The 144,179-nt window shown below is 38.3% G+C and overlaps 2 protein-coding genes across 2 annotated transcripts; one reads left to right on the forward strand and one right to left on the reverse strand.

The window, feature by feature from the left end:
* The first annotated feature begins 10,012 nt into the window (after window positions 1–10,012).
* On the forward strand, window positions 10,013–74,913 carry ZNF236 (zinc finger protein 236). Its single transcript, XM_054381781.1, has 32 exons — window positions 10,013–10,039; window positions 10,939–11,103; window positions 17,235–17,413; window positions 18,274–18,398; window positions 22,028–22,200; window positions 24,587–24,733; window positions 26,430–26,501; window positions 30,514–30,717; window positions 32,252–32,480; window positions 33,964–34,236; window positions 36,243–36,446; window positions 39,594–39,738; window positions 41,313–41,573; window positions 42,414–42,664; window positions 43,343–43,450; window positions 48,056–48,204; window positions 49,351–49,457; window positions 49,552–49,703; window positions 49,818–50,030; window positions 50,514–50,793; window positions 51,203–51,306; window positions 53,098–53,463; window positions 55,390–55,535; window positions 56,775–57,018; window positions 57,476–57,655; window positions 59,891–60,043; window positions 61,329–61,519; window positions 63,105–63,236; window positions 66,826–67,023; window positions 70,147–70,276; window positions 74,176–74,352; window positions 74,786–74,913. The coding sequence occupies exons 1-32, from the start codon at window positions 10,013–10,015 to the stop codon at window positions 74,911–74,913; spliced, it is 5,613 nt and encodes a 1,870-aa protein (XP_054237756.1).
* A 4,451-nt stretch (window positions 74,914–79,364) lies between these two features.
* MBP (myelin basic protein) lies at window positions 79,365–98,001 on the reverse strand. The gene is made up of 6 exons (XM_054381738.1): window positions 97,804–98,001; window positions 95,155–95,163; window positions 83,684–83,791; window positions 83,141–83,176; window positions 81,406–81,528; window positions 79,365–79,449 (listed from the first exon to the last, which is right to left on the reverse strand). The coding sequence occupies exons 1-6, from the start codon at window positions 97,966–97,968 to the stop codon at window positions 79,393–79,395; spliced, it is 498 nt and encodes a 165-aa protein (XP_054237713.1). The 5' UTR covers window positions 97,969–98,001; the 3' UTR covers window positions 79,365–79,392.
* Window positions 98,002–144,179: the final 46,178 nt, after the last annotated feature.

Below are 144,179 nucleotides of genomic sequence, written 5' to 3' on the forward strand. Positions count from 1 at the left end.
ATGTTATTTTGAAAAATCTTACTTGGCTCTTTAATTAGAATTTAGGAGTGAAGGGTTACTGTTAAGCTGGAATTGAAATAAATACCAGACTTTTGTTGTTCAGTTAGATAGCAAATGAAAAAACAATCTTTGAAAACATACTTCTTATAGATCCAGAGTAATATTTTGGGTGCTTACAGCTGTTTTATTAACAGCTGTAGTGGATAAGGGTTTTCTTTTGGTTTGTGAAAACTTGAGACTTTGTCACTGATTCTTTCTGCTAATTTGTGAGCTTTCTCATTTTGTCCCAATAAATATATAGTTTTTAGCATCGGTTGCTAGTCACTACTTCACTATTTCTGTTACCTCAGGTGTATGAGAAGGATTTTGAGGACTGTTCTTGCACCTAAGTCGTCTTTTCCCCTGAATTTTTCTTCCCTATAGTGATGGTCCTTTCTGTTTGTACAATGCTGCTTGTCACTGTTTGAATAGCAGCAACATAAAATGACCCAGTTTTGACTTTCATAACTGTGATTAGTTTCAAATAACAGAAGAGAACTTCTTTGAATAGCAAAGTGAAATATTTGCAGAGTGCCCTGAAGGAGTTTCTATTCCTAGAGTGTATTCCTGTAATTAAGGGCCACTTTTACACAAATTTAAACTGAATTCCATTATGACTACAGTTAAAATTGAGTATTTTGTGCCTTCAGAGGTACATGTAAATAGTAGTAAATACTAAATACACAAAGTTGAGAAACACAGAGAAGGCAATGTGTCAAGTCAGCCTCTGCAGAGCTGAGTGTATTTCCTTTGCTGACTCAATCCTCTATGAAGAGTTGAGAGGTGGGTATCTTAAATCAGAGGAAAGTCAGTTCTGAGGCTTTATATTCCAATTTTGTTTTACTGATGAAAAATGTAACTTGAACACACCAGTTAAATCTTCTCTGAATTTATATTATCTAGATTATTTTAGAAGTTTCGCACTAGGATTTGATGTGGTGACCTGACTGACAAGAATGAGTGATGTCATGCAGGCAGGAATGAAGAGGTTGTACTGCTTCTGAGCAGTAAATACAACAGGTAGAGGCAATTTCTTTCTAAAGCATAGAGGAAGGACAATTACACAGTTTTACCATAGGAAATATGATATTTAGGATTTAATAGTGATACTTTGGTCATCTCACTATTTAGCAACTACAAAATCTAAGTTTATGACAGTTATGTTTGGTCTCATGACAAGATGGACTTAGATTATACTGGTGTACTTGAATTCCACATTGGTTTGTTGCTGTACTTTAAATGTCTATGCCTTTTCCCCAGTAATCTGTACAGTTAAATAATGTATGTTTAAGTTCAGCCCTTGTCCTGTCCCTTCTCTATAGCTTTCTGCCAATTGTAGATCACCCTCATGTTATCCCCTATTGCAGTTGTGCTCATACCTTCATATCTTGTTCATTCTTGGGCATTAAGTGCTTCCAGATGTAATTAAATTACTATTTGAGATCTCTCATGTCTTTTAGAGGTTTCTGCTATAGTTGGATTGTGTCACTCTCAGGAAGAGGGAAGATAATATAGAAAATTGTTTAGGTAATTTTAAAATTTGTTAACAGTGTAGTAGGCTGGGCATAAGTAAGGGTCAAGGTCTCAAACATGAGAAATCATGTGAAAACAAACAGCTGAAAAATTCTAGTTTGGTGTAGTCACAGCTGTCAAGGAGTGTAACTCCTGCTTTGGAATATTTACAATAAATACAGCAATACTAGCCTGAATATCAGATGAAGCTATCAGAGTTGGTTGAGGAAATGCCAATTTTCAGTTATCTGTGTAGATAAGGATGATGTGGATGGTACATCTATTTGGTGAGTTGACCCTGGGCAGCGATTAAGCACCCTCTGGCCACTTGCTCACTTCCTCCTGCAGTAGGATGGGAGAGAGAATTGGAATAGCAAAAGAAAAAAACTTGTGAATGAGATGAAAACAGTTTAATAAATGAAGGGGAAAAACTAAAATAAACTCAACCAACCAAAAGCCCCAACCAAGTAGTGCAAGGGGAAACATTCACCACCTCTCACAAGCAGAGTGATGCTCAGTCAGTCTCTGAGCAAAGACTATAGTAGAAAGACTGTCCCTTGAGTTTGTATTGCTGAGCATGATGTTGTATAGCATGAAGTATCCCTGTGGTTAATTTGTGTCAGCTGTCCTCTCCAACATCTCTTCTACCCTCAGGCTACTCATTGTGAAGGCAGAGTGAGAAACAGAAGTGGCCTTCACACTCTGCAACAACTGTTCAGGAATAGTTTACAATGTTGGTGTGTTATCAGCTTTGTTCTAGTCACAAATGCAGTCTCATAGTACCATACAGGCTGCTGTGAAAAAACGTTAACTCTGTCTCAGCGAGACCTGGTGCAATCTGCTTAGCGTTTAACCAGCTATGATGGAGCTATTAATTCTGTGTCCTGTCAGGCTTTCTCCGCTGCCTGTAGTGCATCAGTGTGGCTGTTCATTTTCTGGAGTCACCTGTGGTGATGTGAGGAGTGTAGCTACTTTGTGTTGGCAAATGCTGAGCAACCGACACCTGAATATACATCCCAGCAGTATGTTCCTGGAAGCTAAGTGTCTGAACTACTACTACGTTAAATTCTGTATTTAGTATTGACAAAAAAAAAAAAACCAAAAAAAAAAAAAAACCACACTACCTTGTCTCGTAAGAGCTCATCCTGATGGATTTCTAGATTTTGGTCTGATTTGTGGACTGAGTTGAGTCTTGTCTTGCTCAGGAAGAACTGACCACTGATTTTGTTTAAGAGTGCTGAGCTAGGTTTAAACTAACCTGGTTCTTTTATGATTGTGGAATGAACCGAAATGTTTTAATGATTACCTTTTTTGTTCTGTCTTCAAGAGTAGTATGAGGAAACATCAACAGTGCCATCCCTGTTTTGTTCTCTTGTCTTCCCACTTTCTTTGCACTCATAACTTAGTAAATAGGTTTTGATAGGGTCAGACCCTTTTGTTCATAGACTTGCCAGCTGCCATTTAACTTCAGTGACAAGTTTTCATCCATGAATTCCACAAGCTTCAGTGTTGTATTCAGTGTCCTCTCTCAGTTGGATGCGAGTAGACTATTAGAGATCTAATAAAGCTGTGCTGCATTTACAACTGAATGCGTCCATCTGCACCTTGCAGAGAGGGCTGCAAGCTGCCATGGGACACAGTGCTGCTTACATAAGGAAGGAATGGTTGAGAGTGCTCTAATTCTGTCTGCCTTCTTCCATGCTGAGTTGTCATCAGTGGCTTACAGCAGAGAGCACCTGCTTGCTGACTCAACTCCTGAGATCAAGTTTTCATGAAGGCAGTATCAACTCTGCAGTTCAGTTCACCTAAAGCTTGATTGCTGCTGCTCTGTGAGGGATGATTAATTTGAAAAGAACTTAGACGTTGTAACATTAAAAGTATTTAAATAAATCCTACCTTTAAATGGAAAGTGTATTATTATTGACAGGGACTTTGCAAATCCAATTCTGGTATTTTGGGGCATTTTGGGCAAACTGTAAGAATACAGACAAAATGTCTGTTTGACAGTGCACAGTGAGCTAAATGCTCCCTGTTTAGTTTAATTGTATTGATAGTTGGCTGTCTTTCTCAAGCTGTGATGGAATAGAGTTGATTTATGTAGCAACTAGATAATCTTGCAGACCGGGGGAGAAAAATATCAGTAGCTTTTGCACTGTTTCCATGCAGTTAATACAAGTAAATGGCAGTGCTTTAAACTTTGCAGCTGTTCAGTGAGGTTTATCATTTATTGTAGCGTGCAGACCTGAAAGAATCATTTCTTTTTCAGGGGATTTGTTACTGTGATATTAATTTTGTGTTTTGTCTGTGTGCATTTGTTTAGAGATATCAGTAAGTATCATCTCTAGTATGAGCATGTTAATTTTTCAGGTTTTTTTTTTTTTTCTTTATATGATTAATGAGTTAAGGTCTTCTCTAAAAACTCTAGCTTTAAAATTTACTGTTGACTTTGCATTTTGTTAGTTGATTGACAGTACACTCATATTTTCATCTGGACAGAATATTCCTGTCAAACAGATTGCTTAGTCTTTGTACCTAATACATTCTTCTGGGAGCACAGGCACTACTTCAGGTTTTTGCTATAGAGTTGCTAATCTGATAAATAATGAATTGTGACCATCAAACACTGTGTCACTTCTGTTGCTACTTTTATTTTGCTTGCCTTTGGTACGCAGGTGAATGTTTAGAGTTGCCTATAAATTAACAAACTTCTTAGAGCATTTTAAAGTACAGAATCTGGAAAAGTACATTTTAAGTACAAGATCCTGCAGTGACAGGATCACTCATTGAATTAGCATGATGTATGTGGTTTTGGGTATTCCAAAATACTACCCTTTAGGTATTTTGCAGTGTTTGGCTTGTTTCATGATCCATGCTGATGCATCCAAAAGCATTTTTTAAATGTGATACAAGGAAAGATGACTGCACAAGTGAGTTTTATTGGTGATTTCTCTGAAACATGGTAACATAGGTTATTACCTTGACTTTTTGCCATATAGAGGTATCAGTGTAAGCAATGTCTTTGTCTCATTATTAATCCTTCTAACAAAAAACTCTGTCAAACTGTTATTTAATTTTTCCATTGAAATGAAGACAGACTGGAGTAATACTTAAGAGTCTGTGACACCTGCCTGAAAAGTTGCTTATTACTTGTTTAGTTGATGATATATTTTCTGGTTTTATCTTGTATGTATGTGCATCTGTTTTCTCAATTCTGAACACAACAGTTTTGTCCTTACTGTTATCCAATTGCTTAATTTCAGTGGGATATTATTCTGAATAGTCTCTTTGTTGCTAATGGAAGAGTAAACTAGAATGTCACTTCCTGCATCTGTAAGGAAAGGGAGCTGTGCAGCTCTCAAAATCACCTGGTATTTGGCTGGTAATAGAGGACAAAATTGTATTTCAGTGAGACTCTAAGTGAAAAAATATTATCATAGTCTTATCTTTTCCCTTAAGCTAGTTTAGACATAGTATGAATAAATTTGTGTTTAATTTTTAATCTGTGTTTGATCTCAATCCTGCCCTTTGAGTCAAAGTGAAACTGACATCTCAGAGTTGTTTTAAATCCAAACTGGACTGTTTTTCTATTCATACTGACTGTAACTACTTAAAGAATCTTCAGCCTGATCTTCCAGTAGTTGAGCCTTTGAAGATTTCTGGAATCTAACCTAAATGATTTGCTGTGCCTTATCCTTAAAGGCTTTTAGACATATGTCTGCAGTTAGCATCCTTCTTGGAGCAGCCTTTATCAGGCTGGACTGAACACTGCAGTTGCTGATTTGGGGGTCCAGTTTTGATTTCCAAACATCTATCTTTTGCTTTTTAGCAACAGGAAAGATAGGAAAAAGTTTTGCAAAGAATTACAAAGTCTGTCTTGGAAAGCACAACGCTTTAGATGTTACAAACATATGCAACAAATTCTCTAAGTGTGTACCATCTGTTTCTTCTTCCTTGGGGTCTGGCTGCCATTAGAAGATGGAAGGGCTTGGAGGTAGCTCAAAGTTTAAAACTGCCTATGAACTAGTCATGAGAAACTCTCAGAATTACAGAATCAACCAGGTTGGAAAAGACCTCAGAGATCATCAAGTCCAACCTATTACCTAATACCTAACACCTCACGACAACTAAAACCATGGCTCCAAGTACCACATCCAGTCTTTTTTTGAACACCTCCAGGGAGGGTGACTCCACCACCTCCCTGGGCAGCCCATTCCACTGGTCAATTACTCTTTCCGTGAAGAACTTTCTCCTTGCCTCGAGCTTAAAGTTCCTCTGGCGCAGCTTGAGACTGTGTCGTCTTGTTCTGCCACTGGTTGCCTGGGAGAAGAGACCAACCCCCTCCTGGCTACAGCCTCCTTTCAGGTAGTTGTAGACAGCAATGAGGTCTCCCCTGAGCCCTCTCTTCTAAAGGCTAAACAATCCCAGCTATCTCAACCTCTCTTCATAGGGCTTGTGCTCCAGACCTCTCACCAGCCTCCTTGCCCTTCTCCCCGGGCCCCACACGTTCAAGTATCTCAATGTCCTTCTTAAATTGAGGAGCCCAGAACTGGACACAGTACTCAAGGCGTGGTCTAACCAGTGCAGGGGAAGAATGACTGCTCCTGCTGGCCACACTATTCCTGATACAGGCCAGGATGTCAGTGGCATTCTTGGCCACCTGTGGCTTACGTTCAGCCAGCTGTCAACCAGCACCCCCAGGTCCCTTTCTGCCTGGCTGCTCTCCGATCCCAGCCTGTAGCCCTGCACGGGGTTGTTGTGGCCAAAGTGCAGAACCCGGCACTTGGACTCGTTGAATGCAATTATGTTGGACTCTGCCCATCTGTCCAGCTTCTCAAGGCCCCTCTGCAGAGCCCTTCTACCCTCCAACAGATTGACACCTGCTCCCAGCTTGGCATCATCTACAAACTTACTAATGGTGGACTCTATTTCCTCATTAAAATCATCAAAAAAGATATTAAACAGGATTGGGCCCAACACTGATCCCTGGGGTACACCACTAGTGACTGTCTGCCAGCTGGAAGTGGCACCATTCACCACCACTCTCTGGGCTCAGCCATCCAGCCAGTTCCTAGCTGTTTTGGAAACAATCAATATGACTTCACCAAGGGCCAATTGTGCCTGACAAATTCAGTGGTCTTCTATGATGGGGTTATAGCATTTGTGGATAAGAGCAACTGATGTCACCTGCTTGGACTTGGGACTGCATTTGACACTGTCCCACATGACATCTTTGTCTCCAAATGGGAGAGACACGGATTTTTTTTGGATGGAGCACTTGGTAATAGGAATAGGCTAGATGGTCACATCTGAAAAGTTGTGATCAAGGACTCGATGTCCAAGTGAAAACCAGTGATGAGTAGCATTCCTTAGGGGTTGATAATGGCATCAAGTGCACCCTCAGGGAGTTTATTGATGGCACCAAGATGTGTGGTGCAGTCATCATGCAGGAGGGAAGGGATGCCATCTATAGGGACTTCGACAGGCTGGAGAGGTGGGCTTGTGCAAACCTCATGAAGTTCAACCATGCCAAATGCAAAGTCCAGTATCTGGGACAGGGCAATCCCAAGCACAAATACAGGCTGGGTAGAGAATAGATTTAGAGCAACCTTACGGAGAAGGGCTTACGACTGTGGATTGACAAGAAACTTAATACGACCTGACAGTGTGTACTTGCAGCCCAAAAAGCCAACCATACCCTGGACTACATCAAAAAGTGTGACCAGCAGCTCAAGGGAGGTGATTCTGCCACTCTGTGCTCGTGAAACCTCACCTGGAGTACCGCGTTCAGCTCTGGGGCCTGCAGCATGAGAAAGACATGGACCTGTTGGAGCAGGTCCAGAAGAGGGCCGCGAAGATGTTCCAAGGGCTGTAACAGCATTGCTCTGAGGACAGGCTGATAGAGTTCAGCCTGGAGAAGAGAAGGCTCCAGAGAGAACCTACGTCAGCCTTTCAGTACCTGAAGGTAGCTTACAGGAAAGATGGGGAAGGACTATTTACAAGGGTCTGTAGTTTCAGGACAAGAAGTGACAGCTTTAAACTGAAAGGGTAGATTTAGACTGGATTTAAGGATGAAGTTCTTTACCATGACAGTTGTGAGGCACTGGAAGTGTTGGAAGGGGCTTAGAGCAGCCTCATGTAGTAGAAGGTGTTCCTGTCTATGGCAGGGGGCTTGGAATTAGATGGATCTTCAAGGTCCATTTCAACCCAATTCAATTCTGTGGTTTTATAATTCTATGAAGTATTGGTGTAAGTTCCCCCCTCCCCCACCATTTTTCTCTTTCTTGTTATGGCAATATTTACAGGAAATAATTTTGTGCCCTTTATTCTACTATCACAGGGATGTTTCAAGTACAATACCTTGTGAGGAAAGCTGTGCTTTTCAGCTTTTGAAGAATTGCGACCATTTCAGGACTAAAAAGTACACCTCTTACTGATAGGGTTTCATATACAATGAATTTACAGGCAATTATATTTAAAGGATGCAGTAAGCTTAAGTTTATACATGTTAAAAATTTGTGAGACTTAAGTAAAGCATTTCTCTCTATCAATGGTGCATAACAAAACTTTGCAAGGCAAAAGTAATTTGGCAGTTTAGTCCAGAAGTGAGAAGTTTAAGTCTGTACAACATGGGCTGTTTTTTTGTTGTTTCGGTGTTTTTGGTTTTGTTTGGGTTTTTTGGAGGGAGGGGGTTGTTGGGGGCTTGGGGTTTTTTGTGTTTGTTTGTTTGTTTGTTTTTTTAAGCTGTATTGTTTCACCCAAAATATCCTGTACTGAAATGTTTCCTAGAGCTTCTATAACTACAAGCTTTTTGAGTTTGTTTATGAGGATTTTAGCAGGAAATACAGGCAGGCAGGCCATAGGGTGATGATTTTTTTTCCCCTGCATTGTAAAAGGTGTATTGAATGAGGGCTTTGACATAGGTGCAATACTGAGTAGAAGTACTATACGAAGTATAATCTTTGGTATCCTCTGAGGAAATGTAAACAGGATACTGTAAACTTCTAGTTGTGTTGTTGCTTCCTGTGTCTGGTTCTTCCATGCATGGCAAGAAGTGCTGACTTTCTTAAAGGGAAACTCAGGCTTTGCTTGTCTGACAGTAAAATCAATGTTACCTTTTGCATCCTTCTGCATTCCATTGTGGCAGTATTTAAAACTGAATTCTATGGTTTTATATCTTTTTAGTGTCTTTAATACGCAACCTGAGTCAGTTGATTTTTATTTTGATGTTATTAATACTGCTGTGAGTAATTTTTATGTATTTTAACCTCTCCTGCTGATTGTTTTTCTTAATGTTTGTATTTTTTTTTGGTGGTTTTTTTTGTTTGTTTGTTTTTCATAAGGGTGAATTCCTTAGTACTTCAAGTGAAAAACGTGTTTAACTTACTTGGATAAATATTTAAGGTAATAAGAAAACTATGTGTAGGGCTGACTTCAGCTATTTGAGCAAGAGAATATAGAAGCTTGCACCTTGTATTTTAAAAGTTGTGTGACTGTGGGAATTAAAGCAAGAAAACTGTATGGGCTTAGACTACGCCTACCAGAAAGAAATAATCTTTTCTCTATTGAATGTGTACGCAGTTTGACTTGCAGCTTATTGCACCTCTCAGCTATTCAAAACACTGATGTTGGTTTTATGACTGTAAAGGTAACTACTAAAAGTATTGCATTGTGAGAAGTAGAATTAAAAATGCCTAATTTTTTCCTGAAGAAAAACAACCCAAACAACAAGAGCGAGATAGGAACAGGGAGAGCTGAAAACCTGTATAGTCAGAACTGCTGAGTATGTCAGAGTAAAAAGTTCTTTTTAGAATTACATGATGTAATGTTATTACAAGTAACCCCTGACAGTATTGTACTCATACCTATGGTATTCGGCAGCATTTTGTTGCTAACTTGATGGTTATTTATGAAGCACAGAAGGAGTTTATTCTGACTGACTAGGAAAAGGTGATTATGTATCTCTTCAGAGAGTGGCAGTTAGAGGGATAGATATATATTCCTTTTATCCTTGAGCAGCTGAGTCTAGTTGAGAGGCATCCCTGCCCATGGCAGGGAGATTGGAGTAGATGATCTCTCTGAGCTCCCTTCCAGCCTAAGTCATTCTATGATCCTGTGTCAACAGAAGCAGCAAAATCTGTGCCTGAGATCTTGAAGGTGTAATGAAGTTAGGATCTCATTGAAGTCAAAATCATGCAGGAGTTTGAGTAGTTTCTGCCTCAACTCTGGCTTTTGTGGGTTTTGTTATTTTTTGGTTTTTTTGGGGGGGTTTGTTGTTTGTTTTTTTACAGTAAATTAGAAGCAAATGAAATAGACTTCATATAAATGTTTTGCTGCTTGTTTTGCAGATGATGTTCTGACGCCAGATACAGAGAACAGTAATTTTCACTATCAAGTACCTAACTTCCATAAGTGTGAGATCTGTTTGCTGTCTTTTCCAAAAGAGACCCAGTTCCAGCGCCATATGAGGGATCATGAGCAAAATGACAAGGTATGAATTTTAGTAGCTGAAACTTAGGAAGCAATAGCCTATATTGATAGTTTCATATACTGTTAAGTAAAGCTAACACAGATAGATGAGAAAATGTGTGGATTTCTTTTAATGGAATTTGCCAACTGATTCTACACATTAGCAATAAAAAGAAAAATAACATTTATATTGGTTAACTGGACCCCATTAGTTTCTTAACAGTGTCTAACAGCCTATGTATGTATTAGTCAGTAGATTAATGTCATCACTTTAGCTGTTTACAAATCAAATTTGGAAAATAATAAGAAAAATACAGACATGTGATTTAAGACTTGACTGACTTTCTAAAGTGAAACTTTGGCCACAGGTTTCATTTCTAATGTGAAACTTTAATTTCTGTTCCTTTTTACTTCACAAATCTAAAATTGCTTTACATGTTGTGGAAAAATAATCTTACTGCTCTTTGAGGTAGCTGTAGATGGAGATGAAGTGTCACACGTAGCAGGACTTTAGGATGTTTATTCATGTATATGAAGAATGTTGTAAAGTTGATACTGTTGGAAGTTGATCCTGTTAAAACCATGCTATTGTACACTTGTGTAAAGTGAAGTCATTCTTAAAGAATGAGAACTGCAGATACCAACTGAAGAACAGACAATCCTAACATAAACTAAGCTTTTTGCTGGTTCAATTCTTATTTTGCTTTAAGGAGAGTTCATAGTATCAGTTAAAGTAGGAAGTTCTTTTTCATTCTCTTGCTTGTTCATTTCTCCTGCTAACTTCACTCTGCTTGAATAGTCTTAGTTTTGAGTCTTTGCTTTCATTAATTCTCCTGCTTGCTTTCCCCATATGCTCTTGAAATGCTGTCTTTTCATTTTCAGTAGTGAATTTTTGCTTTATTTTTGTTTTTTAACAAACAGCCTCACCGATGCGACCAGTGTCCAATGTCATTTAATGTTGAATTCAACTTGACACTTCATAAATGTACTCACAATGGTGAAGATCCTACGTGCCCTGTGTGCAACAAGAAATTCTCCAGAGTAGCCAGTCTGAAAGCTCATATAATGCTACATGAGAAAGAAGAGGTAATTCATTAAACTTCATAATTTAAATTTTGAAAATGTGTGTTATAAGGATTGTATGTTAATCCCTCATTTATGTGCTTTAGATCGAAGGATTGAATAAATGGTCTAGTTCAGAAGAAATATAAAAGTTCTGATGGGGTTTCTGTTTTAATAGTAGTAGCAGCAATTAATGCACTACTAAACCAAGTGTTTCCATCCTGTCTTCAACCGGTTAGTTAGTTGTAAATACTTCTGTTTTGAATCAGTTTCTGTGATTTCATGTACCTAAGTGACAAGCCCACATGTAATAGCCTGGATGGTCATTTTTGATGGCAGATGTTGTGGTGAGGCACTCTCACCATGTACTTCTTGCATCATTAAACTGTTTCCTTACCTAGATATTCCAGTCCTTTTTCTGTTTTCTCAATGAATGGTTATTTTGCTCAGGAAGGCTTCTTGTTCCTTTTCCTCTAACAATTTCTTCCATTTTCATAAAGCATTGGTTAAATTCTTTGAAGGCAGTTAATGTATATTAGTATTTTGTACTCTTTATGGTCATTATTGTACTACCCAAACTACCAAGTTTTCAATCATGTAATTACCTTTCCCTCCTGTGAAGGTCTTTTTAAATTTGCAGTTAATTTTTGAGAATTGGATCTTAAATATGCCCTTCTATTCCCAGGCTTCTGATCATAAACATAACAATTGTATGCTTCTCCATACCAAATGCAGACAGCTTACAGCAGTTCTAACCAGTCATTCTGGGATAGTTGGCCTATCTGCATTTTTCCCTAAACCAAGTAGGGAATGTCATCTGTGGAGAATGTATTTCTTCTTAAAAGATGAACTGATAACAAGATGAATCATGCCCATAATTGAGTTAAAATGAAATGATTTGAGTACAGTTTTGTTGCATGTTAATTGTTTCTGTAATGATACATAACTTAATGGATATTCATTGTGGAAGCTTCATTTATGAATTGCCAAAAAAAAAAAAAAAAAGGAAGATGAGCATTGAGAAAGATGCCTAATAGTAATTTTTAGTATTAATTTCTATTTTTCATGCACTTCAGCAGCCTGATTTTGGTACTTGGTACAGATGTCAGAATAGGTTGTGTGATGCCTTCCAATTTAAAACTTGATCTGCAGTTTGAAGATTAAATTCATAAAAAATTGAACACCTTTCAATTACTAATGAATGTATTCTTATAATGCCTTATTAGTCTGTGATAAAACAAGAGATAAATGTAACAATTAATTCACAGAGAATTGCAAGAATGATTTTCCCAGTAGTTAAGCACAGGGCCCTTAGGAGAGTTTGGACAATGGCAATAGCTCTCATTCAGGAATTTTTCATGACATCCAGGATAAGAAGTTATCAGTGGAGTACAATCTCTCTCCTGTTTGCTGTTCTTTTGCTGTTAGAAGGGTTGAAAGTCTAAAAACAGAGCAAAGATCTATATGTGGGGGACATAATGGAGCAGTGGAGGAGATTGCTGCATAAAGCTGAGGTTACCTTTACTCTTGTTTTGTGCTGTATTAGCCAGGTTTATCTCCAGATTAGTGCAGAAAGGCAATAAAAATAAGCTGGTGTGATTAACTTCTTGAGATCTCCAATTAGACTGGGGAGAGACTGTCTATGCTGAAATGCCAATTTTTGGGATTGACTGATCCTGTGAAAGGTTCCAGAAGACATTTTCTGGGCTAGAGAAATTTAGCATGCAAGAGACTTAACTTTTCTCCTCATGTTCTGTAGTGATTTGTGAATGATAAACTGGTGTAAAGGGGGAAAATAAAGGCATTTGAAATTCCTGGTTTTCAGGTAGCTTTCTTTTAAGAAGTCATAAAGAACAAACCTTGTGTAAATGTGCCCAATCTTTCTCAGTGGAAATCAACAATGGTATCTACTGCTAGCTTTTGACCCTGTGTGTCAATAGGAATATTGAATCATAGGATCATTCAGGTTGGAAAAGACTCCTGGGATCATCAAGTCCAACCATTAACCCTACTCTACAAGGTTCACCCCTACCCCATGTCCCCAAGCACCACATATAAACAACATGTAAACACCTCTCTGGGCAACCTGTTCCAATGTCTGACTACTCATTCTGTGAAATTTTTTTCCTAATGTCCAGTGTAAACCTACCCTGTTGCAGTTTGAGGCTGTTCCCTCTTGTTCTATCACTAATTACCTGTGAGAAGAGGCCAGCAACAACCTCTCTACCACATCCTTTCAGGTAGTTACAGAGAGCAATGAGGTCTCCCCTTAGCCTCCTCTTCTTCAAACTAAACAGCCCCAGCTCCTTCAGTTGCTCTTCATAAGATTTATTCTCCAGGCCCTTCACCACCATCATTGTCCTCTGCACTCATGCCAGCACCTTTCTCTCTTTTGTATTGAGGTGCCCAAAACTGAAAATGATACTCAAAGTGTTGCTTCACCAGTGCTGAGTACAGGAGGATAATCACCTCCCCACTCCTGTACTGTGTGGAGTAAAATTCATTTAAATTGGCCTAACAATTTAAAATTAGTGAGAAAACACACAAAGCCATGCTATTACAATGAATCGTAATATGCAAGTTTATTGTTTCATATTTGGTCACCTGGTCTGATATTTTAACAAAATATTACTTCTAATTAGGAAAATCACTATAACCTACCTGAAGCATTTAGTGAAGTGCCCTGAGAAAGAAGCTGGTCGTTGCTTATAGTTAATGTAGCACCTGTAGTCTGACTGTTCATGGTTGGTGCTGTCAGCCTTAAGCCACTACTCAGATCACTGCTTCCAGAATTATGCTGAATAAGATCTTGCCCTAAAGAGAAATTAATCCTATTATAACTGGAATTGTCTTGATGTTATTCTACTACTCTGTTTAAAACTACAAACAAGAGACCACAAAATAATAAAAGTAGAATACAACCAAAATACAAAATTAATCTCTACACATGCAGATTTCTATGCAGAGGTTCATCTGTTTTCTTAATACAGAGGTGATTATGCATACCTAGACACCAATATGAGGTAGAGAAATACTTGAGATTAATAACATTTAGAACATAGAAACAGGTTGGAAAAGACCCTCAGGATCACCAAGTCCAACTGATAACCCTGGTGTACGAAGTTCACTCCCCAAACCATTTCACCACATCCAAACAACCTTTAAACACATCCAGGGTTGGTGACTCAACCACCTCCCTGGGCAGCCCATTCCAATGACTGATCACGCATTCTGTGAAAAAATTATTCCCAATGTCCAGTCTAAAAACCTACCCAGTCATAGCTTGAGGCCATTCCCTCTTGTTCTGTTGCTAATTACCTGTGAGAAGAGACCAGCACCAGCAGAGAGCAATGAGGTCTTCCCTCAGCCTCCTCTTTTCCAAACTAAACAGCCCCAGCTCCTTCTGTTGCTCTTAAGATTTATTCTCCAGTCCAGGCTGCACTTGCTCCAGCACCTCCACATCTCTCTTGTATTGAGGTGCCCAAAACTGAACACAATACTCAAGGTGTGGCCTCACCAGAGCTGAGTACAAGGGGACAATCACCTCTCTAGTCCTGCTGGACACAGCATTGCTAATACAGGCCAGGATGCCATTGGCTTTCTTGGCCACCTGGACACACTGCTTGCTCACAGTCAGTTGCCTGTCTCCTAGAACCCCCAGGTCCCTTTCTGCTAGACAGCTTTCCAGCCACACTTCCCCGAGCCTGTAATGTTGCTTGGGGTTGTCGTGATCCCAGTGCAGGACCTGGCACTTGGCCTTGGTGAAGCTCATCCCATTAACATTGGCCCATTGATCCAATCTATCCAAGTCCCTCTGTAGAGCCTTCCTACCCTCATGAAAATCAGCACTCCCACCTATCTTGGTGTCATCTGCAAAATTACTGGTGACACGCTCCATGTCTTCATCAAGTTCATCAATAAAGATGTTAAACAGAAATGGTCCCAACACTGAGCCCTGAGGAACACCACTTGTGACTGGCTCCCAGTTGGATTTAACTCCATTGACCACCACTCTTTGGGCCTGTTCGCCCAGCCAGTGCTTTATCCAGCAGAGCCTGTGCTCACCCAAGCCCTGAGCAGCCAGTTTGTCCATGAGAATTCTGTGGGGAACAGTGTCAAAGGCTTTTTGAAAGTCTATGTACACAATATCCACAGCCTTTCCCTCATCCAGCAGTTGGGTCATGTTGTCATAGAAGGAGATCAGGTTGGTCAGGTAGGACTTGCCCTTCACAAACTCATGCTGACTGGGCCTGATCCTCTGGTTGTTCTCTGTGTGTCGTGTAATGGTGCTTGAGATGATTTGTTCCATGACCTTCCCTGATACCAAGGTCAGACTGACAGGTCTATAGTTTCCTGGATTCTCCTATGCTTTCTTGTAGATGGTTGTTACATTTGCTGCTCTCCAGTCTACTAAATACAAACTAACAATTTATAGTTTGTTGTGGAAAACTTGCTAATATGTCGTCTTTTGTATTGAGCATGAAGTTTTCTTGGGCTTTAGGGTAAAATTAGTATGTTGGAAAAGTTAAATCTGGTATTTGATGGATATAAAGTGAAAATTCTGTTATTAAAAAAACTCTTTGGTTGTGGCTTTTGGTTTTGTGGTTTTTTTTCCATAAAATTATGTTCACTTTATTAGATTTATCCTGTGTTATAATTTTGAAGCAATGGTCTTTGAAAAAGTGCAAATTAAAATCTATTTTAAAACTCATTGATAGTAAACAGATGAGGATGGTGAGTTCCAGAGTATTCCTTCAGATAGTTCATCTGATAAGATAAAGATAGTTAAAGCAAGTGGAATTAGATGGGTAAAGCTTATCATTATTTCAGAATTTGGGAATATGAAGTATTATCTAGCAATGTACAAAGAGCCTCTTTTTTATTGTTAGACTAGGGTTTTTAACCATAGTGAGGTTAACAATGTGCAGTTACTTGCTCTGTGGGGGATTTTTTTGTTTGTTTGTTTGAGGGACAAAGGAAAAAATCTGGTACTGCCTGTTCCAGAGAGAGGCTGTTGGACTGGATTTTTCTATTTTACCATATCCTTGCTTTCCTACAGCATATTCTACAGTAAGGAATAAAAATACATAGACTTTTGTTTTCTCTCTTCCAACTGATTAAAACATTCTTGTCAATCTTTATTTAAATGAACATCCCCTTCCCCCCAGGAGGGAAAATAAGGGAGGGAGGTTAAAAAACATTTCCATTTGCAGTGATAATCCAATTAGTTTTTGACTCAGTTTTTGGGTTTTTTTTTTTTTTTTTTTACTATCTGAAGTTTCTTAGGTGCATCAGTAAGGAACATTTAACAGATGTAATGCTAAAGAGATGGTGAATATTTTCAGCCCTATAATACTAACATTCTGCTAAGATTTTGTAAAATAAAGATAGACTGAGAAGTAAAAATGATTTTGAAAAGCGAAAGGAAGTCAGTAAAATGCAGCTCTTTTAGTTTGACTTTAATTCTTCCTCTGAATCTCAAAGAAATGACAATGCTTTTGCATTAAACTTTACAAATATAATTTCCATTTCAAATGACACGGAATATGAATACAACTGGAAAGAGGTGTGTTTAACACTGCTGTAAAATTAATGGGTTGAAGTAATATCTGTCAAAAACATTGTGTTTGTATTTATTTGTTATCTTTTCTATGAAGGTAGCTGAAGTCAGTAACTGGTAACTGGTGAGATTATTGTTAATAAGTAAGAGACAATCTGTATAATTTTAACCATAAAAGTGTAAAATCTTTGAATCTACAGTTAAGGTGGTTTTGGTTGGAAAGCACTATTTTTAACAAATGTTTATGTAGACCACAACATAATGGCACTGAGATATGTTTCTGTATGTATCTTGAACTAGGTAGGTAGGTGATGATGGTACTGAACTGCTTGTTTCTGCTATCATATGAACTTTTTCAGAATTCAGTTTCAGTGGAGTTTCTTAATATAAATATTGCCATAAGCTTGCAGTGATTATTGTTCATGATTTATGTTAGGGGATTCAAACTATTTTTGCTTGTATACTTTTAACTGCTCTTTGCTACCAGCCGTTGATGTTCATAGAAGGATACATTCATCTACTTGAGCTAAGATTGTGCATGTGTACCACTGCTTGGGAATCTTTTGAAAAATTAGTCTCTTATTATCTCTTTCAGAATCTCATCTGTTCAGAGTGTGGAGATGAGTTTACTTTACAGAGTCAGCTGTCCATACACATGGAAGAACATCGTCAAGAGCTCACAGGCAATAGGATCCACAGCTGCAAGTCATGCAAAAAGGAATTTGAGACTTCCTCACTGCTAAAGGAGCATATGAAAACTCACTATAAAATCAGGTGACAATCATGGGTTTGTAAGAAGATGAGCAGATGTAACTGTTACCGTGATAGCTGGGGAAAGTAAGGGTAGCATTTCCATTCAGCAGAGTACCACAATCTCTGCAGATTGTCTTCTTTGGTATGCTGTTATGAAATAAGAATTGTTTTTTAAAACCTTGCTGAAGTAGGTGGATATTTTTGGAGGCTTTTTTTTTCTGTTTTCATATTCAGGCACTTCTACAAAGCATGGTTCCTACTGCTAGATATTTGTAAGCATAAGTTAAGTTTTTGATACAGAAGTGTGCGTTTTAATAATTCTTTGCAAGTACGCCTCAACTGAGAGTTTCTGGTAAATCTGAAAAAGCACAAAATAAAGGGACACAACAGGTGTGATAAATGCTGTTCTTGCTTTTGGTTTGCATTGGAATAGACCTTAAAAGATCATCTAGTTCCACCCCCCTGCCATGGCAGGGACATCTCCTTCTAGATCAGATTGCTCAAGGCCCCATCCAGTTTGGCTTTGAACTTTTCCAGAGCTGGAGCTTCCACAACTCTGGACTACGCATTCCAGTGGCTCACCACACTCATGGTGAAGAATTTCCTCCTAATGTTTAATCTAAATCTGGCTTCTTCCAGTTTGAAGCCATTGGATTGAGTGAATCTAATATGATGCTTGTGATTTTGAGAGACTATTATATATATATTTTAGTGTCCTCAAAGAGTTTAACTGTCTCAGCTGATATTACACATTGTCATCAGATTTACACGGTATGTTAAAAAATGATGGGGTAAAATCAGCTTCTTCAAAACAATGTTTAATATTAGAATTAAGGGGACTTTAATATTTAAAGTTTGTTTGTTTGTTTTTTAAGTGGCAGGTTATCAAATACCAGATCTTATAACAGAAATATTGACAGAAGCGGATTTACCTATTCCTGTCCTCACTGTGGAAAGACGTTCCAGAAGCCAAGTCAGTTAACGAGACATGTTAGGATACACACAGGTAAGTCTGTGGCAGTAATTATTTTAGTTTGTATTTGTTTTACAAAAATCAATTAATCTGTGAAAGGCTAGATAGTTTTCTCCTGATTGGGACTTGAAATAGTATTAATACATCTGGCTAGATAATGTTACTTGTTGATTCAAGCAGGGGTACCTGTTCCACCAATGTAATTCTTTGCTTAGGACACCCTATACTTTTAAGAAGCTTTTAAACTGTTTCTCATGATACATACCTGGAAGCTTTTAAGTATTTCGCAGGTCTAATTTGTTACAGAATATCAGTTTTGGTACTTAAATTTTCAATGGGGCTTAACACAGTAATGCTTAGATAAGAGACAGTGGAGTATTCTGACTTTACGTACTATAGGGAAGAAATTCTAATAAGAATAAATAATGCTACTAACATAGTGGCCTTGCTATTTTTTTTTTTGTAGATTCATATATTTAAGGTTACTGCCATATTTTTTTCTGTACTTCCTGTAACTGCCTTTTTCAGGATATGCAAAGTGAACTTGGGAGGTGGTGAGTCTAGAATGTATTTTTGATATTTGAAGAGCAGATGACTCTTCAGTTTTGCAGAATGAATAACAGATTGTTTTTGCAAAATTACTGTAATAAATACGTGCGTTTAACCCTTAATTAAAATAACTGAAAAATGCTAAGTATAAAATAATACAAAAGTTTCAGTGTACAGGGAACTGTAAGAATAGTCCTCAATAACACAAGAGGTCACCCTTGTACCTGCTTGAAAAGTTGCCTCAAAGTAATATCCAAAAAAGTAATTGAAAATTGACTTAATCATTTAAGAGTTTTTTATCTATGCAATGTATTATTTCAGCTTACTGTAGCTGGAATTAGAGAAACAATATTATAGTTGATTGAGAACAGTTTCCTAAAGCTTCAAAAAGTTCAGGAGCATTTAGAGCTCTTTCGAAGAGTGAAAAGACATTTGTCTACTTGGAAGCCAGAGACAGAAAATATAATCCAAATCTGCATGTGAGAATAGGTCAAGTTCCAAGTAGCTATGTACGCGATAATGTACTTCATGCATTTAAATCTGTACTTTAAATCTGCAGACAATCTCTCTGGCATTCCATTGCTTGAGGTAGTGTGTAATATGTAGGAAAGAACTCTGCTTTAAAGAATTTATAACACCTCAGTCTTTAACTGTTAAAAAAGCCTATCTGTGCTATGTGTACACTATTACATTCATGTCTTAATTGCAGTACTCTATCTGTTCATAGCTATTAATTTTAAGCACACCCTTTGGGGGAAAAAGGTCTCAGGGATTGTAATTCCCATATTAATAACTAAATAATTAACATCTTATCACCTCTCCCAAATCTGTATTTTATTAAGTTATATTTGAGAAATACAGAAATTCTACATTTCCACACTAGAAATAATGTTTTTGTATTTATATTTATATTTGAGTTTACTTAAATAGACAAAATTAACCTGAAACAGGACTTCTGTGTGTCCACCAGCAGGTATTAGTGGAAGCCTTTTGCCTATCAAAGACCACTATGAATTACATTACTGTATTTCAAGAAGATCTGAATAAATGTTCTGTATTCTAATTTATATTAAAGAAATATAGATTAGATTGTGGAGTCTCCTTCTGGGTTGTGAAATCTCCTTCTCTGGAGATATTCAAGGCCCACCTGGATGCGTTCCTGTGTGATCTGGTGTAGGTGATCCTGCTCTGGCAGGAGGGTTTGACTGGATGATCTTTCAAGGTCCCTTCCAGCCCCTAATGTTCTGTGATTCTGTGAAAACATACAGACCTTAAAGCATCTTTGAAAACCACAAGCAGGAGAACAGAAAATTCACATTCCTGCAGAGTTGATGCTGAGCTGTAATTCAGAAAATAGCTGCTTTTATTCCAATGTTAATTTAATTAAGAATGAATAATTTTAAAGTAGATGTAATTACAGTTATTTCATTAGAAGTAATGTAAAATATTCATGAAAACTAATGTGCATAGTATTTAGCATATACAAGTACTTTCTGGTGTAGCAGACATAATGCACAGCATGTTCATAGCATTTTGCATAGCATGTTTGTATGGAGTGTGTTTTGCTATAGAAACGTGCAAAGGCAAAGTGTTAAATGCTTTCAAGATCCTGGAGTTGCCATAGGTAAGCTACTTCATGAAAAGAAAAAGACTAATAGAGTTCACAGTCAAGATTTTGGATAATTGGTTAAGACATGGTTGTAAGAAGCTGAGTTTTGTTCTAAGTATCTGTGTGTTTAAAATACGTAGCTTGATAATATGTTTATGAAGTTCTGTTATGTTTTGTCACTTAAAATTTCTGGAGAGTTTTTCATGCTTGATTTGTTAATGTACAAATCATTGCAAGTATCCACAGCATTGAGAACACCAAACTCAGGGAATAGTGACAGAGTGTTCCTCTAGCAATATTGTTTACTTTTTCTTTAATGTTCAGTGGTAATATGAACATTCATGATTTAAAAATTATTTTCTGAGCTGGTCTGTACAATATCTCATAATAAAAACATTATTTGATTGCACATTTTCAATAGGTGTAAATAAGGAAAATAGCCTTCAATGTTTATTGGGGAGCAGGAACCATAGGTCAGCCTCTGCAAGTGTGGCTATTAAGACTTTTGGCATTTAGACTAAATAAAGGGTTACAATGTTGACTGTTAGTTATTTAGAGCGTGTCCAACAAAGGGCAATGGAGCACAAGCCTTATGAGAGGTGTCTGAGGGAACTAAAGTTGCTTGGCCTGGAGAAAAGGATGTTCAAGGTAGAACTTCCTGAACTCTCCAACTGCCTGAAAGGAGGCTGTAGTGAGGTGGGGTTGTTCTCCTCTCCCAAGTAACAAGTGATATGAAAAGAGGAAATGGCCTCAAGTTGTGCCAGGGGAGTCTTAGATTGGATATTAGGAGAATTTTTTTTCACTGAAAAAGGCTGTGAAGAATTGTGGCAGACTGCACAAGGAAGTGGTGGAGTTGCCATGCCTGGAGGCATTTAAAAAATACGTAGATGTGGTGCTTAGTAGTCATTTGGCAGTGTTGGGTTAACAATTGGATTCAATGATCTTTATGATCTTTCCAACTTGAATGACTCTATGATGTTTTTACTGTCCATTCCACCCTTTGCTTCCTTGTTTGTTTCCATGCAGGTCTAAACATTTCACAGGTTTTGATTTTGGTTTTCTTTTTCCCTTTTTTCTTTCCCCCCAGTGATTTTGCTTTGGGATTTCTGAGATCTTTGAGACCACAAGTTGAGGGAACCTATTCCAAATAACTCTTTCATACAGGTTTCCTGGTAGTGCTAAGTTAATGGTTGGACTTGATCTGAAAGGTCTCTTCCAACCAAAATGATTCTGTGATTTTACCCATTTCAACTGATAATCATCAACTAGGTCACAGAACTTTTCGATTCGATACGTTTTCATCAGAGTAGATGCGGAGATTGGTGGTCAAGGTAAACAATTTCATTGTCAAAACACCTAATAACGTATGTTTAGGTGTGTGTATGTACAGATATTTATATGCAAGATTTTATTTCAGATGAATCAGTTCTCCGTTTAGATACAAGAAACTGAGAATGTTTATTTAAAGCCCCTTACCCGGCATCCTCCTGCTTTTTCCTTTCAGGTGAAAGACCTTTCAAATGCAGTGAATGTGGAAAAGCCTTTAACCAGAAGGGGGCATTGCAGACCCATATGATCAAGCATACCGGTGAAAAACCCCATGCTTGTGCCTTTTGTCCTGCAGCCTTTTCTCAGAAAGGCAATCTTCAATCACACATACAGAGAGTTCATTCAGAGGTAAATACAATTATTCATAAAGTGGTTGGCGCTAATATGCTGCTTATTTCAGTATTTGAATTGTCCTGTTTGCTATTCATGCTTTCTGGTGCTTTCTGTAGCCAGTGTAGACGTACTGCAGTAGTATAGATTCTAGTTTGTTGGTTTTACCTGCAGGCTTTCCTAAAATAGCTTAATCTGAATAAACATATACTTAGGATAAGTAGAAAAACCTTCATTTACCATTGTCTTTATAGTACATTGATAGATTAATAACTCATTAGTGCGTTTAGGTATATAAAAATGTGCCTATGTCAGTCTTGGGAAAACAAGGGCTGGAAACAGATGAAAGTAAGCGAAAAGCAGCAAAGCAGAAAATGGTGAAAAATTTCAAGGCCAAACAGCAAATCACTAACTCCATCACAGAGCTTGCAATTTGTCTTTGAACTATATATCTTACAGCCTTTTTCAGAGGCTTTTCAGTTACAGGTGCGAGAAAATTACAAAATAAAATAGCATGGGTGTCTTTATGCTGATTTTTTTTCCTCTTCTTTGTGACAGAAAATTTTTAAAATTCAAAAGGTACAGTTATGATAATGCAATATACTCTAAGTGATATTGTCTATGCAACTTTGTTCCTTGCTGACTTTCGTGATTTGTGCTTGGAAATACCCATAGGAGACCTATTTCAGATTTGGAAGATACGAAGTGATAGAGGCAGCTTTTTTTTTTTTTTTTTTCTCAGCAAGAAGAATATCATCTCTGCTCTCACTGCCCTAACTCTCAGATTTCCTTCCTTGTTTTTCCGTTTTGTGTTGCAGTAATAATATTTATTGGATTTTTTTACTAAGGATTATTTTAGTATGTTTATTACTTTCAGGATCTGTCTTAGTGTTTTGAATTATGCTTATTTGTATTAAAATAATATGTTAACATTTCTTATGACTGTGTGACTAGTCTTCCTCAATATTCTCAGCTCGTTATATGTGATAGCATTTCTAACATAAAAAAGTGCACCAACACTAATTTCACAATTTACATTGATTTTTTAAAAATATTACCAGATTGTTTGGGATCAAACCAAAAAGATTTTTTTTCACATTTTTCTATGTTACTCTGTTTCTATGGAAGATGGGGGGAAAAAGTAAGTTAGTTAGTTGTGGAATAAGGAACTTATAAATAAATGCTATCTTGATCGTGACTTCTATTGTTTCACGATCCTGAGCCTACATTTTATCTCCTGCTTTGGATCATTTGTTGATTTTTTTTTTTTTAAGTTTTCTTGCTTGCTGTTGTTGTGTTTTCTTCATGACAGCATGCAGCACTGTATTAATTCTTCATTTTATTTCAAGACAGCCACAAAATAACATTACAGGTGATAATGAAACAGGTTGATTCTCACTTTATGTATCACTGTTTAGTTGTACCAGTATTCTATTAGTTGATAGCTCCCTCTGAAGGTTTTGTAACCATCTTAAGCTAATGTTAGAAAATACAAAGTTCCATGCTATATTGCAAGCACTCCAGCGTGTTTTTTTCTGAAGACTTTGCTGTTCCCTACATATTGAAAGCATTGCACTGGATCTTACTGCTCTGTAATAAATTGAGGAGGAGTTACAATCTGCAAATACCTCAACCCCTTGGCCTGAAAGTTCCAAACAAGTTGCTGCTGATCACTTTCTCATCATGTGTGTTCAAATTAGGGTCAAACTATGTATTAAACTTTCCTACCCTTGACTATATCAGGGTAATTTCTGTTGTTTGGGTTTTTTTTGTGTTGGTTTTTTTTTTTTTTTTTTTTTTTTTTTGGTTGGTTGGTTTGGTTTGGGTTTTTTTCCCATGCAGTCCCTATGGCCTTTAGGGTAATCTGTCTTGCCTTCATTCTACTTTGACTTGAAAAATTGATTTTATTTTTTCTCAAAATTTATAAAAGATACTTTTACAGAAGTGGACAGAAGATAGCCAAAATACCAAGATAAACTATCTACATTTTTTCTCTTCCTGTTTCAAACTTCTGTTTGTATTATGTACAAAGTTGCATCTTCAGGCACATCCTAACTGATAAAGTTGCTTTCTCAGGTTTGTTTCAAAGTGTGTAAGTGTAGCAGATTGTAAGGAGGGAAAGTCTGAAGCTTCGTTTACCAGATGCCTTTTGTTTTGTTCTCAGGTACTTCCCAATGTTGAGAAGTGGTAATAGGAAATAATAATCATGCATCTAGATTATAGTTGACTTGGTATTCAAGAGATACCAGACTGATTCCGTAACTGGATATCAGTAACTTGGGAAAAGAAACTATTTTAATTCTCATAAACCCACAGTATATTATGTGGATAAATAATGAAAAACATAATATATGGTAGATATAGAAGAAATGGCCTTAATTTATTTTTTTTTCTTTTACTGAAGGTGAAGAATGGCCCTACATATAACTGTACAGAATGTAGCTGTGTCTTCAAAAGCTTGGGTAGTTTAAATACACATATCAGCAAGATGCACATGGGTGGTCCACAGAATGCTGTGACTTCTTCAACAGAAGTATCTCATGTTACACCGGTAAGCTCTGCAACATAAATTGTGAAAATGCCTTTCAGAATTTAATTAGATCTATATCTTAATTCCAGATATTCTTCAGACAGTTCACTTCTAACCTGTATTTTGCCTTTTTAAAGTCTTCCGTCATTTCTGGAATTGATTTTCATGGTTAAAAATTGGCAGAATGTAAATTAGCGAAGTACATGCAAGAAAGGATTTACAATGTGAGAGTTTGCTTGAAAATACAGTGAAATACTACAACAAAGTCAAATATAATTCTGGTGCTTGCAGAGTGTGTGGGAAGGCAAGGTTGCCTCCCCAGATAGTATAAAAATTTTCACACGTTGTTTCTATTAGGTCTAGTTCATACAAACACGTAGTGGATTCTTCTGTGTATTTCTGATAACTTGTTTTAACTATTAGCTTTCTCTTTTGACAGATCATAAAGGAAAAATCTTAGCTTTATTGGAAGCACTGAATTTTCTTTTGTTACCATGATACAAAAAAGAGCTAAAATTTAGAAAATGCTTCTAGTTTCTTAAGACTATTTTTGACCTAGTGTATATTTAATATATCTTAGTGTTTGCTTTTGGTTTTTTTTTAATAGAACTCCCTTTTCTACCTTTATTCCATTGTTTTGCATAATTTTCAGCTTCTATACTTGATTATTCAGCTGTATCTTGTTGTAAACAAGTGTCTAGTAAAGGTTTTTGCATTTCATAAAAGATTTTTTTTGTGTGGAGGACTATTGTGTCCTATTTGTTTGCAAGTATGTAATAACCTTTACTTCTTTGCTATATATTTCTTCTTTCACAAGCCTGACCTTGAAAGAAGTATAGAAAATAATTCCTTTCTTCTATTTGTGTGCTTTCCCTAGCCAGCTCTTTTTTTCTTGAGTTCTTTTTTTTGTTTGCTTAAGTATTTTGCATTTACATTGCTTATTGCTATTACAGCAGTGTGTTGTTGTTATCTTTGCTTCATGCATAATTCTCTGCTTGCATAAAATGTGGGAAAAGTAAAGAATATCTCCATACAGTGATATGAGCAGAACAGGAGAAAAACAACTTCTTTCTAAATAAAGATTCCAAGAAGTTTATCTAGGAGGAACAAAAATAAAAACTGACATGTCAGTTGTGTATTAAGAGAGTATTATTTTTTAGTTTGTATTTGAAACTGCAGATACTTAATAACTGATTTTTTTAATTGATACAGAAAGATGCTACATTCTCAGATTAACACTAGTATTCTTAGAAATGACTTCTTCATTCTGCTCAAAACTTGCAGAGCTGTAACGGCAAATCTCCATTGTAACAATTGTGCTCTGAAGTTTGCAATTAGTCTCTGTCATCCCTTGTGTATCTGGAGAAGAACAATGATTGCCTTGAATAAATAGACATTCCAAAAGCTGAAGGCTTCTGAAGTTGCTGTGCTAGCAAAGAATCTATTCTTGTGTGATAGATGACTACCTCTTGTAAAACATTCTTACTGTAAGGCAGTTACTTGCCTGTTGCTGCATCACTGCATATAGCTAAGGTATTGGTTTCTGTAAGTTGTGTTTATTAGTTGTATATAAACTACAAAGCAACAATAGTGATTCTGTGTACTTTTGTATCTCTCTGTGCTGTGGGAAAACAAACTGTGCTGCTTTTCTATGTGATGTTAACTCTGTTTTGCTTTTTTTTGTCCAAAGGCTTAAATTATGTCCATTTCTTTGTAGGACACTGTTACCCAGCCTTTAACAACATCCCCTGCTAATCTTTTGCAACCTATCGATAACAAATGGAAGAATGTAAGTGTAGAGTTTTTGTCATATTTTTGGGTCAAGATTAAAAGAGGGAGAAAGTACAGAATTTTGTAAGCTTTTATTTGTCTGGTGAAAAATTATATGCCATGATGCTCTGATAAGATGTTCAGCTAACATTTAAAGGCAAGCTTCTTGATCTGATTTAGGAATGAAACAGGTCTTGAATGGATTATATGCCCTCATTTGTTATACACTCGTGATTTGGCATGTATTTCTATTCATTAGTTCTTCAAATTGGAGGCAAATAGTCTCTTGTATAAAAAGACCAGAGGTAAGTAAGGACTCTTAAAAATACTGGATTTTCCTGCTCCTCTGGCTTGGCTTCACAGGGATATCATGGTTAGGGTAGAGATGGATGGAGCTGTGTTCATGTTGGTGGAGTTGGTTGGAATTGAAGCTGCAGTAGAACCACAGGGCTCAGGAGGAACTTGTGGATCTGGGGAAGGTTCTCTAAGTGAGAGAACTGATCCAGTTCCATCCTTATTCTTAACATCTTCAAACCTGTTCTCCAGAGAAAGACTTAGTAATTGCTGAGCTACCAAGAAGTTTGGGTGAATCTTTGCAGAGTCAGCTTCAGCTTACGTATGGTGTTTATAGGAAACCAAGCAAAGAGGAGACTATCTAGTTTAGCAGTTAGAGCACAAACCTGAATTCTCCTTCCTCTTGATAGGATGCCTTCTATTTTTACTGGTGAAAGAGGTGTGCAGGGAATTGCTGTGTTTCTGATGGACTCCCTTGGAAATGAATTCTTGACCCTACACTACTTAATGTTTTATCTTAGTGGTCTGGAAGAAAATATAAAACCATCATAGATCAAGATGATACAAAAACTGATGTAATTTTTGAAGAGGACAAATCATTGATACAGACTGATCTGGATTTCTTAGTTAGATGGGTGCACCAAGCAGTATATATTCTTATATGGCTAAGAAATAAAATCACCTGTAGAAGGACAGGAAAAGCAGGTCATATTCACAGCATGGGGGTCTTCAAGGATTTTTAATTCCTTTTGTAAATAGGGATGAAAGACGTAACAATTTCTGTATCAGCTACAAGTTAAGTTTTCTTTGCCTGAAAAGATTGGTTTTGGGATTTTTATTTAGAGAAAAAACTTGGCATAGATATTAAAGGCACATATGTCCTCTCTATTTCTGGGAATCTTTGCTTTGTCAGTTTATAGTGTTTACTATTCATGAACTGTATTCAAAGATATGGGAAGAATCAGAGCCATCAGAATTCTTAAAGTATGATTTTAATGTGCTTTATTATGGAAGAGATCATAGAATTGTCAGGGTTGGAAGGTACTTCAAGGATCATCTAGTTCCAATCCCCCCTGCCATTGGCAGGGACACTTTTGACTAGATCAGGTTTCCCAGAGCCACATCCAGCCTGGCCTTAAAAAATTCCAGGGATAGGGTTTCCACCACTGCTTTTGGCAACCTCTTCCAGTGCCTTATCACCCTTATGGTGAAATACAGGGTATGTTATCTGTTTTGCCAATCAGATAAAACATTTAAGGAATACTTGGTCTGTTTTGAAGAAAATAAAAAAATCTGTAATCTCTTTAATAAAGAGAAGTTTTGAAGGTTGAAGCTACACACAGCTGTACAACTAGCTCTACAACTGCGTGAAAGGAGGTTGTAGCAAGGTGCGTGTTGATCTGTTCTCCCAAGTAGCAAGTGTCAGGGTAAGACAGAAAGCCTCAAGTTGTGCCAGGGGATGTTTAGGTTGGACATTAGGAAAAATTTTTTTACTGAAAGAGTTGTCAAGCATTGGAACAGGCTTCCCAGGAAAGCAATTGAATCATAGTCTCTGGAGATACTTAAAAGACATGTAGACACGGTGCATAGTGACATGGTTTAGCAGCAGTCTTGGTAGTGTTAGGTTGTTGGTTGGACTTGATGATCTTAAAGGTCTTTTCCAGTCTAAACAGTTCTATAACTCTACAATTTTATTCTAAATTCACATTTTGAAGTAGTGTGGATAATTTATTGTTGGGGCAACCTGTTGAAGTTGGATAGCCAAACGAGAAGTTACCATGATAAATCACTTGATTTAAAGAACTTCTATAATTTCTGTTCTGCGCTTAACTTGAAGGAGTAATTCACTCAGAGCAGTCACATGGTCTGAGTTACACAGCAGATCAGATAGGGTCCGCTATTCTAAATGAAAAAAATGTGGAATTATGAAGTAGGAGTAAAACATTTCATTGTCTATGGTATTTTTAAAATGGAGTATTGAAGTAAGACCTACACAGCTACCTCTGAAACTTTTTCTAATGAACAAGATACCGTAATCATAATGGTAACAAAGGTTTTTTGCATGTGTATATACATATTACTTTGCAAAAAAGATAACCTCCTTGAGACTGTATATGCTAGCTAAATACAGGTAGTACTGTAATTTCCACCTCAAAGATGATGGTAAATAATTGTCATTAATAATTTATTTTCTTTTGTTTTGCTAAAGCCTGGGAGAATTTTACAGACTTTTTAGTGTAGGCTTCCCACCCTGCTAAAGAGCTTCGTTACATTATGGTGCAAGAAAATGATTGATCTCCATAAAGAGCTGTTACACTTTGGCAAAACACTGCTTCAGTTTCTGTTTGTTGCAGTGAAAATGGCATATAGCATGGTTTATTTTATAAAATACATATTGAAATGTTTATAGCACTTTTGCTAAATTGGAATTTCAAGAAAGTGAGCCTTTCCATCTGGTCTTTCCATTGGTGAGGTGAAGAAAGATAAAGTAATGGTTATATCAGCACAATAGTAAGTGCTGTTTTTGCATGCATGCAAGAGAAATGAAAGAAGGGTTTATTTTATGTCACCTGATGGGGTGGCAGTAAGAATACTTCATCAAATTTGTGGGATATTACAAGTCAAGCTAATTTTTCATAACATATTTCTTTGTAACCATCTTCAAATACAGTGACAGTCTCATTTTAACTGTGCAGTGTAATGTGTCAGGGGAGTTGTGAGATTGGAAGAAATGTTATGTGAAACCTAGGATTATTCTTTGTTGAAAATGATCTGAAAGAAAATAGTGTTTTATATGTGTATTTCCATCTGTATATGCCTGCAAGTCATTATTTTTAGAAAACAGACATTAATACCGCAGGCAAATATCCAGTATGGTTTAAGAAACAGAATTGTGGGGATAGCCATTATATAAATACATATTTCTCTTTTCTGCAGTAAAATATATGCTTGAAAGCAGTTGTTTCAGTAATGACATACTTAGGGAGTCTATTTGTTACGATCAAAAGAAGCTCATAAAAGAAGGAGAACAGGAGGAGTTTTTATTTCTGATTTTAAAAAAAGAAATACCAAGTCTTTTTAGCAATTTCTTCATATTTGTTACTAGGGTAGCCTAAGATAGAATTATCGAAGAAATTTGAGTTTTATACTTAAAGGTTTTTTTAGCATTTTGACACAGCTCCATGTGGATATAAATTTTTAGAGTATAAAGAGTTTCTTCTAAATTGAAGAAATTTACAGGATTGAAGGGAAAAAAGTTAGTCTGATTGTTCTGAAAAGTTTTGATGTAACAATGCAAATAATTTCATACCAAAATAATCTCATCTAACAGAAGATTATTTTTCCAAAGGACTTGCTTTAGTTAAATGCAAACTTTTAGAAGACAACTGTGTCAGTGCTGTTCATTACAGTGTTAGAATTGAATTCCACATGTAGAGGGGACATGAAAGTTAGTAATTAATCCCTGTGTGGTGTAAAGGTTCAATAGTTGCAATACACTTAATTCAAGCTGTGAACTTGCAGTTATGCATCTTGGGAAGAATCCCAGAAGAGGAGTTTGCATAAGAAATTCTTCAGTGCAGTGAGCAGACCTTGAGTGACAGCTCTGTACAATCCTCATGTCTTAGATGAGTGAACATCCTTGTAGTGGACAGTTAACAGACATTTCAGTTAAGGGAGCTGAACAAAGCATTTATACTTTTCATCTTTCTTCACAAATGTGCTTCTGTATATTCCAGGCCACGCATTTTCGATCTCCACTTCTTCAACAGTCAGAAAACCAAGTGTCTTCAGCTACGGCTCATCAGGGTCAGCAGGCTGTAACTGATGTCATCCAGCAGCTGCTTGAGTTATCAGAACCAGGTCCTGTAGAAAATAACCAGCCTCAACAACCTGGTCAACAACTCAACTTTGCAGTGGGAATAAATAGAGATATTTTGCAGGTAAGAGCTGGTGTGAGGTCAGCTTTGCACGTCAGTGGCTTCATTCTCATTTCCGTTGTAGTAAAATTTGTTCTTGGTATTTTCAATGGTAGCATTCCTTCTGCATTTCTAAGTGATTTGTCAGTCAAGAAAGAATTGTAAAGATCTGCAGAATGAGTATGGCGTGCACCAAGATTCCTTTTTGTATAATTTTACAAAAACCAAGATTATGAATATTGATTACGTGACATAGAAGAAAGCTTTTAAGTGTACACAACCATGCATGAACATTTTATTGTTCCCTTTGGCTTTTTTCTTCCCGTTACCTAAAAGCAGCTTGTAATATGTCCTTAAGTCATGCTGTGCAAAAATTGGTGACATTTAAGATGAAAAAGTATTTTCAGCTGGTTTAAAAATGAGAATGGATATGGAGCCTTTATCCTGTTCCAATTAATAAGGACTGTTAGAATATTTCCTAGTGGTGCAAAGAGAATCCTTTCCTGGGTCAGACCAATGTTTTGTCTAATCCATTATTTTGTCCCTCATACTGACAGTAGAAGATGCTGTGTAACAGAAAAGATGCAGACAGTAGTTCAACTGTTGTTCTGTAGCCTCCACTGTATAATGGAACAGGGCAGAGAATATTCTTCTTTGGTGTCAGTGGTAACCTGCTAACCTTTAAGCTATTTTTTCATCTCTGTTCTTAAGTACCATTTAAATTTGTTTGTGGAAGACCTGAATGTTAACATGTAGCTTTGTGCCAATTCACCATATTACCTGTGCTGAGTTCTCTAATACTGGGAATGTGATGTGTTGTTACACTAAGTTATTACACAAAATGTAACTATCATTGTGATAGCTATTATATTAAAAAAAAAATCCATCTTTGGGGTTGACTCTAAGCATCAGAAGGTAGATTATTGTACAAAATAAAAATATAACATATTTTTCTTCCAAGCAATGAAATATCTGCACGCTCCTTCTTAAATGTGTTTGAGGTCTGATCCAGAACCTTTTCAGACACAATAGTATCCACAAATGTGCCTACACTCCACTCCCTTCCAGATGTACATAAGTAAATGCATAACTCTTTGCCTCAGTCTGATGGTTGTCAGTGGTTTGTTAAGAGAAGCTTTTTGAGCCTTGCTTTGGTTTAACATTCTTTTTAGTCATTTATGGCTTCTCCACAAGCTGATGGCCTTAAAGTGTGTTCTTTCATGGGGAAATATTCTCTCATGTAGTAAGCATAAGGGATAGCTGTATATTCCTGGGAAATACTTGATTCTGTAGAAACAATTGACACTTTTCTGAAAGGCAGTGGTTGGCACATGTATTAGTGCAGGAAGTCCATCTTAGAATCTCCCAAGCAGTCAGAAGTCAGTGTTGTGTGAGAATGTTTTTTCAAGTTTGCAATCCAGATGAAATTCTAGGAGGATAAACCATGTAATTCCTTTAATTGTATTAGCATTATATCTTCTAAGTAATTGCTTGAAAAAAGTTTGAACAACTGTGGAATGTTTCTTGATCCAGAAGTTGTTTTTTTTTTCTCTTTTAGCAAGCTTTAGAGAACAGCGGATTATCTTCAATCCCCATCTCTGCACATTCTGCTGACTGCAGCCAGGCTAAGACTCCTGGGGCCCAGGATCAAACCCCAGATGTCCAGACTCTCTCAAATCATCAGGTTGACTCTAATAATGCAGAACAAGACAAGGAGCAAGAGAGTACAGATAAACTGGATAAAAAAGAAAAGAAGATTATTAAGAAAAAGTCACCGTTTTTACCTGGTAATGTTAGCCCTACTTACTACTTCTTGAGCTGTAAGGAATACAGTATTTGTGAGTGTGTTGATGGCTTTTTAAAAGGATTTCCCAAAACATTTTGGATCAGTTGTGATCTTCCACTTTTATTAAAAACACAGTAAGTGTATAAATGATAACAGTATTTTCAATTTTCATTATTCTGATACAGAAGTGTGTCAGACTGGCCTTACATGAAATTACACTACTAAATCTTGTGGACTTAGGTCAGTGTAGTTTTCAGAGGAAGGCAAAAAAAAAAAGAATATAAATATTTTCCCCTGTTTTTCTCCATTATCTCTCTCTGAGGAGGATTGGAATTTCATGTGTTCCAAAGCAGGAGGTTCTTGCAATTTCTGATCTTCCCCTTCTCAAGTAAGGCCTTACAGAGGCAGATGTGCAGTACTGCTGCCTCATGCAGGTCTTCATTGATCTGGGCCATGTAGGGAAGGGTGAAGGTTGGCATTGTGGTTGTCAGCTGTGTTTGGAATTGCAGTACTGATTAGCTACTGTCAACATAAATGCTGTGGTAATAATAACAGCTGTTTTTTGTCTGTGTCTGTAACAGTAATAATTCTCTAACTTGCAAATAAAAACAAAAGGTTGCTTCTGTGCAGTCAGACGCAATCACCCTCATTTTTTGATAAAACAGTATTGCCTCAATGTATTGACATGATTTACAGAAAGAAAACACTACCTCAGCTGATTTAAACAAGAGAATAGCTGATATTGAACAACATATATGAACAAAAAGCCCTGATATGATTTAGAAGCTTCTTTTATCCTTTTGGTTAAGAAAGGCATGCTGTTGATTTAGGAGAGAGCTTAGATTTGTTGGATCATAGAACAGCTTTGGTGAAAAAGTAGCCTTAAATTGTAAATCTTTCAAAAGGGCTTCTAATTAATTTTTTGTTCCTTAAAAGAATTATAATTAAGTCTGCGTTTGGAGAAGAGAGAGTCATATAAAGTGTCTCCTCTGGATAAGACATCTCAGTGTTTAATACTTCAATTAATTTGTGGTTATGGTTGAGGAGCTGTATTCATTGTTGTATAATTTTATGTTAGATTATGGTATTTATAAGTTAACTGGTATATTTTATTGTGTTACAACCACATTCTTTTTCTGAGAAGCATATAAACTGGATTAATTTTATTCTGTGAAGTCAATAATTTTATAGCTGCTTTTCTGTTTTTTCAAGTTTGTTGGTTTTGTTTTTTAATACTGTCTTTCTTTTCAGTAGCATAAAAATGTTTGAATTTCAACAGAATTCTCTTGGATTTTGTTTGTTGTGCCAGCCCATCACTATACTTGTAAAGTAGAATGCATCTGCTAGAGAAATTAACTGTCTGCAAAGGGTGTTGTAATGGCATTTTGTGTTCTGTTTACTTTGTGTGGTGGTGTCAGGGTAGTGGGCTTTTTGAAGAGCTGTTAAAATGTTTCAATACATTAATTTTGCTGTTCCTTTTTTAGGTTCTATACGTGAAGAAAATGGAATAAGATGGCATGTTTGTCCATATTGCTCTAAGGAATTTAAAAAACCAAGTGATCTAGTGCGTCACATCCGCATTCATACCCATGAGAAGCCGTTCAAGTGTCCCCAGTGTTTCCGCGCCTTCGCTGTAAAGAGTACTCTCACAGCACACATAAAAACACACACTGGCATTAAAGCTTTCAAGTGCCAATTTTGTATGAAATGCTTTTCCACCTCAGGGAGTTTAAAAGTTCACATTCGTCTACATACAGGTAAAACCTTAAAGTTGCTTTTGTATTTTCTGTGATGTGGGTGAGACCTTAAATGAAAAAAAGACAATGTGAAGCACTTAAATTGTTGAGATATCTATCATGTCATTGATATCTGTCAGGGAATGAACCACTCTTAATGTCTTATATGATGAACTCAAATTTTTGTCATAACTGGCTTTGAAACTTTGGGCACTTTACAAAAGCCACAGACATTTAATTTTCTGAGGAGTCAACTATTGTTCCTTTTTTATATCAGTCTTATGAGTATATTTAGTTTTGCTTCCTGAAGAGTCATACTCTTAGAGCTTGAGTTGGCATTTTACTTCTCTCCAACCGTCTTTCATGTTTAATCTGTGTCATTTCTTCCTTCTCCCACTGTTTGGCCAATTCCTACTTTATCTTCAACAACAAGGTGTTTGCTTTGTGTTCTCACCAACTCATTCTAAATGTCTTACACTGCATACCCTAGAATTTCTCTGTTCATGTGGTACTTGTTTGCATCATATATGATGTCTCCTATACCTGTTTTTCTGTGGCTGAATTTCTGTCCTTTGCTTAGAGAAAAAATAATTTTCTGCTCTTACTGGATTACCTGGTTGTTTCCCTCTTTTCTTTGCTCTCACAGTTAAATAAGCTGTCAGCAAGATAAGCCCTTACAAATGTGCTGCTCTTTCACTCCTGTTTGTGTTCACATACTACAAAAGTACCATTCATTGGCTATGTGCGTTTGGTGTTCAGTATGCTTTGTAGTCAGATATCATCAAATCAGTGTTAAAATCACCTATAGAAAGTTTTTCACTTTATTTTTTTTATAAACTTGTAAACCAATACTTACAGTAAGATTGAATTTAATAAAGAAGCCAGACTCATTCGAAGTGGCAGAAGCAGTACGTGGCTTGAAAAATTAGTAATCAAGTATTTATGGAACTCCAGCATGTAGCTGGCCATCGTTCAGCATATTTGTTTTTCCTGTTGCTTCTTTCTGAGTCTAACAGGTTTGGCTTACTGGGTCAGGTTAGAGGTTCATCTAGCCTTGCATGCTGTCCCTGGTGGCAATGTGTGGAAAAAGGGAAGCCTGTAGTAATGCTTCTTTGCAGCATATTTCTAGCTTCTGCTTATCTTTGAGCAGAGGTCTGTGTGAAGCCGCCTGTACCTCTGTCTTAAGCAGCACCTTGTAGATTTATTTGGTTCCAAAGAACTTAGCTAATTTTTTTTTTAAACTCATGTGAACTTACTATTAGAGCAAGCCGCCATAACAAATTCAGATGTTGATTGAGCTACATGTTGAGTAAAGGATTTTCTGTTGCTTTAAATATTCTGCTCAGTAGTTTCAAATTATGCTAGAGTTAGGTATTGTGGGAAAAGGTTCATTGTTATTTCTTGTACATTTTTTTCCACCTCTAATTTTTGTAGAGCTTTCTTGATAGTGCTGAAAGTTGGTCAGCTGTTCCTGTCTCTGTAACTTACCAAGTTCTCCAGTATCCTTTTCAAGGAAAGATTTCTGCCAGATTTTGTATTGCAGAAGTCTTTCTCTAGTGAGCTCTGTTGGTATGCTTTTCTGACTGCCATCAAACAGCACTGACATTTTCAGAGATCTGTCTAGACTTTCTCAGACTCTGTCACATCACTGTTCCTATGTTTTATCCTATTATGTATCATTTGTCTCTGTTTGCCAATTCTTCTTTTCAGAGTTGTCTAACAGTTAGTTTTGGAAGGACGTTTGACCTGCTATTTGCAATTTGTTGGGTAGCCAAAATTGTTGCTGCTTCTGCATTATCCAGTTTTGTGAAAACAAGCTTGCTTGAGGCGATGCATTAAACCCATTAGTAGTACAGCAATTTCATATTTAATTTTGATTGGATTTTATTGGTCTGTTTTGAAAACACACTGACAGAAAACAGAAAAAAAAACAGAGAAAAGGAAACCTGTATTACAAAGCTACATTTCTGAAGTGGTTGAAATAAAATCACAAACTAATTTTTTTTTTTTTTTTAAATCTTTTGCAGGTGTTAGGCCTTTTGCTTGTCCTCACTGTGACAAAAAGTTTAGAACATCAGGCCACCGGAAAACTCACATTGCTTCACATTTTAAACATACAGAACTAAGAAAGCTGCGGCATCAACGCAAACCCGCAAAAGTTCGAGTAGGAAAGACGAGTGTTCCAGTACCAGATATTCCTTTGCAAGAGCCCATACTCATAACTGACTTAGGTAAAGAGCAAGGAAATCCATCCTCTTTTGAATTAGTTTTCACTGGAAAATAGAGGTCACAATTTCATAAAGCAAACACATTCAGTGCTTACCCAGATGCACTTTTAAATAAGTCATCAGAAATAATCAGGCTTCAGAAAAGTGCCATATTTTATAGTTTGTTTGCACTAGAATTATTAGTAGGCTTCTTTTGTTTACAGAGAAATTGTATAATCTTTACCACAAAAAAAAAAAACCTGCGTTTTCACATTACCAGAGGAATTTAATTTAACCATTGTTAGACTGTTGATAGAGAAAAGATGACAGGCAATTCATGACCTAGATTCTTCTTAAGATGATCATGTTTATTCAAAATGCATTCATTAATGAGTCAATGTGTTATGTGATTTTAGAATATTTGTTGTAATTATAATTGCATCTAGATGGTAATCATTAGTGGTAATACTTCAAAAAAGGTCAGAATAATTGTAGAAGGTGCTCTAGAGAATTCATAGTCATTTCAATTCTTTTGTAGAGTAGTTGTTACAACAGTACATAAAACCACAGTATGGAAGAAGGTGAGTTGTACAGGTCAACCAAGGTGATACATATTCTTGTCCTGTAGAGGTCAGTATAGTGGGCAAGATGTTTACTCCTCACTGCTGTTTTACTTGCCACCCTGATAACCCCTCTCCTGTATTGTGTAGTCATCCTTTTATAGTAGAATATTACATTAGCCTGAAATCTTTATCATTCCTTAAAAAAAATATTTTACTTTCACTGCTTCAAATAATTATTGTATGCAAGAACAGTGGTTATTTTGATATCAGATACAAGATTACATTTTCAAAGTAGCAGCAAAAGTTAGCTGACAGCTTCAGATACTCAGATCACACAATATTTCTTTCTTGAGCAAACCCTGGAAACAGTTACAGTCCTATTTCTTGATTTTAAGAAAAAAAAATACCTCAATTAAAATCTGTGCAGTGAAATTCCAGCTTTTGGAGAAAAGAATGTTAATGAAAAAGAAATACTATAGAAGTTATTTCCTTCAGGTACTGATAACATCTGAATTCTGCTGATATTGAAGTGTCCAATGTAAAAATAAGAAGCTTCACTTTTTGTCTACAAGATGTTGTATTTATTCAACCCACTGGCAGTATTTTCACTGTTCCCCAGAAGAACATCTTACTTCCTTTAGGGGTGTCAAGAAAGTAGTGTTGTTGCTCTGTACTAGTGTTAATCTGTGAGCAGCACCTAAAAAATCAAAGCTGATACTTTTTCTAAAGGCAAAATAAGTCTATTTTACTCTAAAAGTCTATTAAAAGACTGCAAATTGTTCTCTACCTGTTACATTTTATTTCCTTTTATTGCATTAGTTTATGGTATTTATTGACTTGGAAATGCAAAAGATTGTTGTTGTGGGCTCTTTTTTGGCTTGTGTGTACAGTTGCCCCAAAGATGGAACTGATGGGAAGAAAAATACCTTTTCACATAATGTGACTTGCTATATTCAGTGTAGAGCCACCTTTAACTATTGTAACATATTGAGAAATGTTTCATTTATCTGAGTTGAACAGAATGAGTAAATAGTTTGGAAGTGTTTTATTAGGTATTTCTGTTATTTCTGTTCTGTGTGTTACCAGGAATTTCTGCAGTGCTTCTGCAGACGAGAACCACTGCATCTTGGGATAAGTTCCCAAGGTAGTCAGCTATCATTCATTCTGAGTTAACTGAATTACTCTGCTTTTATATGATGTCATATAGAGTGTGATTTGGAAGACTTGTGTCATCTTCTGTACACTACTACTGATTATCATCACAGAAGAATGGCAGGAGGAGTTTAGAAATTAGGGCTGTGGGTTTGTTTTTGGTGGTTGGTTGGTTTGTTTTGGACTTTTCTGGGTTTGGTTGGGGTTTTTTTGGGGTTTTTTTTTTTTTGGTTGGTTGGTTGGGGTTTTTTAAGAGAACATGCTTTTACTACAGCAGCTGAGTTAGTTGGTGAAGGTGCAGGAAGTTATGTCATATATTAATTTATAAATATACATAAACTTTTTTTCAAGCCTGAAAAATACAAACTTGTTGTTGTTGCCATCTCTTCTCAAAATCGAGAGAATTCCCTCCCATTGTCCTCTGCTCTTCTCAATTATGTTTGGAAATCAATAAAAACCCTTTAGGCTTTCCTTTCTGAATATGAACCAGAGCATGCTAGATAAACATTCTGAAGAACAAAAAAATGGTATAAAAGGTTTTTGTGGTGAATGTTTAAGAACATAAAGGGATCTTTTGCATTTGTCGACACTTTGCATCACTCCCTCAGCCTTGTATATTAGTACTGTGTTGAATGCTTTGGAGTTTACAGATGTGTCCAATGAGGATGAGTTTGTTTACTGGAGAACTCTGCTACTGTTCTTGTTCTGGTAGGGTTTGGGATGATAGCCTTCTTTTGACTGCTTCTGAGACAGCGTACTCTTGCATTAGCTAAATTGGGCATACAATAGCAGGAACTTTTTACTCATTTTGCAAAATGTCACTTAGCTGACTTCAGAGATCAGCATATAAAGAACTTTTGTTTAAATAAGTAGGTTTGAGGGTTTAAATTTTATTTCCAGTGCATTTTGGAGGTACCCAGAGAACTAGGAAGACTGACTGGTTAGCCGGAGTGGATGATGTGCAAATAACAGTAATTTTTATTGGCCTTTTAAAATTTTTTGAAGGCAAATTTTGTACTTTTCACAAAAAGCATGCTAAGTATTTGTCAAATTACAGTGTATATCTGGGGTACATTGGTTAAATATAATTTTGTTGAAGTGGAGGCTGGAAGAACAAAGTATTTCAGTAGCAGTGAAATTTGTAAAGTCTTTTTAAAGTTAGTGATTGTTTTGGATATATGTGAGACTTATGGATAAAAAGTTATCACTCTTTAGAGTGATGGCATGTACAGTGTATTGTCTGTGATGTTAAATAGATGCATTTTAAATGCTGAAAACATGCTCATTTTCTTTATATTCTTACATGCTTAAAGTGCAGTCAGTTTTGGGTTGTTTTTGTTTGCTTGGGTTTGGGGGGGGTTTGTTTGTTTTTTGTTTTAATACTTGCCCTTCAGATTACTGCAACTTTGGAAAAACTTTGCCAATTTTTCCTTTTTCTCTGTGTGTTTATGTTCAGGTCTTATCCAGCCAATCCCAAGGAATAGCCAGGTCTTCCAAAATTATTTTAACAATAATTTTGTGAATGATGCAGACAGACCTTACAAATGTTTTTATTGCCATCGAGCCTATAAAAAATCTTGTCATCTTAAACAACACATCAGGTAAAATAATTGCAAAGGAGGAAATGTGTGTAATGACAAATACATGGAAAAGCTTAAAATTTATGTAATGTTCACTGAAAAGACTTTTTTTTTTTTACTGTCTCTTCACTAAAGCAGTGATGATTGACTTTTCTGGTGAAGGTGGAGGAGACTTTGGTCTAAGGCATACCTGTGTGCAGTCTCGGCAATATAGTTGCTTGTGTTTAGCAGTTTAGCTTATTAACACTTAAACTCTTTTTTCATTAACTATGTATAGAAAATAGCAAGCAATGCATGTCAATTCTTATTGTAGTTTTATAATTGCATACTGCAGATCATCTGTTTTGTATGTAACTCCTAATTTTTGAGAAGGAAAATAGCTTTCATTCTGTGTGCTGTTTTGTGTAGTAAACCTAAAAGAGTTTAGGCTTACATTGTAATCGGGTAAACTTGCTTGAAGATCGTTTTGTTGCTTGAAGTTCAGTTCAAGTTCCACATGGTGGGTGCTTATTACAACCACAAGGTCAGGGAGGTGGGAAAGCCTTGCAATATCACATCTTTTCCTTTTGTAGTACCTAGATTTCTCACTGTCTTTTGTAGATACAATCAAGCTGGGTTGATTTTAATCAAAATAATTTTAACATAGCATTAACATAGCATTGCTTATTTGCATTATTACCTTCTTCACTGAAACAGATTTTCATCATTTCATACTTCTCTCTGAAAGAGTGGAAATTTTGTAGTAGGGATATTTCCAATACAGCAGTGTCTGAATAGTGTGTTGGACTCTTCCAGAGGCACAGTAAATGTCATGCTTCATTTTTTATGGTATTTGGTGGTCATAGACTTCCAAGGCTACTGTAATCATAAGCCATCCCTAACTTTTCCCAATATTATTAAGTGCTGCTGTTTTACCTTCCATTTCTTAACATTCACATTACTCCTGGGATGCTGCAGTCGTAACACTTAAAATTCTCTTTGCATTCTTTTCCATTTCCTAACCTGGCTTTCAGTCTGTTTCATATCTCAGTGTACTCCTACAGGGAAGCTCCTCAAGCACGTCTGTAGGCAATGGTATAGTGAGTGGGACATGTTGATAGGATAGGTGAGAGAGTTTCCAACTTCAGTGCAGTCCAAAAGACTCAGGGGGTATTCAGGGTGGACACAGTTCTGACCCCCAAAGTTTCATTATGAAACGTAGTACTAGTATATAATATGAGGAGAACTGTATATTTTTCTCCAAACTTTTGTGGACATGGTTTTAGTTGAATTCAGGAAAACACATGTGAATAATGATATACTAGTCTGAAGAATTAGTATCTTTTGATTGAGGCAAAGTATGAGCAGTAGAGGAAATGGGACCATAGAATGCAGTTAAAACTTTTCAGACAGCATTGCTTTTAGTCCTGCCAGTGATGCAGGTTGTTTATAATTTATTAAAGCTTTAATTTCTGAATTTCTGTAACTGAAGCTTCTTCCATCCATACAGAGTCACCTTGGTTTGGTTTATTTTGCTCATTTGAAAACTTAGTCTTTTAATAACTCCGTAAATCAAACTGCTAAATCTACTGTAACTTCTGCTTTCTCTTTAAAAGGTCACATACTGGTGAAAAGCCGTTTAAGTGCTCTCAGTGTGGAAGAGGTTTTGTGTCAGCTGGAGTTCTGAAAGCACATATTAGAACACACACTGGATTGAAAGCTTTTAAGTGTCTTATATGCAATGGGGCTTTCACTACTGGTGGTAGCCTCAGGCGACACATGGGGATCCATAACGACCTTCGACCGTATATGTGTCCATACTGTCAGAAAACATTCAAAACATCACTAAACTGTAAAAAACACATGAAGACTCATAGGTATGTTTATAATTTTTACATGAATCCTTCAATGTATGCTTTAGCAGGAGAGTTGGACTAGATGATCTCCAGAGGTCCATTCCAGCCCTCACCATTTGTTTCCATTTAACGAGCAAGACAAGCTCTCTAACCCTTCTCAAAGAAGTTAAAGAAAACACTCCACAACCAGATTGGATAGAATTGGAAAGTTTAAATGGAAATACTATTCACAACTACATACTGCAGTACAAAGCATATAAAATACACAAGTCTATAATACATATTATATACCAAGAAAATCCTTCCTCCCAGCCTTGCCTTTCTGCCCCACCATGCCTTCCTCCATTAGACCCAAACAGGCCAAAGATTGTGTAGGAAAAATTACCCAGGCCTCTCAAGGCTGCAGAGAGTCCCAAAAATCCTTCCCCATGCTAGATAAGAACTCACACCTTCCCAGGAGGAGAGAGAAGGGAGAAAAGAGCCAGCCAGTGCTAGCTGTAAAGCCAGCTTATAAAGAGATAGTTGAATTGTGGGATAGCATAACAATTTTACACTTTTTGGTCCATCCCTGGACCTTTCTGGTCCTCAGATGGTTCTTATAGGCATCCTGCCTCAAACTGTAACACCATTCTGTGCTTCTGTATTTCAGTGGACCTTCCTTAGAGACAGTTGGAAAGGTAGCTTTGCTCTGTAGGAAATGCTGACAATTGAGTAAGGATGTGTGTGGGTAACAAACGCTTTGGTAGCTCTGAAGACAGAATAAATTATGATGTATAATGAAAATAAAAATCTGTTTGTGTAGATAGTTAGGATAACTGTTTAAATGAAGCCCTTAAAGAGACACCTGCCTTTCCTTTGCAGATATGAACTTGCACAGCAACTTCAGCAGCATCAGCAATCTGCTTCGATAGATGATTCTACAGTAGATCAGCAGAGCATTCATGTTTCTACACAGATGCAAGTGGAGATTGGAAGTGATGAACTACAGCAGTCAGAAGCTGTTGCAACAGATCAGCAGGCAATTCTAGAGTTAGACCAGCAACCAGTAGTAGGCACAGAAGAAACAGCGCTAGAACAACAGCTGGCTGATCAGCCTTTAGAGCAAGATGAGGGTGAGTGTTTCAAATAGGATATATTTTTCATAAGGTAAGTTCACAAGTTCTCAATTACTTCTTTTCTTCAGCCATTTCAGTGATTTGAGTTTAGAGACAATGCAAGTAAACAACTAGAAAAATACATGGAGTAAAAGTTAACTACTTAAAGTCTATTGTACAATTTCATTCATTGATGCTTAGCTTCACTGCTAAAAATACAAAAAGGTTAAGATTTGCACCACGTAGTTGTATCAAAATTGCTGAACAAATACAGAGGAAAATAATACTATGTGCCCAAAGTTTTACCACATCGTCTCTAGTATTAATAAGAGGCACTGCTATAGAGTCTGCTTAGGAAGTAATATCTGTGTTTTGAGATGGGACTAAACAAAATATTTCATGTACCTATTCTGTTACAAATGGTGGAACAATGTATTTTGGTTTTGTGTATTTTCATGGTATAATTAGATAGAAAGTACTACAGAGGAATATAAAGCCTACAATAAGCAAAGATTTACAGCTCTATTTAGCCAATATATTTTAATTTATTTTTAACACAGTAAAAATTAAAATGACTGTAAAACTTATGGTTTTGGGAACAGCTGAATTATCTGGTTTTTTGCATCTTCTTCTATTGATATATTTTTCTTTTTTTTTTTTTTATCACTTTTTTTTCCCCTCTTCTTCCTTTCCCCATTTCAGATCGATTTGTGACATCCCAGCATACTTTACAGGAGAATATCACTCAGTTTGAACAACAAGCTATAACACAGCAGTCATTTGATCAACAGGGATTATCACAAGGTTAGTAATAAATAAAGATTTTTTTTAATGTGATTTTTACAAACCAAGCATCCACAGGCCAAGTAACTATGATGTGAAGAACTTGCAAAACCTTTTTCTTAAATTACTATTTTGAAACTATATTTAGTAGAATATTTTGAGTACTTTAAATAGATTTTACTTTTATCAGGCGATGTTTATAATCAGGCATTTCATATTTTTTCCTTAATTGTGTTTGAAATTGCTGTGGCAGTAGACAGTTTACACACCTTTCTCCCTAATTTCCTGTGCTTATACTCTGAGAGATCAGAAACATGGCCTAAGGTTTGAGCGAGTCAAAGTAGAGATTTGTTGTGGAAAAAGACAGTGCAAAATATAATCACATAGAAATCACACTTTCCTTTTGTGTTTTATAAAGGTACATAAGTAACAAACTAAGAGATTGCAAACATTTTGAAACTTAATTTTTCCCTGAGAAATACATATAAGGCTTTTATATGATGCATAGAATGAAGAAACAACTGTGTTTGTTCAATTTTCACTGCTGAATTTCTTGAATTGTTGCTTGATATAAAACTACTAGTTTTGGGTTTGGGAGGGTGCAGACACAGAGAATTGAGATGTGTTCAATGGCTGCTTTGTTAGTTTTGGTTGTGAAGGATACCTCAGTGGATGTCCAGTTGATCTCTTCCTCCTTGATTCTGATTCTAGCAAATAACTTCATAGTTGTGTAACTGGTAGTCAGTAACTGATACTCCATCTGCTTGAACTTCTCAATTCTTAATTTCATTCTCTGTTTAATCATCTAGCGCCTTTTGTAAGACTGTGCTGAAACGGTGGAGAAATGTATAATTCTGTTGCTGATTACAGTTCTCTAGGTTGTGTGGCTTTGTATCTAACCAAAAAAAATTAGTCTCTTCCTGAAACAGTTCCTGTTAAAACCCTGTGGATCATTTTCTTCGGTTACCTTTTACAGTTTTCCAAATGAATGAAAAGACACTACAGAAAAAAAGTGAAACCTTTCACTCTGTGTTGCTCTCAAGAGTGGTGGTGGGGTTTGTTTGTATTTTAATGGCTCCTTTGAATTTGAAAATCTAATACATAAATGATATTTTATCATATTTAGAGTTCAGTTTCTATGTATGCCTATCTCCATTAAATAAATACTGAATACTGAGCGATTTCTTGGAGAAGGGAGAGACTCTTGCCAGATCTCACAGAAAAATTTTTTCGTCATCAGAAGTCTAGACTGACCATCGGTGCATTTTAAGATTGGTACAGAAATCAGAACGTTTGTGATGTGGAGTATTTTTAAGTCTCATTTGTTTAAGATGTCTCCTATTCTACTTGGAATCTCATCCACAGATTCCCAACTCTTTGAAGTTTCCTTGAAGATCTTGGAGCCCTTCAAATTTTTTGAATTTCAGGTAGGTAAGCATTTGCGCGGATGCATGCGTTAAATTGGTCGACCCTCTCCCTATGTCTGCATCTGTGCTTCATGCTCCTAATTTCTTTTTCTGATAAGCTAGGCAGAACATTCAAGCTTAAACCACTATGGTTTTTTTTATCCTTGATGTTTATAGGCTGTATTGTTAAAATATTTTGGCTCAGTGTTTATTAATAAAACAATGTAGGAATTAAAAAAAGAAAAATCTTTAGACAGTTTTTTATTTTTCTTTTTTCCAAGGAAAAAAAGAAAATCTTTGCATTTCAGGCAAATGAGGCTGATTTCTAGGTCTGCACAGACCTGTCAGAGTTTTGTCCTTTCAAGTTTGATTCTAATACTTTTACAGAATTTCTGGTTTAGTCAGATTTTCTTCTTAGTGTGTTCACACTTTAAAGAAGTGCAGATCTTATGAAGCTGCTGCTGTGTGATGATCAATTATTTATTTGAGCTTGATTTCAAGACTGAGAAAAAGGACTTCAGTGTTCTTTGTAGTTTGCATATTCAGGCATCTTTAAAGCATTTATAATGAGGTCAGAACAACCAAATGGATCTTTTATCAGAAAATGTCTTTGCACTATTGAATATCATCTGTCACCAAACGTGTTTTCATATAGATTGTCACCCTTTTTTCCTTTTAAAGTCTCCCTGTCAGCATGGTTCAGTGTTAGTAATTCAATTAGTGGTGACAGAATGATCTTGAAAAAACTACAAGTCCAAATACTGTTAACTCTCTAGCCCGTACAAACATGCCTTCACCTACCAGACTGCTCTTTTGCTTTCTTAAGAGGTTGATCTGCAATCTCAGGACTTGGAATTTCATTCTTTCACTAATCATTTACAATGATTCCAGTCAATACTGTTCAGCTGGTTCCAAAAATTGCCTAGGAAGCAAACCTGCAGAACACATTAGTCACTGAGCCCCACTGAGATGCACTTGTGCATGAAGATAACTTTGTAGTGTGAGAATTCAAATGATCTGCAAGTAATGATGTCAAGTTTTGTCTAAACTAAAATACTGATTTACTGTGGACTACCATATTGTTTTCTTATTCTTACATGCAGGGCACATCTTTCTTGTACCAAACTGATTTTCAGAGTATTTATTTTTTTTTTCTGTGTGTTTCTTTCATGTAGAAGAGAATAGGCTGGGTGATGTCTTAAAGCCAAAAGCAATACAAGCAATACAAATGATTGTGTACCGAAATACCACAAAGTCCATTTCCAAGTTCAGAGGACTTTGTTGTAAAAGGCTACCTTTATTATACAGAGCTTAAGATGCTCTCTGTTCTTTGAAGATTAAGCAAAAGCTTCTGGAAACAATTATGAAAACTAGACGAGGCTCTGAAATTTGTTTCTCCCTCTCCCAGACTGAATATCTGTTTTTGTTGGGGGGGTTGATTTTTTAATTTTTAAAATTTTGAGTGGAAATTGAGCTTCTTAGTAGTTATTGAGCAAAATGGGGATACATCATGTATATTCTTGTTAAAACATTGAATTGTATTTACTCCAGAACGACTTCCTGAAGTAGTATTTCTTTCTTCAGTTGGTCGCAAAATACTTTTAAATTCAGAACTTTTCTTCCTGAGCATTTTGTTTCATAATCCTGGGAAATTTCTCAGGATGTCAATAGCTGCTTTTTTATCAAAACCTTGAAATTAAACAGGTCATGGTATAGTAAATTCTTTTTTCCTTCTTAGCTACCAAAAATTACTTGCTGATTTAAAAAAAGAAAAAAAAAAGTTACATCAGTTTTGTAGGGCACAGAAGTGGCATCACTTTCTTCAGTTTTTTGAGGCTTCTTTTTTTGTGTCCTTATGAAGTGTTGTGAGAATACCATTTTAAAAATGTATTTGAAAATAGAAATTACCATCCCTCTTATCACCATAAAGCTTTTCATTGCTGTTCCTTTTTGTCATTTCACTTGGTAGTTCAAGGAAAGGAAATAATATGCAAATTGCAGCAGAAGGTTTAGTGCTAAGTTACAACCTGACTAGTTATGTCCTCGAGTTTTGTTTACATTTCTTAGTTTTCAATCTATGGTGTAAGCAATTAGCATACAAGTAGGGTTTTACATCCTATTGGTGTCAGTATTCTTCTGCTATGAAAGCTGTCTTTTGGGAACATTTCTACTTAAACTTAACACATCCCAATTTTTGATACACTGTAATTCAAAACATTCTTTAAGCATTGCTTTTTTGGCCTTTGATGCTGTGATTATCTGATATGGGTTTGTTTCTACCCTGTTTTCATAATCTTCATTCTTTATGTCCACTAAAGGCAAACTGCACAGAAATTGTAAAATTGCTGCCAGTACCTTAATCATGGATACTTGTGGTATCATTTTTCCCACATAACATTGATTTTTTTTTTTTTAATATCACTAGTCTTAGGGCTTAGAGGGTTTGATAAAAGGGCATCTCTAATGGCATTTTAAAAACCCTACAAACTGAGCTGTATTTCATTGGCTCTGAATCACTGATACTACCACTTCATTCATTCATATAGAAAAGGAGGTGATTAAGATCTGATATTTCAGAGCACCACCACCAAATAAAAATTTCAGCTCTTTATACTGGAAATGTGAATGAAAATGTTTATTTTTCTTACTTTGCAGTTTGCCTTTGAGAGGCTCTACTTTACTATTATCTAAAGAGTGGGAATATGTGGAGGAGATCCAAAGTAGGAGAAAATGGGGTTACTTTGTCAGAAACTGGAGTTCTCCTATTGGGTCATCTCCTCCACTCACCCGCCGTCCTCCCCACTGAGCTTTGCATCCTTGTGATCGGCTTCCAGTGTAGTTAAGGGAGCGTGGTACCAACGTGGATAAAGGGAGATGGGTCAACCTGTTTGACACATGCATGCTTACATACAAGAAATTCAAAATTTCAATGGCTCTAAGGTAATTGTGACAACCCGAAGAAACTTCAAACAGTGTTTTTCTGTGGAGGAGATTTTCCAATAGAATTCCAGCTAATGGTAAGTAACCCTGTTATGCATATTATGTAGATGCCAGAGACATTTGTGTGTTTTGACACTCAAGACTGACAAGTATAAAATGAGTATTACTATATGGTAATACTGCTTAATCTCTTTTTGAAGGTAGTCTTCAAAAAAGTGTGGTGTTATTCAAAGCCCAATCAGCGTGTTTTCCAGGTTTGTGACTCTTTAATTTCTGGCAGGTTTTGCAGTCAATGACAGCTACAATCAACAGACTCAATTTCCAGCTGTACAGCAGCTGCAGGATTCAAGCACACTTGAATCTCAGGCTCTTTCAACGAGTTACCACCCACCAGCCCTTCAGGTTCCAAGTACAGACACTATTAACGTAGTAAGTACTACTGGAAGGCAGAATTCATTGTTCCATGTTCAGCAGTGGGTTTCTTTGAACTGATTTCTTGATGATTAGATACACTGAGAAGTCAGAAAAGTTTTGTGGTTTGTTTTCTATCTTGCTGTGTTTAATGACTGGAAAATAAAAAGGCCAGAAGGAAGATCGATGACCTGGGTACCTGTTTCTCAAAAGACTTGTGTGTTTTGATGTAACCGACTTATGAAAGGATATAATGCTGTAAAGTTGGATTATAAGTCTATGGAAAGGACCTAATGCTACACTTTTACAGTATTGCATTATATCCTGTCCTAATTCTTTTAATTTCTATGGATATAGATATGATCAAGCAATAAAAATAACATTACAAATGTATGGCAATCATTCATAGAACTTGCATATTGCAGTCCATGCTATTCTTTCATGGTTCTCATCTGGTTACATTTTGTAAAAGAGCTTGATTGCTAAAAAACAGTTTAAATGTAACCTTTTATGATAGTACCAGTACCTAGCCTGAAGGCTATCTGTACTAGTATGTTTACCATGTTGGCCTGCATGAATTACTCTCTTCATGCTTGTTTGCAAAAGAAAAGCCTCAGTCAGAGAACCAAGGTGGATTCCAGGATCTGGAAGAGTTTGAGTGATTTCAGCCTGCATGCTTTGGAGTTTTCTTCTCTTCAAATCTTAAAACATACTATCATTCTTGAGGACTATTTTTTGGTGGTTTTTGCTGAAAAAGTATTGAAGACTGTGTCAGCAGATTCAACTCAACCCATGACATTCTGTCAGCACTACAGTGCAATTTACCACTCAGTATGAGTCATACTGTTTAAAATGGCTGCTTTAGTGTTAAATTTAGCGCCTCCAAAACCAGAAAATCAACAAGATTTGAGGTGTGTTTTTGTCTAGAGACACAGGCAAGTTAAGTTCACTATGTTGCCTGTTCGTTCCAGTTTAGCAGGTGCTTATTTTGTTGCTTGCCTTTTCACTATGAAAACAAGGAATTGTTGTAAATTTCTTGTAAAAAATTTATGAAAGCATAGTTTTGATTACTTGTGGTGACTATAAATGCTGTACCTTTTCTTCTTTCCTATTGATATGACTTGTCAGTATTGTGTTACTAAAATTTGAGGCTTTAATTTCTAGACGACTCGCTTGATACAAGATCAGCCATCACAAGAAGAGCTTGAATTGCATACCCAACGGCCTCATTTTCTTGAGGATAATGAAGACCAAAGCAGGCGTTCATACAGGTATGTTATACTTTTAGGTTCTGTCACAGAATTCCCTCAATCTTTTATGGCTAGTAATTATATGCAACTAATGAAAACAATTTTCTTCTAATAGATGTGAGTATTGCAACAAGGGCTTTAAGAAATCCAGCCATTTGAAACAGCATGTTCGGTCACATACCGGTGAGAAACCTTATAAATGCCAGCTCTGTGGCCGTGGCTTTGTTTCCTCTGGAGTTCTTAAGTCACATGAGAAGACTCATACAGGTAACAAAGTAAACCAGCTCTTTATTAGCTTAAATAATTTTGGGTTTTGTAAATGTCCTGTATAAGTAAACTTAAACAAATGGCATGCTACTTATTTGTTTCTGTTACTTTAAGGAGTTAAAGCATTCAGCTGTAGCATTTGCAATACCTCCTTCACAACTAATGGCAGCCTTACCAGGCACATGGCAACTCACATGAGCATGAAGCCTTACAAGTGCCCATTCTGTGATGAAAGCTTTCGAACCACTGTTCACTGCAAAAAACATATGAAAAAACATCAGGCAGTCTCCTCAGCTGTAGCAGCAGCTACAGAAACAGGAGGGGGAGGTAAAATATTTAATTTTTACTCTTACAGTCCTTATTACGTTAGCAGTACAGATGTTTCAGTGGATTGCATGAGTGCTATAGCAATAGTGTTATAAATTAGCCTTCCAGCATGGATGATGTCTAACGTCCAAAACCATTGAAATTGTTCTGTTACCCAGTTATTTCAAGAAATCAGTTTTCCCAGAGTCTGTTCAGTGTATTCAAGGTATTGTATGTTACGTAGTTATTTTGGTGGCTCAATATAGTAGAAAATGTTTTGTCCTGAATTGCTTACCTGTATTTAATTACTGTAAAAATAAGAATTGTAAATCCAGCTTAATTTAAAAGAAATACAGACATGAGTAGTTAGACCTCTGAAAGAAATTGAAGTCCAAGCATGTAATGATGGCCACACGTCTAGTAATAAACCCTTCTATTTTAGTCATTTCACCTGACAGATTAAACAGATGTGCACATTTTTATTTTTTTTAATTGTTTTAATAGTTGCATGTGTTGAAGATGATGATGAAAACTCTGAAAGGACTACCAGAAAATCTCGTCCTGGTGTCATAACTTTTACAGAAGAAGAAACAGCAGAACTGGCAAAGATTAGGCCCCGAGAAAGTGCCACGGTCTCAGAAAAAGTTCTTGTCCAGTCTGCTGCAGAAAAAGACAGAATTAGCGAGATCAAAGATAAGCAAGCAGAACTGGAAGCAGAGCCCAAATATGCCAACTGTTGTAGTTATTGCCCCAAAAGCTTTAAAAAACCCAGTGATTTAGTCAGGTAAGGAATGGAAAATTCTTATTTTCAGTTTTCTGAATTGTTTAGCAACAGTTTCATAAGACTTTTTTTTTGTTTAAGCTAAAGTTTGATTCCTGTTTATGTACATTTTTCTTTTTCAGGACAACTAAAAAAATGGGTCAAAATGTTTTTTTTTATTCTGAGTATGCCTAAACTAGTCTTCTAAGATTTCTTTTCCTGTATCATTAGAATAATTATTGTGAACTTTTAGAATAAATTACTTTTTCTTCCGATAGGAATGATGTAGAAAAACGTGTAGAAGTCAATTATATAGGAATTCAATTCTAAAATTAGTAAGATACAGTTATTAGTAAGATATAGTTATTTAACTATTGCTGCAAACTCTCATGTCAGTTGGAATTCATGCATACATGTTCTCTGGAATTACTAGGCATGTTCGCATCCACACTGGAGAGAAGCCATATAAGTGTGAAGAATGTGGAAAGAGTTTCACTGTAAAATCCACCCTGGATTGTCATGTTAAAACGCACACAGGTCAGTTAGATTGTGAATGTCTGTATTTAGAAACTGGTTACTTCCTTGGCAAGCTGCTTTAACTGAATTTTTTGCAAGGAATGGCATGTTTCGCTATGATCTGGGAAATGGCACTGTGAATGGCAGGGCTAGGTGAAATTTGGTACTTATGGCATCATCATTACAGATGTCCACATTAGTAGCCTTATAAAGTCTTAGGTCATAGAAAAACTATGCCTGTATGTATCTGTAGTGTTTTGATTTTGCATCTGCTGTAGCATTTCAATGCTAAATGATTTTCCTGAGAAAGAAGGTCCAGTTGGAGGCTTTCATAAAATTAAGTTAAAGAAAAAGAAATTATAAACATTGCTGTTTGTGCTCCTAAATAGGCTGAAGAATAAAAATACAAAAATTTTAAACATTCAGTCATTTGAATCATAGAAATTGAATATAAACCTGATTTCTGTAATGTTTAGTTTTTGAAGTAGTGTCTTTGTATTCCTGAGAGAAGCTTGATTTTAATAATAGCATTTTGCAATCCCTAGTTTGCATAAATAGACAAAAAAAACCTCTTTAAATCATTCATATTTGTTTTTTTGAACTTCTATAATAAGCCAAGTCATAAACTAAGTGATTTCTAAAACTGACTATAGTTTTGCTGAGGTGCACTGTAAGTTTATTCTGGGTTTTTGGAGTATTCTTTGGGGGTTTTAATGTGGGAGTTTTTTAGTTTTGGGTTTGGGTTTTGTTTGCTTGTTTTCTTTGCTATTTTTTGTTTTGAGTTTGGGGTTGGTTTTGGATTTTGGTTTTGGTTTGTTTTTTTTTTTTTGTCGAGGGGTTGTTTTTTTGGGTTTTTTTGGTCTTTGTTTTTGTGGTGGTTTGGTTTTAAAAGCCAAAAAAAGGCAGAAAACTTTTAATGCTGTTGTATATAATTATTTTCTTTGTGGAAACTCCATTTCCAATTCAGTGAGTGTATTTGTACTTTCGCTGTTGTTTAATAACACTGGTGTGTGTGTTACACCAAATCTCTGGCTAGATTAGTATCTCGTCTCATTAGTAGCATATGCTAAGGGTAATGAAAAGAACAATGCAGGGATTTAATACTAGTCAGTATGTAGATATAAAATGAAACAGAATAATAAAGCTGCTGGAATGTAAAAGGAAATGATGATAGGACAAGGGGCAAGGAGTGCAAGCTGGAGCATAGGAGGTTCCATGTGAACAAAACGAAAAACTTTTTTCACTGTGAGAGTGACAGAGCCCTAGAACAGGCTGCCCAGAGAAGTTGTGGAGTCCCCCCCACTGGAGACCTTCAAAATGCACCTGAATGCATTCCTGTGTGACCTGCTCTAGGTGATCCTGCTCTGACAGAAGGGTTGGACTAGATGATCTTCCAAGGTCACTTCCAACCCCTAACATTCTGTGATCCAGTGAACGTCTGGGAATCCAAGTGCTGAGGAGGCTGAGATGAAACTTTTAATTTTCCAGTTGTATGAAGTGTTTATTTGAAACAACTTGATTAGTTAGGAAGGTGAGGTGACAAGGAAGAACCAAAAGTCACCAAACAGGATTCTGCATGAAAGCTTTAATAGCATATCATGTTTTAGCAATAGGAAAAAATTAAGATAGCCTTTTCTGAGATCCTAAATTCACTTGAAAATCAGCTAAAATTGTAAAGAAAAAAGCTAGTTAGTTGAAATTTATTCTGTTTAAATTGGTTTAGAATCTGCAGGAGGTTTTTTAATTGTTGGTACAGTGCTATTGATTTTTAGAGCTTTTAACACTCACCTGTCTGCTTTTAAACATTTTCAGGCCAGAAGCTCTTCAGTTGTCATGTGTGCACTAATTCTTTTTCTACAAAAGGGAGTCTAAAAGTCCACATGCGTCTGCATACAGGAGCAAAGCCCTTCAAATGTCCACACTGTGATTTACGGTTTCGTACTTCAGGGCGCAGAAAAACCCACATACAGTGTCATTATAAACCAGAGACAAAGAAAGTTAGAAAGCCTGTCACCCGTACTGCAGCTGAAGGGCTACAACCAGTCAGTCTTCTTAATTCATCCTCAACAGACCCTAATGTTTTCATCATGAATAACTCCGTTTTGACGAGTCAATTCGATCAAAATTTGCTTCAACAAGGACTTGTGGGCCAGGCTATCCTTCCTGCTTCAGTGTCAGGTAAAAATGGATGACTTTGGTGGTGGTGTTGAGGTCAAGTACTGAACTTTGCTTTCTGTTAGAGTTCAGAAAATTATGCCAAACACTACACAGGTAAGAGTCATATTGAGTTAATGGTTTGATGCATGGTGGTGACAAATAGAAATTGATTTATTGTAAGAATGAAGGGAAAAATATATGCAGTTCAGTTCTGCTGTGGTGTTACACTGCAGAAAGGAAGCAAATGAAGATAACAGGCAGCTGGAGTATTAGTTTAGTAATCTGTTTGGTAATATTCTGTTGCTTTTTTTCTTAAAAAGGAGAGAAGCAAACCAATTATTATGTAAAGTTTCAATTCCATAAGATTTAATTTGTATTTGGCTTTGGATCATGAAGCAAAAAAAGTCTTCTGCACTACTTATTTACATGAATAATGTGTGTTTTAAAGTGCATTTGCTCTGCTGTACCTGTGCAGTTAATAGTCTGAAATGAAAAGCAAAAATCCCACCCACACAAAACCCCAAAATACTTTAGTGATGCCACAATCTACTGGTGTAGGCATGTCTGTTAAATAAATAAATGCCAAGGATATGAAGTCTTGCCAATTGACAATGACCACAGCTGCATTAGCACATTAAATGTGCCACAAAAACCATACTTTGGCTTTGAGGCCAGCTGTCATAGAGTACCTGCACACTTCACATTGCAACAACCTTTTGAGAATTTGCTAACTTCTGAATTGCTCTCATGAATTGTTTCCTTAAGTGCCAGCTGGCCTCAGGCAAAGTGTGGACAAGGGACCATTTTAAGAGTAGAATAGTATTCAAGTGTCTGGAAATGTTCCCTGGTACTGTCTTGGCCTGTCTGTCATTTCTGAAAGTGAGACTTCAATCTGTGCTACTTTGGCATCTCTTTCAGTACATGTGGATGATTTTGAGGGTGTGTCCACAAATTCACAGTAATGTATCAGTTTCATATTTAACCCTAGCCATTCCAGTTTATCTGATTTCACATTAATTGTTGTCCAAAACCAGATACTGCTAAATGTTATTTGATACAGGAAGATACTGGTAGATGTTATTTGACAGGCACAGTTAGTGAGGTGCTAGTAATGAAAAGCTTGGATTTTTCAGTGAATGCAGTGAGGAGAAGTTCTTAGCATGTTTATATGTCCTAGAAAGAGAGAGGCATCTTCTTAAATTGAGATTAGTGATGTTGATTTTGCCCAGAGCAGGCATTTCTTGGGTACATTGTAAAGCAGATTTATTATACTAAAGGATTTTGCAGAGGGAAAGATAGGTAAATGTTTTTGAAGCATCAACCAAAGGAAACTGGTTGATCATACTGAAGCTGTTGGAAGAACAAAGTATGTCAAACACAAGGTGACTTTTCCCTTATATTCTCTCAAGACTTTTCTTTAGAGTCTGTTCAACTTTTGAAATGAGGAACTCTCTAAATTAAAAATATTTGGGGTTTCAAATGCTCGTTTACCTTTATTTCCATCAATGTGAGTACATAGGATGAACTTTCATAACTTCTTAAACAGTGTTTGTGCAAAAATGTGGCAGTAGCTTCTGTGTGTGTGTGTGTGTGTGTGTGTGTGTGTGTGTTCAGAGCATACACAGCATATGGGAGTGCTGCTGGTATTTAGGTGCAGCACACACTCCAAGGAAATGCCTACCAATTTTTTCACCCTGGAGAGGAAACTGTTCTGTAATATGCTGGCTACTAGTGATTAAATAATTAACAGTCCTTAAAGTACAGAGAACTTAGGAAGCCTTAAAATAGACAGTCATCTACTTGGAAATACTTTTCTCAGCATAAAGAAATGTTTGTGTGTGTGTCTAGCTTTTGTGTGTGCTTAATTTATAAAACTAAGCAAGCTAAAAGAGGTAGTCAGTAATGTTAAAAAGAAAACCATTATAATATAACTGTTTTCTTTGGTAGCTGGAGGTGACTTAACTGTGTCCTTGACAGATGGTAGCTTGGCCACTCTTGAAGGAATACAGTTACAACTTGCTGCTAATCTGGTTGGACAAAATGTTCAAATTTCTGGAATAGACGCCACCAGTATTAACAACATAACATTACAGGTAGGTTGCTCACAGTTTCTTGCTTCTAGTCTTGTAGAGTTGCTGTGAGGGCTGAAGGAAATTTAAAGAGTATACATAATTCTGGAAGAGTTCCCTTGAGTGAGGCACATGGCAATATCATGCTACATCAGTTGTACCTCGTCAGGAGACTTAAACAGTAACTGCACTGTGGGGTATTATTCTGGTTTGGTTTCTTTCATTTTTAATTTTTCAGGTATTTTTACCCCTCTGGCAGATTGCTTTAAAATCTGAATGTGTTTTATTTCCTTTTGTAACCATATTTTGTCTTTTCATTTCAAAAGCATTTTAGGGTTCCTTTCCAACCCCTCAAAAGGCACCTACGCAGAGCCCTCACAGAAACAAACAAACCCAAATTACTGCATAGAATGGATTTTTTTTCTAACATAAGACACCTGTATTATTTGGCAAGCTTTTATTATTTGGATTCACAATTTAAATTCCTGTTGAGCTTGTAAAATGAATGACAGAAAAAGATGAGATGATTACATTATAAAATTTTTATTTGAAATGACATGAAGGAATGATTTCATGTAGTTGGTGGTGTTTGATGAGTTTCACAGAGTTCTTGAAAGCTGGAGGAGACCTCTGGGGGTCAACAAGTCCACCCTCAAGGTCAGGGAAGGGACATCTTCAGAATTGCATTGGGCTGCTCAGAGTCTCTCTACTCAACAAGCTTTTAGCATAAAATAAGGAAAACTGTATTTTTAGTTTTGTTTTCCTTGACTCCTAAAGAGTAAAATGTTTGTCTTACAACTATTGAGAACAGCTATTTAACAGTGAAATGGGGCCTTAATGAGCCCTAGGAGCTCAAAAAATAATTTATGATATAATCTCCTCCCTGCCTTTTCACTTTCAAAGACCCAAAGACAGTGATAGGCATGATGTGCAAAAGTAGTATAGTACAGAGTGCCACCAGCGTGGGTACCTGGTGTCCAGCATGCTCATATATAGCTATGATCATGATTTCCCAAACATTTTGCTGAGGGAAGAATCTACAGGGAGAGCTGAATAGGCTGTTTACATAGTGACTTTGGAGACTGGCCATATGCAGACATTTAAATTATTATTTTTTTAATATTTAAAAAAGTTAGTTATACAGTTTAAATAGTATATATGCTCCATACGCAATGAATACAAATTCTGGATTTACATTAAGAATATTCACTTAACTTGTATTTCTGAACCTCAGACTGATCAGATTGAAAACTTACTTTTCAGATTGATCCAAGTATTCTACAGCAGACGTTACAGCAGAGTAATTTACTTACTCAGCAGCTCACTGGAGATCCCAATATGGCTCCACAGAATCCCCCCCTCCAGGCAACAGAAAACGCTGTGCCAGCTAATGTGGTTATTCAGCCTATATCAGGCCTGTCTTTGCAGCCCACAGTAACATCATCTGCTAACATGACCATAGGATCCCTGTCTGAGCAAGAGTCTGTGCTGACAACTAGTGCTAGTGGTAAGCAGCATCAACTGTGCTTGGAATGTCTTAATTTTACTTGTGGTATTGCCTAGAGTGAGATACCACCTTGCCCTCCCCAAATACCTCATTTAATAAAATAAGCATACTGCTCTTGTATGAGCATCTTCAGAAAATTTTACAACTTTGTATTACTGTTTTTGAATATAATTATTTCAGAAGGAGGTCTATATAATGAAAACACTGAAGAACATTTATAGTCTTTACAGAAATCTTTGTTCTGAGGAGCTTAACCTGAAGAGGAATAAATCGGTTATGAATACAATTTATTCTCTGGAGTACAAGTTCTAGCATGTTACCTTGGCTTTGTGTTTTATAGTACTTCAGAAATTAATGTATTAATTGCTTTAAATAGTTGTGTCTATTATAAAGAAAATGTCTTCATGGATTTTTTTTTTTTCATTTTTGTTTTTTTGTTCTACCTACTTCTATTTAGGTGCACAGGACATCTCTCAAGTCATGACTTCACAGGGTATGGTATCATCTTCAAATGGACAACATGAGATAATGTTGACCATAAATAATTCCAGTCTGAGTCAAGTTCTAGCTCACACTTCAGGTTCTACTACTACGAGCTCATCAGGAAGTCCTCAAGAAATCACTCTGACAATATCTGGTTGGTATTTTTGGTGATCTTTAATGGTATCAAATCTTCTGTTTATAAGACTATGCTATACAGGAGCATTTGATGATATTTTCACAGTCCACAGCTTTCCATTGGTATATTTTGTATATTTGTCAACTTCAAAAAAGTCCTCAAATCTGCTTTTGAAAACCAAATGCAGTTGCTTTGAGGACTCATGTTAGATTCATTCCCTGTTTTCTTCATAACCTTGTGTCAACACATGCTGATCTCAGTGGCAAAACTTGCATAACCAGTTCTTATTTCCTTACTGTGCTTCACGTGGGGTAGTGCAATTCCTGGCTAGTACTGGGACCAGGACCAGGCAGGGCAGGCATTGAAGATGAGTTGGTTTAATCTAGTTTTCCTTAAGTGTCGTTAGAACTATGTTCTAATAGATGTTACAATTGTTTTTTGAGGTGTACTGTTCAGTCTTTGTAATATGTAGTTAGTGCTTCAGGTTTCTCTGAATAAATATAGTCAGACTTTCTTACTGCCTCTAAGAGACTGGTTCGATATATACTATAAATATATTTCTATTTCCTCCAAAGATAGTTTGTATTTTAGTTTGTATTTTATATCATAATGTTTCTGTTGTACATTCAGTAGAATATTTAGTGCTTTTCTTTTTCCTTTTTCTTCTTTTTTTTCCCTCTTTTTTCTTTTTTCCAGTTACTGTGACATGTTTAATGTTTTAAGAGTCATGACAATAAAATCTGAGTTAGGGTATGGAGGTCTCTCACCTATGTTCGCTCATCTAAGAAAAATGGGAGTGTGGGTGTCCAACAGCTGACAGAATCTGCTTTCAATTTCTGTGTAGAACTGCAAACAAGAAAAAAAGGCAGGTGGTAGTAGTAGGGGATTCCCTTCTCAAGGGAACTGAGGACCGATTTGCAGAACAGATCCATCCCCACAGGGAGGTCTGCTGCCTACCTGGGGCACAGGTTAGTGACATTTCTAAGAGACTCCCTAGTCTGCAGCCATCAGACCATCACCCACTGCTGGTTATGCAGATTGGGAGTGATGAGGCAATGGAGTTAAATCCAGCTGGCAGCCAGTCACAAGTGGTGTTCCTCAGGGCTCAGTGTTGGGACCATTTCTGTTTAACATCTTTATTGATGAACTTGATGAAGACATGGAGCGTGTCACCAGTAATTTTGCAGATGACACCAAGATAGGTGGGAGTGTTGATCTTCATGAGGGTAGGGAGGCTCTACAGAGGGACTTGGATAGAGTGGATCAATGGGCCAGCGTTAATGGGATGAGCTTCACCAAGGCCAAGTGCCAGGTCCTGCACTGGGATCACAACAACCCCAAGCAACGTTACAGGCTTGGGGAAGTGTGGCTGGAAAGCTGTCTAGCAGAAAGGGACCTGGGGGTTCTAGGAGACAGGCAACTGACTGTGAGCAAGCAGTGTGTCCAGGTGGCCAAGAAAGCCAATGGCATCCTGGCCTGTATTAGCAATGCTGTGTCCAGCAGGACTAGAGAGGTGATTGTCCCCTTGTACTCAGCTCTGGTGAGGCCACACCTTGAGTATTGTGTTCAGTTTTGGGCACCTCAATACAAGAGAGATGTGGAGGTGCTGGAGCAAGTGCAGCCTGGACTGGAGAATAAATCTTAAGAGCAACAGAAGGAGCTGGGGCTGTTTAGTTTGGAAAAGAGGAGGCTGAGGGAAGACCTCATTGCTCTCTGCTGGTGCTGGTCTCTTCTCACAGGTAATTAGCAATAGAACAAGAGGGAATGGCCTCAAGCTATGACTGGGTAGGTTTTTAGACTGGACATCGGGAATAATTTTTTCACAGAATGAGTGATCAGGCATTGGAATGGGCTGCCCAGGGAGGTGGTTGAGTCACCAACCCTGGATGTATTTAAAGGTCATTTGGATGTGGTGCTTGGGGATATGGTTTAGGGGTGAACTTTTTAGACTGGGGTTATCGTTTGGACTTGGTGATCCTGAGAGTCTTTTCCAACCTGAATGTTTCTATGTTCTAAATGTTATTAATCTCAAGTATTTCTCTACCTCATATTGGTGTCTAGGTATGCATAATCACCTCTGTATTAAGAAAACAGATGAACCTCTGCATAGAAATCTGCATGTGTAGAGATTAATTTTGTATTTTGGTTGTATTCTACTTTTATTATTTTGTGGTCTCTTGTTTGTAGTTTAAAATAGAGTAGTAGAATAACATCAAGACAATTCCAGTTATAATAGGATTAATTTCTCTTTAGGGCAAGATCTTATTCAGCATAATTCTGGAAGCAGTGATCTGAATAGTGGCTTAAGGCTGACAGCACCAACCATGAACAGTCAGACTACAGGTGCTACATTAACTATAAGCAACGACCAGCTTCTTTCTCAGGGCACTTCACTAAATGCTTCAGGTAGGTTATAGTGATTTTCCTAATTAGAAATAATATTTTGTTAAAATATCAGACCAGGTGACCAAATATGAAACAGAATAAACTTGCATATTACGATTAAGGAACTGCATGGCTTTGTGTGTTTTCTCACTAATTTTAAATTGTTTAGGCCAATTTAAATGAACTTTACTCCACACAGAACAAAGAATGAAAACAAGACATCTAAAATTAGTACTTTGAGGCAGTTACAGAAATATTGAAAAACTGTTTTTATAAATTGGAAGAAGAAATTTGATACCTTTAATGCAGACAGATGGTAAAATATCCTTTATTTCAAATTTGCTGTAGTATTTCAATGTTGAGACTTAATGTGTATGAATTTCTACCTGTGTTTGTAGAGACACACAAACACATGCAGGTACACAGTTGCTCATGCTTTCAACCAGAGCCGCAGGGTTCACTGATTGCACAGCTTACTTTCAGCAAGTTGCACTAAGTCAGGCTGATATGTAAATAATTTTATTCACTCTTGCATAAATTTGTATTTCTCTGTCTTCTTTTTCCTTCTTCTGTCTCCTTCTTAGCTTCCTTTAGTGCTCATGTACATCTGTAAAGCAAATCTGTTTTGTTGTCATACTGGGGACTACCTCAGAGTATTCTGTGATATTTGAAAGTTAAGGCATGCTCTTGTGTAAGGAATGAGTACATGAGATAATAAAAAGAAACAATTGTCTTGTGCCATCTGCTCAGGTTTTTGAGTCTTATCATAAACTGAGAGTCATGAGGCCTCTAGCTGCGTGTTGGAGAATCTGTAATAAACTGCTATACTGTTGTTATAATCAAACTGTTATAAAATACCTCTTAATAATTAAATGGCCTTTTTAGCTACCATGGACTATCAACCATGTTGCTTGGTTAGGGTGAGAGTGTTGGATTATAGTGTTACCAAGTTTTGACTTTGCTGCCTTGAAGTGTATTTAATTGGTAATTCTGCAACTGGTCAGGCTACAGAAATGAGTAACCTGAAACATCATCAGGCTCTTTCCACAATGAGTCATGTACCATAGTAACAAAGTTGCTGCTTTGCAGAATTATGTCCATCAAGCTACATTTAGATACAATTTTTCCAATTTTGACATCTAACTCTGACAAATTTTGACACACGATTAGCTGTTTAACTGATGTATTTGCTTTGAAAATAAAGGCATAGCAAATGAGAAATAGAAATTACTGAGGTAAAACAAAAAAAGGTTTGCAGCTCAGAGTTTATAGATGTAACTTTTTTACTATTTTGCATTTTTTCCAGAACTTAATACAACAGGTGGAACAAACCTTCCTTCAACAACGCCCATATCTCAGTCTACGGTTTCTGCCCAGAATTTGGTAATGTCTTCATCAGGAGTTGGGGGAGATGGTAGTGTCACCTTGACACTGGCTGACACTCAGGGAATGTTGTCAGGTGGTCTGGATGCAGTTACACTTAATATCACTTCACAGGTAAGAAATGCTTTTCTAAACTGACAGATAGACTGTTGCTGTCTTTCAGGCCAGGAATCAGAGATTTTTATTAGAAATTAATTTTGTCCTATAACTATGTAATACTTGAAAGTTCAGTTAACTTTCCATCTTTCTGTCGACAGTGTGTTGACATTTGCATCTCTATGCATGAATTTTAAACAGAAATACAGATAAATGTGGCCTTTTATATTATTTTTTTTGAACGAATGAATGGATACTGTGTACTTCATTACTGTTCAGTAATTCAACTTAGTATTCCTAAACTTTTTATTGTTTAACATGGTAATGTTTTCTTTTCCTCCCTGTGGATGTGAGGATTGAAGAGCAGTTGCAATAATTCCTTTCACAGCAAATAACATGACAGAATCTAAATGGACTGCCTTTAATAAGGGGTAGTATCATAAAACATCTTACATGAAGAGTGCTGTATGTACTAGCATGTCCCCAGTAGCTTTAGCATTAGTTTTGCTATTACCTTAATTTAAGGTTTTTGTGATGTCATCAAGAGCCAAAGATGGCAAGTAAAATATATAGAGTGAAGAGGAGCCAAAAATAGTAAATAAATTTTCAGTTTCTAGTCTTTAAATATTAGGATCATTCTGTGCTTGGCATTTCAGTGCAGATTTTACGTCTGAAATTTTGACCTATTTCTTCTACTTTCTGGGCTTATCTGGACTTAAATTGTTTTTTCTTTCTTACTTTTGACCTGAATTAAAATGTGTAAATGTGAATGAAAAACTATTTGTCTAGCATAGGGTGTGATTAAACCTGGTGAAGCAAAGTCTGTGAGGATGATTATATGCTTCCCTCTGCAGTTTTGCTGTGGGAAGGGTGAGAAAAGACTTCTTTAAATAGCTCTTACAACACATTTCTGATTTCTGGCATCACAGAGTAACAAAAGAACATTTCAGACTTTGCAGTAATTTAAGAGATTACATTTGGCAGTGTTGGTGTTTATTAGTAATACACTATACCTAATGTTAATACAGGTGTAGATAAAAATGAAACCTTTTTTTGGGCACAGTCTATGTTGCAGGAATTGTGGTGGACAGGTAGTACATAAAGGTACTGCATTTCTTTTTCGTTGAAAAGTCTTTAATGTAGAAATAGAAGTGGTAATATGATACTAGTAATTGTGTGTCATAAGTAGTAATTTTGTACCTTGATCTCATGTGAGTTGGGAGTAGGTTTATTTAAGAGATTTTACAGAAGGAAGATACTGTGGGAACACCATGCAGAAAAGCAGAATATAGGGAGTTAAGTATCGGCTTCAAGGGAAGGCTGAAACATTCAGCAGTTGATGAAAGTCTGGAAGAAAATAATCAGAACTGAATCTACTCTACAGACTTCCAGCTGTTGCCACACTTAAACTGTTGGACTTAAAATGCAAAGAGAAAAGCAGAGAACAACAGTGTAGCATTTGTTCAGATAGGATTCTGAAATAATCCTTTTCAAGGGAAAAGAAAAAGTGCTTTTGAGGTATAAAATTAATTTATATGTTTAGAGTTAGCTGATTAAATGTAGTTGTTCTACCTTTTGGTTTTTTTTCTCCACTCTTTGACAGGGTCAGCAGTTCCCTGCTATACTCACAGACTCCAGTCTTGCTACCCAAAGTGGATCAGGCTCACAGCAAGTCATACTAGTGAGCCATACACCCCATTCAGCATCTGCAAACTCTGATGAAATAACATATCAGGTACATAAAATACATTTCTCTATCTTTTGCAGGTAAAGAATGTTATTTAACCAAAATGCTAAAATGTTTCCGTTATGTATCCTGAAGCAGGAGTGATGTCATTCTCAGATAATATAGAGAAGAGGTTCATTGAGACTTCTTGGGCACCCAGATTTGATTTTAAGCTTTGAGTTAAAAATCTTTTTCATACACCAAAAAGAAATGTGATTAGTAATGTCTTTCTTTCTATAAAATGCATAAGTGTGCTCTCAACAATTGTTCCAATTATATCCAATTAGATAATAAAACATAGTTGAGAGCTGGGGAGAATAATAGCACCTAATTACTACACCTTTTCCTTTCTCTTTTTGTAACAAAATTGCTTTAATTTTGGTGCAGCTGAAAGTCTTTTCAACTTCTCATGTATTTGAATTTCAATGGAAACTTTTATTTAGCTAATAGAGTGTTAATATTAGAAAAAGTTCAGGCCTCTGTTCTTGAAGACAAAATGAATGTATTCAACCAAACTGGTAACACAAGCTCTAAAATAGGAGAAATGCGAGGAGCAGGTAGCGACCCACAACCAAGCGAAGTGGTGAACTGGACTGGCAAGCAAAGGGCAAGATGTGGGCAAGTTGCAGCTGATGTGGGCTCAAGAAACCTCAAAAATAATGACTGGAGGGAGGGTGTCCTGCCTCAAACGTATGCATATGAATAAAGGTGCTGAGATAGAGACATAATAGAGGAAACTTCAACACTTTCCTCTGAGAATACATCACAACTGGGTGTCTCTGATGTGCTTGCACACTGCATCCAGCATGGGGAGGTATTAGACATCTGCATGCCGTTGCAGGGCTGCAGTTTAATTGGAATCAGAGGGAGAAGGTGCTACAGCTTACACAGCTGAAGCACTGCCATAGCTGGTTTCTGGAACTTTAGAGAGGACAGATTGGCAAGTCATCAGCAGGAATGTCTGGAGCTCTGCCTGAATGTAAGCCAACTGAGACCTTATGGGTAACGACTGGCAAGCAGGCCGATGTGGGTGATGCTATTGTGAATATTAGCCACCTGCTGCTGGTTGCTTGATTAGGAAAATAAAGAAGATGAGTTTTTTTTCTTGGTCGTGGGCAACCTGCCCTAGCTAACCATTATTGAGTATAGAAGTCAGACTAGATGAGCTCAAGAAATCCTTTCTGTCCTGAAGAAATCTGCAATTTGCAGTCCCTGGTCCACATGGATTACTTCAGCCTGTGTAAGATCTGCTGGATCAGTCACCCTCACCTCGGTCCCTGGGAAGTCAGTTGTGCAAATAATCTTAGAAAGCTTTTCCAAACACAAGGAACAAGAAGGTGATTGGGGTGGCCAGTGAGATTTATGGAAGGGAAAACATACCTGACTTGAGAGTGTTCCACAATGAGGTGACTGGCTTGGTGGATGGTGGAGAGCTATGTATGTGGTTTGTCTTGACTTAATGAGGCTTTTGATACTGCCTCCCATAACATCCTTGTAGGTAATCTGTTGAAGTATGCTAAATGGAATAGTGAGGTGGATTGAAAACTATCTGAACTGTGGGGTCTCAAAGGAGTTATGATCCATGGAATAAAGTCCATGGAGTAGTTAACAGACTGAATTGGTGTGCTGTGATGCAGAGAGGCCTCAACAGACTGGAAAGCTGGGCTAACAGGAACTTCAGGAAGATCAGCAAAGGGAAGAGCAGAATCCTGCCTTAGAAAAGGACATCCATGCAGGCTAGTGCACACAGAGAAGCAGGAAAGCAGCTTTTCAAAGAAAGACCAGGCTGGTCAGGAGAGTTCATCCTCCTCTCTTCTCAGCACCAGGGTGAACATACCATCTGGAGTGCTGTGTTTGGTCTGGGGCCACCCAGTATGACAGATGTGGATATACAGGAGTGAGCGCAGTGTAGTGCTACAAAGATGATTCAGGGATTGAAGCATCCAAAATCGGAGAGGCTGAGAGAGCTGGGAGTGTTCAGCTTAGAAGAGAGCAGGCTCTGTGTTCAAGGGTCCTAATCAACGTGCAGAAACACCTGATGGAATGGAGTAAAGCAGATGGAGCTAGGCTTTTCTCAGTGATTCTTGTCAGGGAAAGGACAAGAGGCAATAGGCATAAATCAAAATAATTCCATCTAAGCACAAAGAAACCGTATTTCACTGTGTATTTCATTCAAAACATACATGGTCGTGGCCCTGAGTATGGTCCAGGAGCATTGGACTAGACATTCTCAAGCCATCCTTTCCAACTTGAACTATTATCTATTTCTAATAAAGTCTTATTATAACAAAAATATTTATATTTGCATATTGTTAGGAGTCTGAGTTTGTAATTTTAGTGTTCAACTCATAGAATGGTAGGAGTTGGAAGGGACCCCCCTGCCAAAGCAGGATCACCTAGGGCACATCATACAGGAACACATCCAGGGGGGGTTTGAAAGTCTCTAGAGAAGGGACTCCACAACCCCTCTGGGCAGCCTGTTCCAGTGCTTCATCACCCTCATGGTAAAGAAGTTTTTCCCCATGTTGAGATAGAAATACTTGGTCAAGATGGATGGTTTAAAATTTGATGGGAACATATTTTTGTTCTCTCCTGAACTTAACGCTAGAATTTTGTGTCTTTCAATATGCGTTCTTTCATAAATCAGAATGCCATTTCACAAACTGGTTGACCTTTCAACATTTCACCCTTTTCCCGAGAGGTTCCAACTAGTGGCAAACAAGCACACATGGGCACACAGGATTTTTTTTGGTCATGTCTTTCAATATGTTTTCTATTGCATTTTAACTGTAATATGAATGATATTCTACTATATTTTGTATCTTTTCAAATTTGTTCTGTTCTGAATAATTCATTTAGAGTACTACTTCCTTTGTCTTTTCATCTTCATTCATTTCTTTCTATAAGTTACCAAATTTAAAATTTTTGTGTTTTTTAAAACTTTGGTTTTGTATTTATACCATTCAGGGAATTTTATTTGAAGAAAGTGCATTTTTTTCCAAATGTTTCTCACTGATTAAAACAAGACAAAAAATTCTATCCGCTTTCCATTGTGTTTCAGTACTTTAGGAACTTGGTGTTGGTGGCTCAGAGCTTCCTTACGAAAATAGAGTCCCCAGTGAAGAAACTGAACAAATGGAAAATATTCATCTTCTCTGTAAACTTAGAAAGATTTCCTTTTTTGTCTGAAATCTTTTTGGCAATGAATTTTCTTCAGTGAGAAATACGAGAATCATCTGAGATACTCAGGAATATAAAGCTGAGAATAGGAAAATACCGATGCAAGCATTAATAGTGTGTAAATGAATTTGTTCATTGTTGTTATATTTCTATTTTATTAAAGTGTGTGGCTGTTATTGTTAAGAGCAATAAAATACAGGCTAACATTTACATGCAGCTTATTTCCTTTGTGTCAGTAAGGGGAGATCTTGAGCAGACAAGTCAAGAGGTCTCCCTGCCCATGGAGGGGAGGTTGAAATAGATGGTCTCTAAGGTCCCTTCCAACCTAAGCTATTCAATGAAGCTGATTTTGAAAAATCACCAGTGTTGTGGGTGTGCCTATGAAATTATTTGATAGTGGCTTTGTAAACTCTTACAGGTGACAGAAGTTTCTCCTAATGTGACTAAAAGCAGTCAAGCAGAAAAAGAAGGTCGCATGCATCAGTGTTTTGAGTGCAGTCAGACCTTTTCTTCAGCCACCATGTTGATGCACCATAGCAAAGAGGTTCATGGCAAGGAGAGAATACACGTTTGCCACATCTGCAATAAAGCCTTTAAGCGAGCAACACATCTCAAGGTATTTGGTAATAGCAGATGACTGTTGTGTTAATTCCTACTTTTCTTTTGTACTTTTTGTGATATTAATGGAAGCTCTCTGTTATCCTTTTACCTTTGCTTTCCCAGTGTGGAAGAGGGATTCTAAATGGTAATGTATACACAGATGGAGAACTCTCTGGTGGAGCACGGAGGGGATTTTCATACATACAAAATGAAAAACGTTAATGCTTGTCATGCAAATAATAGTGTCAGAAAAAGATTTCACTTACTATATTCGCTTATGTATGCCATCACTACTACGTTATTGCTGTTGTCTAGTGATATTTTCTATGTAGTTTTCTCTAGATTATAAACAACCTTGACACTTCCAAGTATTTTAAAAAAATGGATTGTAGAATCTTCCTATTGGGAAGATTGGGCAATACTAGGCAAGTGTCCAGGCCAGTATCCTACCTCAGAGATGCTAAAAGGCAGTGATTCAGAGAAGTGCTTTACTTTCCAGCCAGAGGCAATGTCTTTGTATAAAGTAGCTCTTAGGAGAGCTTTTTAATAGATTTCCTTTCACTTTAGTATTATATTTTAAGGAAGTACGCTCTGTGAAGTTCACCCTTTTGGAGTGTTTGTGTCAGCCACGCTATTGATCCTTGGGGAAATTGTCATAAAACATGGTGGTTAGCCTTTGATTTAGGAGAAATTTTTAGAAAAACAAAACAAAGCAGAAGAACAGCAACAGCATTGATAGTTGTTTTCCGTTAGTAATGATAACAAAACTCAAATATCAGTCTCTCCTTGTTTTTTTTAGAACTGACTGATGTTACGTATTTTTTCATAATTAAACATTGAGTTCTATTATATACTGGCCCCAGGTTAAAGATACGACTGTAGCTTCTTACCCTGGTATGGCTCTGAGATTATCCATTACTGCTTTTTCATGTAGACAATGGGGAAGTTGCAGTTAGAAGTCCAAGGGCAATCAAAAGAGACTTTCAGGGACAGTGTTCACCTCTGTCCTTCCAGCTATAGGGAATAATGAGGGAAGAAACAAGAAGAGCCAGCAGATCAATAACTGTCTTTGAGACCAGTGTCACTGACTGGGTTGTCTCCAGGACACAAGGCCTGCCGACTACTGGCAGGGTTCTTCTCTTTCAAAGGGAGGAATGAGTCATTGTGCAGGAGTTAGTAGGGCTCATTTAAACTAGATTTGAAGTGGAATGGGATAAAAACAAACCCAGTAGAGATAAGCCTGAGGGTGGCACAGCAATGTTTGAGGGAAGATGTGCTAGTGAGGTCCTTCAGTCTGCGCCACAGCGTGCTGAGTATACTGAAGCACATTTGAAATGCCTCTGCTACTAATAATGTGTGCAGCAGCCTAGCCATGTCAGTGGAGATAGGGGATAGAGATATATACAGCAGCAAAGATGCAAAGTTAGTTGATGTGTGAGAACAGTGAATTAGGGGTTTTCCTCCCAAAGAGGTGTCAGGATCAATAGGCCAGCTGAAGTGCATCTACACAAATACATGCAGCATGGGCAACAAACAGCCACAGCTTTTTATCAGGTAGTTGTAGAGAGTGAAAAGGTCACCCCCAAGCCTCCTTTTCTTGAGGCTAACCCCAGTTCCCTCAACTGCTTCTCATAACACCTGTGCTCTATATCCCTCACCAGCTTTGCTACTCTTTTTGACACACTGCAGCACCTCAATGCCCTTCCGACCTTGGTACTTGAGGTGTTGCCTCACTGCTGCCAAAGAAATGCTATGTATGTCTATGAAGAAGTTCTTGATCTTCAGAGCATTGTGTTCCCACAGACTGTTTTCAAAAGCATATATTTTACAGGACAAGTATAATTTTATGAAAAGTATGAATTCTGTTAAAAAAATTACAGGTCACTGGAACTGAGTTACATTAGAAACTTTCTCTCTCACCCTTCTCTTAAAAAGTTCTGTGGCAGATATCTAGATATTCTGTTTTGTTTCAAGTGTAAAATGGGGTGTGGGGGTTTGGTGTGGTTTTGTTGTTTGGGTGCTTTCATGGCAGAGAGAAAGAAGCAGCCAGTTTCAGATAATTTTTTGGGAGCAGGTCATAGTATGCCTCTATCATTTCAATGCTTCAGGAGGTAATGAACAACATAAAAGCAAAAGATTTTCTCCAACTAAGCTGTGCTTTATGAACCTCCTGTGATTTTCTGAGAAGCCCTTTCATTATTTCCCTATAATACTATATTATTATAATTACTATGATAATAATATTCTTCCCTGTAACTGTCTCGCTGATTTCTTTATTATTTTTTTCCAGTGAAAACAAATTTTGTAGACACCATTTGCTTTAGTTCATGGAGTGAGGAATAGGACTTCATAGATACCAAGAAGGCCTATTGTTTAGATGTAGTAAAGACTAATTAGTGGTCTAGATTGTAATGAATAGACTACAAAAGAATGTCCACATACATTTTAGAAAGCGGAGAAGTACTCACAGTACTGTTTCATATACCCTTCCTGATTAGTTTTTTAAATTAAATACGTTTGTATCTGGTTTCTTTTGTTACCTGAGTTGTATCTTGGTATTAATAAAGAGATATAAATGAGAAAGTTAATGGATAACATGAAATACTCCTTTACATTTACAAAAATTCTTGGGCCCATCATCACTGAAGTGAGAACACTGAAGTTAAAACAGTTATTAATGCTTCTTCAGTACTTATGTATTGTCTTACCTATTTATGTATCAGGCAAGAGGAAAGATGAATACTGTAGAGGGGAGGGGAGGAATCAAATATTAACTTCTAATGCTCATTTGTCCAAAAATCTATGTTTGAAAGTGAACAAAGCATTTCAAGAGTGCTGTTTTGTGGGTTTATATTTTATTTTCCCTCAGGTAGTTATTGAAAGGACTAATGTATGTAAAAATAAAAGCATTCAATTATTGACAGAGGTTTTCAGAAATGTATTAGCCTTAAAAAGAGTTGCTGTACAAAACCAAGTACTTAAAAGGAAAAAAAAATTGTAGGCTTCCACATTCTTCCAGTGTGTCTGCTGATGACTAAAATCCTTTGCTTTTGACTTCAAAATGTGAATGTATTTCTATGTTAAATATTGGCCTTTTTTTTAAATGGTCTGAAATACATTTTTCTCTGTACTGTCTTAGGAACACATGCAAACCCATCAGGCTGGACCTTCACTGAGTTCCCAGAAGCCTAGAGTGTTTAAGTGTGACACTTGTGAAAAAGCTTTTGCTAAGCCAAGTCAGCTGGAGAGACACAGTCGCATTCACACAGGTAACACCAGAAAAATCTCACAAGATTTTCTGACTAATATATGGAGTCTTTGCTCATGGTTTCAGGTAACTATCAACTTAAGCTTAAAAAAAATCCCCAAAGAGTCCAAAGACTTTAGAAATTAAAATGAGGAAAAGCAGATTTGAATTCTCAGAAACTGATGTTTTGTTTAAAGCCAAAACATCAAGCTTCACTAAACTTCTCCATATTTTGGGACTGGTAGTACTGAAATGGTAATGTGAATACATGAGCTTGTATTTAAAAGCTTGCCAGTCTTTGATACAGATCAATAAAAACAGATTTTAGAACATTGTTTAAAGTGGTGTAAAGAGACTGAATCTGATCTTCTCCAAGCATATAGAACGTGCAGCTGAGAAGATGCACTCCCTGATGTTAAACAGGAAACCGTCTTGACTGCTGACTGCTGTATGCAGTCTGCACTGTCATTGAAATACTTAATTAGTCTGTTTCTAATGCTTGTACTTTTAATCTGTTGTATCCTTTTGTGCTTAATTGTTTTCTTTGGCTGTTAGTCGATAAAAAGACTATACTGACTTCTTCAAGGGAACACAGATCTGTGATAAAAGTGCTTTTCAGGTTGAAGTTTCTGCCCTGCTACAAGTTGAAAGCTGCACACAGGATAGCCTAGCTGTCACCTTCTTCACCTTCTGTATCTTAAGAATATCGTTTTAAAGAATATGAGCTCTAAATACAGGAGTCTCTTCTCTAAACAACTTCTTTCTTTTCCATACCACTCTTATCAATAAAGCTGTCATAGATGCTAGACTGAGCTGGATGAGACCAGGAATTGGACTGCATGAGCTATAGTGTAAGAAATTTTCAAGAAAAGGGTAACTGTTCCATTCAATGAGTCAGCCAGAGCTTTCTCTTGCCCCAATATCAACTTCTGGTAGTTAGCTTTTGGGAGCACTGTGCGTTTAAAGCAAAGTTCCTTATCTCTTCCTTTAAGTTATCCTATAACCTGCTGTTTTTCCTTGTTTAGCATCGCTTGCTGGTCTCATAATGTGTAACCCAAGTTTCACCTTTGAATGGAACTTCGCTTTGCACCTTTAGGTTCAGCCTTTCAGTTTTTAGTATTGCATCTGTGAAGTACAAACTTGCCTGTATACCCAAGTGTCTTATGCATGCTCTCATTTCATACCTTGAAATTGAATTTTCTCTGGCTTTAACAAATACAGTCCTATATAAACACATACACACTCTCACATGCATTCTCCTATGCTGTTTCAAATGTTTGGACAGGATGCAAATGTTTATTCAGTAGTACCTTTGAATTCTTTTTATGTGTCTGTATGACATCTGATACGCTATGATGTCTTGGGACCACTGCCAGTATTCATGATTTTAAATTAGCTTAATATGCTCTTATGTACTTGTCTGTCTGTTAATTTCCTTTCCCTTAAGTTATGTTTATGGCAAGTTCTTAAAGGTAGGGTCTGTCTCTTTGCTCTATTTTTGTGAAGCAGTTAATATGGTGGAGTTCCAGTCTATGTCTAAGGCTCTGTACTCTTGTGCTGCAAATATCAAATGATGACAGGGTTTCCATCCAGGGAAAACAGAGGGGAAAATAAAGTAGATAAAACTGAGTAGTTTTCAGTGCAAGTATAATGAACAGATACTAGTGGTCTGGGTCATCCACTTTCATCAAAACTTAACTTCTGGTAGATAATCAATAACTATTGATAAGGGCAATGGCTATTTGCAGTCATTTTTCAGCTAGCAGCATTCATCACTAGCTGCTAGTTGCAATTGCTGTACTCTGGGTGTAGATAAGCATGTTTTATAAGGGGTGTTCATACCAATTGGTTGAGGATGGTTTCTCATGGGAGAAAACTTTGATCTGAACTACTAGAGCTGGTTTTGTGTCAGGGGTCTCTGCTAACGTGTATTCTCATCTAATGGGTGTGTTGATTAAGCTTCCTTCTCTCCACCCTGTGCCCCAAGGCAGATCGTTACTGCTCCTCCTGAGAGTAAAACTGAAGATGAGAACAGAGCTGCTTTGTTGTTACTGTGATAGAAAGGAACATTCTGGCTGTACTGGGGGTGGGAAAAGAGGCAGAAGTTATGATCCAAGGAGATAAAAAGCCTTTAGAATTCCCCAGTAATTTGCTTTCTGTATAACTGACTTAAGTAATACAGACTTTTAAAAAAGCCGTGTTCTAGTTACAAGTTCTACAAAATAACCTGGGAACAGGAAAGAAAGCCAGTTACCTTTTTCCCAGCTTTGATTCATGCTGCCCATTGTAGTAGACACAGCACTCCAGGAAGACTAGGAACAGAGCAGAGTCCCTTTATGCATCTGTTTCACATAAATCTGCATCACATAAATCATTGGAAAGTCTTTCTATTTTGGAGTGACTTGTAATTTACTCAGTAAATCCTCAGATATTTTTGGTTTTCCTGTGCTTCAGAGCTCATGTACTAGCAGTGCCCACAAACTGCAAAAATTCTTGTAAATGTGTTTTTATATTAATGTCATCTTACACTGTTGAAACAGCAAGTCACTCCACACGATAGTCATTCTTTCAGAAGAGAATGTTCTTTTTACAATCCCTTAAGACCAAAAAAGTAAAAATGCACTGCACAAAAGTTCTTAGATGTGTGGTCTTACATAAATGATAGGGGAGGCTAATGTGTGTCAGTCTAAATGGATTTGCTTCCTGAAGGTATGATCCTTCTCTGTGAGAAACTGTGATTTCTATCTTGATTAAACATTCTTAATGATTTCAAATGGGCAAGGAAAACACGTTATTTCTCTGAATAGCTCTAAGTATTTTTTCACTGATAAATCTGAATGTAGGAGTAGTTTAGAGAGATGTTGCCAAAATTAGAGGGAAGCAGATGCTGGCAGTTCTACCAAAAAGCCATGTGGTAATCCATTACACAACACCAAAAAACGCTCTTCATCTTAACAGAATAGAAAACCTGGAGTAAAAAGTATGGGAGGAAGCCTAGATTTCACTTCCAAATAGTGAAGTCATTGTTAACAAAACCAGAAAGAACAATTCTGTGCTTTAAAGGGCCTTCTACTGATTGTCTTGAGAAGCTGGATTTAGCATGGAAGCTATAATGCATGTTGGGGGCACTAACATGCACGTTATGAAAGGAGAGAGAAATTGGGCCATTAAGGAAAATTGTGGAAACGTATTTATACTCCTGCATATGCTTTGTAGTGCTAACTAATAACAAAGTATATTTGTAAGTGCAAAAGTGTTTTTAGAAGTCCTTAATGACATACAGCAATGTGTCATGTGTTGATGTTGGGGGTCGTGGAGTTGTGTCGAAGCAAAGTTGTGGTTTTGCAACGTGGGTATTTTACATTTGTAACGTATTTTATAGTGAGTATGTTCTTGAGTATGTACTTAGAAATCAGTAGTATCCTGGTAGATTTGAAACAATATGCCTGCTTTGGTAAGGTACTGGAATCACTGGTAGTTATTGGCATAGGAGGCTGCAGGTCCCATGTGGAATTACTAGAAGGTTTTTTTAATGCATTTGACTTTCCAGTTTCTTACAGACATCAGCTTTGTTAATTCCAGTGTTGCTTTATCTATGTTATTATAAACAGTGTAAGAAAGTGGTGGTTCTTTTGAGTACTGAAGAGTACTGATTTTTTTTTTTTTTTGCACATCTATTAAATAATTTAGATAATTAATTGGGTAACAATATCAGTGGTTTAGGACTTAGCAAATATTCTGACATTTCAGTTGGGCTGCTTTGCTGACAGTGGGCAGCCACAGCACTGTTTTGAGAAAGTTTCAAGTAAAACAATCATGTGTACTTAAGTTCGAGGTCATCTTGAATGATTTTACTGAATTCTGAACTGTATTTTTATGTTGAAATGAGAGATTACTAAATATATTCTTCTCTTTTATAAGGAGAACGACCATTTCAGTGTACACTGTGTGAAAAGGCTTTTAACCAGAAGAGTGCTCTTCAAGTCCACATGAAAAAGCACACAGGAGAGAGGCCTTATAAATGTGACTACTGTGCAATGGGATTTACACAGAAAAGCAATATGAAACTACATATGAAACGGGCTCATGGTTACACTGGTATGTAGCATAGTGATGGCAATGTTAAGTACAGAAAGCCATGTGCTTACTAAGATAGCACAAAACACTTCAAATTATTGAGGAATTAGGCATTAATACCCCAAAACCAGGGTTGATGAGCTAGCAGTTGTACATGCAGCCCAAAAAACCAGCTTGAAACACAGACTGGTTACTGCTATGGTTCCTTGTTTTTTATGAGGAGCTCTGTAGTACAGAAATACAAAGTTCAAAAACTATTACAGGAAAACAATTTATTATATTAGATATTCTTTGAAAAAATAAAAAAAAAATTTCTCATGAATTTGCAGAATCTGAATTAGTTGTGTATAACCTTTCCCAGCATGACTCTTCATTCCCAAGTGCTGTATGTACATTTTTCTTACACTATGCAACAAATCGTACTCAACTCGTCTTTTTCTCTCACACTTTGCAGGTCCTGTACAAGAGCCTGCTAGTCATCAAGAACAAGAAGGGGAAGATATTAGTCGTGCTCTGAATTTAGAAGAAGTGGTACAAGAATCTTCAAACGAATGGCAAAGTATAGGCAATGTTTTTCGATGACACCTTAAAGTCTGGAAGCTAAAAATATTTCTGGGACTTGAGTTTCTTGAAACAACTTTTCAGGAAAGTAAAAGTTCAATTTTACAGTTAAAGCATTGAAAAACATAACAATAGAATAATGTATTACAGGATTTTTCTCAATTATTTACAAAAAAACGCCAAAACTTAAAAGAATAATTCTTTTTTTTTAAGCTTGTAGAAAAATATTGGGGAAACATCTGTGCTAAGTGGTCTGTGAATCAATGAACTCAGGTAATACTGTATCCAGTTTCAACTTTTAATTCACAGCTGGTATATCTATTGGAAAAATAAACTGGAACTTTATATCAGAATAGAATGATTCCCATTTTTAAAGGAGATGAAGAATAACTTTGTGGGAAAACCATGAAACAGTTGCTCAGCTTTCTTGTTTAGAGAAATAATTGAAGTTGGAAACAATGTTACAGATTATATGCATGCAGTACAAAACAGTTTTGTTTGTCGGTTTGGTTTTTTGGGTGTTTTTACAAGGCACAGGAAAATATTTCTGTTTTAAAGGTTTGGGGTTTTTAGTACATGTGGAGAGTTTGTTGGAAAAAAAGTGCCATGACCTTAGGGTTTTTCTTGAGTGAAACTCTTGAGAGGAGGGAGCAGGTTCATTTCCATTCCAACCACAGAGGCAGTTAGTTGTTAATTTTTTACATTAAAAGTCTGAGGTTTTAAACTCAGCAATAATTATTTAAAGAGAGTCCAAACTAGAAGAGGTTCCAATGAAAGCCTCTTCTTTTATGTTTGCTGTATTGGATCAGCAGGTACATGTCTCAGTATCTGTGGAAAACACAGCCATATACTATGTCTGGGAAGTAAACACACAATTTTGTGTTATCAGAGAGAGTTAGATGCACACTAGTTCATGTACATTATACAATTTCCCTAGTGCTATAAACAGTAAATTCCTCATTACTTGCTTTGTTTATTTTGGGAATATGTTACTTTCATTTGTCATTTTTGAAGTCACTGTTTCAGCAAAACTACCTAGTGGGCTAAATAATTCTTTGAAAGGTGCCACTTGTAAAGTATATTCATAACAAAGAAACACTGGAGTAAAAACATAGTCATCTTTTAGACATTCCAAAGACAGAAGCTCTTTTCTGATTTTGACTTTGTTCTTCTCAGTTTTATTTATATGTTACATATATATATAGAGATTATATATATGTGTGCTCGTATGTATATATATATATATATATATATTTAAAGTTATATGAGCCTCTGTGTGGCTGATCAGTATATTTTGTAAATACTAATCCCAGTTGCAGGAAGTTCATCCAATCAGTTTGCCCCAAGTACTTCTAGATCAATGGTGGTTTTGTTGTACTATAAAAACAGAGCTGGATTTTAATTTACTTTCTGAAAGATACAAAAAGCCCTTTTGTGTAAATATTGTCTATACTTTGTCTATGATACAAACTAGTTATTTCAGGTTGCTGAAGCAAGAAGTCACTGTTGGTTTTGATAGGGCACCTCTTAATTCTTTTGTTAACTCTTTGTCATATGTATATAAGTAATATAGTTGGTGACATGAAAATAACACTTTTGTTATGTGGAATATTTAATTCAAAAACATGTTAAATAATACTACTTTTTTCCAACTTCTGTTTCATGTGTTTACTTGATTCTGAATTCTAGGACCAGAAGTGCATGTCTCGATATTGTGTGTGTATGTGAAGTTCTCCCAGCAGTGCTTTTCCTTCCAGAGAGCCTATTGATGCTTCATGTCTTTAACAAAGATGATACTTCACAGTTGTCTGAAGGCATACTGCTCTCCTGGCATTGCACCCTGCTTCCCTGTAACAATAGAGTACAGTGTGCTGTGTTGTATGTACCAGGTATAAAACCTTTCCCCTGTTCTTTCAGAGAACACGTGTAAAAGGAGTTGATTTGTTGCATAGGGGATGGCACTTTCTAGAGGTTGCCAAAATCAAGTTTGACAGAAGGTTTACAGCTGGTCACGGCCAGACAAGACACACATTTATCATTCATAATGGGAACGTGATTCAGCATTAAGTCTGCTCTAGATGTGGTTGCTCTGCCAGCAAGTAAAAACTGGTAGTGGTTGATACCTAGTGAGTGAGTGCAAAAAGCAGATCTCATGAGTAAAAAGATGCCATTTTTAAATGGTCGCTTCTCAAAGTCTTATGATCATGATTGGAGATAAGAAGTATATACTGTATGTCTTGGAAGTGTTCAATAAGCAGCATGACTTGGAGTCAGCTGACATTTTTCCTGCATTTGGTTTGCTACTCCTCTGGCACTTGGAGTCCTGTCAGATACAGTAAGTAGACTTTTTTTAAAGAATTTTTTGTAACATGATAACTTGATTTGCTTCCCTGCATCCTTGTCCCCCATAAGCTTCAAGAATTTCCTGACACAGAGGTTTTCATAGCTCAGGTCCCCTGGTAAGATTGAGCCAGGCATTTCAGCATCTTGCAATACCACACCCTGGCCTTTAGCTGCTAGTCCACAAAGACACTGGCTTGCCAAAAATCCTGGATTGCATTGTCAGCCTTGTGGGCCATGCTAAGTCACCAGCAGTGTCACTTGTGTGTAGGCTGGGTCCCAAAGTATATTTTTGTAGTATATATTGAACATTATGAATTGTGGAAAAAACCCCACAGAACATTACATACATATATATATGTATATATGTTGTAAACATGTATATATGTTGTAAAAGACAAAGCTGTTCCCAAGTTTCATTTCAAGTTGATTACTTTATTTCAATAATGTATGTTTGTAAAAGCTGTGTTCCTATAAGAACAATACATATTCAAATTAAATCAACTACTATGTTGCAGAGTACACATCTGAACGAGGCTACAATAGAAAAATACACATAGCAACCGGTGTAGCTAATAGAAGTTGTAATATGTGTGTGTATGCATAATCATTTTGATGGGTTTGTGTTCTTCAGTCTTTACGTATTTTCTATCCTCTCATCTTTCATTGTTTCATATTAATGGACACTGATTTTACACCTACAATGGATCTAAATGTGAAATGCAATTAACGTACATATTTATAGGTAACTTTTACTGGACACTTATTAGGAATGTTGTTCCAGCCTGGGAAGCATTAACTGTAGTCTGCAATGCATAGGCTAAAACTAAAAAAAAATACAAAATAATGAATCAGACACTTAGATAACATCTTGAAGAAGTGATAAGTGTAAGTAATAAAACAGTGCAATTCAGAAGAGCCTTCTATTTCCCTAAGCGTGGCTGGAAATACCATTGCCACACATCCATTTTAGTAATTTGTGAACGATTAATATCTAAATCTAACTCAACTATATTTCTATAAGGCAACTACAGTACAACAGTTAAATGTTCACAGTAGTTTACTATGAGTTTGCTTTGGTGCACTGCCCTTAATAGGCACTGAGATGTTACTAAGTTAAAAAAAATGAGCCAGATGATCAAACGTGACACTGCTTGCAACACTGAAATTCTGACATGAGATGTGCAGGACTATCTAAGATACCAGAACTGAAGGGCTCTCTTTCAGAAATTAGACTTAACTTGTTTATGTATTTCTTTACTTACTTATTGTACTGCGAAGTTAAAGCTGTTGCAGCAGAGTTTGCCTGAAGCACTAGTGACATTCAGTGATCACTTGTGCAATCATAGATGTTTCTTCTCTGGGAATATCCCTTGTTTCTTAACATTAGTCTAACTCAAATTTGAAATCCTCTTTCTCTCCCTCATCTGCTCAGAATTCTAGTGGTTTGGATGCGATGAGCAATTCGTGGTACGGAAAGAATTTCCTCGTTGCTATTGCTCCGCATCGTATTGATTCTACAACATCTGCCCCCTCCCACGCTTCACATACCTTGAACTCCCAATGTTTGGTAAACCTTTCTGTGACTGCCTAATCCTGTTATGAAAATTAATTATCCTGTGAGTGAGAGAAGGAAGATTAAAAAAAAAAAACACAACCAAATCAAAAAGTATTTGGATAAACAGTCCTTACAACTTCTGCACATGGTGGTTTGTTGTTCGCTTTTTTAAACAACAGTGTCTCAGAAATTCATTAACAGCAGTGCTCGGTATCCAAGGTATTAGCTTTTTATTTGTAATTCTGATGTTCACTAAAATGAAACCAGAAGACGTGAGCTCAAGTTAGGGGCTTGGGAGAAACAATAAGAGAAAGTCCAGCATACAGTTAGGGCATCCTGAAGACGAATGAGTAAAGTCAGAGATCTTGTTACTTCACATAAAATAAGGAAAACAGCTAGTAAAGCTACTCTTTTATGTTCCTTTCATTCAACTGTTGGTCAGGGATTGCCAATAGAAGTTTGTATAATCTACTGCATGCAGAACCTAACTGGCATTAAGTAATGGACTGCATCTATCTAGGTAATTGTTGCAGTTGTTACTAATTTTAAGGCAGTTACACTATGAAGCAGAGTACATGGTCCTTGGGTGGCCTCTTAGAGCTTCAGCGCCTAGCAATTGGCGAACCAGACCGGGATCCAGGTCGGGATCCAGAGCCTCCCTGTGGAGGGAAGAACAGAGGTAATTACAAGGTAAAGTATATTTAAGGCTATAAATTTTAAACCAACCAATATTTGTAGTATGGTTGTTTATTTAAATTTAAATACTATTCCTATAAATATAGGAAATGGCTTGCAGTGGCCTCTAGTATATGGCTAATTATTACTGGAATTTTCACTTCAAAGAGGTGATTGCCTTTCATGTATTTTCACATAGGATTAATTTACACACATTAAATCTCTCATACAGGGCTACGCACTCATAAATTATTTGTAGGTGCCTGTTCTTATTCAGGCCTTCCTAATGAAAGCAATTTATTTGCTTGGATATCTTGGAAGTGTTCGTTTTTATGGCTGTCCCTGAACTGTGTGTACTTCAAACAAAAATTCACCAAAATTAAGGCCTCCAAATCTTACATAAAAGTTGTAATAATCTCATATTTGAAAGAGATGAGATCTAATAATTTTATTCTGTGATATTTATCAGGGAAAATTACTACTGTGATTATATCAACATGAGTCCGTATGGAAAGCTCAGGTGCAGATGTGGAAAAACCCAGAAAAGACAAAGGGCTAAAAGGTGGCTCAGGAAAAACTATCTAAAATAGTAGAAGTGGTACATGTATACATCAGCAGCTCTGTGTGAATTCAAGGTAAAATAGTTGTGATGGATACGTTTAAATTTTTTTTTTTAATAATAAAAAAGAGAAAAAGTTAAATTTTGGGTGAGATAATTATCAATATTTTCAAATGTTCCACAGACATTGTACAAACGTCAGTCTAGAGGCATGGTATTATTGGTGTGTCTATGAATGGTTTAGTTGTCAGGTGGTATTAGGTGATAGGTTGGACTTGATGATCTCTCAGGTCTTCTCCAACCTGGTTGATTCTGTGTGTGATTCTGTGTGTGTGTGTGTGTGAATCTGAACCCCACTAAAAAACTACAATTCTAGAGTGTGAAATTAGGCTTGAAAGGTAAATGTTGGATTTTTACCTGGGCCTCTGAAGAGCTCATTCATTTTCTTAAATTGCAACATAAGAATTCTCTACTACCTCCCTGAAGTTTTCAAGCTCTCTCTCTTGGTGCTGCATATGCTTGAAAATCAGATCTACCCTAAACCATGTAAGAGACAACAATGCAGGTGAAGGTGCTGCTGTGTCTCCTGTTGCAGAGTAGAAAGAGCCTGAGATGATCAGCTCTGCTGCCTTCTGTCTGGATCTTAAGTTTACTGCTGATTGCCTCCTTCATGTGTGAATACTATGCTAGGTGATTGTTGTGAGTGAATGCCTTGGGCAAAACAGTTGCCTCTGTTAAAGTAGCTACCAGTGGGTGTGCTTTTCACAACTATTTTTCCTCATGCAGAATGTGAAAAATCCTTCTGACTGGCTTTTTTTTTTCCTATTCTGTTCTCATTTATTGAATGTTTATTTTTCATACAACACAGTTTTCTATTTTGCCTCTGTGGTGTCACAACTCACTGTGCTGACATATTATGGCAGTTCTCCCACCTGGGGTGGGAACAAAGCAGTTCAAGTTCAAGTTGTTGTTGCATCTCAACCAAATGTGTCCAACACTGCCCTGTACCATTCTGCAGCTTATCAGTTTGTTTTCATTTTCAGCATTCTAAATAATTTGGCTGCATCACCTCATTCCTCTTCTGTGTTCCAGGTCATTTGAGAGCTCTGTAACAACACAGATCCTGTTGTGGGCCTTTGTAGGACTTTGTGGACTTACCTTCTTTCCTGATGACAACTGAGTGTGTATTTTTACCTTTGTTTCCTACCATGTAAGTACTCACTAGGCCACGAGATAACCTTCTGTTTTATCCATGCAGAAGCTTTAAGGAAATGTAGTTGTTTCAACATGGCAGGTTCTGGAGAGGTTTGGTTTCTCATTTTCTTGGACTTGATTTTTATTTTTTTTTTTTTAACTTAGGGTAAGTTCAATTGTACTTTACCAGTTTAAAGATTCTGGAAAGAGTGCCCTGGCCCTCATGATAGGATCCCTTATGTCCCTTGTGAGCAGATTTATGCTCATAGAATTTTCCGCTTCCATATCCTGGCTTGTGTGCTTCACCGCCCTGCAAAGAAAGATTTTCATATATATTGCTAATTACCACATTCAAATGATTGTATGCACATTGGTGATTACTGAAACATTTAGAAGTGTTGGAATAAAGTGATCCTTTACATAATATAAAAGGTTGAAGGAAAATGTTAGAAAATTATCTGAGTATATTAAACCTGGTGGAAGCACCAGTCTGTAAAAGACAAAATAATCAAAAAACAGATAGTCAGAAAGTTAAACCTGCATGAAATAAATTAAAACATGTCAATGTCACAGGTTCTAAGATGTCAAACATGTCCATTTCTGTTCTTCTGACAGTGCAAGAAATTCTTAAAGGTTTGAAGGCTTTAATATTTTGTCTTAAAAAATGCAAGTAGTTTATATGTCCATTCCATATAAAGTCAAACCTGTGGTGGAAAAGTAGAATTTAATTAGTTGTGGGATAACTGTGGGAAGAACTTGTCTAATAACTAGCTTAGGCAGATCACTTCTTACTGGAAGGGGTTGCAAGGACAGGTGGAACGAAATATGGAATTAGGGACAGTGTTAGTTTTGCAGACTTCACTTCATAAGAGCAATTGGAACTGTGGCATAAGCATCTGTCTCCTCCCACCCTTCCCTCCCAATTTTGTCCTTCCCAGGAAAAAAAAAAGTGCAGCAGATGAGTCTTCCAGGAGTCTTTAAGGGAAGAGAGCTTTGCCATACAGTGGATTTTGCTCCCTTTGTGCTAAAGCAAAAGAAATTATCGCTGCAAGGCTGTCAAGTTGCTGGATAAGAGCAAGCAACAAAATTACCATCTTAAAGTGCTGTGGGAGGAGGGAGGAAAGTGGAACAGGAAAAGCAAAATAGCAAAGTTGGGACAAAACAAAATTATCACATTGCTGCAGCAGCTTGAGGCAATGGAGCAAGATATGCTTTGGCCTGGTAAATAAAAAGGCTGTTGCTAAAAGCACGTTCATCACCTACCCAGCTAAATCTGGTGAGAGATAATCCTCTTCCCTGTACATGCAAGAAATAGAGACAATGACATGATGATCACTGTGGAACATGGCATCTGGGCATACCATACACAGAAGAAGATGGAAATACAGTAAAAATAATGAAATACTGGCCAGATAATGAGGAAGAAGTTGAAAACCTCATGGTCATTCCATGAAACAAAAAAGGCAAGAGATTCTTTATAATCGTTACAAGAACTGACTTTCATAGCCATGGCTTGACAGTAGTTGGTACTTTAGAAATCAGCTGAACTTAGTAAATGTGAGGACAGTTCCTGGTGGGTGAGGCCTGTTTAAAAGCACTGCCTATTGATCTTGAATGTCTTTTCCAACCTAAATGATTCTATGATTCTATTATTAGCTTATTTCATAAAGCAACCCCAACATAAATTGAGTGTAAAACACTCTGCGAGTGCCTTTCATTTGTCATGCAGGAAGTCAGGAAGTGCATGAGGAAGAGAGCCATGGCTTTTCTGTCTTGGTCCCTTGCTTTAAGTATTCCCAGTGATAATTCCAGATTTTCACTTGGTGCCAGTAAAGAAAATGAATCAGGCTGGTGGTTGAATTGGTATAAATTAGCTTGCAAAAGATCTTGTACATTGCTTGAGCCCCCCTGAAAATGCTTACCTTTGCTTGCATTGGGGGAGGTGTACGGGGTGAGACCTAAAAACCAACACAAAAAAAGTTGTAAAGCCAAGGCAGAAATGAATGTAGGCAATCATCAGTCCTTTTGTATGCCACCTATTAGTTAGTAGGATTAAGTGGTACCTAAGTAATTGCACTGTGAATCTCCTCTGCTCTCTTGGGCTTTGCCTAGAACACATCAGATTTTTGTCTATTTTTAAGCAGAAAATATTCCTTAATATGGCCAGTGCTGGAGGCACAAGGACAATGGTGAAGCTGTAAATGGTGAAGCTGCATAACTGATGGTTGTTGTTGAGATTTGACTGTGCCAATGGAGCAATCGCCCACTTTTTTGGTAGCATTTCAGTATTGTTGTCATTTCCAGGTAAAACTTATTTTTGTATTTGAATGGCATGGTGAGCTCAACGGCACAGTACAGTTCATGAGGCTCAGAATAATAGCTAATGGCTTGGGAGTATTTGGTTACTGATGGATCCTAAAGGAAATACTTCATTTTAGTGCGTGACAAGAAGAAAGGAGACTTACAATGTTCTTGAAGAAGTGGACTACAGGGTTGTCATCAACAGGCCGGCCATGCTGAGATCTCGGGGGGATGGACCCTACATGGTGGCTGGCCCTGGCTGCATGAAAATCCTGAAAAGCAGAATAGGCATATTGCCAAGTCAGCTAGGAGGGAAAGATACTTGGTGACCCTGTGAAGGGAGGAGTCACTTTCACTGTGAGTGAGAAGAAAAGTGCCTTGGAAATCTGCAGAGACTGCAACCTGAAGTTGTTGGTGCTGTGAAGGAACAATTTTTAGTATGATAGCACATGCAGAGAATGGGTATGGATGTATGTTGTGCATATATACATATATATATATATACACACACATATATGGCAGTACATGGTTTTACTCTTGTAGCCGAGTGTGGAACTAAACCTGCTACTGTAAAGTTCTGAGAACAGAGACCTTGTAATTTTCCCTCTTCCATAAGCGGGATGGTAGAATATGATTTTAGAATGAAACCTGAAGTGGAGAAACCTTGAAATTGTGTTGGGTCATGCTCTGTGCAAGAGCAGGAACGGATTATGTATCATTTCTCAGTTCCAGGTACAACATCACACTAATGAGCTGCAAGACAATGTGGTTTTTGCTAGTTTGATTTGAGTTTTTTTTTTTTTAGAGTGAAAGAATCAAATAACACTGCCAATATTTACATGGAATTTCCTGTGCCTAAACCTCCACCCGTTGCCCCTTGTCATTGGGCATCACCCAGAAGAGCCTGGCTCCATTGTCTTGACACTCACCCTTTGCATATTTATAAACTTAAATGAGATCACCCTTTAGTCTCCTCTTCTCCAAACTGAAGAGACCCAGCTCCCTCAGTCTCTCCTCATAAGGAAGATGTTCCACTCCCTTGATCATCCTTGTGGCTCCAGCTGGAGTCTTTCAAACACTTCCGTGTCGTTCTTGAACTGAGGGGCCCAGAACGGGGCACAATACCCCAGATGTGGCCTCACCAGGGCAGAGTAGAGGGGTAGGAGAACCTCTCTCAACCTACTAATCACACCCCTTCTAATACAGCCCAGAATGGCATTGGCCTTCTTGGCCACAAGAGCACATTGCTGGCTCGTGGTCAACCTTCCATCCACCAGGACCCCCAGGACCTTTTCCCCTTCACTGCTCTCCAGCAGGTCAGTCCCCAACCTATACTGACACGTGGGGTTATTCTTTTCCAGGTGCAAGACTCTACACTTGCCCTTGCTGAATTTCATTAAATTTCTCCCCACCCAACTCTCCAGCCTTTTCAGTAGGGCATCCTGAGCAATACAGGAAGAATTCCAGTAAGCAGGGATTAAATCAATTACAAAAGTAGCACCTTCTGAAGAGTGAAAACTAATACAGCGTGATGATACATCTGCACTGAAAACAGTGTCAAAAATTACAGCTCTCTGCCTGTCATTGCAAATGTAGAGGCACAAGACTTCATGTGCAATGCAGGAGAGAGAATAACAGTGCCACAGTGGTTCTCATGGTGTGATGAATTCCCTGAGAATACAGTGATGTTATGAGCATCACATGGTTACTAAAAATGTTCATTGACCTCTAAAGAGGGAATGAAAATTCACAGCGAGACAGTCGCTCTCATAAGCACTTCCCTAGTAGCAGGAGCTGAATGAACATTTGATTGTGGAACAGTGTGTGTAGCTATCTCAAAAATACTTCCTTTTCACCACATATTGGACAGCTTGCCAGGGTTAAAAAAAGCCTGGACTCCCTGGACCAGGACTTTTGAGTAATGAATGGATTGATTTTATAACAACCAAGTTAACATCTACAGCACAGACTTTGAAAGCTTTGAAGGGTCTTTTTGCACTTCAAGTGAAATCTGATGACATCAGTAGCTTTTTGAATGTCCCTGACTGCCTCCAGCTATTACTGCTGAAAAAGGCTGTGCAGAGATTTTGATTAGCTAAGATTCTTGAGTAAAGGGTCCCATGAAACCATCTAGCATTACTGTTCAAAGCTGCTATGTGGAAGCTTTATTTTTAAGTGAGTGGAGTCAGACCTTGTGATCCTATGTAAGTGAAATGGGCTTCTATTTTGTTGGATCATTCAAAATGAGTCAGAGCTATCTGTCTTCATGAGCGGCCTTTTAAGTTCTGTAATTTCAAGGAGAACTAAAATTCAGATATATTGTTGATAAAATTAATTTCCTTAGGAAAAAGGAATGCAGAGAAGTTCAGCTGGAATTTATCAGAGTCTTTTTTTTTCCCATGTTGATGATATGCAGAAATTTATGGTTTAAAAAGCAGGAATTTCTGAATTTTACTGGGTCTGTGAAATTTCCTTAATGTCAGGCAGTCAGTCTTGCTTGTACTTCCACAGCAGGTCCTTCTTTGTCACTAGTTCCAGTGTTGCCAAAATATGCTCTTCTGCTGTGATAAGGGAGAGAGAGCCAGCAAGATACCTGCACATACTTAGAACAAATTACTTCAGTGATGGGTTTGTCTTTTTAATCTGTGTTCAAATGAAGAATTGCTTCTGCTCTTGAAAACAGCTGACTGGCTTCTCTTTAGATTAAATAGGATGATAAATACTGTGGTGTTGCAGATCTAAATGTCCATCTTTAGCTGCAGGGATTGTTGCTATCTAACTGCAAAACTACTGCAGTATATGAAGCAGAGAGCTTCAAAATCATATTTGAGGGCATGTAGCCTGCAGCTCTGCAGGCTCTGGCTCTGGATTGCCAGCAGGCACAGAGAAAAGCTGGGATAATAAGTTTTTACAGTTTAGCTGAGATTGAGTTTCCTGGATTTAGCATTCTGATTAATTATTAGGTGCTAATAATTTGCCTTGCTGAAAAGGTTACCATGCAGTAGATAAAAAGTTTCTTCTGTCTGCAAGTGCCAATGTCAACATAGTCTTTGACTGGGTCCCCTTTAGAAGTGCGTGAGGTAGTAGCAAGTCTAAAGCCAGTGTGTTTCCTGGTATTACCATCAGCAAACTCCATCTGTGGTCAGAATCTTTGATGGTATTCTCAGTTTGTGACAGATAATTGCATATTCCCCTTCCATTGTTTGTAGAAATTATTCTTTCACCTGTAGTTTGTTCTCTCAGTTTTTTGGACTCCCAGAGGCAGGGAGCAAAATCCACTGGTGTTGTTCTGAAATTGCTCAAATTCGTGGTTTTGGAAAATAATTTCCCACAGAAGAGTAGCAACTGGTATCTGTTTACCTCTTTCTTTATGTTAGTGGCCTCTTATTACCCAGCAGCAGCTGCAGTGAGCTCTCTCCACACACTTCTTGCAACGTCACGAATTTCAGTCTTAAGAGCATTGCCAATAAAAAGCCACCTTTGCTTCCATATTATATGATATGAGATGTACTTGCAAAGAATAATATTGATTTCAGAGCCCTTGGGTACTGTTTGTGATGTTTAAAACAGGGGTGTCTCTGTTTGTGCCCTTAAAATAAAATTTAAAATAATAATTCTAGGGTAACTCAATAGTTTGTAGTCGTTAGTAGTCTGTCCTTCTGAGGAGACCACTTAGCTTTTTCTGTTTACAGTTAACTTCATGTTTGACCTTGATAAAGGATTCCTATTAAGTCAACTCAGCCTCACAAAAGCCAAAGTGGGAAGATCCCTTCATCTGAATAATCTTCATTATTAGAAAATGATTGCTGCTACTGGAAGCTTAAGCAGCGTCTAGGAGCTGCAACTTCACTGTGACATGAATAGCTTTCAGAATTAATAGCATAAATAACACTCTTTAAAGTGCATGTAAAGCACCCACAGTGTGTAACTGGGAGGAACTCAATATTGGAATCCTTTGCAGCTCTTTCTGGTGATGTACAGGAACGATGCAGTATTTCACTCTGCCACCTACCTTACATGTTGGGCCACGAAAACAAAAGAAGAAAAGGGAGTAAGTGCGAAGAAAACATACAGGTATTTGAAGGCCCAATGGTAGCTATACACTGGTGTTGCACTCCCTTGTGTTAGCCATGTGCTTTTACATCAAGCTAATTAAATTTGCTGGCACAACCTGTATTAATAATTTGGAAAAAAAAAAAAGCCATTTCTCTAACACAGTAACAAGAACCCATATGTGATTTGGTACATGCTCTCTGCTGGGTTTCATGCAAGGTTATTTCATTTCCAGTTGAAGTGAAGATACCTGAGAGACAGCAGACAGCAGACCTAGCCAAGTCTCTTGGTATTTTTCTGTGGCACTTAAAGGTTAAGAAGTGTTACTGCTTGTGCTGTAACTGCAGGAGACAGAGCAGACAGGTCCTGTGGCACTTGCTAAATGTTTGTATGTTTGCACACTGGGTACAATGTTCAGGTTTTTGATCACATGTGCATCTGACTTGAGATTCATAGAATACCAGGTTAGAAGGGACTTCAAGGGTCATCTAGTCCAACCTTTCAGGGTAGGAATATAGTTTAAATGAGATGGCCCTGCACCCTGACAAGCTGGGCCTTCATACTGTCTAATGTAGGGGAGTCCACCACCTCCCTTCAGAGTTCATTCCAATGGCTAATAGTTTGATTGATGAAAATTCTTTTCTGGCATCCAGTTCCAATCTCCCCAATAGCAACTTGTGCCCATCACCCCTTGCCTTTACCATGTGATGTGGTAGGATTTGGGGGATTAATTTTCATATAAGCAACATTGCAGTTGTGTTCTATGAGTCTTCCTTGACTTCGTTTTCAGATTTGCTGCATAAGGATCAAAACTGTGGTTAAGCAGTGGCAGACTTTTTTGAGTGATGAGATCCCATGAAATACATACCTGACTTTGCCTGACATAAACATGGTGTGTCAGCTGTTGCAATTTGTACTTATGTTAGGGTGACTTTTAAATGAATATTATAAGCTCTCACTGAGAGCTGTCATCCTCCACGGGATGATTGCTTTTAAATTGCAGATTACATTTAAATGTAAATATAAACTTAAAGCTCTAATTCCCAATCAGTAAGTGACATGCATTAGTAACAACAATAATATGAAGATATTTTTTGAGTGCTGAATTTATAGCTTTTCCCAAGTCCCCTCAGTGTCTTTATTAAGTGGTTTTGTTGCCTGCTTTAGGATGTGAAATGAAAAATTTAAAGATCATCACAGTTTGTGTAATGGCAAAATCCAAATAGGTATGAAATACAAAAATAGCCAACTTAAAATGCAGTCAAACCAAGTAAGTATTTTCAACACTAGTAAGAGTAAAAACCTATGGACATTCCCATGGGTTCTGTGGGTTTCATGGTTTCCAGTGGATTGTCTTTACAAGATATCTACTGAGTTCTGTGCATAAATTTAAAAGCAATCACACAAAATCTTCCATTTTAAAATCTGTATAGAGATGAAAGTGCCTTTAGATTGCCCTGGAAAACTAAACTGTTCCACAACCTTACAGGATGTAAGCTGTAACCCTCACTAAGAAATCTACAGTCATTATGGTAGACTGAAGCATTGAGTGATGAATACTGTTTGTGCTGGTTTGTGGGCAGAGCAAGCTGGATGAGCAACAGGCAATTTATAAACCACTCACTAAACTCATTTTGTGCAGCACTCAAAGCAGACTCTGGCTCCAAACTCAAGTGTAATGAAATTCCTGACCAGTTTAGTACCATTTCAAAGCAGCATTCCAAAGAGGAACTGAGAAGCAGCCTTCAGTGAATAGTTTTTAAAACAAAAGAATCACAGAATTGTAGAATGGCTTCAGTTGGGAAAGACCTCTAAGATCACAGAGTCCAACCATCCACCGAAGACCACTGTGGCAGTTAAACCATGTCCTGAAGTTTTGACTCAGGCACTGATGGGAAATCTGATGGGCACCTGTGTACAGAAATTGCTTCATCAGGGGGGCTTTGTGTTCCTGAGTAGCTGGCACTGCACCAGAGCCTTCCAGTGCTGTTACCCAGCATCTTACGAGGCAGTAACAGTAGCAGGTGTGTGCTGTGAGGATGTCTCCATGCTTATCCTAGCAGTAATACACTTGCTGTAACCATGCAGTGCTAACCAGAGCTGTGTGAGACTGGTGTGGTTGCTTGTCATTCAGTTTGCTCTTCATGATGGTGTTTGTTCCAGGCTGTTCACAACTTACTGCTCCCTTACAAAAGTGATGGCAATGCTGACATCTTCCCCACATGCTGGTTTGACAGTGACATTATAACTAATTAGCTAGTTCAGCAGGCTTTTCTAATCACTTTATAAAGGATGAACCACACAGCCTTGTAATGGTACTGTTAATTTTTACTAATGTGGACATTAAGACAGAAATTAAATTACTTGCTCAAAGTTATGGAGGAGAATTGGTAGGAAGATAGATGTGGTGTTCAGGGGATTCTGCCTTCCAGTGCTGTGCAGAGATCATTAATATAATCTTTGTCTAGAAAGAGGTGATGAACAGAAAGAGGAAAATTCTGAGCAGAAAATGGGAATAAAAAGCCTGAGAGGAAAGACTCGAGATGGTTGAAAGGTAAGAAACCTAAGGAAGTTGAGAAGGAATACAGCGTGACAGAAATAATGGAGAACAGACCATCAAGAGAGGTTTGAGTGCTAATTCATAATCCAGAACCACATTTCTCAATAACACTCTTACTCCCTAGTGCCTCAGTGATTAGGGTTTGCAAATTAGAAGGTGAAAGGGAAGAATTACCAGGGAAAAAAAGCACGACCAGGACAGTTGTTCAGGTCAGTAGTTCTGGTTTATGGTGGGTTCCCAATGAGGGCCATCACACTTTCTAGGTGTTTCTCCATGTCCAGTTTATTCTATTGTTGTGGCACCTGATAAATGGGTTTGGGCAAAACTCAGTGCTTTACCTTTGCTTTTCTGAAGCATTTTTCTGCCTACCATTAATAATGTTATTCAAATATACTTCATGATAGAACATCTCTATCTGCTTGGACCCAGTCTCTGGTGCCTGTTCAGTGCTGTTTTACCAAGTTAGTGTCAGTGATGTAGAAAATACCTTGTGGAAATGATCCATCATAGAAAACCAGTGCAAAGTTTTGGGTGTTGTTTTTTTTCTTCTGAGACTGATCATTCCAACAAACCAGATTTTGGCTGGTAGGTATTCTCAGGGTAGTGCTCCTGCTACCAACAAGCTTCACAGCCTCAAGGACGTGACTGTACTCAACAAGATATGGAAGGCATCATAGATTAGTATTCACAACCAGACACTGGAACAGGTTGCCCAGGAAAGTAGTGGAAACCCCATCCCTGGAGGTTTTTAAGGCCAGGCTGGATGTGGCTCTGGGCAACCTGATCTAGTGGAAGGTGTCCCTGCCCATGGCAGGGGGGTTGGTAACAGATGATCTTTGAGGTCCCTTCCAAACCTGACAATTCTATGGTTCTATTCTATGTGGTGGATATGCATCTGTGATGCTGCTGTAGTACAAAAAGAACATCACATTGTGGGCATGGCTGTTAGTAAGAAAGCAGACATTTGTTAAAACTTCCAAAAGGCTGGTTGCTTGGGATTTTCACATAGTCATACAATGAACAATGTTATTATTATTTAGAAAACAAAACCATAACTACCTGGTGTGCACTGTCACTTTACAGCTGCTTTACAGAAATGAAGAGAAAAATGTTACTGCAACCTTAATTTCACAAGCTACAGATTTCATCCCTCGGGTTGCACATGCTCACCCCTGCCACAAACTATTTCATTGGTTCTCATCCTTGAAAGGACTGGCCCAATTTTATTTCTTTTTTTCTGCCTTTAACAGTTAAGTGTTTGACAAGCTAAACTCTTTCTTGTACAGGTTATTAAAAATTCTATTGCCTACATCATCAAAACCTGTGGGGCTGTTTAGTATTATGAAATAATTAGACATGGCATGGTTAACAGCTTATTTCTTTGGAAAAAAAAATACTAGTGCTCAAAGTTTACAATAATGTAGGCTATGTAAAGTGGGGTAGGAGATAAACCACCCAAAACTTAAGGCTTGTCCAGTTTCCAAGGCATGTTAATTGTATTAACTATCAGAAATCAAGAAGGAGATTCATCATAAGCAAAAAGGTGAAGCAGAGCTAATGCTCCTCTTTGGTGGGCAGCAGTAATTCACAACGTTTTACAGACATTTTTTAACTGCTTTTTAAGGAATTCAGTAAAAGCATCTGAAAATGGCAGTAGAAGATTGATTTATTTAGGTGTAGTTCCCAAATAACTAACTTTAGAATGAATTGAGTAACCAAACATGTTGAACTGGAGAGCATTTCAGGAACAAAGTCAGCTATTTTGCATTGGTACATGAAATGGAAGCCAGCAATTGTCACTAATGGTGTGCAGTAGTGGAGATACAAAACAGGGCCAGGAGGAAAACCTATTAACTTTTGCCTCAGTTTTGTATTGGGCAGTGTATAGCCCTGTGCCATCTCAAAAGAGCTGAAGAGCAAAGTCCTTAATTTTGGCATTCTAGGATAGAAAGTGCTGAGGATCATGCAGTTTTTCATTTGCAAGGAATTAATGTATGTGATAGGAAAAAAACCCTAATATATATATATATATATGATATAACCCTAATATAACACATTTTAGTACTGAAAAACAGCCAAGGCAATTCCCACCAAAAGACCTGGAAGTTGCCATTGCTGCCTCTCCAGTGGCTGTGGCTCTGCACTATTATTAGGCTGAAGCCCAGGCACAGTGTATCAGCAAGCCTGGAGCTTCACCAAGCACTCAAAGAATCCTTGAAGCTTTTCTTCAGAGCACACTGATAGCTTAGCATTTTTAGTATGATACTGGTGGATAGGAGAATGCAGGAATAGTTTAGCAAAGACCGAAGGAGAAGATACTGCTAGAAGTTCAATGAAAAGGGTAAATCTTTTGCTATATGCTCATTAGAAACAGTGATCTCTAAAGTAAACTCTCTTCAGTTGATCATATTAATATTTTAGCCCAAATGGGTGACTAAGCACATTGGTATTGGAAGTTACAGTGAGGGATTCCAAATGGGGACAAAACACAAAGCTCTGACTCTGTGGACAGGGAACATGCACTTGCAAAGGCACAGGCCTGCAATATTGTTTGCTTTATTCCCCCCTGTTTTGGAGAAAGCTAACACATTTGAAGAGCTGCAGTCCTTAAGGGGAAAATTATGGGAATTCTTGGTGCTAATTTCAAGAGGCAGACCCTGCCCTGTGTTAAACTGGTGGAGCACAGAGGCTTTGCCTGCCTGCCCACCCACTTGCGATTTTCTCTTCAACTTCTAATACAAATCCTTGAGCCCCACATATTTGCCCCACTTCCACGCATCTGTGCCATTAGGTTGAGCAGAAAGCATCACTAATACTTTGCCAAAACCTGGTCCAACTTCCAAATTCACCTTACAATTTGTAATAAGTGCTTCAAGAAGCAATTTCCACCAAAACGCTAATTAGTCCCAGTGCATAAAACAATGTGTTAACAATGTTAATTATTAAGCATGTATATGGTCACACGTGTTAACATGTCAGCATCAATCCTCCTGTAATGTTGGCTCCTAAGCCTCTCACTTGGCAGGTGCTGTGCAGTACTCACCTGTTGTTTCTGGCTTGGTTTAAAAGTGAAGCCTCAAGTGCTCCAAGCCCTACTGCTTCAGCCAGGCTGGCAGTTCTGACAGACCACCTCATTTTTAGGTCATTCATTGTTCATTACTACCTGCTATGAGAGGCCAGACTCAAGTTCCCATTATGAGTTCTTTGGAACCTAGTCCCTTCCATACAGAGGCAAGATTTGCTCACTCCTCTCCAATGCACTGTTTTAACCAAATGTTGTAGGACACATGGCTGCTTTTCATGATCTGAAACCTCTACTATGAAGCAGTTTGTTGTTGCAACTTCTGTTAATAAAGTATTTAAAACAAATTAAATCATTAGTACACCAGGTTTGTGAGGTAAAGAGTTTAATGAATGTGTAAAGCACATGTAAAGCAAAAGATGAAAACAATTGTTACAACCACCATAAGGCATATTAAAAAAACCAACACAACCAAATAAATTTCCAAGCAAGTTGCTTGCACAGCAGGTTTTACAAAACAGTGCATCACCAGCAATACCACTCCCTGAAAAATGAGACTCAGAAATGAAAATCACAGTAAGTGTTTACTTAAATCACAACACATACTAGTCAGACTAGCACTGATTACACTACTTTTCAAAGTCTTCATGGTGCTGTGGAACACATCAAAGCTCAGGCAAGAAATGTGAATTATATAAATCATTATTTCAAAGCACGGTTCCTAAACTTTTTGCCTGTGCATTTTTATTGCAACCCTTTTTTGTAGACCCCCATTACAGCAACTGCTTAACTTAAGGGTGGGTTTGGAAATGCTGATCCTAAACCCCAGTTCTGCTCAGCTTGAGACCTTCAGCCCCAGTGCTCCTCATACCTTGTCTGTCTGTAGGAGGGGGAAGCTCCATGCCCACCTTCCCTATTCCTTGCACCCAAACACATATATATTGGGAAAGAAATACAGGAGCAAGGCTTCATACAGGCAACAGGAGAACCTTACAAGATTGCATATAAAACTGAAGCAAAAATGTAAAAGAAAAATTGGTTTAATCTTTCATGAAGTCTGGCCTTGGCCTATGAATTGCTGCCACAATATTTTGCTTTCTTGCATGTGTGTCACAAACGTAGTTTAAAGTTTAGTATGTTAATGCATAATGTTAACCCAGGACAGAGAAAAGTTCTTGTTTCACAATCCAAACTTTAGGAGGAAAAACAAACAAACAAAGAATTTACAAAAGCATGAACAACTGCATAAAAGAAACAAAATAGCATTCAGGACATACTGAAGTTGAATACAGGCTAATATCTGGGAAGTGCAACAAAGAGTTGATCATTTTAACAAACTTGCTTTTAAGCTTTACAAATGTTTAGATAAATATTCTATAAAGATTAAAAAAGAAAATAATTTATAGCTATACTCATGTCTTGCATGCTTTGTAAAATGTCTGCACTGCAGTTTCTTTCTGGGGACTCTTTAAAATTTTTCTTCAATACAATCGAATTTAGGCTGTTCACAGTAATTTTTTTGTTTAGAATATTCTACTTTAAAAGAAGATCTGAGAAATACAAAATTCAAGCTGGTTTTGATTATGTTTCAGTTATCAAAAATTCTGATGGGGCAGGGGTTGGGAGAACAATGGCAAAATCATTTGCTGCTCCTTAGAGGAGAAGGAGAATTTCTGTAGGTTCTAGTATTTCTATTTTTATTTACTGCCACAGGACTCCCACACACTCTTAATTTAACTTCAGAATTCCAGGGTAAGAGAGAACCTGCTCCATGCAAGAAAAGGAGGCCACAAAACAGTCCTCGCTTTGTTCCGACCCCACCTTTCCACACACAATAGTGAATATTATTCATTAATAATGTATTTTCAGCTGTTGATGCAAGATGAAAATGCCTCCACAAAGAATTTGTGTGTTTTGCTTGAATGTCAGCCCTAAATCTGTACAAAGAGCGAGTGTTGCCTTTGCATTCCAGTGCTCGCTGGTGTGGGTAGTTGAGATACACGTTTCCCCTGGGGCATGGGCTGGCTGAAAAGGGAAGATTGCAAGAAAGGCAGCTGCAGAATTGCTTGGAGGTGCTTCAAAAAATAAATCAGACACAAGTGCAAGCAAATAAACAGTGCAGCTCTAGAAGCCTTCCCATTTCAAGCCCTGGAAATTCATCCTTTAAGGTGCGTTTCATGGTATCTTCTTTACCAAAGACCTGCTGTTTACTCAGTGGAGTCTGGAAAACTGCCAAAGGACTTTATTCTATTACAGCTCATCCATTAACACCTTCATCATCTAGCAGTACTCTGACACTCTACAGAATTCAGCAAGTGACAACTGTTTAGGTTTTAAGCACAAATAAGACTACTATACAGCTAGATTTCCCCTGCATACACATCTACAAATAAACACCACCACAAGCTTTCCTTGATACCATAAACCAAAAGGCATTGATTCAAAGGCTAATTAAATAATAATAGCTAAAACAACTGCCTGTGCCACTTACTCAATATTTCCTGCACTGAAACCCTTCTATGATAGAGCTTCCTGGGACATGGTTTCATGCACCAATGTTCTCACTGTGTGAAGCACTGCTAGAGATGCCTTAGCACTGGAAGTGATAATGTGACTGACTTTTGCCAACATAATCAAACTTTCTCTGTGCTTCCAGCTGAGACCTGCAAGTCAGGAATCCCTTACATTATATATTGTTGTTCTTGAAAAAAAGAAAGAAATATATATATATATATATAAAAAATTACCAGGTAAAACATGTCAGAACTGTCCATAATTCTGTACTGTTTTGTAGACATTTAAGTGCTTTGAAGTAGCAGTTTCCTGAACAGCATCACAGCTAAGACATATCCTGTCCTCTCATACATCATTACATAGAGATCTGTAAGGAATCATAGGGATCATGTTCAGACCAAAGGATGAAACAGAGAATCAGGACAACCTGCAGCCGTTTTTTGAAGTCATCATTACCAAGAAGTGAGTTGGTTTGTTGTATTGCTAAGCGAGAACGTACGTACCTCTGTATAGTCTGGATGCAGAGTCTAAGTTTTTGGTATTGTTTCCTTGGTGCACACAAAGAGCATTTCATATCCTACTTTTCATTGAGTAACACAGTATATGAATAAAACAGCAAGAGTTGAGCTAGCCAACGAGGTTACAGAAAACAGCAGTGCTGGGAACAGTCTGATATTTGCAAGAGCAGTCAGAAAAGTGGTTTTCTTCATTCTCACAGCAGCTGCTTATGCCATGCATGACCATTACACACCTACAGACACAACTGCTTAATTGCTGAGTCTTTGTCATGAGCAGGCCTTATTTTGCAAATGTGAGAAATACACAGCTTGCTTAGTACTGGCTGCCAAGTGTGAGAGGCTTCTGGTTTTAAGTTTCTAGAGTATTTTTGATCCAGTGGTCTATACATTACAACAGCTCTTCAGGGAAGGGCTACAATACATTGTACTTCGAAGTGTGGAGCTGTGAAGGACACTGACAGCCTGCAGCCATTACACCATCACAAACCAGTTTCAAACCAGAGGGTACAAGGTACCATGCAACGCCCTGAGACAGCCAGTTTGGAAAGCTGCCTGTGCTAACCCATCCCAGCAAGCATCACCAGTTAGAACTACGGAACAGACAGCAAAGGTTGTCAAAGGCATTGCAAAACTTAGGCCCAGCCAGCAACTATGAGCATTGCTTTTTGCAACGCACAACTACATCAAACAATATACTTGGGTAAAACAAAGTTTTTACAGCCCTGCAGTAGTTACCATTCAGATGCTTCTGTAGTGTGTGAACACACAAACAGAAGGCTCCACTTCTCATTTATGTGACAGAGGGTACAGTGGAAATAGCTTAAACTTTGCCACTCAAACAATAAACAACTAACATACCACCTAAAGAAGTTATGAGAGGGGATGGGTTATTCTTGGAAAAGGAGAGAATTGGAGTAACTTCCTTTCATCAACACCTTGTTTTCCAATTCATAATGAAGAAATGGTTTGTTATACAATTTCTAATGTGAAATGCTTGGAATAGAGATCTTTGCTTCTCACCAGAATAAAGCAGCTGGACTATGTCATACACCTGGGAGTCAGGACAGTATTTGTCAAGCCATCTCCTCAGCAGTGCTGTCGACTGACCTTAAAACATGCTCTTGCACAAGCAGGCTGAGAATCTGGCCACAGGTTTTTTTCTAACATCTATTTCCAAGTCTGTCCATCAGTGACAAACTATCCGGAGACTGTCTTGGGTTCAGTGCTCTCATCCAGCTCGGTTTTGCAAATATTTAAGAACAAGACACAAAAGCAGACTGAAGTTTCTCTAAATGGCACAACGTACAAATGCATACAATGCAGCACATAGAATGGTCATAGGAACTCTCAGTAATATTTCTAGAGCCACTTGGATTTCTAATACTCTTTGTTACTACCCAGAACAGTTAGTTCCTTGTTTCCCAGATCTATACATTTTTGTGGTGGTTGTTTTCAGGTTAAAGCCAAGCATGAAATTACACACCTGCAAGTACCATCTTGCTGGCTAAGTCAACTCTTGCATTCTAGCAGTTACACCTTCCTCTCAGTCCCACCCTTCCTGTTTAACTGTACTTTATTTTGCTGTAGCAGTGGAGTTCTCTATTCCTCAGAGCTCACCTTTCCCCGCCGGGGAACGTGTCTTTCCCCTCCAAAGAATCTGCCCAGCGAGTCAAGTAGACCTGAGTCTCTGTGCCTTGGAGATCCATGTCTAGCATGGTCTGTAGTGCTCGCAGATGCCATTTTGGATCCGTACCGGAACGAGGAACGTTTTTGGGAAGCCATCAAATCCGAGTTCTCTGAAGCTGCTGCACTGTCCTCTTGGATGGTCTGTAGCTCGTCTGACTCTGAGGGCCGATCTTTGAAGGTGTTGTCTTCTCTTCCTGGGGCATCTCGGGAAAAGAGGCGGACCAAGTGGGGGCGACCAGTCGTGTCAGCTGGGTTGGCCTCAGGCCAGGCATTCTTCGGCTCTGCTGTGCCTTTGGAGTCTGTCACCGCTGGGCTCTTCGTGGAGGTCCCATTGTTCTGATTCACATCTGCCTCTCCTGCAAACAACAAGGATGAGATATGAATACAGGCCTGTGAAAAACAGCCCTGGAACAATGCTGCTTTTTTTCCCTTGCCTTGAGATGCTCATTTCATACAAACCCTGTAATATGTGCAGTTGTAATGAAACTATGTTCTCTACCAGCCTGTAAGAACACTAAGCTATCTTGGAACTGAAACCAGGATGATGTTCTCATACAAAATTTTCAGTAGTCCTAGATGATTTTTTTTATTATTATTAAATTAAATGTATTTGTAAATAGATCAAATAGCACAGGCTTACTGATGAGGAAACTTTCAGTGAGCAAGCAGAATTCCCATAATTTTCCCCTTGAGGACTGCAGCTCTTCAAATGTGTTAGTTTTCTCCAAAACAGGGGAGAATAAAGCAAACAATATTGCAGGCCTGTGCCTTTGCAAGTGCACGTTCCCTGTGCACAGGATCAGAGCTTTGTGTTTTGTCCCCATTTGGAATCCCTCACTGTAACCTCAATACCAATTTAACAAGTGTAACGAGGGGAGGCTTTTTTCACTTAAGTTGTCCTCTCTTCAAAAAGGCAGAGGATGCTATTAAAAAGACACATTCCAATGTCTGATTGGCCTCCTATGACAGTTTTCCTCCATGTATGATCCTAGCACTTGGCATACCATGTTCTCACACTGATGCTGAAGGCCTAGAGCAACACAGTCCAATTTGCATTTAGTGCTTGTGAGAAGTGACAAAAGCAATTATCAGAAACTGATGATCTTTCACCCAAGGAAGGTGCCAAGACAGACCTCTGGTATCAGTGAAATGTCTGCTGCTTTCTCCACCCGTTGTGTTCCGATGCAAGCAGTAAGAGAGTGAAAAGAACCAGCTGCAGCACGCTTAACCCTTAAACTGTAGTAGCTCCTTCTGTCAGTGACAAAAAGATTTATGGAGGTTTTCAGGATCTGTGTTATAATTCCTACTGTTCTAAAGCAAACTGTCCCCACTGACAAATGTGTCTTATCTCCAGGGAACACCAAAAGACTGTTAGTAGGTCATTGCTTGAAAAGCAATCTTCGGGACAGACACACAATCACTCTGTGTCTAAAATATTTTTGGAGTTAATAGGGCTCAAAATCTCAGAAATAAGTTAGTCATATGTTACCTTTAGGGTCTTCTAATTGCCTCAGTTACATCCCCAATTGATTTGGCCCTTGCTGCCACAGGAGAGAGAGGTTCTGGCAACCACTGTCACGTTTTCAAAGGCTCAAGTACTTCGCTGATTCACCAGAGCAATTTTTGACTTGACACAGTCATTTCATTTGATTTCGCCTACCCACAGGGCACTAAAGAAACCTTTTCTCAGAACTGAGAACAACTGAAATAATTCAATGGATAACGACACAAGACAGTACTGATGGCTTCTGCAAATATATAGCAGTACTTAGGGTACAATTTGATGTGGTCAGTCTGCTACAGGTTTTTGTATAAAAACATCATGAGCAGGTTTGCTATGCAATTTCTTTTTTCTTCTGTGGAAACTACCTAGAAAATGTTAGGGAACTTCAAGAAAATTTTCTTTGGTTGAAACATCTGAAAGTATTTCTCAGGAATACAATTATTTAATCAATGCTAACTGTGAATGAAGACTGTGAATGAAGCGGGGGGGGGACAGGAAAATATCTGCAGGCAACACTGGGATTTGGATTTTCCTGAAAATGAGCTTTTAAACTTATCAGAAACTATTAAAATTCCCAAATGATGTTCTGAATTGAATGAAAGAGAAAGTACTGATCCTGGATATATGACACGTTCTAGAACTGCAAAACATTTTAAACAGTAACTCTAAGCCTGGATTCTATACCATAATACAAATCCATTCAAGGACAGAAAAAAGAAGAACAAACAAAAGAGCTATTGTATTTAATTAAATGCATTAACAAAACACCAGAGCATCTGCATACTAATATTTTTTGATAACAGTTGTTCTTTGTGACACTGAATACGGGTATTGGTAAGCAACAAAGGAGGGTATTTGTGCCACAAACCTCCCAATGCATACTCAGTAAGCTATAAAGTGCAAATCTTTCTGTATGCTTTATTTCAGTAATGAAAGCACACACTTAAGGTTCCTGTAGATTTTCTGCATGTTTAAGTCTTCTCTAATACTTAAAACCCCCATATAATCGATACTGTTAATATTTGAACTAACTAATCAAAGTCTTCAAGTTCATTTGGAGAGACAGATCACTTTAATGATGTCTTAAGGATATCCAGAACAACTGGAGCATGTAAACATATGCTTAGTTGTTCATTTAAAGACATATATTTAGACTTCTCCTATTAAAACCCATTACAAATGCTGTGCATATGATACTGATACTTTTTTGTTTCTCCCTGCAAGATGAAGCTTTCTCATTACATTAGAGACCCTTCCTGTACTGTATCACTTGTACAAGAAAAAGCTGCTCAGGGAGGAAGAGGTCTTCCAGGCATTTATATTTTTTAAACCCTTGTAAAATGGGTTAAAAAGTACAGCAGAATTCATTGCTATAGGCATTACCAGAAGGCTATTAAAGCGTTGTCTGTATTTAAGTGAATCAAGTCATTGAAAGCTGTGAAAGTGGGAACATGGGGAAAATCACATCCTCATATTAGCCCAAAAGCAGGAGGCAGCCAAATGCTGAACAGCAATTTGGCACTAGAGGCATGGCCAAGGTCCCCTGAAGGCAATGCCACCTTTCCACTTCCCCTCACTCTGTGCTGCTCTGGAGCCTGCTGCTGGCATTAATTTTCCCTGTGCATGCTGGTCAAAGTGAACAAACCCTTTTGTTCCCTGTATACAGTGACTCCCAAAATGAAGATGGACCAACATTTCTGAACAGTCTGTTAATGAAGCAAAGTAGAAATTCCAAAGGTGCTTTCAATGAAACAACATTAAATCCAACCACATGTAAGTGTTTTCAAAACCACTGTGCCTTAATGCTTGCTCAGTAGTTTATCCCATTTCTTGAGAATCAAAGTAACACTTTACATAAGCCTCTCATTATCTGGGACCTCTCAGACTAGATATTGGTTCAAACAACAGCTACCTTCAAGACCATGGAAACCTGCTTTACACAATCTCTGATGGGGTGTCCTTGGATGTAAATCCCTTTTCATGGGTCTCTTGGTAGAGCTGCTCTATGATAGTTTCTCCTCATTTGTATAGAAATCTGCAGTCTTCTTCCATACAGAGGACAGCCCAGAAAGAAGTTACTAACCTAACAGTTGGAATGTGTTAATGTGTTAAGGATTACAAGATTTTCATCTCCCACTCCTTTCCAGTCCTGCTTTCTTGCAGATACTTGTAATTCCTCTCACATTTTTTATTGCTGCTCTCTCTACAAACGCTGTAAAATAAATTAAGGAAAATTAAGCTGATAAAAGCTGAAGCATATTGTCCTATTGTGGCTTCTCCAGAGAAGCTTAGGTCAACAGCCACAGCAAACTGTAAATATTGACTGTAATAATACATGACAACAGCTTAAATATTTGTAGGAAATCTTAAGAATTAAGTATTGTTTACTCATTCCAAACACCTGAAAGCACATCAAATTTATAACACTGAATATTTAGTATATTTTACTGTAACTAGAGATTGCTGTGACTGATTGCTAGTTTACTTTTTCTTGGCCTTGATGTCTCAGGGTATGAAGATGAAAATTTTCTCACTTAACTCTAGGGACCTTTTTAATCAACTTTTCATTTTAGCTTAAGTCATCTATATTTATAAAGCAGTATCTTCAGTATATAAAATATAATGTGTATTTGTCCTTTCCAATTTTTTTTTTTGGTCCTATTTCATAGAATCATAGAATCAACAAGGTTGGAAAAGACCTCAGAGATCAAGTCCAACCTCATGACTAACTAAACCATGGCTTCAAGTGCCATGTCCAAGTCTTATTTGAACACCTCCAGAGATAGTGACTCCACCACCTCCCTGGGCAGCCCATTCCAATGGCAGATCACTTTCTGTGAAGAACTTTCTCCTCACCTCGAGCCTAAACTTCCCCTGGTGCAGCTTGAGACTGTGTCCTCTTGTTCTGGTGCTGGTTGCCTGGGAGAAGAGACCAACCCCCACCTGGCTACAACCTCCCTTCAGGTAGTTGTAGACAGCAATGAGGTCACCCCTGAGCCTCCTCTTCTCCAGGCTAAACAGTCCCAGCTCCCTCAGCCTCTCCTCATAGGGCTTGTGCTCCAGACCTCTCACCAGCCTCGTTGCCCTTCTCTGGACATGTTCAAGTGTCTCAATGTCCTTCTTAAATTGAGGAGCCCAGAATTGGACACAGTACTCAAGGCATGGCCTTACCAGAGCTGAGTACAGGGACAGAATGACTTCCCTGCTCCTGCTGGCCACACTATGCCTGATGCAGGCCAGGATGCCATTGGCTCTCTTGGCCACCTGGGCACACTGCTGGCTCATGTTCAGCTGCTGTCAATCAGTACCCCCAGGTCCCTTTCTGCCTGGCTGCTCTCCAGCCACTCTGACCCCAGCCTGTAGCTCTGCATGGGATTGTTGTGGCCAAAGTGCAGCACCCAGCTGTACTTCTGTAAGACAACAACTGGACAGTTAAATACACTGCAATACAGTTCTCAGTTATGAGTCAGCTATGTTTCAGTAAGTTTACTGAAATGCTGATAAGTAAAACCTCTGGAATTTGTACTGACTTCCCTGGTTTTAGTCACTTGAACAAGAAAAGGTTACACCTAAAAAAAAAAATTACTCAGCTTTGTAACACCAAAGACTCTAAGATGTACAGTATGCTGTAGTACTAAGGCGTATGTGCAATGTATAAGTAATAGTTTGCCTTGCATTATTTAAGAGGCTGAAAACCACTATTCTGGAATGTATGGCTTTTAGTAACATTCTGGTAATATCAGGGCATCTGAAAGAGTGAAAATGACAGAAAGGGCACATCCATCATCACTACATCTGAGCTGCAACTGAGGATGTCTGGGTTCCAGCTCTGTGCTAAGAGGCCACAAAGACGATCCGAGGGCTGCAACGCCTCTGCTATGAGGATAGGCGAAGGGAGCTGGGGTTGGCCAGCAACTGTTTGGTGCTCAGCTGTAGCAAAGGTAAGTGTAGCAAAACCTGTTCATCCTACAGACCAGTGCAGACCACCTGTCAGAGAAGCAAGGCAAGTTCTGACTTCCAGCCAGAGCTCTGCTGCTGGAGATGGCATCAAGAAGCAGTGGCAGTACCCATTGATCAGACCAGAAGGTAAAAATGGGATGAGAGAATGGGTGCAAACCACATAAACTGGTGCAAAGAAAGGTTCAGCAAACAGGACCATGGATCTCCTGGTCATTTGCCAAGTGGCTTTAGAAAAGAGAAGAGTTACCCAATCAAAATGCTTCAGACTGTTCCAGCTCTCTTCCTTGAGCACCAGTGAGAAGTACAATCTAGCTCCTGGTTTAGACTTCATCTGCAGTACAGCTCACAGCAGAATGGACTGTCTACATCCATTAGGCTATGCAATAGAAGTATGTTGGGAGGGGGAGGAAAGAATTATGTCTGCATTGTTAGATCTGAACAGCAAAGCTTGATTCATCCTCATTATGCTAAGACACTGCAGACATGAAATGGCGCTCAGCCTAACTTCACTAATATGCTTAGGAGGCAATATGCCATCAGGCATTTCACTTCACAGATCTAATTACTGGGTTTGTCTGATGCTTGTCAAACTGTTGGAAATCAATTTTGAACAAATATTTCTCTTTGGAATAGATGGCATGCAGCATAATTGTGAAACAAACAGTTGGTTATAGCTCTGAACACGACTCAAACAGATCTGCTGGTGCATTTAGCCTTTACACAAACATTTTTCCCATTTTCTAGCAGAATGAATGCAGAGAGAAGTGCAGTTGTCTCATAACACAGATTCACATGAGGTAACTCTCCTACTTCAGTCAGCCAAGAGATTGTTTCCATTACAGCTCACTGTCCTCCCTCCCTCCTTACCAAGGCTTATCACTTTCAGGGGAAAAAAATCCACCCAAAGGCAAATTTTCTCTATAGCTTCAGAGTAAATGAAGGAAAAATATTTTTCTGCACAAGAGACTCAGCTTTTCCTACGGTCTAATCAAGGTGTAGACCAAACCTCCACAAAAATAAGTTTTCTGCTAAGCATAACAACCACATTTTTGACTTTCCTCCCTCATGGCATACACTAGACATTATAGAGCATATAAAGCTCTTACCAGACAAGAATGGAACGTTGTGAAGGTTTCCATTCCCTTGAGTTCAGTACACTTCCACAGTGATCAGATGAAGCAGTGAATAAGAGGTCTCCTGTGGCACAATTTTCCTTGCAATATACTATATTTTTAGTATTATGGTCTAAAGTAGAAGTCCCTACCTGGCCCAGTATAGATTGACTCATAAATACCTGTTACTACAGAGCTGTATATACTTCTGTTGAACACAGCTGAACAAAAGACCAAGTTTAGGCCAATAAAAAACACTGGACAAGCCTGTGGAAAAGGGTTGCATTGCTGTTGGTAAAGGCACAACACAATTTTAGAGCTGACATTTAGCCTGCATTGTTGTGGACAGATGAATGGAACTTCCACATAAAATTTTATGAGATGAGCCTGACAAATGCTGCTTTCCTGAATGCCTGATGCCTTGTGCAATACCAGTTCTTAGCCGTTCTCTGCAGGCAGTGTTTTGCCCTGAGAGCTACTTCCTGACTCAAAATCAATAGGTCAGACAGGGTCTGTTCAGTCTGCACCTTTGCTAATACCTAAGTCTTGGCACAGTTTCTTTCAGACTCACACAAGAACTCCTCTCTCCAAGTAAAGAACATCTTGGCCCTCTCCTGCTGAAGAACAGCCATCAAGGAGGTGGAGCTTGGCATTGAAGAAGAGTTTGTAGGAAAACACAAAAATGTTTTGATGGAAATAAGGGAAGTGCCAGTTTGCATCCTATTGTGGAAATACTTTGCAGGTTTAGCAGGAGGAAGGAATGACAGTATGTCTGTAGTGTTTATGCTCATATTATGAAGGAAATATTACACTCAGGTAGAACAGGACTATGAACTTCATAGCATAAAACTACGCTGTAAGAAAAAAAAAGGGATAGGAGAATGACAATTCTTTTTGATACTAAGTACTGCAGTATGAAAAAGTAAATGCAATTCCTCTCACTTAATTTCTGATACCAAACTAAAATGTTTATTCCAGATCCGCTGAAAAAAAAAAAAAAAACACAACCTTGAACATTTGGCATACTCTGCCATCATTTCACAAGTACTAGGTAAGAGACCCAGTAAAATCTCTGCAGAAATGTTAGCAACATTCTTTTCAAGGGGCCAGTCAGTGAAAAGCTTGCTGGCTGCCAATGGTGTCTACAACACTAGTGCTGTTCTTTTGACACTGGGATAAATAAACCTTCCAAAATGACTTGACAGTTTTTTCTCAGTTTCCTCAGTGTACCAGATAGTAGATCTTGTTGTCATCCTAAGATGTACTGTTTTCAGAACTGACCTCAGAATTCTCAAAGCTCAGGACGTGAAGCTGCAGAAAGCTACCTGTGAAGTAGTTTATCCTGAAGACTGTCAATATGATCTGCAAGAAATATTCTTTACTACACACAGCCACTGTTGCATAAGGATAATCAAAATCATCAACCCCTTGCTTGGGGAACATGAAAGGACTTTTGGATTTTAAGTACTGGGCTTGCTGTGTGCATTGTTTGTATAAGTAGTACTAGTTTGGTCCCTCTGGTTAAAATAGAATAAATACACTCTTTCAATATGCCAGCAACTGTTTCAAGGTCATATTTATACTGTGCCAAACTGTAAAATTTTATGCAACACAACCAGTAAACTCTGTCCTTGAACAGCAGATACCATCTGCTTTCCTAGGTTTGCCTCTTTCATTTGAGGGACCCAATGCTTAAAAGCGAAAAGACAAACACAATATTTAAGGCAATACACACTTATTTAATCTATAAATACAGTGCTGGATTATCAAGTGATAAGAAGTATTAACTTTACAAGTTCATCAGGGTAATCAACAGCTTAGCTATTTTTTTTTTCTTCCCCCTGAATTCTTCTAGACTTGTCCCAGACAATGTGTTCAACACATAACTGTGAACCATTGCTTGTTACGACAGCACTGCTTTTAAGCCAAATGCATTCCTGAAGCATCCCTCTGCAGTGAAGCTAACAACAGTGCCCTTGTCACTGAACATCCTTTGGAAGAGGGATCCCTGTAGTGGGCAGCACTGGTGCTGTGGGGAACTGTTGCTGTGGGGAACTTTTGCTGTGGTACCTCTTGGTAGGGTAACAATAGTGATGTTTTCAACTTACCTAGTAAAGACAATCAACAACCACATGAAAACACACAGGAACATGACATCTAGCTGGAATGATGACACTCTAACAAACATGCCTAAATCTTACCTTGGAAATTATCAAACAGCCCATATTTTTTGGTTCTGCTAACATTTTTGTGATTTGAGAGGGTTGGTTCCATGAAACAAATACAAAATAAAACAAAACAAAACGAACAAACCCAAAACCAACCCAAACCTTAAAAAAATATACTCATTACAGCTTGTCTTTACCATTACTGCTCCACTGAAGGCAACAAAGCTTTACATCAACACTCTGTAAAAAGCAGTAATACTGCCCAAGTCAGATGTTTTGATATACCATCACTGGGGGTCCTCTTGCTGGAAAACTGTATCAGGCATTTCACCAAGGCACACACAACTCCTAGCATCTGCATGTCAAAGATGTGAAAACGCTTGCAGTAATAACCCAATGTCATACTCTGTGCCCTAAGACTGGATATTAACAGGGAGCACATGTGGTTGCTGTGGGCTGAAATGCATTAATGTTCCAACACTCACTATGAGGAGCTACTCTCTGGGAGCCACCTTTTAGACTTGATGAAGGAAAAACAGTTTATCTGACCTTCCCCAGACTTGTACACCCTGTATTATTTACATCAGGCAGAAGGTTAAATAGCCATGTCCATTCTGGCCATGCCGAAGGAAAGAGGTCAGAGCAAGGCAGTCAGCAATGTGTTTCAAATCAGAGGAACTCTGGCAGTAACTGCATACTCATTCTGTGTCCTCCTCTTAGGGATGGTGCTGAAGCTTAAAACCAGAAACACAATAGACCTTTTTTTGCCTTAAACCTACTCCAAAAGTCACACCAAACTTAAGACACAAGAAATTAGCTAGGGGGGCTATGTTACACATTGTCACTACACTAAGCTTAATTTCCTCCTCTTCCCCTGTTCTAATGGGGTTTTAATAGTACAGGCTATCTATACATGTATCTCTGCAACTCAGTGGTACACCTTTGTAAAGATTACTAGGCACTCCTAACTTCTGAGGTCTTGCAGAAGTTTTCTACTGAGCCTGGAGAAAAGAAGGCTCCCAGGTGACCTTATTGTAGCCTTCCAGTCTCTGAAAGGGGCTACAAGAAAGCTGGGGGGGTTGCTTTTTAGGATATCAAGTACTGATAGGACTAGGGGGAATGGAATAAAGCTGGAAGTGGGGAGATTCAGGCTGGATGTGAGGAAGAAGTTCTTCCCCATGAGAGTGGTGAGAGCCTGGAATGGGTTGTCCAGGGAGGTGGTTGAGGCCCCAATCCCTGGAGGTGTTTAAGGCCAGGCTGGATGAGGCTCTGGCCAGCCTGATGTAGTGTGAGGTGTCCCTGGCCATGGTAGGGGGGTTGGAACTAGATGATCCTTGTGGTCCCTTCCAACCCTGACTGATTCTATGATTCTGTGATCTGCTGCCTTCCCCTAACTGCACTAACCAGCTACATATAAAGAAAGCCACCAAGCTTACAAATACATGGCACAAACCACAGCAAAGAGAGAGAACAGATCTGGACTTTTTCCTTTTCCTCATGGGTGTGTGAAGACATCGTATACTTGTGAGCATATTCAAGTCATGCAATGTGCAAGTAAAAAGAGGCATTCAAAAGAGCTAAAAATATCCCCTGTGGGAAAACAGTTTTTGATCTCAAGATTGTAATTAAAACCAATCCGTTTGATTCCACAAACTGCCTTGTACTCTGCATGTTTTCATGGTGTTGGTCACTTGGCTATCCATGCCACTGACTTACAACGAAGTGCTGAAAGGAAGCCCACACAGTTGGGCCTACCAGTGCAGAGGAATGCAGCAGTGTAGGCCTGGCTTGCAGCCTCTCTCTCTTGTTGTCCAGGACTTCTGGCATTGCCTCCATTTGCTGAGGGTTACAAAGGGGAGTACAGAAAACAATAAAGCCTGTGGTTGAAACCAGTGGGACTTGCTATGGCAGAAATTTGGAATCTATGAGAAGCATGTGGCAGTTCTCCACACAGCCCGCAGAGAGTTTTTTAAAAACCTAACCAAAGAATTTTATCCACCCACCAGTTTTCAAGGAAAAATGTTCCTTTGTGTTACTAGAACATATAGTTTTGTTTTAATCTTGAATATCTCACAAAGGATCCTCCCACAGCAGAGTGAGTTTGGGCATCATTTGTAACGAACAATTTCATGTACTTAGGAAAAATTACATCACCTGTTCAATCCATCAGCACTTAGAAATTGTGCAACTGAATATGTATTACAGAACATATCTGGTTGGAAGAAACCTCAAAGATCACCCAGTCCAACCTTCAACCCAGTACTGAAGGGTCAACCCTAGACCATGTCCCTAAGCACCAGGTCCACACCATTTGAACTCCTGCAGGGATGGTGTCTCCACAAGTGCCCTGGGCAGACCATTTCCATGTTTGATAACCCTTTCAAGTGAAGAAATACTTCCTAGTATCCAACCTAAACCTCCCTTGGCATTGCTTGTAACCATTTCCTCTAGTCCTGTCACTTGTCACCAAGGACAAGAGGCTGGCCCCCTCCTTGCCCTAATCTCCCTTCAGGTAGTTGTAGAGAGCAACGTGGTCTCCCCTCAGCCTCCTCTTCTCCAGATTGAACAACACCAGGTCTCTCAGACTATTGTGAAACAAGGATTGCTTGATTATTCATGCTTTCTGCTATTCATGCTGAGCCTGCACAATTGTTAGGTTGCAAAACCTGTCCATATCCTGTCCCCCCCCAACATAATGGCACAACAAAATCGCCAGAGGTTACATCCCATTTCACAACAGCTTCCACTGTCTTTTATAGTTTCCACACTAGTTATGTTCTTCTGAAAAATAAATACACAACAATGCTGCAAACAAATACACAACGTTACAGTTGCATTTCTTTCATAACATTGTAGAGAAATAGGGCCTTAAAAATCACCAGAAGAAGACATGCTGGGTAAAAGAGCGAGGTGAGGACAGTGACTGAACTGTTTGGTTCAAAGAAAGTTGCTCAGAGCATAATAAGCAGCACAGAAGACAGCTGTAAAAGATTTTCTGTTTAAACACATTGCTTAGCCTCTCCAAAAGAGGGCTTATATAACATTGCTGTTTTTTCTTGACCCAGGGCTAAGTGTCCCACTGGTAGACTATTTAGGAAGTGTAAAACTGCAGAATAAAATAGGGTTGAGATAAGTTAAACATGCTAATTTTAAGAACACACTTTGATTGTGACCAAAGGAAAAATACACACAAGCACGAGGCTACAAACCCCTGAACTATGTTTTAATCCTACAGAATAATACAGTTCATGTCCACTGTTTTCCTGAGGCCACCTACCAAACTCTATCCCCAAAAGAACACTTCACAGTAGTGAATATAGCCTAAAGTACTGTGTATGAGTTCTTAGTATGTTAAAGACTACAAATGCTTGTAAGTTCCCCCCCAAACAGCCCTCTGGATCTCAGGGAGCAATCACTGCTACAGAACTCACAGCAAGGGGAGTTACTATGGTAGTTTTCAGAAAATTCCAAGATGCCCTACAGTCCTATACACAACATATTCAGAGTACACAGTACTTACTTGCTAACGTTTCTAAAAATATCTGAAATACCCTGTGACAAATAGGTCTGTAGACCATATCCCCTTGAGCTGTAATATCTGAAACACCCTGTCACAAACAGGTCTGTAGACCATATCCCCTTGAGCTGTAATATCTGAGGTACCCTGTCACAAATAGGTCTGTAGACCATATCCCCTTGAGCTGTAATATCTGAGGTACCCTGTCACAAATAGGTCTGTAGACCACATCACATTGAGCTGTAATATCTGAAACACCCTGTCACAAACAGGTCTGTAGACCACACCCAATCGAGTTGTGCTCTTGCACACATAAAACAAAACTGCAGATCTGACTCTACAGAAGCTGACAAAAAAAAAAAACACTCAAAAAAAAGCCAAAAAAATGGGCTGTAGGGGTGTTCAAGGCAGTTGAAACTGCCCTTCTCTACAGTCAAAACAAATCTACAACTGTTAGATGCTGTAGCAGTCTGACATCATCTCCAGTTTGGAATTAATTTTCACCTTACATCTGTGCTAAATGGAGCAGCAAAATGGTGCAGGGGTTCCTTCCAGCTGCACGGTTTGCTCACAGAGCTTGTCACGTCTCAGAAACTGATGGATTCCTCTAGAAAGATGTAAGCACCTCTGTGTGGGAGAGGCAGAATCTCCAGTGGTGACCCACACCTCCCACCTACTCTGCCCATAACACCAACAGCGAGAGCAGCTCCCTGTCCCATGTGTGACCCACATCTTCAGCTGCGTCCAGAAGACAAACCATAGGAATACCTCCAGGTCCTGGGGCTACACAACAACCCTGTGACTCACACCTCCAGCTCAGCCCAAGACATTAGCCTTTGAAGAAGCTCACACCTCTACAGGCACAAGAACCACACCACCTACTGCATTTGTGAATTGAAAGACATAAGAATCTATTTGCCCTCAGGGAAGAAGGGACCAGGTCATGAGGTTCAGCTACAGTTCAAGACACTGTCAATGAGAGATCTCTGTCTGATAGGGACGCTGGGTAGTGGCCATCTGCAGCTCCAGCTCTTACTTTGGTATGGACAGAAAATAATACTGTGTAAAAAGATCAGCAGCTAACTGCTAATCTTAGAAACACCATAAATGCTTCACAGACGTGTTACTGCAAGGATGTGCAGCATTTCAGATTTTAGTTTGTCTGCCTGACAATGCATATTCTAAACAGATTTTTAAACATATTCATATAATAATGTGGGATTCTAGAGGGTGGCAGTCAAAATGATCACCGAAGATAAAGCCAGGCTACACAGAAAAATTCCTGAGGCCATATCCAAAGTCATGTAGAGAAACCACCCACACCTGAGCACATTTATGACAAGGATGCTGCTGGGGTGCAGATTCTTGAAGTTGCATTTAGCTGGTCTCACAGTTTAAGTCTCCCTGTAGGCCCTGGTACAAGGAGCACAGCATCCTGCTGACTACTGTGAAAGGAGGGAATGGGACTTCTGCCACCGAGCTCTGTATCTTGCTTCTCAAAACAGCTTTGTCTGGAAGCTGCATAATGGAGAACACCAGCACAGATCTAGGAGAAGCCATGCCATGCAATTGCTATGACAGAACAAGTAGAGGTATAAGAATATTGCAACACATGCAATTAACAGTGAGTTGTTTATTAAACTATTAGCAAAAATTACTTTATGGCCTATGTATTTTTTTTTTTATCTGTGCAACTAAAAACTCAAGAGTTTTAGAGGCAGTTTAGATCATACTGCAATAATAAACCATTCAGAGCCTTCTCAGTGAAATTTCTGAGGAAATCTCTTGATATCCAAAGAAGTATTTATTAGAAGGAAAGGCTAATATATGCCTGAATAACTGATCATGAGTTTGAATTACAATGTCTGCCTATTTGGGAAAAAACAAACAAACCAACCAACCAACACAAAAAAGCCAACACACACCCCAAAAGAAAAAGAATCCCCCCGAAAGTCCCCCAGCAACCAAACAAAAAGGCAGGCACATTAGAAGGAAATCTTATCTCCAGAACTGATCATGGGGTTTAGAGGAGGCAGTATCTTCTTCATAATAGCCTCAAGTGCAGACCTAAAATCAGCATAAAGAGTACTTGAAACCAAGCAGGAAGTTTTAGCAAACACAATACAAAGGACTAATGCAGTCTGCACTGACTGAATTGGCACAAGGTCCTATAGCAGTGAGATTATACCACGGAATAAAGCGTTTGACCAGAAAGAAAGAGATTAGTGGTTAATGAGAAGCATGAACTCAGACATTTGGAGATGGACACAGATCACCTGGTCTGTCTATCCTGCAAAGCAATGGCCAACTTTCAGCAGGACATAAAGAAATGTTAAAAGAAGTCATATGAAAGGACTGTACACTCCATAGTGAGCCACAGAATCCACAGCCTTAAATGTCTGGATGGAAGTCTTCGAACCCTGAAGGAAAGGTCAGCACTTACACTCCAATTTGCCACATCATTCTGCTGCTCTCCCATGTCAAGCACCCTCTTCCTCTCTGCCCCCCCATCAGTTGCCAGTCCTTCCTCCCACCTCCTCTTCTACAGGCTCCTGGACCAAAGCTGCTGTCTGAATGGCTCTGCTGTGCCAACTACCCCACTGCCACAAGCTCCACCTCCACAGACTTTGTGATTCCTCTTGATATTGCTGCAGGATTTAGCAGGCTGCTTCTAAACCAAATTCTAGATTATCCCTGCACAGCAATTCACCTCTGAAACCCCTCCTGCTTGTAAAGCCTACTCACTCAATTAGAAGAGTTACAAGACTAAGGTGCTACCTCTCTTAACTTACGCTGTTAAAACATTGAAATACTGGGAGTTAAACACAAAATGTCTAAATCCAAAGGATTCCCACTTGGAAATAAATACTGCATGGCCTTTTGCCCTTTCTCAAACGCTCCTACTACTATGCATTACTGATATGACCTAAACAAGCTGGAGAAGTGAATCCAGGTGAACCTCAGGAGGTTCAACAAGGTCAAGCACAAGGTCCTGCACCTCAGTCAGGACAATCCCCATTATCAATATAGGCTCAGGGAGGATGTGATTAAGAGCAGCCCTGCAGAAAAGGACTTGAGGGTGCTGGAGGATGAGAAGCTGGACACGAGCCAGCAATGTGCAATCACATCCTGAGCTGCATTACAAGACGCATGGCCAGCAGGTTGCGAAAGGTGGCTCTGCTCTGGTGAGACCTCATCTGGAGTACTGCGTCCAGCTCTGGGGCCCTCAACACAAGTAAGACATGGACTTGATGGAGCAGGTCCAGAGGAGAGCCACAAAAAAGGATCAGGGGCTGGAGTACCTCTCTTAGGAAGACAGGCTGAGATAGCTGGGATTGTTCAGCCTGGAGAAGAGAAGGCTCCAGGAAGACCTTATAGAGGTCTTCCACTACCTGAAGGGCTGTACAAAAAAGCTGGGGAAGGGCTGTTTACAAGAGCAAGTAGCAACAGGACAAGGGGCAATGGTTTTAAAATAGAGAAGGGTGGATTTAGATTGAACATTGGGAATTTTTTTACTGTAAGAGCAGTAGAACACTGGAACAGGTTGCCCAGGGAGATAATGGAGGCCCCATCCCTGGAGAAATTCAAGGTTAGGCCTGATGGGACTCTGAGCAACATGATCTAGTTAAAGATGTCCCTGCTTACTGCAGCAGGGTGGGACTAGATTACCTTTAAAGGTCCCTTCCAACCCAATGCATTCTATGCTTGTGTTCTGTTTGTCTACATCAGGTAAGAGTTTTCAAAGTAACTTCACAACACATTTCCCAGACCTATTCCCAGTGGTACCCCCATCAATCCTTTACAGCTCTGCTAACAGAGCACTACTGGACCACTTCCCATGGTTCTCTCTTTCAGCTTAAACATCACTGGGTTGTGCCACTGATTAATCCAGTTTGGGAAGTTTGCCCTTTTCTTCTGCAGTATCTAATTACCATTTTGCCTTAAACATATAAAATGAAATCTTCAAAATAATTTGTGTTTTCTTTTATTGAATTCTCAGGGATAAACATCCACAGGAGGAAAATTTCCTTTAACAAATTCAAGTGAACTGACATGATTTCTTCATGCAAGCTGACAATTCTGTCAAATCCATAATTTTATTTAAGATAAACACTAGTTAGAAATCTCACACAAATGCTTTGCTAACTCTCTGCAAAAATTAAACTTTTCCAACAAGTGCTAAAAGTTTCCAATTGTCCATTTCTCAGGTCATTTCACCTTTGGAAGAATTACTTCTTAGTCTTAGTCCCTTCTTTCCCCACCTCAGAATGGATGTTACAGTAACAAAGGTAGATTACCAGTTTACACATACATGCTCCAACACATCAAGGAAAGCTTAGCATAGAGAGAAAGCATTTCATATGCTCACCACCATATTTACTCTGCTAAGTGGCAATGATGGCAGAGTAAATTAACATCTCCATCAATGCAGCCAGAAAAATCTGCCAAGTAGAAAAAAAAAATCCTGGTGGAATCACTAAAGCACATTTACAGGGAGTTTGTTTAAATCAGTGCTGTATTAGAAGAAATAAATCAAATCTCAGGAAAAATCTGAATCCTGTAGTAGACTGAGGTTCTTAGTTGGCAGAAGCACTATGGTCCTAACAACATATCCAGGGAGCAGAACAAATTCTGTGGCACCACAGGACGTCCAGTCCCTTAAAAAAACAAAAAGCTACCAAAAATTATACAATTCACCTCTTGAAATAAAGACATATATATGTAACATGCCAGTCAGATTTAACCTGAGATACAGTATGCTCTTAGAAAAAAAACTGGGGAAATTATGAGGAAATTCCAAAGCTGTTAATCTAGACATGCAGCAACAGCCTGTGTCTGCCTGTAAGATAATCACCTGGCAAAAAAAAAAAAACATTTAAAATTCTGTTTTAATATTTTAGTATTTAACCTGAACTACTCTAGTTTAGAAACTCTATCCCACTCTCCACCATTACAAACCACATTTTACACTTCTAAATGCATTAATAAACCTATTCTCATCTAGACTAGGCCTCAGAGTTATTTCTTCCACACTACAAAAAAAAAAAATAATACTAACTAAAAAAACAGTGGTATTACCTAAGAGGGGAGTTTTACTTAAACACCAAAGCACCACTTTTTGCCCTCCACAGACCACTTGTAAGCTGCACCATAGTTCTAAATGTGACTCAATGCTATATGTAGAACAATGGTGACAAACTGTATAAAACCGTGGCAGTGATCGATGGTACTTTGCACAATATCTGCTTTTCAGTAGCAGCATTCTAAGAGTGAAAAACTGCTTGCACAGTACCAAGCCTTGTACCAGTTTGTGGGAGTTACTGCTATTAAAAAAAACAGAAAGAAAGACAAAAAAAAAAAAAGAACTCAAACTTTATCTTGCTCTTTGAGTATGTATAAAGTCACTTTTTATGTGATGAAGAAAACGTACTCAATGGAAAGAACTGTTAGGTTTGAAGATTAAAATGATGGTATGATTGAGCTACACATGAACTGAAATATTTTGTAAGGCTAGAAATGCTACAAACACATTTTTCTAAGTGCAAGTAGTGTGTGCTCCTCTCTGTCCAACCCTGCAAGTATGAATGAGTAAAACCACAACTTCTAGAGCAATTTACATAGAGCCTGATAGTGATTCAGTAGGTTACACCAAAAGGACCACAGGGCAGCATTTGCTGCACAAAAGTTGCATGTTACTGGTTACCCTAACTGAAGATGCAACCCAAGGTAGCCAGGCAATGTCATGCCTGCCTTTTCCAGGCAGACATTGTTCCACTCACACCCCAAGCCACCAGGAGTCATGTCACCATCCTCAGCACCATGCTAATCCCAGCCAGCAGACCTGGCTGACACCTGGAGGGGGCCTTGGTGCTGCACCAGCCTGGGATTTTCAGCCTGCAACTGGTAGCTCCTCAGGTGCAGCACATCTGTGTCCACCTGCAAAACAATGAACAATTCTCTATTTGCACTCACACAACAAGAAGTGTGCATGTGTGCAGGAGCACCACACCCAAGCCACCACAGGTTTCTGAAATAAATGAAGATAGTGACTCTGCCTCCATTTTCTCAGCAGGAAGTTTTTACTTTTTTATCTCCTGGGAAGCTGTACAGACAACTCACAAAGATAAAAACTGCTTCTGTAGAAAGAAAATAACTGTGTTGAACTTATCTCTAAAAATAAAAAGCCATTTATTTCCCAGGTAAACATTTTAAGAACATTTCTTTAGCCACAAATTGTGATTGCATGGCAAAATAAGAAGTCTCTTCTCACAGGTAATTAGGGATAGAACAAGAGGGAATGGCCTCAAGCTGCAACAGGGTAGGTTTAGACTGGACATAAAAATTTTCACAGCGAGAGAGGTCAGGCATTGGAATGGGCTGCCCAAGGAGGTGGTTGAGTCACCAGCCTTGGGTGTGTTTAAAGGTTGTTTGGATGTGGTGCTTGGGCATATGGTTTAGGGGTGAACCTTGTAGAGTAGGGTTATCAGCTGGACTCTGTGATCCCAAGGGCCTTTTCCAACCTGAATGTTTCTGTGATTCTCTTTCCTATTCACAGCCTGTGTTATCCCAGAAAACCATTTAGCATCCTTTTGAAATATGCAGATAATGCAATTTATTTATAATACAGCCCTTGCAGTCTGGTTCAGTACTTAATTTAGGATGTAGTCCATCATAGTAAATCATAGACTTTGTCTATCCTGAGAAATCATGATAACCAGTGGAACCTGCCAAGGGGGTGCCACAGACTACAGAAGCCCAATGTGCTGGGAGAGGTTACAGGAGAATCACCCATATACCTCCAGATCTCTGCTTACTGAGGGTCTCCTTCCCCCCCCCCCCCCCACTGAAAGCCTGAACTGCAATCAAGAACGGATGGTATAATAGGAAATTTTAAGAAAGAAAAAGGAAAAAGGCTAACTTCACCTTAAGAAAATGTGAAGAACATTTTGAAAAAAAAAACCCACAGCTTGACAAAACATGGTTTGAAAAACACATGGTCCTGAGCGCAGCAGCAGGTTCTGCATCTTCCTTCCACCCATACATCTGGGAGTTTACCTCCTCCATTTCATGGTTAGCTATGCTACAAGGCAACTGTAACCTGGGCTCAGACTGCTGAGGAACAGCTCAGTGAGAGAAAGACCTATCAGAAGCCTCCTGAGTGGCTGGCCTGGAGTCATGGTTCAGCTCTGGCTCTTGGCCATGCCTGACCTGCATGACAACTGTGCCCACACCTGGCCTCATGTCTTGCTGACACAGGACATGCCAGTACACTGCCAACTTGCCTGGCAATCACCAGACAGCATCCAACTCTGACAGCCATCCCCCTGGTCCTCCTCTTCCCCCTTGTTGGGGTCCCTGATGTGCCTGCCATGCCTGCCTTGCTATCAATCCCCACTTGCCCTAATGCTGGGGAGGCCACCCCAACTGCTCCCTAACAGCCTGAAGGCATCCAAGCACAAAAAGCAAAGGTCTTTATTTTTGAGTCCTCATTATCTTTGCCCTTCATAAAAAAAAACTGAATGAAAAATAATCCATGCTCAATATGATGAGCATAAGAAAAAAAAGGGAGTTCCACCTTGTGTTCCATCTGTGATGTCAGTCTACAGAATTGCCCTCGGTATACACTGAACTACCCTAACTACCTGAATAAAATGACACACTTCGGAAGCGTTCAAACCTCAAGAATATCCCTTCCAGCAGCAAAAAAGCCCACAGAGGACAGTATTGCCACAGATGCAAAAGTGATAAGAAAGCAATTACATCCTGATTAACAAATCAAAATGCATTTTACTTAAAAAGATGATATGTTGTTCAGAACGAAAACTTGTGCTTGCAAAAGCTTCCAGCTCTGACTTCTTGCCTTTCAGCAAGTGTCACAACAAGGCATTTACTAAAACAAATCCCCTCCTTCCTACCCACACCTCCTCCTGACAATTCTTTCTGTGACATTAAATAAGGCAGGTCTATCAAGCAACAGAGAAACCGCACCTAGTATTTGAAGCAGAACATCATTCATCCTGTTTCTGAATTCTCAGTTTTCTATTCTGACAAGGGAAATATTTTTCATGTGCCTGAAGGGAATGAAAGGAAGGCCCATGTTTTTGGCAGGTGGCTTACACAACTTGGTTGAAATCAGTAATTGTTAAATTACCCTGCATTTCTACTGATGCAACATACTACGATCCATACAGAAGATGAAGAAAAAAAAATACTGGACAATTTGATTTGGAGCCATACCATGCCATTATCTGGGCATTTATTCTTTCTTATGCAAATCTAATTTATGATTTGTTATAGTATGAATACATCAGTGGAAGTTGAAGTCTTGCTGATCACATCTTTTTTCATTATCAGGTCTGCAACATATAATAAACAGTTTCAAGCTTCCTGAATACAGTAAGAAGTGAACTGAAAGAATAGTTTCTATTTAACTAGTGCACACTTCCTATGGTCCCTGGAAACTGTATGGGGCAATCGTAATCATCATCACTAACCAGCAGAAAAACTGCATAACCTTCAGTCTTCTGCTTGCACTGCAGTCCAGATCTGCTAATTTTCTTTAAGACTATTTTGACTGGTTTTCAAGTCATTATGAAGCACTTGCACTCATGTGAGTGGCAGGATCTGCAACATCCAGCCCCAGTTCACAAGGACTTCAACATAACCGGATTGATGTACAACCTTGTCTATCCAAGATATCCTTGGATAAAACCACTAATCTCAACCTCTCTTGAGGTATGCTGTGGGGAACAAAAAAATTTGCATCTGTATAGATCTAAGCATATAGATCCACCGACAGCTGAGCCAGTTTTATGTAACAACAGTACTAAGTTTTATAAGCAAAAGTCATTTGTTAGCACAGTCCTGAAAATATGCATACACAAATGTGATGCAATTAGCAAGTGCCAGACAATCTGCTGCATGAACAAAGGTAATTGCCTTAATAAACAAACTCTAAGCAAATGGATAAATGTCAGCAAAAGGCAAAGGTGGGATGTGCTACAATGGAGAGGCACCACATCCCTAAGCAGTGCACCAGGTTACCTTCTGCCAGTGAAGCCTCTCACGCTGGGCATACACAGCTTCTCTAGCAGCATCTACACAAACAACATTAAGAACTCAGGAGTATTGGCAGCAGTGATCCTGTAGAAGGGTTAGTTTACTGGTTCAAATGTACCTTAAACAGTAGTCAGAAAAGGAATGCAAATTATAAAACAAATACAAAACCCCCACCACAACAACCAACCAAAAAACCCCAAAACAAAAACAACCCCAAAAGCCCACAAACAAACAAAAAAACAACCCCAGGAAAACAAACCATCCAACCACACAGGGGGAAAAAAAATAAAAAAAACACACAACACTTTGAAAGGTCAGTGACTGGAAGAAGGAAATTTTATTTAAAGAGATTGCCTTTCCATGCTTTGTAACACCAACTGAAGCACAGCAAAAGGCTCTGCTTCTGAAGAACATAACATTCAATGAATGCCATTGCACTTGAATGCTGACTGGAGAGATGCCACTGATGCCAATGATACCAGACAAACAGCTACAGCAATGTCTTTTCCTCCTCTACAGAAAGACTGTTTGCCCTACATGATCTGTAACAAGGGTTTAAAAATGACTGGAAGTTTTTTACCTCTGACCAAGCACACATATTGGGAACTACATGTGTTATCTCTTACACAATATCCTGATTCAGAACTAAGTAATCCACTCTTGGCAAACATCCATGGTACCAGCCAAGCATTCCTTAGTCCCTCCTGCACCTATTTTTTACATAAATTGAAAACAGGTCAAGGCTAGAAAGTACTGCAGATCTCTAAACTAGGCAGCCCTAACCATACACCTTGGGACTACAGAAAACAAATCTGTCTTTTTTGTTTGTTCATACTGGATGAATTCAGGTTATACAGCTGTGCTCAGGCTATGTGAGCTCTGATGTCCTCTGCCACCTGGCCTGCACATTAAAGCTTCTTTGACATGGGAACATGGACACAGAGGTCCATGGAAGGCAGAAGTAAAGGGCCTGAATGCATGCCAATACAGGTAGAAGCCAGCCCAAGCCCCAAAAGAGATGGAAAATATTCCTGGGGTCCTGCCATGTAGAGGGATCTTTTGTATTTCTTTTTTCCTCAGTTTTAAAAGAAAAGATAAATAAATGCTTCTCAGCTTTCAATTGTACACATATAAAATAAATCAAAGTACAGGAATAAATTTCTCAGTAAAATTGTATTTTGATTTAAGAATCACTTATGTACTTGATCAGCCAACTTTTCTGTCCCACTGAGGATGTGAACACTCTGGTATTGTACCTGTCCAAAACAGAGCAACAAGCCATATTCTCAAAGACTTCCACCCATGACCTTGGCTATAATAAGACACATACCATGAATTTCATACCAAGTTCTAGTTGCAGAAGGGAACATCCTCTTCCCCAGTCAGCAGACACATGCTCACCATACCCATGCAATTATTTTGCTGCCCTTCTCTTCCTGCCCCATGCAGGCATAACGAATAAAATCAAGTGTTGCATCTCTTCTTTCAGCAGAAAATAGAATATATTAACCCAAATGAATTTAAAAATGAGTTGTCTCTGAAAGTGAAACTATATATTTTTATGGTGTGGTTACTGCCTTAAAAGTCTTCCTTTCTGGGGGCAAGATTTGTGTGGCTCTTCATCAAATTGCTTTTTAGGGCAAAACATTGATACTTGTTGGCAGGCCAACTTTCAGCCTTGTCACTGGTACAGCTAGGTTGTTTTGGCATTGAAGTCTAATGGAAACTATAAAGCAAACATGCCAAATGTGTAACCACTCTACCCTGAAAAGAGGCTTTGTTTGAAATGGGTGGTGGCGATAAAGCAGCGCATGTCAAGCTCTGGTTTTGGATTACTATTGCTAACCTAACCAAGCATTCCAAATGGATTACAATGTGCTCAAAAGGAAAAACAGTAATAGTAGCAAAGAGCAAATTAGTGCCTAGCCATGTGAAACTGAATGTAACTGACAGCTGCCATTGAAGAGCAGGTGTCCATTTCGCCATCTCACTTGGCCATCCCTAGTATCATTCCTGGGAAACACACAGCTAAGGGCACTACTACCAGCAGAACTGGAATAGTTTAATGGCTTCAGTGTTCACCTGGCAGGTTAGAGCTCATATGCAGTCTGGCTTCAGTTACTTAGACCTTCAACTCTTCAAACAAAAACCCTGTACAAACTCCCAAATGTCAACAGTTATTTTACATCCAGAACATGGTATGCATACAGCATTCATTACTAACGCTTGTGTGGACCAGATTTTCTAGCCCTTCCTTTCCATTTACAATTTTTTCTTTTTAAAGACTGAACTGTGAATGTGAAAATGCTTCAGGATACTGTGCAGAGCTCACATCTGTGCTTAGTGTTCTTTATTATTTACAACACACACAAGTTAATTTTTCCAGAGGGCTTAAAAGTGCCTTTTGGACACTTCAGGAAACCCACCCCCAATATGGAAATTGTCTGCTTAACAACTTAATATCTGCTGTTTATTTTGCACTAGTTTCATACTCTAACATTGGGCATCATGCTGTCAGTTTATCATGCATTTTCCTCTGTTTGAATATGAAGCAAGCTACTAACCCACAGGATACAAAATAATTTGAGAAAAAGTAAAAAAGGTCATCAGCAGATTCAGATATCAAAACTACTCATCTACATATTAAAAATCAAAGCCTCACAGTAGGACACTAAGAAAATTGGCTGTGCCAAATACCCTCTGCAAGATAAAACAACCCCAGAACAACTTTCCCACCTCCTCATTCTTCCTCAGGACCACAGTTACACAGCATTTTGTTCCCTTGGGCTCATTATTGGATGTGTTCTGCCCCATTAGGAGATAACAAGATTGAGAAGGGAGAAATGTTTGCAGCTTATACTTAGCAGGGATCATAAAGCACAGCTTGTGGTAAGCTCTTCAGCAAGCGATTAGTAAATCCGATAAGTGGTGCAAAACTTACTTTACTCTCTCTAACATTTCTCCAAGTCAAAACCTGAAAACCAAGTGTCCATGGCACCTACTTATAGGCCTATAAGTCAGATAAATGAAGTTCATCAAGAGAACATGACAATGTATTAATGTTTTGCTGAATGGCAAGATTCCAAGTCAAAACAGACTCCAGTTTAATACCTAAAAAATAATGTGTTTTAATATATAGGTATTTATATATGAGTAATAATCAAAAAAGAAAGATAAGCAGAACAGTGATGCACCAGATCATTACCACATAAGGTTAGTGATAGTGATTAAGAAAGATACATCACCAATTGCCCTAATACTCTACCATCATCCAGTCACTGGGGAGCCCTAGTTGCAGCAAGGATTTGGAGAACTTTTCCCAGCAACTGAGAGGTCCCACTCAGTGCATCCGCTCATAGGTGAGGTCTCCCAAGTCACTGCAAGAGGGTCCAGCTTTTTATACTGTTGAATAAACAAGTTTAGGTGATTTCAAATGCAGAGACATCTGACTTTGCCACCCTCAGATTCCTCCCACAGGCTGGCCAGGGCTTAGGGAGGAACCAAGGGAGTGCCTTTATCTATTTGACTCTGACCACATACCTCCACACAAGGCTGGACATCTGACTGCATGGCCTTGATGGTCTGCTTCTAAATAAGGAAGGTTGAATACCTTCTCATGATGTTTCATCCTCACTAATGATTATATTTTGAGCTATATCTTTCAACTAATCATCATACATATTGCACTAATGAGTATATCCATTTCACTGAGAGTTAATCAATCATAAGCAATAACCAACTATTTTCATCACAATAAAGCATATTAAATCCAGTTTCAAATTTATACACCTCAATTTCCATCCCCTGGCACTTCCAACAATGTAAAATCTAACCAAGTGTATGTTTCCTGATTATAAGCAGCTCAAAGCAAACCATCATAGCCTCCTACTGGGATGAACTGGAAGAAGGGGAATGTTACCAGACTGTCCTACAGCATCAATGGCATTATCTGTGTGACTGGTTTCTGTTAAAGATGTCTTTGTTAATGATCTGCTATAAAGTACTTTAAAGCTGGGCAGACTAATCCAGTCCAAACAGAGCACAGTAAAATCTTGACTTCTGCAAGATAGTGCCTCAACTTGAGAATGCAGAGCACACTGGTAAAGATGATTTGCAAGGCAGTGGAAAGGGAAAAATTAAGTGTAAAAATATCTTAAGCTCAAAGCTGCTTCTAATTACTACATATTACGTGTGCCTGATAGAAAAATAAGTTTAGCCTTTATCTTTACCCACAATACAGTAGTAAACTCTACTGCAAGAGTTCCTGCTTGAGTAAAACCTAGACTTCAATTTTAATCACCAAAATAAAACAACATAAGAAATTCAGAGCAAACTTTGCTACAAGGAGATCTTTAATCTTTATGCAGCTGAACAAAGTTCTCATTAAACCAACTGGCTCATTACAGCACAGACCACAAACGTCTCAATCTACACAGAACTCAATTTCAAACAGATAAAGCTGCAAGCACTTTTTAGCCTGGTTTGGCTCTGTTTAAAAGCACCAAGGGACTCTAAAGCAAAGCCAGACATCATACAGATTACATGCAGGTAACAACTAATATTGCATCTTTCTAAGCTAGTAAAAGCAAAAGGATTTGTGACAAACAAGATGTTTTAAAATTATTACCAGAGTAAAAAAAACTCTCCTGAAGTAGCAGCATCAGCAGGAACAGCTAGTGAGGACAGATTCTAGACAACAATAGGTCTTATATGAAATCTAGGGCTAAAACTTAAATTCATTCCCTTTCATACAAGGTATAGACAAACCTGAAGTACAGACAACTGGTATAAATAAAAAAGCAAAAATACATTTCTTGGTCCAAAGATAATCTGGCAGCATCAATCCAACCAACAAGCAGAAAAGGGGGGATAAGAACAAAACCAAACAAACCAAAAAAGGCCAGTAAAACTCTAACATGAGGCATCTCAAGTTGAGGCCCACTTTGGTGGCTATGAGGGCTAGCAATTTTGCTTAAAATTATGCCCACGCCCTATTAAAATCTCCCAAAAAAGTATACTGCAACAGCAAAAAGTATAAGCACCTGACTTTCAAACAAATGTAATTTAACATCTGCTATTCTTACTAAATAGGTACTATAAATATCCAAAGGAACATAGGAAAAAAAATACGTTTCTACTGCTAACTCTGTGACACTTTGTTACACACACGTACAATATAAGAAAAATCTTGGCTTTATTAGTTTTCAAATCCAAAGAAAAGAATTTGGAAGTCTGAACTGAGACTATTTACTTAACATTAAAATTTCCTAGGTTAGCTAATTCCTCTACCTTTCAAATACAGACATTCAACTATTATATGCTAGCCAAACAGTCTATTACATGCTGACGAGACTCGTGGCAAGCCATTACTACTTTTGTAAGCTTCAGCTTTTCAGGGATACCAGTATTTGCTAAAACCATTTAATGAAAGTTCTCTTAAGAACCAAAACCCCAAAATAATTTAATTTTATTAGTAGTAACTGCAGTGGCCCAGTAAGAGTAAATTATGCTCTGTGCATTGCAATACATAAAAGATTTGTGGTTTATAGAATATACTTTAAGACACAAAAGTTTCAGTGGCATTTTTATAGTAGTCTTTTTTTCCCCCCAGTAACATAATTTTACTTAAAAATTGCTGCTATATAAGCAACTACAAATAAACCTCCCATGTCTAGTAAATAGATTAGAACAGTAGGTCAGATCCAATTTCAACTGAGATCTAGATGATAGTTATTTTAAATTGTGGAAAGCATGACCAACTCAGTACAGAATTTACCTAGAACAGTATTTATAATTTATTTTACTATTTGGAAAGATAGTAAACTTCCATTGGTTCTGGCTCTGTGTATCTTAGGCCCCAAATCTGGTTAAGGACTCATTGGCTACAAGGATTTTTATTAGAAGAGCATAATTTGTTAGAGCAGATTTCTTAGAGAGACTTCTTTCTTCAAGGACATCCTGTTGCAGAAGATGTCTCAAATCTTAGGTAGAATTTGCAATTACAATAGAATGGCTGCAAAAGCCACGAATGGTGCTATTAACTCAGATCATCTCACCAGTATTCATCTGTGCAAGCCACTGGCCATGGTTTGTAGTGTCTCACATACAGCATATACTCTGTCAGCTTAGAACAATGAAGGGAAATTGTCTTTTCAAAACTCAAACAAGAATTATCTAAACAGCTTTTAAATTGACTCTTAAAATATGGGTTTGTTGTATTGTTGTTTGTTTTTATTTTAATTTTCTGATGTTCAGGGATGTACAAGGAGAGATGGATTGATAATATAATACAGTTGTTGTAACATCCAGGCAAATAATCAAGAAGCTCACCAGAAGGAGAGCTTTGGGTGTTTGCTGGCAAAACAGATACTTGAAAGCAGCTGAGGCAGATTTGACTGGTGGCAGTAAAGACAGACTACAGAAGAGGAGGAAAAAAAAAAACAGAAAAAAGAAAGAAATCAGCCAGCCAGACAGAAGGATGCAAATGGAGCTAAAGGTCTGGAAAAGGAAATGGATTCATAACAAGGAGAAAATATGTGAGGAAAACTACAGAGAAAAGACTGGTTGCAAACAAAACTGGACAACAGCAGTAAAATAGCATAGGCACACACTGTGAGTACGTCACAGTAAACAGAAGTACACCAGGTTGGAGACCCAAAACATCAGAAAAGCACAGCTGGAAGTACAGGACCTGTTCACACCAGGAGGATTTTTGAAGTGACTAACACAAAGCACACAGGCAAGAAAAGAGATTGAAAAACATCAAGAACCAGGCAGGTGACATCTTTGCAAAAATCTAGGGGTTAATATGAAAAAAAAAGTTGAACGCTTATTTAGGCATCAGACTGTCCCACCACTGCCAGAGATTTGGCAACAGATTAGGTTGCACTCTGAGTGCTGGAGTGGTTTAATTTGAGATAGCAACAAGGTAACATACAAAGTCTGACTTTCTTCCTCCAACAGAACTCATGGCAACCAGAGATCCTATTGTGCTTTGTTGTTACATAATTGTTAAAGAAATGCTTTCCGACGCCCTGTGAGAGGGGGTACTATCTCGAAAGCTCAAAGGGATTGTTCATTTGATCACTAAGCACAGTGTTATTCTAGCCACTCACATTCACAGAATGCCTCTATTCTTATGTTCCCCTGAGAGGCAAGATCATCTGAGATACGTCTGCTATCACATACAAAGGTTGAGGTAGAACTGCTGGCAGGACATTAAGTGAAGAATTTCCACAGATCTGGATTTCCTTTTCTTGATTTTCAGAGAACAGTTGGATTTGATCACCACCAGCCTAATTTAGAAGGTGTATAAGCAAACCCTTACTTGAGGATTTCAAACTTGAGAGCTTGTGCATTGAATAGTAAAGCAGATTGAAGAAACACAAAATAAATGTAGAATTGTATCTATCCCCAGATCTACCTCTCTCCCCCCAGTCACAGGCAGAAACCTGCAAGTGCGTTTAATCTAAGGCACTTGGTACAAGCAGATACCAACACACCAAACAAAAAACCCAAACCCCAAACACTGTTCCTAACCACAGGCAAAGCCCCCTACACTCAGCCCCTGAACACTAGGTTAAAATGCTGCACACAAAGATAACGTAAGTAGCAAAGAACAAACCCCAGACAAAGCCAATACACTCGTGCTGCTCTATCCTACCACCTCCCAAGATAGTAAGGTTTTATTTCTGACCTCTTTATTTTACAAGATTCCATTCAAGCCACTAAGATAGCCTTGTGATTCACTTTAATGATTCTTGAATTTGTTTCTTTGGAATATTAAGTCACTTACCAGTAACCTCAAAAACTAAATGCCCAGCCTCTCACCCATACATACACTGATAAAAAGACAAAAAAAAAAAAAAAAGAAAAAGACTAACCACCAACCAAAAACCACCTCCACCACCTTAGCACAAGCAGCTTATAAGCAAGAACTTGAATTAGTAATTAGTGCTGTGTATTAAAACGTACAGAAGACTGAGGCACTTTCCCAGCTCATGCTTCAGAGCAACAAGGAAATCGCCTATCCCTCTGCGCTGTGAGCGCATCACTGCCCTCCAAATCAACAAACCAGCCTAGACCCCACTAGGAATTAAAGAGATAAATCCAGAGTGCATGAAAGGACATAAGTATGCTTTATTAAATGCCTCATCCTAATCTGAGCTATACTTCTCCCCCTCTACACCCTTCTGTGGAAAAGATAGCTAACTTGCATGGTTCCTTATTTTGGTGTAAATCATTTCCTTAAAATAAACGCACTATTGTAACCATAACATTTTAAGGAGGTCTGAAGGATTCTAAAAACCTACACTTCATGCAAATAAATTGCCATTTTCAGAAATGATGTGACCTCATGTAAAGTTCAGCCACCAAGAAACGTCAGGATATTTCACCTAGCTGAAAATCTCATTATTTTGCACTGATATTTCTTTTAACATTAGCATTAAATACCTTTCCAACATTCTGAGAACCTCCATAAACAATCCCCTATTTATTCTCTACTTAAAAACAGCAAATAAGACACCTTAATAAAGGTGCAAATATTTGTGTAGTTCCTCTAATAAAATGTTAGAGAGGTCATATTTTTATTTAAATCAGAATATTCATCTTATGAATCTGGCCCTTAAAACACAAGTCTAAGTTGCAGTGCTGCATCCCAACTATGTCAACATAAGCAGACTTAATATAGATGGTATAGAAAACACTACATTTAAATAGCTCTCTACACCCAACTAGCTTATATGGAACCTCCTACAAGAGCATTATTATGATACTCTGAAAAAACAGTGATTTGACTAGAAAACCCAGATATTTGGACATTTCAGTAGTGATTTATTACTGAGAGGTCAGAAGTCATGACAACTAGCCGAAGAAGTGTGCAATATTGAGTACCATGCTGTGCTCTTGAGGGGCAGCTCTTCATGCTATTTCCTATTTTGTTTTTATTCGACTCTTGAAGGTAATTTGCAAGACCATTCGGACTCAGAAATCCTATAATAGGTATCTTAATTTTAGGTAGAGCTAAAAAGGATCCTTTCTACACAAGAACCAAGAAAATAAGCTGGGAAAGCTCTCACATTTTCACTGCAGGAGACCTCTATTTTATCAACACATATTAAATAAAAAGTGGGTGGGAAAAGTGTAACTCAGAATCTGAAAAGATATGCTTTACCCCTTGTAATTACTCAGAATTGAAAGAAAAAACTACAAGTCAATATAAAGCATTATTGAGAAGGGCTGGAAAGAGAAATAATTTAAATGTTTGCCTTCAGAGAACAGTCACCAGCACAGCTGTATTGGTACAGGTATGACATGGCAGCTGTACCTCTGGCTAGAGCAGAAATGACAATGACATTTAAGCAGATTAAGTGTGCTGTTGGGATTCTGCTACTGAGATTTTCCCAAGCAGAACAGGATTTATCATGAAACTGCAAATTCCTCTAGTTTTTGCAGATGAAATGCATTCTTGTTCTACATATGAGAGAGGAACAAACTGTTTGGTTTTCATTTGAGGGTTTTTTATTTCAGCATGAAACAAATTTGCTTTCGCATCTTTGTTTCAAAATAGACAATTCCAATACAAAGCAGTAAAATTATTTCAAGAATTTGTGGCAAATAAGCTGAAATACATATACTTTCAGAATTTATACTTAATACAGAGTAGTGGGTTCAGCCTGAAATTAGGCTTCCTGTATAACTGTTATCCACACCATTTCGTCCTATTTTGTACTAGATTTCCTGTGTCAACAAATGCAGAAGGAACATACCACAGCAATAACATCTGGAAATCAAACAAGAAGGTCTCCTGGTAATTTTAAGGATGGTCAGTTTATACACAAGTTTGAACATGACACAAAACAAAGAACAATCTGAAAGTAAAAGGTAACAGAATAATGCTACTAATGGGGCACCATTCTGCTCATGCTATAAGCTTACCTAAAAAATGAAACAGTGGAACATTTTAGATCTGATGAACAGGTGAGAAACCAGGAGGAGACAAAAACTTGTCATGTCTAGAACTAATGCTGTCCTAAAAGGCTTTGTAAAGAATTCAGTCTATGCATAACAGCATCAGAAGTACATTTAAAACTCAGGCTTTGGTACAAGAATAAAATTCCCCACTTGTCCCATTTGACTTTGGGTTGCAAGACACCTGCATCAAGAAAATCTTTCTGCCTGAAGCTGCCTGAGTGGTGTGCAGAATGCCTGATGTGAAAGATGACTTCCTCTAGTCTGCTGGCTGAGCTGAAGACTTCAGGTAGCATGGATCTATGACCAGCATCTTCCTTGGTAGGAGCTTAGGAATAAACACCACATAGCTCTGTCGAAATCAGTAGAAGTACTGTACCAAAAAAGCAGGCAGCCTTGTGAAGGCAAATCAAAGCAAACAGTCACCACATCCTAATAAACACTCTGGGAAGCCTACTTCAAAGAAGAAATAGTTTGTCAAGTGATAAGCATCTGTCTTGGAAACATCAATATTTTTATTTTGCCTCCACTGAGTTCTGTGAAACTACATCTATTTATTGTGACATTGCACAGTGGCTTAGTTAGGTGCTCAAAAACTATCATTTCTGTTTCATGAACATACTGAATCACTTTTCCACAAGCAAAAGTTAAAAGAAAGTCCTATTACAGATCTTTAAGAACATAAATGAGAACTCCTGTGAATTTCTTTTATCTGTAGCCCGTTTCTAATGAAGTCACTTGAGATAAACACAGATTCAGAAACACCTTGGTAACAACTCCATACACATGTTCGTTTAAATAAGTGACTTTAGTCTTTAAAATGCTGATTCCTTCTGCAATCATTCTTGTCAGCACTAGCAGGAACACTGTCTTCCACAGTTAATGTTACCCAGAGCAGGATGCTACAGCAAGAAAGATAAAAAAAGTTTAAAAAAACCACAATGGATGACAGCTATTAGAAATCACTCACACTAAATTTAAAGTTCCTGTTCTGATGGAGATACTTCGTATCCAGTATAAAAATGGTTCCTTCTAATTAAATGGGAATATTAAAAGGCCTAGAAAAAGCCAAGCTTTTCAGTGGCAACACGGAAGGAAAGCATAGGGAAAGCTCTAGAGTGGGAGCCTGGTCTGAACAGCACTGAAAATAAAGAGCAGCATTATCTTGGCTGTTCTCTGCTCCTCGCAAGGCTTTCAAGCGAGTGCAGTCTTGTCACCACCAGGATGTTTCTGTCCAAGTACCAGTGTGTACACATCAGTAAATACTAGTCCTTTTCACTTCTATTTTCCTCATCAAAAATAGATACCTCATGTGTGAATTTCTGCTCTGTGCCTCCTTGTCAGCACTTAAAGGGACACTGTTAACACCCATCATACGAACCATTGCACAAGTGCTGTCAAGCTATGTATTTGGAGGAGTTCAGCCAAACCACAGTCAGCCTTCTTGAACAACACTTAACAGAAAGCCATAGTTTCAAGTATGGGTTGAACTTGCTGCTTGACATGGTACAGGAGACCTGGAGTTTCACAGAACTCCAGGATAGAGAGTGTCAAGGGGAGGCCAAATTTGCAAGTCCTGCAAATTTTCATTCATTCTTACAAAAGCTCTACATGCCTTCTGGTTTTCACTCTTACCCAGCATTAATTTCCAGTCTTGCAGACATGGTTACAAACATCCTGCATTAGGCTGAAGGACAATTCAGATTAATTTAGAATAGAAATACAAGTATTTTGTCAGGGTCAGCACCAAAACAGTTTATGTGTTTTTTACAACATGTTATTCTCTACTCTGATAATTCTTTCATGGTGACCTTATTGCAGTTCGGATCCCCCTTCCAGAGCAACTCCTATCACATACCAAGTCTGCTGTCTTCACAGAACAACTGCTACTGGACAAGGGTATGCAGCTATAATGCCCTTCTTGCCACCCTGTCACACTCTTCAGGCAACAACTTGAACCTTCAAGAAAATCCACTGCTCTTTTCATACTCCATCCTACCACTTTGGTACTGGAAGGACAGGTTGGTGGATATCTTTTTTGTATTATTATTTTTAAGCTCAACTCACTATCTTTATAGTTTCCACCAAAGTCAATACAGCTAATTACAATACTGCAATGAACTAGTCTTAGATAGGGGCATAAGTGGGAAGTAACAATAAGAAATCCAAGCCAGAATTTCTTGCCCATCTGATCCTGACAAGGAATTGAAATTTTGCCTGATTGACAGCACACTGATTGGGAAGCACCAACTCAATACTGACCGACTCTGTTTATGAGGGCAAGATGTTTAGTTCTCTATCCTCTTTTGCCCCTGGTTTCTATCTTCTGCACTGAGATAAGAAAAAAAAAAAAACCCACAACTTCTTCAGGACATCTTTCATGACATGTTCTGTAAGGAGTCCAGTCATGCAATTGAAGGTAATTGCAGGGGCATATACAGGATAAGTGAAGTGCCCCTTTTTAACAGGTTAACTGACCACTGAGGAGAACCCATTATTTCTATGCAATTCTTGCAATAGGACATTATATTCTGGCTCAAATTAGGTATTATGGATTTGATCCCAGAATTAGCAATGAAACTCTAACTCTTATTATGCAGGAAGCCAAAGTAGGTGGTTTTCATTTTTTTTTTATTTTGTTTTAAGGCTGAAAGAGATGAGCAATCTCAACTGGTGTTCCTGTTTCTCCTAATAGATTGCAGAAAATCTCATTCTGGTTCTCTTCTAGTCATTGCACTAAAAACTGAGTCACATAGTAATTAAACTTTAATGACAGCATCTGTTTCAGCTAACACAACAGAAGAGTGGTAGGCTCACAGAAAACTCTTCTGCTTGTTATTTCTTTAAGAGCATTTATTCAGCCTCAACAGCACTGGAAATGGGACAACAGCAACATCCCAGCTACTTTCTGCAAAATAAAGATCTTTCACAAGCACTTTTAATTCATTTACAGATAGAATCCTGCCTTAACCAAACTGAATGGTACATAAGGTCAGTGACAAAGAACACTAAGGACACTGTTTCTTGTATGCTAACAGAATACTCCCTTGGGCTGCAGCCTGCTAATGGACAATGACACAGAATGCACTAAGAGTAACTTGTTTTCATGGCTAACTAATTAGTCAAAGGCTTCATATAACCACCCAACAACATGTGACATTAGACTACCCTTAGCCATCCTCACTTTTACAATCAGCCACAATGTGTGCTCTCGATAACAACAGGATGTTAAATGCCTATTGTGCTTCCCCCCATCTCGCATACAGACTCACTCTTACTGAATAAACAAGAGGGGGTAAAAAAAAAAAAGAAAAAACCAACAAAAACGCAGCAGATTCCATACACTGTATAGCAAACATTAAAATAATGAATAAATAACAATTTATTATACTTTTACTGTGCTCATTAATTACAGCAAGCACAGCCCAACAACCCTGAACTGCTAAAACCACATCAGGAATCACCATTTCAGGTCCACACCTATGCTAACAAATATAATTACAACTCCAGTACCTGTGAAAGAAGAAAAACCCAAACCTCTGGTAGGCATGTGGTATATGAAAACCAAACAAAACCCCAAAACAAACCAGAAAAATTATACCAGAGGAAACTTGAAGAGCTCCTAAGTGCTTGTGCACTAGTTTTATGCCAAACTTCAGCACCATGCTAAATGCAATCTTCCAGGTTTTTGTTAGAGCAGTACATTAATTACAAAGGCACATTAACTAGTTAGAAGTCCAAGAGCTACTGTTTAAAGCATCAGATGGCTGCCATAAAAGCATAAAAAGCTTGAATGTTACTGTTAAAAGAAAAAACATAGCAAGCCATAACCAAACAAACCACAGAGTTAACATAAAAAGTGCAAACATCCATACTTTAGAAACAGCTTCAGATCCTAAAATAACAAAAGGTCTCCCCACTTGGCCAACTGCTGCCTCTAAAATCCTGTGGATTTCATTCCACCACAGCAGGTGTCTAGTACTTGCTTCTCTTGTCCATGTGTAAACTACACACAGATTGCAAAAAGTGTTTTATGCTATATAAACTTGTGCAAGAACAACTTTAGGTGGGCATTAAAAAAAAAACACCAAAAAGAGAAAGCTGTGAGTTGTACCTCAGACCTAACAACCATACAAAAGATACCAACCATGTTTTTTTATTAAAATGCAAATCTGTTCTTTCCATCTCAGAAAATTGTAATTTTGATAAACCTAGAGTGTCTGGATGGAGGCAGACGGGCCAAGTATGCCAACAAATCAGGCAAAGGAAAGACATAGTGAAGGAAAGTAGAAATATGTGGAGAGCTGGAATAACAGAATCATGACTTAGCTTACAATGAAAAACTACAGGAAACTAAATTCTCCCATTTACCTCTCATGCAAGAGGAAATAACTGCACCATGGTAATAACATCTATTTTAGGACAATTTGCTGTCTCAGATTGATTTTTTTCCTGTAAGTTAGCCATTACTTTGCATTAAAGTCACATCTTGTCTCCTACAATTGATTGTGTTTACAAAGAGAAAAGCTTTCCAGTAAGATGTCCACTGAACTACAGTAACCCTCAGCTTTTATCAAGCTCCTGACAGGACCTTATCACCTCCTTATCAAGCCATGGCACAGCCAAGAGCTTCTAAATACCTTTCAGCTCCTCCTTTTGTATTCTGCCCACCTCCCTCTTTAAAAAGAGCAATCACAAACCAAAAATTTATACAAGAGAGTGAAATCCATGCAGATAACACAATCTTACACATTCCCACCTTACACTCTGTACAACCACTTGTTAATTTGTAAGAGACTTACAATGTCCATTATTTCAGGAGAGTGGGCTTTATATACAATCATTAAATCCTCAACAAAAACATTCTCTAAACTAGTATCTGATATACAGCATCCAAAAATTCCTAGGTGTGGAAGCAGCCAAACTGCAGGCAACTGCAGTCCTACAATGTTAAACAAGGCCAGTGGTGAGGGTGACTACATCAGTCAAACTGTTTGAGATGGAAATCCAGTGGAGAGAGAAGATCTTCAACCTGCGCCAGGTTATACAACTACCCACAGGACCTTGTGTGTAGGGAATAGTAGGAGGCATCAGCACAAGCAATGACTCAGGCTCTGACAGGGGCATCATGGAATTGTGCTGAATGTACAGCTCCTAGCTATACCTCTGAGCTCTGCATACAGAAAGATACCTCAGGATGTAACCAGTACAGCAAGTAGGAGTGTCAGAATGACAGGTGGTGCTGCATTCAGCATCACTCTGCCATGTTTGGAACAAAACTTACCTCTTGCCTATGCGAACAGAAAAAGCCCACCTCTACAATTCTTTCATTTCAAAGGAAAAAGGTTTTGTCTAATCTTTCTTATAAAAAAAGCAAACCAGACAAAGCCACCAAACACAAACACCACCACCACACCCCAACCTACAGTACAACTCCAGCCACACACCACAGATCACAAGAAAGCCCTGAGCCATGAAGAATCATAGTCACATCTACAGAGATAATTTTACACTTGATTAACTAGATAGAAATGAAACTTAACTGCTGGAGAAGACCAAGACTTAAATGTATCTTGAAAACTTACTACACTGATTTTTTTTTCCTTGCTATCTGAAAGGGGAATACACATACTACAGTTCCCCTTCAGGAAGTTTTTCCTCACTTGTAATTTTATGCTACTTCAACTCTACAGTGAAAGAAAAGATATCGATAAAAACCTCCTTTTGCCCTTTTCCAAGTTAGTGCAATAAGGGATTGCATCAAAGGTAGGTCCAATCCTCCCAACACTCAATGACAGACAGTTTGCCCCCACTGCTTTTGCTTTACAGTTGTACATTGTCAATGGATCTAATAAACTTCTGAATGTAATTTCTGGAATTAAGGCCAGAAGACGCCTCCTGATTCCTTTCTTTAATCACACAGTACTCTGCTCCACAATTTTCTTCTCTCTTGGACCGAGATGCCATTCATGCTCCTTTTCTGACTACATACTGGCTGCAAGAGAGACCATGTTGACTACGTGCAAGTTCAACAGAAGTTTGCAGCAAGCAAGACCTTCTAGTTCCACATCACAGATGCATATTCAGTATATGTCAGACAACAGAACTCTGTTGGGTGTCACAAGAAAATCCTTTCAAAGGACAAACAAAACTAACTCTTGTTAATTCAGATTCCATAGTTATTCATAGTCATACCATTAGTATACAGACTAGATTTCTTTTCTCTCCCACATCCTTACCCTTCTGCTCCATTTCTCCGCTCTATCCTCTTGTACAAAAAGTTCATGGCCTTTGACAATTAGCTCTCTGAAGCACAAGACATACCTGGCTTGTCTGTTTTGTAAAGCAGCTGGTACAACATGGCTTCATTGTTGGTATGGACATTGCAGCTATACTCCAGTGTAAAAATAAAAGAGAAACAAAAACAACAAAAAACCACCTCCACAATGTAATTCCCAAATCCAACTCATATGAAGAAAGACAAGGTATTCACATTCACTCACATGTGGCCCTCCACAGGGGTGGATCAATCCTTGTTTGTATCTACAAATAAATGTTATTTAGTCTAGCAGACTTGAAGAGATATCCACACTTGGTTGCTTTGCATCACAACGTCAAGAATCATGTGCTTGCCTCCAAAACTGTACCCAACTGACAAGGACTGCAGGAACCACACTTTCTGTGAAAACAAGCCTTCCCCAAGTGAAAAATATAAACAGCACAGCTCCCTCATATCTTCTGTTAAGCAACATCTAACAGTACTATCTACTCCATGCTGTCACCAGGACAAATGTCTCCTTTCCATGAAAAATTGTTGTCACCTGGTCCAAGACAACACTGACCTTGGAGAGTGGGGAGACACTGAGCAAACCAAGAAATGTATCTCATTTGCTAAAGAGCCTTTGACCTGGCAGCCCAGGCACTGTGGTGGCTGACAGGGACTGGCAGCTGCTGCCACCGGGTGGCTCAGCGAGGAGGGACAGGCAGTGCTTTCCGGGGGGACCTGGGTCTTACAAACACCCGCTGCACCCCCACGCACCCGGGCAGAAAAGGCAGGCAGCAGGCAAGGCGTGCTGCCCCTCCTCTGAAAGGGACTTGGTGGCATCAGGCATTGTCTTCACTGCTGTCTGTGCATAGTCCAAAGAAAGGAGGGGAAAGAGAGCTTTGTGAAAAAATAATTAAGGCACAGAGGATGGGAATCTATGTGAAAAGGGAAGGCTGTGCTGCACCTATTCAAAGAGACTGAAGGCTGCTTAAAATTCCTTAGAAGAGGGATTCTAGTCAAAGCTGAAGCTATAAATTAACCAGCTCCTGGTGCATACTTGACAATTATAATTAGCATCACTGGGGAAAAAGATAAATGAGGGATAGCTTGAATTAGGTTAAGCCAGAGAGAGTAAGTAAGCAGGGTCTGTAACCTAATCACTGAAGTCACAGGACAACAAATAACTCACCTAGGTAAAATGATTACCAAGCTCTTACTTTATCCCCTATAAGATGGATTTAAACATCCTGCAGTTCTAGGCAATTTCTTAGGGAAAGGCAGATTTACACAACTGTGTCATTCTCAGACATGTAAAACTTGTATCTGCCAAAATGTTCTGGAGTTTTACACTAAACTGGTTTCATTTTTGCCTTCAGCCAACGTTCATTTCCTTACTTGACCAGGGTGAAAAAGAAGATGACAGATTCCATTTGCAACATAACTCCTCTTTGTTGGAAATACTTTTATGTTTGGTTTTAGCTTTACGCTTCTGGGGCTCTTTTTGTTTGTTTAACTTGGATTTAATGTTAAAAATAAAAAACTCCATCATATTTACTACTTCACAAGTGAAAAAGGGTTGATATAAGACACTATAGCCTGACTGGGTTTGGAGTCAAAAAATCCTCCTCCTTGTGGTACCGAGTTACCAAATGTAAATCTTTGGCTTATCTTAGCTAAGCAGTTCAGTTCAGATTTGGACATGGAAATATTTAGCAATTTGTTAGTTAATCATCAGCTTTCAAGAACACCTAGTACACTGCAGGTTGTCCTCCTTAACTTCAGTAAAAGAATTTGTAGTGAGAGTATGGATTGCTGGGTGGTGAATTGAAGCCTACCAACAGTGAACTTCATGGGTGTTAATTTCACAATCCCCATACAGACCACAGGCTTCACTAACTCCTCGTTTAGTTCACTGGTAGAGGGGCTAATGATCAAACTGAAGAGAAGGTTCAGAAGCCAGATTCTGCTGGTAGGAAAAGGCAGATGGAGGTCTCCTTGCTTTGCTGTCTCCATACTTCTGACAAAGAAAACCTGACATCTGAACTGAGAAATGACACAGTTTGAGACATACATCACACAGTGCTGCGAGGCTCTACAACCAGTAACACTGGATCCACTGCAAATGAGTGGAGCAGCTGCAGAGGAAATGAGGTGACAGCCTCATCACCAAATAAATAAAGTTGAAACCCAGTTCTTAAGTCCACTTATGGAATCTTCAGGCATTGTCAATACATGATCAGTGTTGGAAATGTTCACACCAGGAATTCTGGTTCATGTGCCAATCATGCTACATTATTTCACTGAGGAAAACTGATTTTAAACAAAACCAGTTTAAGGGTCACAAGTATTGTTTCAATATATAGTAAGAAAGATTCAATCATGCTCTATTCCTTTTGTACCCTGAAAGAAAGAAAAATTCCTTACAGTATTAAAAAAGTATTTGACTCACTTAAGAGCTTTCAAGATAGTCAGCCTTAAAAAAAAAAATCCATGCCTTCCACAGATCTTGGGTTTCCACTCCAGAACATAATGGGAGATAAACACTACACCAACTGATAAACTTTCAGACTTGCTCTCACCATTCCTGCACTAATGTTAAGTCACTGCTTTTTGCTGGAGCTCTGTCAGCAAAAAATCAACACAAAGTTACCATAAGAAGGTTTGCCTGGATTTTCTCTAAATTGTAACGCAGAAGAAAAAGCCAAATACAGCTTTCAGATCAAACAATAAAACTACCAGCAAAATCTAAAGGATGAGTGGGGGTGGAGCTTTCAAGAGGAGTTAATTTAAAATCTACATCTCCAAGTACTCTCAAAGGTCATCTACTCTATCCTTCTGTAACAAGATTACATCAATTTAGAGGGTTACTTGACTAACCTGTAATTAAAGGCCACAATGATGGATCTTTACACTTTACAGATGATGAAATACAACATTTTAGTATTTGTTTTAGGATTCTTCTTTCCAACATTTAAGCAAACCTTTCCCTAGTTTAAAGAATTCAATGCTTGTCCTATCCATCACGTACAGCAAAAATTTTATTTTTCTCTTTTATGTAAAAAGTCTTTAACTTTGCTGAAGACCTGGATTCCATCTTTCTTCTCTGTGGCAGCCAGCTGCAAATATTTCTTCCGAGATGATTTTAGTCCTTTGATCCCCTTAGGATAGTCCTGTCCTCCACCTTTCCCAGGTCTTTGTGGAACTGCATGATCACTGCACTCAAACGCTATACCTCAGCATTAAATAAGTCAAGGACTGTAGGAATTTTCTTTTCTGAACTGAAAAAAAAAAAAATCAAACAACATTTTCTAGTTGTCCAAGTAACTCACCAAATACTTCATTATCCTCTGAAGACTGCTGTGTTAGTCTGGCTGGTTTTGGACTCTCTTTAGCTGCTTCTTCAACTTTGGTCTCAACATTCTGTAAAGCAAAAAATTGTTCAGATTAGGACTTTGTTTCTGGTTGATAACTATAAACATTCTTCAAACATTATATTCTTAGTGGTGTCAAGTGGAGGGGACCAAGTTCTTTTTGGCCGTGTGCAGTAATAAGACAAGAAACAACAGGTTCAAGCTTGAACATAGAAGGTTTCACCTGAACATGAGGAGAAACTACAGTGAGGGTGACAGAGCACTGAAAAGGCTGCCCACAGATGTTGTGGAGTACCCTTCTCTGGAGACTTTCAAAACCCAGCTGGATGCATTCCTGTGTGGACTATCCTAAGTGATCCTGCTTTGGCACAGGGGTTGGACTCAATCTCTTGAGGTCCCTCCCAACCTCTAATAGTGATACAGAATCATTAACATAGATGAGGTTGGTATCTTTAGTACATATGTGAAGGGGAAAAATACTCTCAGAAAACACAGACTTTGCATTTTTTGGGGTCTGTTTTAATCTGACTAGCAAACATGACAGAGGGCTAAAGAAGACATCCACATAAGAAAGACATCTTAAAAACTGTGACAATTCTAAGTTACCACCTGTCCTTTTCATATTTAATTTCCATTCTATTGGTATCTTCTGTTGTTGATTTAGTGAACCAAGAGATCAGGAGATTTGCACAAATATTTCTCCTTACAGAGCAAAGGTGAGGTAGAGAGTGCTTAGGAATAGCCATCTTCAAGTTTTTAACCAACTCATCTTTAACCATCTTATCTAGTTCTGAAACAAATTTGCCAGTTCACTACCTGGTATTAGACCAGACCCAGAAATCAGTCAACAGCTGCAGCACTTAAACTGCCACAAGCCAAAGCATTCCAATCCCTAGCTAGAAAAGAATGAAGAAAACATGTGAAGCATTGAGTCTAAAATATTTATATCACTACTCAAGAAAGAGCAACTCATGTTTCCCACAATGTTTTATTTTGGTGCTCAAGAGAAATGCAAGCTTGCAGCGATGCAGACAGTAACCTGCATCTGCAGTGAACTGTTGAGTGATGGATATGAAGTGACTGATGTAATATTAAATATTACTGGAAAGAGTTGAGGAAGGAAAAACAGAAATGTAGTATGCCTATACTTTTTAAAGGGCAAATATTGCTCTATTTAGGTATGTGCTCATTCAGAAGATTTGGAGTGAGGTTTTGGAGAAATTACCTTTGCACAATTTGTAAGTTCTGACTTGCATTTTGAAAATGCTGCTATGCAATCTGCTCAGGAAAATGACTGGTTTTTCCCCTGAGAAACAAAGCACACTTGCAGACTGTAAGCAGTCTTATTTCCCCTTATTAATAACCACACAAGATATAAGATGACAGGTAGATTAAGTCTGTCAAGCTCCCTAAAGAACAAATACAAACTTAAGGCATGTAAACTCAAGAGCCTTTGAAGCAAGACAACAAACTTTGTCAGGGAAAAAATGGAAGACCTAGTTGGAAGGAAGACCTGACAAACAGTAGGAAGACCTACTTTTGTCACAGCAACACAAAATTTAGACCAGAAAGAATAGGAAAGAAGGAAGAAACACCTGCAGAAGAAAAAGGATTCTGTGCTCCCCTAAGACAATGTGAGCATTCCATACAGAAACCCCATCATTATGCATCTCTCCAAGCTGAGAAGACAAGTCAGTTTTAGCAGATGCTTACCACAGCTGGGATTAACTATCATCCCTGGGGAAGACAGAGGGAACCTGTCACAAACCAGCAGTGGCTTGGAGTGGCTTGGGAGACAGCTGCTTGGAGTGAACAACTTTGTGATCAGTACAAATACTTGAGCTCTGATCCCACAGGTGCCATTTGTAAGTTGTGGAGCCACCCACTTTGCAATTCATTAGGTGGAGTTTACACAAGCAACACATGCCAAGACCCACAGCATTAGTACTGCTTTATAGAACCACTTGCACATAGGGGCCACTGCTTCAGTAAACTACAGAAGTTAAATTCTTCATTCTACTCTGCTTCTACAATGAGCAGCAACTCAGCTACATCTTTGTAGAAAGATATTGAGGACATCTGCTACAACAGAGTGAGCCAATCTCAAAGCAAAAAACCCACTAAAAATTGTGCCATCATAGATGAAACAAAACTTCATACAATTAGATGATCAAACCAAGTTCAGGGTTTTCCCACAGGAAGGGGACAGCTAAGCTCCTGATTAGAGCTACTGCTCTGGGTTTCATAAAGATAGTACTTGATAGAGTTGTTTTCAAATTTATTCCATCATATTTTACTGTATGGTGAAGCTGATGGCACAGGAGGAGAGGGATTACTATCTCTCATGCTCTTTCTCCTCTTGGAAAACAGCTAGAATCTACTGCAAGACACTGAGAGCAGCAAAACACTATCAAAGACATACTCAGTGGTCTCTATGAAATGAGTTGTCACTTCAGGTTTTACTAGGGAGTATTTCACATCCCTTACTTTAAAGACATGATTTTGGTGATCCCAGGGAAATTAGATTGAGTTCTGAGATATTTTGGTTCAAGGTATATCACTGGGAAGAACTACACAGGAGTTGTGCTGTCTGCTCCCTGATAAACCACAATGTCAGTGTTGACAGATGTCAGCTGCAAGACATTGCCAGGAAAGCTGTGCAGTGTAACAGCTTAAAACATGACAGTGCCTGGCTGTAAATTCACTTGGTATGGCTTCTTACACAAAACACAGACTTGAAAATATTTCTTTTGCTCCATTATGTGCACTAAAATTTTTATATCACACATTATTGTTGAAATACTTAGTGCCTGTATTACCAAACAATACAGGGGGAAAAAAAATCATTGCATACAAACAATCAATGATCCAGATGATTAAAAAAAATGTATTAAAATTATCCTTTTAAAAGGCAAGACTCAATCAGTTGTTTATTTTTTTTTCTATGTCCTGAAAATAATTAAGTTTCTCTATCCTTCTAATCAATGAACCGAAAAGTGAAAACATTCTTTCATAGTGCCTGAACTGTTCCAGGAGGCATACTTTACCTACAGTTATGCATGTGGTTGGTTGTAAAACAAAAGCTCTTTGTACATAACATATTAACTGTAATTCTATCTAGCTCTTACTTTCAGGCTGAGCACTCAATGCAATTTCAGAAGCAACAAGGAAAATCAATTTGACAGTGTCAGCTACCAAGAAATATAGATTACACTTGCTTTCAGTGTTAAATAAATATAGACCTAAATTCACAAAAATCTCACTCTTTCCCAAAAAAAAGCCATCTTCTCTACCACCTCAAAAACTAGCATTAAACTGGAACTGAAGTCAAATTTCTTGAGATTAGATGGGTATTCTCAATGTGCTTAGACCCTTCTCTGAACTAAGGCCTCCAACCTGTACTTCAGAAAAAGCAACAAGCAAGTGCCCCGTTCTGCAGGTATTCTGACATCAGGAGATAAACCACAGGGCACCTGGATCACTACCAAAGCACATGGGAGTCACATTTCTTGCATGAATCAAGTCACTTGTGTTCCAAAGCAAGTCAGCACCTACTGCATCATAACAGCTGGTCAGAGACTAGCAATATCTCTATCATTTCACAAAACCATTATAAATTAAAATGCACACATCTACTGCAGCCACATGTGTATGAATACATACCAATACAGTTGCTCTTGATTCAGCTCTGATTTAAAGAAAAGAAACAACAACAGGAATTGCATTATACAGGACACTTTTGGCCCAGCTTCCCACTATATGCCTTGTGACTCAGTTTACCTGTTCGCCCATTATCCATCAAGTAAACACCACACAGTCTCTGCACTACACAACATTTAAAAGCTTTGATAGGTAAATACACAAATAACAGGTAGCTATCAAATTATTTGCAACAAAAAAAGCAGCAATATCACAAATCATACAGTGGCTACATATGCACCCAGTAATGCAAGAAGCAAGGCTACTTGCATTTTGCTGTTATCAGTGCCTCTTTAGATGATCTTTACCTAAAAGGGAAGTATTAAGAAACACTGAGTTACAATGAGCTGTGCTCTGCAGGCACTACAGTACCAGGCCAGTTAAAAAGTGCAGTGAAGCATACTACATTTACTGAAGCAGCTATGTCCTCAAGAATGGGACTTGGAAATGCAAAGCTGTACTCTGGGGTATTCAAGACAGCTTTTTTAACTATCTTGCCATTTTTTTTTCATGCTACTTATCAGGGCATTGTTTCTTTTCCTTTAACTATAAAACTGTTACTCAATGACTTCATTTTGCAGATTACAAAAAAGCCACACAAATGTTAAAAACTTTGCATCAGAAACCAAATATTATTCAAGAAGTGTTATATTTAAAAGCTAATTAATCCAATGCCAAGCAGAAATTCATACTGTCTGTGCTCTCATTTCTTATTAAGCACTTAGCTCACATGTTTAGTTCAATCCCAATGGCACAAAGGAAAACAAACTGAAATTTCCTCTATTTGCAGAACACCGCCACACTGACATCAAAAGCTCTAATTCCAGCAAGACAACGCAGACTGAGTGCATGAGCTGCTGTTTTGGCAGCACAGCCATTTCCTCAGTTCCTTTCCCTCATTCTCATTCATTCATTTCTGTCCACAGCATGCTACCTTCTCTGCACTCAAGTCCACAGCACCTAGCAGAACTGAGCATGGTAAAATACTTGATTCTTCCTCTATGCTACACTTATGAAACTAAAACAAACACCAAACAGGAATTTCTAGTGGATAAAACCAGATTTGACTAGCAATAAACCTCTATTTTTGGAACAACAGAAAGTGTAAATTGTTGCAGGCAATAACAATCTTGGTATAAACTAAACTGTAACCATAGCAGTAGATTGTTCAACTCCAGACTCAGGTGAAGAAATCTGAAAAGCATTCCTAGTCTTCCACTTCTGCAGTGATAGCTACCTAAACGCTATCATGCAAGGCTACCTTCCATTTACTTTACAAAAATGTCCAAGTACACCTTCAGGACATTGTCTGTATTGCCTCTTTGCAACTGAGAATCTTCCATAGAGTTTGGGGGGGGAATCTTTAAATCATGGATGTGTGCTCCTTCAAAAATGTGACAATAAGATGAAAGCCATGTATCAGAAAGTCTGTCAAATGCACAACAGTTTCTCTAAACACCAAAAGTTGCTGCAGCCAGCAAGGCAGGACATAACTGGCTCTTCACAGTGATTATTTTGTCACTTTTGTATTGTGCATCCCCAGATTAAGTACTAACAATGTTGTTTTCATGAAAGCTGGAGAAGTTCCTTGTTTTCTCCTCAGACTTCTATCCATCTTGGTTTTTCTCTCCAATATATTGTAAGGAATTTCACATGCACAACTTAACACAATCAAACAG

Source organism: Indicator indicator, chromosome 6 (assembly GCF_027791375.1).
Source record: "Indicator indicator isolate 239-I01 chromosome 6, UM_Iind_1.1, whole genome shotgun sequence".
Taxonomy (NCBI): Eukaryota; Metazoa; Chordata; class Aves; order Piciformes; family Indicatoridae; genus Indicator; species Indicator indicator.

Bases quoted from the DNA above. Each gene is read 5' to 3' on its own strand.
- ZNF236 (XM_054381781.1), top strand. From the start codon at position 10,013: ATGAGGGATCATGAGCAAAATGACAAG. The intron at 10,040-10,938 runs GTATGAATTTTA...TTTAACAAACAG, and splicing joins ATCATGAGCAAAATGACAAG to CCTCACCGATGCGACCAGTG. The intron at 17,414-18,273 runs GTGACAATCATG...TTTAAGTGGCAG, and splicing joins AAAACTCACTATAAAATCAG to GTTATCAAATACCAGATCTT.
- MBP (XM_054381738.1), bottom strand. From the start codon at position 97,968: ATGGCTTCCCAAAAACGTTCCTCGTTCCGGTACGGATCCAAAATGGCA. The intron at 81,529-83,140 runs GTAAGCATTTTC...CTTTCTTTGCAG, and splicing joins CTCCCCCAATGCAAGCAAAG to GGCGGTGAAGCACACAAGCC. The intron at 79,450-81,405 runs GTAAAGTACAAT...TTCCCTCCACAG, and splicing joins TTTCCAGAATCTTTAAACTG to GGAGGCTCTGGATCCCGACC.